The sequence below is a fragment of the Myotis yumanensis genome, unplaced genomic scaffold (assembly GCF_028538775.1).
Source record: "Myotis yumanensis isolate MYYU_CA2020_CCGP unplaced genomic scaffold, mMyoYum1.0.hap1 SCAF_6, whole genome shotgun sequence".
Classification (NCBI taxonomy): Eukaryota; Metazoa; Chordata; class Mammalia; order Chiroptera; family Vespertilionidae; genus Myotis; species Myotis yumanensis.
The window spans coordinates 22,728,398-22,872,576 of record NW_027223757.1 but is presented as its reverse complement, the minus strand read 5'-3'; the positions used below and the strand labels follow the sequence as shown (position 1 = coordinate 22,872,576).

Sequence of the window (144,179 nt, the reverse complement as noted above, 5' to 3'; positions counted from 1 at the left end):
TTTTTTTTTTTTTTTGCTTTCTGAATATGAGGTTCTGTGTTTTCATTTTATTCTGGGTCCTACAAATTATGAAGCAGGCTCTGGTTGCTCCAGATCTGTCTGCTTCCTGACCTTGTTAAGTTGTTAACAGATGTGGGTTGGGAAGAAGGTAAGAGGAAGTGAGGCACAGAGGAACTCCTCAAGCCCTTTCCCGCCTGAGGCCCTGTGGGCTCTCTTCTTTATTGGTTTAATAAAGGTCTTTCTTGCCTTACTCTGAAATTATTTTAACAATAGTGGTTTCTCTCAGTTTCCTAGCCAAAGAATGGTTCTAATATTCCTCCCTTTTTCTGATTTTCTGAATGCACATGACTCTTGGTTGAACTCAAGTTACTCTTGTTACTTCCTATATGCTAGGTTCCAGAGTTCATATTCAATCATCTACCTTTAAAACCATGTCCTTTTCATTCCATTTTTAATCCCATAATTTGTAGACACTAAAGATATTTTACTCGTATGCTTCAGAGTTTACTCTTCTCTCTCTTTTTTTCTTGTGCCCCGATTTCTTTCTCATTTATTCTTAGATGCACAGAATTGCAGTCAGGACCCAGGTCTTTGTAGTTGTCCGGTTGGTTGCTTCTAAGAATGAGAGAGAGAGAGAGAGAGTCACATTGCTAATGGTCTTTAAAATTCTCATAAAAAAGCCGTAACCAACTCGCCAAGATGCCATAATCAATTGGCCAAGATATCAATACTGTTTTGCCCCTGTCTTCAATTCTAAGATCCTTCCTCTCCTTTAAATAAAACTTTTGATTTTAACATAACTTCAGCCTTGCCTTTTCAGTTTCTTTGTTACCTAAAATCGCTTATTCTAATTCCTGATGTCATAATACTGAGATCTAAATCTTGTCCTGATTTCCTTTACTTATATCCTAACAGAAGCTTTAAAATATAAGGACAGTCTTCATGCCTGATCCCTGCAGGTATGCCCTGCCCCATTTCTAACATACTCTCAATGTTTCAGAAATACCAAGTTACTGTTGTTCTTTACATGTGCCTTGTGTTTCAGCCCCAGTACTTTTCTCTTCTGTCTACAATCTCTTCCCTGTTTTCTTCACCTAGACACAAGCTTTAGGTATTATCTCAGACATTAGTCCTGTTGGAAGCCTTTTCTGTTTCTTCACAAGGTGAGTTAGGGTCCTAGTTAGGTCCTACCCTGGGCACCACTCTCATCAGCATATACTATGTTATATCAAAACCAACTGTTTATAAGATTGTGATGTCCTTGAGGGCAGGGATGTATCTTATTATTTGCTGCAAATTATATAATACTGGGCATATGGCATTTTTTTGGCTTAAATTCAAATGAACTGGATTAGATGTACTTTAGTCTAATATGTGATATTCTTCCGGACATTACTTATGTGGTCCTAACCCAGAGAATACCAATATATGTATATAAATTATATACAGCAGCATTATTCTCCTAGGATTTTTGAAGTCATAGGATCTTAGAATTGGAAAGAACCCCAGAATATCTCACTACAATTCAATGCAGGACTCCTTTTTTCAAAGTTTTGGCTACTAGTTATCCATTTTTTAAAATAATTTAATTTAATTTTATTTTTTTAATTAGGGAAGGGGATGATTGAAGAGGAAATAGTTCCACACATTTCCTTTCTACCCAAAGACAATCACTAGTTTAAATGATCTTTTCCAGAAGCCTATCGAAATCAGGGGTAAGCTACTCAAATCAGAGTAGGACAAGGATCATCAGATACTTTTGTTATGCCTAGATTGGACAAATCTTTTTCCAAGAACATCTCAAAAAGACTCCACAAAATTTCCAGGTATTCAAGAGTTCTGTTTTTAGGTCAGCTTAAGATAAGCCTTTTTGAGAGCAGTTTTTGGTCCACTTCATGAGGTTTAACTAGAATTTTAATTTCTTGGTACTCTTTCAATTTTCCTTCTTGGGTAAGTTAATTGCGTGAGTTATTATTTTTATTAATGTCTTGCGTCAATTATATGATTGACGTTTGTTCTTTTTAGAGTAGAACAAGTACACTGGATTCCAAGAAACTACTTCCAGGTTTTTCAAGTTTTCCGGTATCAGTATCTCCATGTATATCTGTCACATCTACCTTCATATCCACACATGGAGCCATACGTAGGACTTCAGCCCTCTGGTGGTCATGAAAGCCACCTCCCATGGTCAGTTAGGACATTGGCCGTGTGTCCATATGTCTAGGGGACCTGATCTGATAAACAGGACTGGGCAGGAACCAGACAATGAGGTTTCCTTCATGGGCTGCTATTAGCTTTTTATGAGGTTCAAGAGTCTCTAAACTTGTTCTGTCCTCTTTCTACTGATCCCCTGTACTGCTGAAATAGACAGTCCCTGCCTTACTTTGTCAGATTATTTTCAGAGTCAGAAGAAAAAAAATATATGAAGTGTTAAAAATGTCATGAAAGTAAAGAAAGTATTGTGTTCATTCTTCTTACCTCATTGAGAGTCAGTTGTTTAAGTCCCTTTGCATGATAAGCTGATTAGCAAGTGATAGATGGGAGGAGGTGTCTTGTAAGAAGACAGGATGGACTAAACAGTGTGGAGTTGTTTCTCCATGTACTGATTTAGACCTCTCTTAGTCAGAGAGACCCTTTATTGGGTCCGGAATGTTTTTGAGAAGATGGATTGCTAAATTATAAAACTAGAACAATGGAATAAAGAGACTTTTCACTTATGACTTGACACTGGATTACTTCCTCCCCATTTTGTCCTTTAAGAGTCAGAATTACCCCACAGTGGATAATTGCTTCTGGGTAAGTTCTATTAGGCCTGCAGCACTCAGACCTATGTTTAAGTACCACCATTTGTGGCCGTGGCTCTGTGCCCACTGTGATAGCTAAAGCAACAAATACTTCCCGCTCCTGAAGTCACCAAGCATGCACATGCTGCCCAAGGGTCATCAGGGCTGCTCTGTGTTCTTCCCTAACATAGCAAGTGCTCCATCAGTGAGTCAGGATGGCGAAGGCTTTGATTGTTTTTTATTTTTAATGTTCCTTCTAGGCTCCAGACTCACTGGAGTCATCCTGACACAAAATGCTTTGCCCAGCACAATGGGATGCCCTTTACCTAGTACAAGAGTGAGTCTCACAAAAGTGCTGCCTTCCCCCCAAAACAAACAACGGAAATGCATCAGGAGAGCCCAGCTGCAGACAGAATGCACATCTTGAAGCAGAAGCCACTACGGGATTCCTCAGATGAAAGCCGATTTCAATGAACATTGTGTTTCAAAGCCTGCTTCCTCTTGCTCTGTAAGAGCTGCAGAACGAACATCCCACTTGCGTCTGCTGACACAAAGAATGCTGCGGCGGGGAGATCTTATCAAGCCTTCCTGTGCCACAGTAACAGAGCTCCGGTTGTGTCTTGTAAGAATTGCTCATTGTTTCACGGGGACGACTGGCTCCTTTGGGTGGGATCTGATGGCATCTCATGGCGTGGAGGTAGGTGGTGCTGGGAGGTCAGCCAACCACGTGACCCAGCTTGCTGGCTTCAGGGAAGTCAGATAGAGGAGCAAACTTCACCCAGGTCTGTTGAAGAACTAAACATTTCAAATTAAACTATTAAAAGACACATGTGCTGTTTACTAACTAGTATCTTCAACTGCACAAGTTAGGAACAAAAATTAGAAGAGATAGTCAGGGTTTCTCTGTTGGTATAAGCTATTTCTTCTCTTTTAATCAATTCACTCAATTTTTTATGATAAAATTAAAAAGAATAAAGGAGAAATTTATTGATTTAAAACCATCTCTGGAGAATTTAGAAGCTAATAAAGAAAACTTTAGCCTGGTGGTGCTCAGTGGTTGAGGTTTGACCCAGGAACTAAGAGGTCACTGGTTTGATTCCTGGTCAGGGCATATGCCCAGGTTGCAAGCTCAATCCCCAGTAGGGGGCATGCAGGAGCTAGCCAATTGATGTTTCTCTCTCACCATGTTTTTACCTCTCTATTCTCACTAACTACCTCTATCTGAAATCAATAAAAACATTTTATAAAAAAGAAAACGGTAGCATTTATGACATAAATCTGAAAAATATGTATTTGTTTTATGAGTATGAACTTCAGGTGTAAAATCATCACATTTATATTTAAGGGTGAAAGGTAATAATATTGGATTAATTAAAATTGGCCAATTCTAAATAATGCATCATTTGCCTAGAAAGATCATGGCTTCTCAGTTTCGGCCTCTTATAAAAGTAAAATGAATGGTTACCATAATCGTCTATATGGAGAGTAGATTTGGATTTTCTTCCCTTTCCTCTTCTTTCTAAAGGCTTGCTGCAGTAATTGGTACATATGAGAAATATGTAACAGTAGTAAGATATGCCTAGCAAAAAAGGTGACCATGAGTTCCCTAAAAGGACAATTCCCTTCTATATCTCCATGTAGTAATTTCGGAAATGCCCTTTGCCCTAAATGTATACATATTCCGTTATTTCAACAACAACAACAAAAAACACAAGAATTCTCCTATTGCTCAATACAGGTTTTGAGGATCAAGATATTACCAAAATACCATCCCTCTTCTTAACATATTTATTATTGAAATGATCAAATGTTGTAATTAGTTATGTATAAATTTGATTTCTCTCAGTGAACTGCGAGCATCTTGAGGAAAGAAGCTTAATCATATTGATTTCCTGTCTCCATTGCCAAGCTCAATGTCTTATACATATTAGTGTTTACTAAATATTTATTGGATGGATGGATGGATGCATGCATGCATGGATGGACAGATGGGTGGTAGATAATTGGCTGATTATGCTGCAGTACCCACAATTAAAAATGGACATTTGATTGTGGTTGTCTACATGGTTCTTGGCATGACCACACCTGTTAATCTTCCAGGCCTGTATCATCCCACTCTTAGATACATGGAATCAAGAGAGTTTTTTAAATCACATTGTCCAACTCCTTTAATTTACAATTGAGGAAATGAGATTCAGAGAGAGAATCCGATTTATCCATAGTCCCCAGTTAAGTAAGTGCCAGATCTGGGTTAAAATCCATTTCTCTTGCTTTTCAGTCAAATGCCCACTACATTAGGTTGTTTTCCATGACTCATATTTAGAGGCTTACAGGGACCCTGTGGAGCAATCCGTCACTCCTGACTTATCTGAACAAAGAGAGAGAAAACTAGGCTGGAGTAAAATTAGGGGAAAGGAGCCACTCTGGGGCTGCTGAATTCCTATGTGGATGGTGCTGAAGAACGGTAAGAATAAGAATGACTCATCTTTATTTAGGCTGATGTCATTCCATGTTTCTCTAAGAATATGCCATATTCAAAATTCAGTGGGTAGTGTCCTATTCTCTCCCTAGCCTCCTAGACTATCAGTAGTTCTGCTTCTCTGAATGATGCTCAGTCACACTGCATCTTCTAAATGCTTGTGATTGACTTCTACTTAAAATGCTGTTCATTAAGAATTTAACCTTTTAGTTTAAACTATTTTAGAATAAACATATAACAACACAGATGAGTCTCAAAATAATTATGCTGAGCAAAAAAATAAGCCAGGTATAAAAAGAGCACATACAGCATGATTCCGTTTATACAAAACTCTAGAAAATGCGAACTATTTTAGGGTGAGTAAGAAAAAGCACATCAGTGGGTGCCTTGGAGGTGGAAAGGAGAGGCAGGGGGAGGGGGTTAGAAAGAGAAAGTAGTAAACTTTTGAGGATGATGAATATCTTCACTCTTTTGAATATAGTGATAGTTTCATGGGTGTATGCATGTTAAAGCTTATCAAATTAAGTATGTGCAGTTTACTGCATGTCAATTACACATCAATAACAATGAGGGTTGTTTTTTTGTTTTTGTTTTTTAAGGAATTTAACCTTTTAAAATTCAACCAAAATACTGCATTAGTCAGGGTTCAATGACAGAAGCACGAACACTACAATGTCTATATCTATATGTCATATAGTTATAGGAATTTGACCTTATATAAATGTGATGTATGGTTAGGTCATGTCTGTAAAGTTGTCCCCACATCTGATGCTGGAGCTTGAAGTCCAAGGACAGGCTGTCAGGAACAGAAGATGGATATAAAATGGGGAAGAGCCAGAACAAGCTGGAACCCACAAGCACAAGCACAAGGACAGCCTGAAACTTGTCATAGTTCTTAATGCATCTGACTTTGGTTGCATGGCTGCCCTGAAGAAGCAGAGCCTGTCATCAGAGAGCTAAACACACACACCTGGCCAGAGGAGTTGGAGGAGCTGGAGGAGGGGTTCAAGGAGGTGGAGTCCTTACAGACCCAGCTGCTGCCCCAGGCAGGGGGTGAGACAGCAGAGAAGAGGCAACAGTATGAGCTATAAAATTGCTGCTGCTTCACTCCCCCTCCAAATGCTGCACAAGAGTGTTTTCTCTGGCCTGCTCTAACCAGAAATTTCTGTCACTGACATTTCAGGTACCATTGGACCTTCTGGATTATATGGTGGCAGAGCTGCTGTCACAGAAGCCTGGACTTCTTAAAGAGCTTCCTCTCATTCGGGGCCCTACTCAGAATTGCTAGGTTTTTGGGTCATTCAGTAAATGGGTCAGAGAGGGTACTCAACATGCCTTAGACTGGACCCCTAGACATTTTGCTGAGGTTTGAGGTCCCTGATTTTTTGTGATTTTTTTCCCACCCTCTGGCATGCAAACATCTGATAGGTAAGTCGCTACTTTCCGCTCATCAGGTGCAGGAATCAGAGAAACTGGAGTAGAACCCAGAGGAAGATGAAGCACTTGCAAGCCAGCCACTGCCTCACGCCTGTCAGGACAGCCAGCAGGGAAGTAGCAGTGTGAGTGAGCTCAAATACAGCTGCTGCTTCGCTTCTATCCTCCACATTTCCTACAAGCATCTTTCTTATCACCCACCTTAACCAGAAGTATACAGGAACAGGAATTCTGGGAAATGGAGCTCATCCTAGCCAAGCCAACACATCACAAAACTACCATAAATATAATTTATAGTAGATTATTATAGGGTAGAGAATTCATTTTTTTTTTTTAAAGTAGAGGATGCCTATTCTGGCATGATCTTCTTTCCTGAAGAATCTATCTGACTAAATGATGTCTCTCACCTAGAAGGCCTTGAGTCCATAGAATATATGTGTGTTCTGGCCCTGGGGAGATTATCAAAAGAGAGCTAATTCTAGAATTATGTATTATTTTTTAAAATAAATAACTGCTTAACAGTGTGGAAATGTTTTCACAGTTTGAGTCTATTTATCAATTGCTTTTTCCAGAGAGACTGAAATTCATTTAGGTTTGAGTTTTCTTTCTGGTTTTTTTTTTTTTTTTTTTTTTTTGCTTAGCCTTCAAAGAATTAGAATTTGCTTTTAAGGTAAAGAGTGTGCTGCAGGCCAAAGGCAGGCAGTGCGACATGCTCTTGCATTGTGATGAAAAGACAGCCTCAGAATTTGCTCTCTGGGGACCTGGCATGCTGCTCGTCCTGCTGCTGCTGAGGGAAGGGGCATTGTGGTGGCAGAATTGGCTGTCCCAGAAGAAGAAAGCATCCCAATCTGTGGAGCTGCTCCATTGCAGGCAGCCCTCTTTTCTCATGTTTCTGAAGTCTATCTTCTAAGAGAGAGCTGACATCCACTTCCGCTTTTATCACCTGAGTCTCTGCGTTTCTCTTAGGAAATGGCAAGAATGGAGTGTGTATGTGCTGAGCGAATGCCAGGAGGATAAGCTTTGCAATGATTGAAAGGACAACATTCACAACAGAGAGCAGCTAAAGGAAGAGAAAGAGCAAATGAGACCAAGGGGAAAGTGGTTTTCAGATGGGCCCTTCCTTATCATAAACCAATTCATGACTTCCTGATGAAGACATTTGTCCACCCAAAAGTGCCGGTGCTTCTAGAAATTCCCATCACAGGATAAAACTGTCAGCACCTGCCTCAGACTCAGGAGTCGGGAAAGACCACCAGCGGGAAAGAGACTGAAATGCACAGCGTGACCATTTTAGTGACAAAATGTGTTCTCTTAGTTAATTTGTTGAATGGAAGATTACAAAAAAGATATATGGTGTCTTTAACATAGTATTGGCTGAATATTCATTTAACAAAAATAATTGGATGATTGACTAAGTAAGAAGAGTCACATTTGCTCTTTTACAGGCATTTGGCAAACATTTGGTCTTATCCCAAAAGCATTTTGATTCCTCCCCGCTCCCCGACCCCCATCACCACCATTTTGGTCCTTGATGTTTAAAATCTCAAATAAAGTTGGTCCTTAGCATGAGAGTGTGTTAGGATCACAATGGACAGAGACCCTGAACAAAGGAACAAAGAAGGGAGGAACACAGAACAGCATGGGGGGGTGGGGGGGGGAATCATGGAAAATTTCCACCCATGGGCTAGATACACCCTCATGCAAACAAAACTTCTGAGCTAATGCTTTATTTTATAAAAATGTGATAAAACACTTGATAAGCCCTGAGAGGACAAGCAATAGTTTTGTTCTTTGTGTTTTTTTTAATCCACCAAAATCCACATGCAGAACTGTTGAAGGGAAAAACCTTTGGTCATATCTGTTTCCAAATGCTATTTCCTTTCCGGAGCCTCAGAAGGGTGAGTGGCTGTCAAAAGTGAGAGGCTGTATGTCAGCAGCTCTGATCCCACGTCTGCCCTGTTCTGACCACATCCTCTGCCACTGCTAACTGGCCAGCTCTGGCAGGAGGCTGTCGGCGTTATGCAGGCACGTTTCTCTGGCCGTTGCTGTTCTCCAGCTCTGCCGTTTGCTCTGCATCGCTCAGGAGAAGTCAGAGCGAGGCAGAGGCAAGCCCCTGGTGAGCTTTTCTCCTTCATCTCCAGTGGTCTGTACTGGCAGCCAAATGACCAAGGTCCCCTGAGAACACTGCCCTTGTTCTTCCCTCAATACCTCTTTGAACAACTTTGTAAAAAAAAAAAAGTCTGCATATTTTTATGATCATACTAAAATAAAATTGCTTCAATTCTGTTGCTAATACTAAGCACTTGAATATGTCAAATATGATCTTAAAAATCTGGCTATTGGATAAGCTTTTCCCTAAAAATGATGTAACTCTTCTCTTCCATTTTCTTTGGTACGTATTTGACTTTCAACTGCCAGGCCCAAGAACAGATGCTGTTTATTTGTGGCCCTGTGTGATATGTGACTCTGGTGCTTTACAGCTTTCACACACAGTAATCTCAATGGGCCCTCAGATAGTCCTGTGAGGTGGGTAGAGTTGATGGTATTTCTACTACCATTTCTCATAGGAGAAACGGAGAGTAAATAAGTTATGTCACATAGCCAAGGTCACGCTGCACTTCGGTGATGGAACTAGATTACAACAGAGTCATCTATCTAGAGGGTTTTTTTTAAATATATATTTTATTGACTTCAGAGAGGAAGGGAGAGAGAGAGAGAGAGAGAGAGAGGGAGGGAGAGAGAGAGAGAAAGAGAGAGACGCATCAATGATGAGAGAGAATCACTGATCAGCTGATCAGCTGCCTCCTGCACACTGCCTACTGGGGATCGAGCCCATAACCCAGGCATGTGCCCTCAATCAGAATCCAACCCAGGACCTTTCAGTCCTCAGGCCGATGCTCTATCCACTGAGCCAAAGCAGCTAGGGCTAGAGGTTTTTGTTTTTTAATCTATTTCATCACACCAAGCCATCTTTATGAAGGAAAGATGCATACATCTTTATAATTCAACATTCTGGTTAAATATTCGCAAAATTAGAGCCACAATTATAGCCATGGTTTGCTGGTCTAAGTAGGCATCAACTTTTTTTATAGTTCCATATTCTCTTTTTCTACCACCATTATCATTTTCTTCCCTATCCATCATCCCCTATTTAACATTCATAAAAGTAATAACATTCTCTTCTATCTTTCCTCTCTTCTTTCCACCCTGTCTCTTTTTCTCCTTTTTCTCTCCCTATTTATCCTTCTTTCTGTCCCAATCTCTCTCTCTCAGCATCTCCTCAGTGAGGATTATGAAAAAGAAATTGTTATTACAATTTTAAGTTCAGTTCTCATATATTCCAGTCATGTGTTACTTTCAGTACCCAAAGAGCAAGAGAGATAGAGACAGAGACAGAGATAGAGATAGAGATAGAGATAGAGATAGAGATCATTGACCAGTTGAAACCCAAAACCCAGGTATGTGCCCTCACTGGCAACTTTTTCTGTACACACGAGGAAGCTCAACCAATTGAGCCACTCCAGACGGGCATAACAATATCTTATAATTTCTATGGATCTCTGTTTTTATATTTGCAAATTTTTTGCTAGAATAATGATTTTCCTGCAGGAATGAAGAATAGAAAATGGCAAATGTAATCTTTGTGCTAATTTAAATAAATGTATATGGTTAAATAGTTGAGAGCTACTTAATTTAAAGGTTTTCCTATTTTAAGTTACAGATGCAGTGATCAAGCATAGATCTTTTTTCTGTCTTTAAGTCAAATGTTTAGTGGTTTTGTTTTTATAGTTGTTTCCGTTAGCCTCATCAATAAGCCATTTTTAATATGAAATGCCAAGACAGATTATCCAAAATGTAGGAAAAAAACAAATCAGAATTTTAAGATAATCCCCTATTCACCATTATTATCTGATAATTTTTCATAATGATATTATTATTGTTTAAACTGAACACTAACAGTCAACAAAACAACAAGCAAAGGAATAAAAAGATGAGGTGGTCATTCTAGAACTCTTTTTTTGTTTTTGTTTTGTCAAGCTAAGGGGTGCCGGTGTACTGACTGGAAATGAGCTGCATTTAGATCCTATCTACCAAGGTTTCTCCTAGGATGAAGTGCTTATTTAGCTAAACCCATGGTCTGTAGACACAGCTGCAAAATTAGCAAACATCATTCATCATTTCTACTTCTGTACTTCTATCACCAACAAAATCATAGAGACCTATATTTTTAGTAAACTTTAATTGCAAGTTTAAATTGATATTTATTTAAAAAGCAGTTTACTGAACTGATTATACAAATCTAAAAATATTTCTAAAGATAGAAATAAACTTTCATCAGGAATAAATAGGATTTGCAAAAGAAGACAGCCTGTCAGAAAAAAAAAAAGAAAGGAAAGTAACAAAATCAGGCTTCCAGGCTCTTCTACCTTTAATGTGAAAATGAGTATCATGAGGGATGACTTTATATACCTATTGAAAAATGCATAACAAACAACAGATGTATAATTTTATGGAACTGATTGCTTTAAGCAGAGAAGCTTCAAAATGAGTATTTGCAACTCAGGTTGTTCTCATGAGGCAAACATATGCTAATTATTCAGAACTGAGACCTGACCATGAAATATACAACACAAAGGAAAAGACACTTAAAAAATGTTTGAGAAGTATTCTACCACTCTCAGAAATATTTACTTGCCTTTTTCTGTAAAAAAGAAATCAGATGGCTGTTAATACCCTTGAAAACTTCAATAGATGGTGAGATTGGAACTGTAAAGTTCTTTCATGAAACTGTGGTGGACATAGATTCCTGTGGTGCTGAATCCAGATCTCCAAGCTTTGCTGGCTCAGTGGATGGGTGGATGTATCAGCCAGAGCTGATAAATGTCCTCTCAGCCAGACTCAGCACATGAAGAGGACAGTGGCTTATTTCTTTTATGAAATAGAGCCATAACAGACTCAAGACCAAAAGCCTAACATTAAAGATTTATAACACAGAATTAGCACTGTCAGACTTACATTATGTCCTGAAGAACTGAATTATAAAAGCCAAGTCATGTGTTTTCAGCAGCCTGAGGTACGCAAGGAAATTCTCCCATGAAGGCAGGCCCTTGCAAAAAAAATGTCCTGAAATGGAATCCGATACCTGTTAGTACAAAAGTGCCTTGAATGTTTTTAACTGGTAGGAGAAGGGCATGGGAGAAGGGCTGTCTCTAAAGTAACTAGAGCCCTTCAATCACATGCAGGAACCGGTGATTAAAAAAATACACAAAAAAACAAAAAACTAAAATGTCACAGCAAATCAAGTTTGAGCATGCTAAGCCAAGTTTTCACTCCTCTAAGAACAAAGAGTTTCAAGGAGAGATATTCTAGGCTTTCCAAATGTTCTACAGAGAGTATCTTATTTCCTGCTGTTGTTTTGTTTTGTTTAGTGTTCACTTTAATGTCCCCTTTGAAAGAGATAAGTTTTCTCAAATTTAAAAGGAGAAATTACCCTCAAGTGTAATGCATAAGATAGAGTAGAACACTTTAGAGTAAATGAATTAACTACTAGTTACAAGCAGTAGCTACTTACATGATTCTCAAAATTATAATATTGAGCAAAAACAAGTCACAGAATCCTAATATATAAAAACCCAGGGTCCGTAACAACCGACCAAAGGCTCAACAAAACACCAGAAGTCAGTCCTGCAGTCAATGCTGGGTTGCTGTGGTGACACTGCACTGACTGCCGAGGGGGCTGTGGATCAGGTCTGAAAACAGGCCCAGAGAGAGGCAGAGTCTGATCCACAGCCTCAGTGTCAGCTGTTGATCATCCATTGCCTCTCTCTCTCTGGGCTTCACCATCAGCTGCGCCTCTGTTTCTCTCCGGGACTCCTCCGGGGCTGCTGATCAGCCCTGCCTTTCTGATTAGGCCTGGAGATAGGCCCAGAGATGCTGACTGGCATAGAAACCTACCAATCAGAACCAAATCTGGGTGAACTGTGAGGAGCCAATGGCTGCCTAGGAGGCGGAGCTTTTGACACTGACTGTCATAGAAACTGACCAATCAGAACCAAATTGGCAAGCAAGGGAGGGCAATTAGGGGTGATCAGCAAGGCATTCAGAGAGGTTAGGGGAGATCAGGCAGGCAGGCAGAGGGGTTAGGGGCAATCAGGCAGGCAGGCAGAGGCAGTTAGGGGCTATCAGGCAGTCAGATATCCCCCAAGGGGTCCCCAATTGGAGAGGGTACAGGCTGGGCTGAAAGAACGCCCCCCGTCTCTGTGCATGAATATTGTGCACCAGCCACTAGTATCCTATATAATAAAAAGCCTAATATGCTAATTGTCTGGTCGTCTGGTCATCTGTTCAACCAATCAAAGTGTAATATGCTAAAGATATGCTAAGGCCACTCAACCACTTGCTATGATGTGCACTGACCACCAGGGGGCACATGCTCTGACTAGTTGGTTAGCTTGCTACTGGGGTCTGGCTGATTAGGACTGAGCAAGATGGGCCAGACATGCTCTGGAACCCTCCCCTGGGCCCTCCCCAGCTGGCCAACCTCCTGCATCCACCAATCATACACGGATGGAGTCCCTCAGCCTGGCCTTCACCCTCTCACAATCTGGGACCTCTCAGGGATGTCAGAGAGTTGGTTTTGGCCTGATCCAGCAGGCCAGGCCAAGGGACCCCAGTGGTACATAAATTTGTGCACCAGGCCTCTAGTATATAATGCGATTCCACCTATACAAAAGTCAAAAGTAGGTAAAAATAAATGATATATTTAGAGGAATTGATATGTAGATAGTAAACTATAAATAACAGCAAGGAACAACTAACAAAATTCAGGATTATTGTTTCATGAAATAGGGCAATAAGAGAGAGGGACATGTAATTAAGGAAGCTACTGTGAGGGTAGGGGTGTCAAAATACTGTCAATGTTCTATTATTTCTTCTCTGGTGGTGAGTGCCTGAATGTTCAAGTTTTTATTATTCTTTAAACTGAGTATAAATGTTATCATATACTCTTGTAAATGTATGACTCTCAAATTTGATTTTTTAAAAAATAGTTGGGTCAATTTTTATCATCTCATGTCATTTCTTGAAATCCTAACATTTCTATCTTCTGAAGGTAACCTTCACCCAGAAATACCTTTGAAACTAAAGAGGCAGAGTTTCCAGACCTGCAGTCAATGCTGCCATAGAGCAAAAATTAAACAAGTACAATAAAAATCAGAAAAAAATCCCTGGTTGAATGATTTTTTAAAGTTTGCACCCACATAGTACCTGCAATGGCCTGAGACTCAGGACCTTTTACCAGCTGAACCCAATCTTTCTAAACATATTTCTAAGAATTTCCTTCTGGGACCTTTTTCCTAGTTAAATATGATTCCCTGAGCATGACTTACATTTTCCATCTTTGTGCTTTGATTATCTCATTCCAGCTACCTACATTTCTCACCCTCTTGATGACTGGCCATCATAGTTTGACCTCTTTTGGGAAACTACCGTGATAACCTTATAACTCAGCCTGAAGTGCTCTGGCCTTTTTCTGAACTATTTAACAACTGCTTCTTTCATCCTTCTAGCAGTTAACCTTGTGTGCCTTGTAACACCTGTATCTTCACCAACCAGATTCCTTTTCCTCCTTGGCACAGAGCTGAACTGTATTTCCTATCCTCCATGCAGGTAGCGGCGGCCATGTGACTGTGTTTTGCCCAAAGGAATACAGACACCAGATGAATATGAATCTACCTTCTCCAGGCCTGGTTCTAACACCTCCCACAAGATCCTCCACATCCTCTTTCTCCTCTCATCAGTGGTTACTTATAGGGGACCTAGGGAAGCATTTTGAAGTTCCAGGAAATTGCTGACTCATATCAGGGATTAGCAAACTTTTTCTGTAAAGGGTCAAATAGTAAATATTTTAGGGCTTCACAGGTACATAAAGTCTCTGTTGTTGCTGCTGTTGCTTGTACAGCCTTCAAAAACATGAAAACCTTTCTTAGCTTCCAGAATTAGGCTGGATTTGACCTATGGCCTGTGGTTTGCTGAGTGTTCCACAAGGTGGAAAGATCTTGGATTTCAGGATGTCTATGGTAAGCGGAGCCTCCCTCCCCCTCTTCCCTACCCGCCAACCCAATCTCTGCAACTAACTTACTTAGATTCTGATGGGAACAATACTTCTTACTATGTTTAGCTTTTTCTGAACTATAGCTATAGGACCTTCTGTGATCCAATGCAGTAAAGAGATAAACAACTATTTGGTGAATTTGAACCAATTTAAATTCCAATTTCAAGTAGAGTTCCAATTTCAATTTGGGGTCTATTCACCTCAATTAGTCTTCTTTCCTAAAATAGTGACTACACTAGTAATATCCTATTTGTTTACTGTAGTTAGTCTAGGAAACCATCATGAGCCAATCAATCTAGCTAAGCTAAAATCTAGCAGAAAAAATCTCCAAGTGGGAGGAAGAATCAAGAGGAGAATATGGAAGAGTAAACAAAGAAAGATGTGTGCTTCACAAATTAATTGAATCTGCAAAACGCATGGAAACTTCAGGTATGTCTGACTCATAATATTAACGTTTTCCTGGGAACCACAACCTCCTTTCTCTTCTCCACTTTTCTGAACTAACCCACACTTGTGAAGTTTCTTTTCTCTCTCTCTTTTAAAAAAAAAAAAATATTCTCAGTCCCTACTGATGCATAGAACTCACTGGAATCAACATGCCCAGGCAGCCTTCGTAGCAAGTCAGAGTGGGCTAATGAAAGGTTTGAGGAGGAAACCGCCCCACAGCAGCCTGGTGCGCCCAAACACCTTGCCAGGAGGGTGCAGTTCTCCGGGGAAGAAAGCACTCCTTCACCTGTTTCAACAAGTTGTACCCTTAAAACAGTAGATTGCAGTTATTTGACAATGAGCAAGTTGCTGTTTCCTTTCCTATGCTGACATTTGTTTTGTTTCTTGAAGCTGCAGGCTACCTCAGGGCAAATTTTTCTTTCTACACACACTCACTTACTCATGTGCAAAACTTGGGAGGCACAAAAGGACCACCAATATCAAGCAAAACGCCAACAGATTCTTGTACTTTTTCTTGTAACGTACTTCTAGAACCAAGGGAATGAGGTGTGTTTTGGTTGTGATATAAAAGGCAGAAGAGAAAAGCAATAGTTGGTTTAGAAATAGGGTCAAAGCCTCCTCCCACCTTCCTATCTCTGAAATCATATTCATACACATATCCTTTCACTGGAGTAGGCTAGAGAATAGACCTTTATTCTCAGCAACCACAGACAATGGACTCTGACAGCTTATTTACTTGTGAGCTTTGACTCTACCAGCCTCTGTTAGTTATCTGGTGAACTAGTATTAATCTAGTGCAGTTGTTAACTCTTTTGGGGAATTAGCGTTTTACTCTGACCTTTAAAAATTATCATTGTGGGCCTTTAAGAAGTAATAAAAAAAACTCAACTGAATAATAATAACAATAAAAAGACCTCCTTCCTTGTGGGCAGAGCTCAGGAGATCTATCTCAGTGCTGCGGCCAAAGCAACGCTGAGAGTACACTACAGCGAACAGACTTCCTTGGCACACCAGGAAGTGGCAACGCCCGCCTGACAAATCTCCAGGAGCCACCTACTCTTAGCCCCGACCCTCACACCCATTGGATAACATAGCAAGCGTGTCCCTATTGTATTGGCTGCTTACCCCTTTATACATGGCTGTACTTCCTCAATAAACTTGGATCTGTGTCTCTGAACCTGGTCCCGGAGTCGTGCATGCAGACGCCCCAGCGCGTTGGGCTCCGTCGTCCTCACCCCCGGGGGACCCCCTGTTCCACTTCCTGGCTGCCCTGGTAGATGGTGATTAGTAGCTGCAGACTTTATGGTCCCTGTCACCCAGGACCAGGACACCAGAAGCCCCATGCCTGAGTCTAATGCCTCCAGGGAACCACAGGTCGGGTGGTGGAAAGTGAGGAGAGAGTACGGACTGGCTTTCCCCCTTCCACAAATGAGTGAATGCTGATCTAGTTTGCTTAGCCTAGTCCAGAATGGCACAATGGAATAGAGTAGAATTGACTTTGTTTACTCTCCTAATTTCTTTCTTCTAAAGCAATTGTTTGAAATATACTCAAAAGAGCAACTCTCCTATAAGTTTCTTGAAATGTTTATTTCATAGGAAGGTTTTTACTTATTTGATTAATTTTTAAGAATTTGTAGCATGATATTTTTCCCTCAAAATGCATGAAAAGATGATTATGTTTTTAATAATTTTTTAAACTTTTCAGTTACAGTTGACATACAATATTATGAGTTTCAGGTGTACAACATAGTGATTAGACATTTATATAACTTACAAAGTGATCTCCCCAATAAGTCTAGTACCCACCTCGCAACATACATAGTTGTTACAATTTTATTGACTGTACTAGAGGCCTGGTGCATGAAAATTTGTGCACTAGGGGGCGGTCCCTCAGCCTGGCCTGCCCCCTCTCATAGTCCAGGAGCCCTCAGGGGATGTCCTACTGATGGCTTAGGCTCGCTCCCTGTGGGAGTCTGGCCTCCCTGTGCAGGAGGCAACCGAGCTGATCAAGGGAAGGCACCACCCCCATCACCCCATTGCTGCTTCCACTGCCAGTCACGGAGGCTGCCTGAGCCCTGGGCCTCGCAGCCACTGTGGCTTTGTCCAAATGGATGTCTGGAAGATGTCTGCCCTAATTAGCATATTGCCCTTTTATTAGTATAGATTTCCTATGCTGTACTTTATATCCCCAGAGATGAACAGTTTTAAATTTTGAGTATCTTAAGAGAGGCCTTGGCCCTTGCTAAATTTTGTTAGAGAAATTCATAGAAAGCTACTGTGAAGTAACTCTCTTCTTAGAAAGCTCCTTTTTCAAGACTTATTTGGGTCAGTTTTGAGGTTATTCTGGGACTGGGTGCATGTGTGCTCTCTCTGAGTCACAGATTCTGACATGTTACTTTACAAGTTCTTGGTCTTTTTCTGAACATTGACAGGCATATGAGAAATTTAATAATTCAGTGAGTAAAATATGCCTATGTCTGCAAGCAAACAGAGATGAAAAAAGACACCCTATTTTTTACCGTGAATCTTCCTAAGAGTATTAAAAGTGTAAACCCAAATTTGACAAAGGAAAGGTACAGTTTTCCATTTAATATTTTCTGAAGTTTTCCATTGTCATGCAGTGTCTTCATTTTCCTTGAGATGAAAATACTTAGAGCCCAGCTTTATTTTAGAAGACTATATCTTGTAGTATGGAATCAATAGAATTAAAAAAGGGAAAAGGGCTCTTAGAACAATGTGGCTTCTGTGAAATATAGCTATATTCCATCAAAATGGCTATCTCTAGCCGAACCGGTTTGGCTCAGTGGATAGAGTGTCGGCCTGCAGACTGAAGGGTCCCAGGTTCAATTCTGGTCAAGGGCATGTACCTTGGTTGCGGGCACATCCCCACTGGGGGGCGTGCAGAAGGCAGCTGATCGATCTCTCTCATCGATATTTCTAACTCTCTATCCCTCTCCCTTCTTCTCTGTAAAAAATTAATAAAATATATTTTTAAAAAAATGGCTATCTCTACATTATGTCTGTTCAACTGATAGATAGATTTAAGGATGATTGTCTTTTAAATGACACTAATGTCTTTTGTGAATGCATAGATGTAAATCAAATCTGCTGTCTCTTAATAGGATATGAGTAGGACTTGCCTAATCACTAATATAGTCTCTATCTTTTTATAATTCTTTGCAATAATATTTCATTTTTATTTTAAAAGTAGCTTTCGAAGTATAAAAATAGCTTCCAAGTCCATATAACAACATAGCATCTTCAAACTAAAGATAAATACTCTTTTTTTTAGAGCTAGGGAAGTCCAATTGCTTGGGTTGCCCTTCCATTTGTCCATAACTTTGCAGAAACTTACCTACCAGAAGCCCAGACTTAGGTAGATCATTTGTGAAGATGCTACATAAATTCATGGAAAGAAAGGAAACCTTTTGTGCTGACAGATTGTGGGCAGTGGAGCAGGCTCTTTCCCCCTGGAAACCTTGGTTTCCTTTGCCTGGGGTTCTCTTTTCTCCATCTTTGCATGGCTGCCTCCTTCTTGTCTTAATATCTCACCTTAAAGGTCACCCTAGAGTGATCTGTCTGACCACCCAAGCTAAGTAGTTGCTCTATTATATAACTGCCTATGTAGCCCTTATCACTAACTCATAGTCTTGGGTTTTGTTTGTTTAATGTCAATCTCTTTGCACTTGGAGTACATGAACTTTGCCTATTTCTGCTAAAATCCCAGAATCTAGAATGCCTGGTAGGGCAGGTATTATGGGTTGAAATGTGTTCCCCCAAAGGATATGTTGGCATCCTAAACCTCAACACCTCAGAATGACTTTATTTGGAATATAGTCCTTGCAGTTATAATGAGTTAAGATGAGATCATATGGAGTAGGGAGTGGCCCCTAATCCAAAAAGACATCTTTGTCCTATAAGAAGAAGAACACAGAGAGAACACGATGTGAAGACACAGACACTTGAAGAAGGTAGTTATGTAAAGGCAGAGTCAGAGATTGGAGTTATGCTACAAACAGGGGATGCTTTGGGCCACCAGACACTGGAAGACACAAGGAAGGATTCTCTCCCAGAGAACTGGAAGGAGCATGGCCCTGCTAAAACCTGAACTCTCTTTTCAGATACTGAGGGCTAACATGTCATTCCCTCAACCAGTAGTCAAATATATGCCTTAAAAATGAAACTAAAGAAAAATAGGATTTTTGCAATAAAAACCTGTATAACAAATGAGCTAAAACATATCATTCTATGTTTCAACTGCTCATTCTATTGCAGTTCTCTAGTTTGGCTTGAAATATTATTATAATTTCATCAGAAACATAGGGAGGAAGATTTTTTACCATTATTTTATGCTCATTCTTACTGTAAATTTGTAAGTTTCAGCTTGTATAGTTTACAAATTTTTAATGCATCATATATATTGTTTCCTTTTTTGCAACCATAGGAGCATACCTTTGAGGCACTGAATGGAATCTGATAGTTGAAGTGAAGCTAACTTCAGTTTTTGTTGTTTTTTTTTTTAAATATATTTTATTGATTTTCCACAGAGAGGAAGGGAGAGAGATAGAGAGTTAGAAACATCGATGAGAGAGAAACATCGATCAGCTGCCTCCTGCACATCCCCCACTGGGGACGTGCCTGCAACCCAGGTACATGCCCTTGACCGGAATCGAACCTGGGACCTTTCAGTCCGCAGGCCGACGCTCTATCCACTGAGCCAAACCGGTTTCGGCTAACTTCAGTTTTTAAGGAGAAATTTTCATATTCCATGTGGGCAGATTCAAAGGCTGGATGAATAAGTAACAAAACAATGAAGAAAATATTCTGTGTTATTCATTCCCAAAGTCTGAGAGACCAAAATGGTACTAAGAAATACAAATTCCAAATTTGCTCATTTTGTGTGTGTTTGTTTGTTTTTTTGTTTTAATCCTCACCCGAGGATATTTCCATTGATTTTTAGAGAGAGTGGAAGAGAGAGGAAAAGACAGAGAGAAATATCAATGTGAAAGAAACACATCGATTGGTTGCCTCCTGCATGAGCCCCAATGAGGGCCTCGGCCACAGAGGAGCCTGCAACTGAGTTATGTGCCCTTGACCAGAATTGCACCCAGGATCCTTCAGTCCGAAGGCCGATGCTCTATCCACTCAGCCAAACTGGCTAGGCTTTCTCCTTGTTTAAAATGATTTTTAGGGATCACCTTTTTAAAAATCTAAAATCACCCAAAAACCAATCATATATGTGTATGCATGTGTGTGTGAAATCATTAACATTTGGGAACTGAAAACTTTTATGAGATTCTTTGTAAAGCTGCTAAACAAGTCCTTTTGCTTATACTGAATATTTCTTCATAAATTAGTGGTAACCATTTTAATTTATTCCTTGGTGCTATAAGAGCAATGTGTTTAGTAGGCATATTGTCCTATAATTTCAGTTTTCTCTCTCTCTCATCTGAACACAAGACACAGAATTAAGCACAAAGAAGCAAATGGATGTACTGAAAACAAAGAGCAAACGTTGTGGGTCATGTGCAGGGTCTGAGAGCGTTTCCTGTCTCAGAGGAAACATTTACATCATGACTTGTCATCTGTACTGTCTGTCTAGCCTAGTGTCTCCTAACTTCCTGGAATAAAACCAAAATAAGCAAAACAATAAAAATGACATTTTTGTGTGTGTGTTGGAATTCCAATCTCTTATTACTGGAATGCTAAATCTTTCAACCCTACTGGCTGTTATGCCTTTCAAAATTAATAGCATTTTTTATGTGTGTTTTTTTAAGTGTAATGCTCATATATATCCCCTTATTATAACAGATTATTTTAAGTGTTGTTCTGAAATTCTGCTAATCCTTGCATCAAGAGAAAACTACTGCTTTATTTTCAAATTAACTTTTGTTTTTACTTCTGTGAATAGCTTTAACAAATATCATTCTCCCTGAAATACTAATTTGATTTTAGATGTAGGCAAATAATGGAGAAGTAATATAAAACCAATCCTTTGCTTACTTTCTAAATTTAGCATTCTTTCCCCTTACGTGCACTTGTTGGTCCAATGGTTTCCAAAGCTGATACATAAGCATCAACTTTGCCTTTATAAGAAACCATCCATATAGAGATGGAGATATATTTTATCAGCATTATCACTACCAGCTGCTTCACCATCACCACTTTTCAATTTGTAGAAAATCCAGCATTATCTGCCAAGTTGGCAAGATGTCAAAAGTGCATCGACTGTTTTCAATGGGAATAACTTGTTCAGTTGTAGATGAGCTTTAAGGACTCATGTCAGGTTTGTGGTGAGCTTTTGTATTATAAGCTTCCACACTGCATAGATTAATAGAATGGTATAGGTACAGAGGTCTGAAAAAATCAACAAAACCTCCGCTTTTCAAACCAAGTCAAGAGTACTGCTTTGAGGTTTGTGCAGCCATGAACGAGGTGTGCCCAGAGGAAAAAAACATGCATGGGCTGCAGGATGTGGTGAGGTGAGTGTGTGGGGGATGGGAAGAGGTTTAGCTGGTAAACAATTTGATATCTATTTTTAAAATATTAAAACAATTATGGAAGCAAAGGCAAAATTTTCATTAAAAATATTTTAAAGTTATTTTTGGTTTAGAACAAATATTCATAGAGAATACATATTCATTTAACCTAGGAGAAAATTTTCAGATTTTCCTTATCCAAGGTCTTTATTATACTGGTCAGGAAATAAAAGTGATTTATCAAGCCACTAGAATCCAGATTTTCTGACTGTCAGGCTTCAGTCCTGATTGATAGCTCTTTGAGGAAAGAGGAAATGCAGAATAACATCTATTCAATTTCATCCATGGGCCAGACACTGTCATTGTCACAGCAGTGGTTCAGGGCTAAGCTCCCAGTCAGACTTCCTCAGTGGGAAATTGATACCACCTCTATTTACCTGTGTGACCTTGAACAGGTCACAAGTTCTCTGATTACTAGTCTTTTCCTGTATAAAATTAGAATGATAAAGGAACCTTCCTCACTGACAAGGTTTAAGTGAGATCATCCTCAGAAAAGGCCTAGCAGTATTTGGCACATAAATGTTGCCTCACCAAATACTGAATGAAGGAAAAGAGAGAAAGAAAAACCTTTGTATGTCGTAGTGGTGGGGAGAATGAAATGGGAGTAAATTTTGTGCCTGATTTGCAAATGAGAAAAATTAGGTTGAGTAAAATTCAGTATTTGCCAACAAGTTACAAAACCAGAAGGTGCAGTTGTCTCTATTTGAACCCAAAGTTCAGGTTGTGTCTGTTACACCACCATGCCTTCTTATGAGAGGAGCAGGAGGTGGAAAGCATATGGAGACCCTCCACTTTGAGAGCTGGCTGCTTCCCAGCAATTCTAGAAATCTGTGAGGCTCCAAACAGGGTGCTGCCCAGGTGGCAGAACCCCATGAGAACACTGAGGTGATAGTGCAAATATCTCTCTAGGTTGAAGTCTGGAATGTAACCTTGGCTCCCTTTCGCTAATTACCAGCTCAGTCTCAAGGACAGGTGCCGTGCCCTGTCTTTCTGCAGAACTGACTCGCCCCACGCCCAACACTGTAAGAGCTCACTCTGTGTCAGCCCTGCCAACAACGTGACCTTGGCAAGGCACTGACCTCTTCAAGGTTGGATTAGAACAGATCCTCAGGCCACAGCCTGACCAATCAACTCAGATTCTTACAGAGTGAGACCCTGAAATCGCTATTCTTCATGTAAATTTTTCACCGAAGTATACTTAAATCAGCTCAAAACTACAAATAATGTAAGTCCATAGCTCAATTAATTTTCACCCAGTGACCACTGTCTCAGCTCAGGTAATAGAGCAATCCAGTCCAGAAGGCACTCCTGTGTGCCCCCCACTCTCCCAAGATAACTACTATAGTCTCACCTCTAACATCATCCCTTGCTTATGCTATTTTTGTAATTTATATAAATGGAACTACACAAAGTGTGCTCTTTTGCATCTGGCTTCTCTTACTCAAAAGTATGTTTGTGAGAATCATCCATGTTACTACGTGTAGTCATGGTTTGTTCGTTTTCATTCCTATATGGTAGCAACTCTACCTCCTGTTTGTAAATAAAGTTTTTTTGGAGCACCACCAGGCTAATTTATTTCAGTGTCATCTACAGCTGCTTTCACACTACTATGGCAGAGCTTAGTTGTGACAAAGACTATACCTAGCTGCCAAAGCTAAAAATATTCACTAGCTGGCATTGACAGAAAAAAGTTTCCTGACCCCTGCTCTACAGTATCCAGTCACAAGTATCCAACTTTTCTTCATTCATTCTACTATTGATGGACATTTGGATGGTTTTTAGTTTTGCATTATTACAAATAGTGCTGCTGTGAACATTCTTGTATCTGTCTTTTGGTGACATATGTATAAATTTCTATTGGGTACATAGCATGTACTAGTATATATGTATACATATATATTTTTATGTATGTATGTATATAAATTTATATTTTAATCTCAGATTGATTCTAATGTACAGACAGGATTGGAAACTTCTGCCTTAGAGATGTTCAGAGAATTTAAACCCAAGCTATTTAAACCGTCTTATCCAAGCTCATGATAAAAATAATTGGCAGAACTCAGATTGACAACCAAATTCCATTTCTTGGAACAGTTCTGTTTTTCCACTATAGTTCCTGTAGTCATTATCTTTAGAACATTAAAATAGAAAGGTCTTTACTTATCCAAGATCTTTCACAAATGTGATTCTTTTCTACCATATCTGGTTGTACATGTTCAAGAACAGGAAACTCATTGCTTTAATAGAATTTTAGAGAAGAAAGAGACTATATAAATCACTTAACCCAATCCCCTCATTTTATAAATTAGTAAATTGAGTTATAGAGATACTAATAATTTGCCCCAAATAGGCATTTTGAGTCTTGACTTTTATCATGTATTACAAAATGATTTTGAATGTGCTATTTTTGTCTTTGCATTTGATACTACTTAAGTCAATTAACTTACAAAAGTAGTACCTGTACCTTTTATCTATTTAAACATTTCAGAAGTATCTGAAGTAAAATTAATTTTTCTCCTTCTTTCAACTGTATTGACTCTCCCCCATACATATATAAAGATAAATAAATCCATGTAACTTACATGAGCCCATAACTTTAATGAGGAAGAAATATAACTTCATTTTTCTTTAACTCAAATTAATTTCTAGTCTGAGGTTCCATTCCCATTTGCTAGGTGGCCACTCAATCTCAGTTAATTTGGAATACCCTCCCTTTTCCTGTAGTTGTGCCTACATTTCGGGGGGAGGAGGGTTGTAGTACCAGGAAATTGAGTGTGAGGTAGAGACTAGAGCACATCTGATCCTTGGTATCCATGGTGATATTGAGACATCTTTCACCCTATCTGGGCCTTGACTGCTGGTCCCCACAGACGTGTTGGCCCTTGTTGTCAGACCCTGTCAGGGGTAGTGGTTTCTGTGTCATGCCTGAGCCTGGGGAATCTCTGCCAGGCTGCCTGAGGTCCTACCTGCCCTAGCTCACTACACCATTTCCTCTGTGGTCTCTTGCCAGCTTTCCTGGCCTCCACCCGAAACTGAGGCCCAGGTTTCCTCTGGTCATATCTGGTCATCGATCCCAGCAGCCTAGCTGGAGTTTTCCACTTACCCAGGATTTATCTGTGGCATTTGGCATCAGGCCTCTTTCTTCCATGCTTACCTCAGACACTTGCTGCTTTCCTTCCGATACCTCTCATCCCACCACACCTCCCCACCTCCCCAAGCTGGAAGCATCTCCTCTCCAACCTTAAGTAAGCATTGCATACTCATGTTTTACATATTTGCATTTTTATTTCTGTCAGGTATCTTTTCCAGTCAGGTGGAGGGGAAACTCCTCTTCTCAAACCCTCAAACACTTGCAAGTCTGTATTTTTAGAAACTGGTTACTAGGATAGTTCTTTTGTCTGTTTGTACCTCCCTCATAACAAGAAGCCCAGAGTAGTCAAGGAAAAAATGGGGGTAAAGTGGTAAACGGTGAACTACTAGAAGAAAAAATACATGATTAATATCTCCAATTATTATCCTACCACAAAAATAGACATATCTGTAGGAGAAGTATTTAGTTTGGCGTTTATTCTAAAGTTGGAGTTATACAATATAGGGTGTCCCAAAATGTATACACACACTTTGAATAATTTTAAAAGCAGTGTTTAGTAAAATAAATTTCATTTTTAAAACTGAGCTATCAGCTATTGAAGTATGTATACATTTTGGGGGGACACCCTATATATCAAACTGTAACTTCCACTTTTTCACTTAATATATGTTGGACAAATATATTCATATAGATATGCCTCATTATTTTTAACGGTTTTATAGTATAATTTGTTCAGTTATTTCCCTTCTGGATTGATATCCAGGTTGATTTTGTTATTACAAATAATGGTGATAATAACCAATATTTATTATGGTTTTAAAATGTACTAGACAATGTTCTAAATACTTTACATGCACTTAATCTTCATAAAAATTTCATGAGATAGACATTGTTGCCGTCTCTATACAGATGACAAACTTGAGGCATATAAAGATGACATAACTTACTCGAGGTCATAGTAAGTTATGGGTTTGAATCTTAATGAGTATTATAGAGGCCATACTCAAGCCATTACACAGTTCTGCCTCCTTCCTTTGGTAAGTGTCTTGAACACATGCTTATATACTTGATTTTTATTTCTGTCAGATAACTACCCAGAACTGAGATTGTAGGCAAAGTTCTGTGCATTGTGAAGACATTACTTTTGGACAGAAGCAATTTGCAGAACCAGCCCCTGTGTAACCCAAGAGTAATGATTGCCCCCAAGCCTACCACCACTGTGTGTCAGGATTTGTGTGAAGTTACAGCGCGCTGGTAGGAGCTCTGTCTTCCCACCCAAATGATGTTCAGGTGTTTGGATTTTCACTTCCCCGATTATTAATGTGTGACTGTCAGACATCTTTTCTTATGTTTATTGGCCTTTTGCATTGCCTCTGCTATGGATTGCCTACTCACCTCTGTCATTTTCTAATTAATTTGCAAGAGCTCTTTGTGTTTTAGGGATATTAAGCCACTATGTTATATGTGTTGTAAATATTTTCTCTTAGAAGATCATTTGCTATCTACTTAATACCACATAGAAGTTATACATGGCCCTAGCCGGTTTGGCTCAGTGGATAGAGCGTCAGCCTGTGGACTGAAGGGTCCCGGGTTCGATTCCGGTCAAGGGCATGTACCTTGGTTGCGGGTACATCCCCAGTTGGGGGGTGTGCAGGAGGCAGCTGGTCGATGTTTCTCTCTCATCGATGTTTCTAGCTCTCTATCCCTCTCCCTTCCTCTCTGTAAAAAATCAATAAAATATATTTAAAAAAAAAGTTATACATGTTTATTTACTCCACTATTCCCATTTTTTCCTTTATTAATTGGCTACAAAGTATTCTATAGTATGAATAGCATTTTTTAAATTTACAATTTTTTTTTTACCTTAAGTTTCCTGTTTTGCTAAAGAACACTTCCCTCATTCCATAGCTATACAAATGTTTTTCTAATTTTTCTTCTAACATCTGTTTCCTTGTTTATATGTAGTTCCTTAATATATCTGGAATATACGTTTAGATATAAGATAGAATTTGCCATTATTTTTCTTTCCTATGTATAACCAATTATTTCGACTCCATTTATTATATGTACTTTGAAATGTGTGTATGGTGGTAACCTGTTATCTATGGAGGATACTTTCCAAGATCCCCAGTGGTGCCTGAAATCAAGGATAGTACCAAATCCTATCTATACTGTTTTTTTTTCTATATTTACATATCTATAATAATATTTATAAATTATGCACTTAAGAGATTAATAAGAACAATAATAAGATAAGACAATTACAATAATATTATGTAATAAAAGTTGAGAATGTGAGCTCTCTCTCAAAATATCTTATTGTACTGTACTCACCCTTCTTGTGATAATGTGAGATGATAAAATGGCTATGTAATGAGGTAATGAGACATTAGTAAGTAAAATAAGGGTTACTTGAACACAAATACTGCTATACCATGGCACTGAATCTGATAACCAAAGTACTACTAAGTGGCTAACAGGTGGGTAGTGTATACAGTGTAGATACACTGGACAAAAAGATAATTCATGTCCTTGGGCAAGAAGGAGTGGGAGATGTGAGATTGCATCATGCTACTCAGAAAAACATGTAATTTAAAACTTATAAATTTTTTATTCCTGGAATTTTTCACATAATATTTTCACACTGCATTTAACCAAGGGTAACTAAAACTATGAAAAGCAAATACGCAAATAAGAGAGGACTATTGAATAGTGACTATTACATATCTTTTCCAAAGACTTCTACTCCCAGATATATTTTAATCTACTTCTGCGCTAATCTTTCCATTGATCGATCTATTATAATATCAGTACCATTCTGCTTTGATTACAATAGCTTTATTGTGTTCTAATGTCTGATAAATGAAGTATTCTTCCTATTTCTGAAACAGAACTCAAAAGTTCACTAGACACTTTTCTTTTTTTCTTTTTTTAAAAATATATTTTATTGATATTTTACAGAGAGGAAGGGAGAAGGATAGAGAGCTAGAAACATCAATGATAGAGGAACATTGATCAGCTGCCTCCTGCACACCCCGCACCGGGGATGTGCCCGCAACCAAGGTACATGCCCTTGACCAAAATCGAACCCGGGACCCCTCAGTCCGCAGGCGGACGCTCTATCCACTGAGCCAAACAGGTCAGGGCTAGACACTTTTCTTTCCAGATATTTAACAATATCTCAGTAGGTCAGGATGCTACTTTCTTACAAATTGGTTGTCTCATAAATAAAGGAATGCATTGTTAGGCAAATAAAGAAGTTCATTATTTCTGAAAACTTACATGATTTGATATCCTTCAAATTTAGTCAAATAATGTTATCAATAAATTGACCTTGAATTTAGATTAGCATTGGCATTTTTTTTTAGCTTTGGATGTTGTCTGAAATCTAGACAATAGGAAAATTAGTCAATAAGGGAGAAAAACTAGCAAAAGTTATGAAAGATAAAGATCATAATCTTGTTTCAATAGAAATAATTGAGTTTAAAATAATTTCACTGAAAAGATAAATACTCATTACTCTTGTAGGGCAATGGATCTTTGGTGCCCTCCCCATCTTTACCACTAATTTTCATACAGCTTTAATTTTAAAGATATAAAGATATAGAACGCATCACATAGTTTTTATTCTAAGCTTCATTATAAATGTGAGAGAGCTGAAACTTATTATTTTTTTCATGCCAAGATTTTAATTTTCCACTAAATTCCAAGGGTAAATTGGTTCTTAGATGACGATCAACTAGGTTATTCTTGTTTTCAAATGCAGCTACATAGGCATATTTCTCTAGATAGATTCTCTAGAGCAACTATCTATGTTCAAGTAATCCAAATAGAACCACTCTGCATATAGTATATTCCTAATTTGTCATCTAGAATTGGTGTAACAATGATCCGTGTGTTGGGATACCCATTACTAAAAACTCCTTCCTAAAAATCTTGGAATAACTTTGTATTTGGAGAAGAATTCTGTCTCAGTATCCTCCGCAGTGGGGTTTTGCCCTCATTTCCTTTGTATGTATTCTGGGTGACTTTTGCAAGACAGCGAGAATCTATTTTTGTCGGGGACACTGTTCTCTTTCTGGAGGAGGAAGTGAGAGGCTGCGCTCTGTCTCCAGCCCCAAAGCTGTTAGACAGATCAGACGGGGACCCCTGTCAGCCAGGCTCCAGGAAGGCTTCTCTCTTCGGATGGAACAACTAAACAATGGCTCCCATTTACAATGGACAAATGGAGAAGTATTCTTAGAACAATAAGAAAAGGGAAAGTCGGCCACCCGGCAGGAAAGAGTCTTTTAAGCCATATCTTACTCAGAGAACGTGAATGTCTTTTCAATGTAAACAGCTTACCAGAGCCCATCTCCAAACAACAATACCAGGAGTGCTTGCCCTGTGCCAGACCCTTGACATATGCTATTATCTCTAATCCCATAAACACCGCACCAGGCAAGTATTATCCCAATTTGATATATGAAGAACCCGAAGCCAGAAAGGTTATAATAACCTCTTCATGGCTGGTTAATGTGGAATTCAAACACAAATGTGTACAATACACTTAGAATATTAGATATGCCCACGCTCTTATCTACCTCTTTTTTAAATTAAAAAGTAGATGGAAAGTTTATAATTCTTAGTGAATGAATCTATAATCTCCTTATAAAGAGCATAACGCTGCACTGAGAGCTCTGTTAATAGTTGGAACAATTATTGAGCTCTCGGTTTGTTCTGTAAGTATTACCTGAAATGGGCTATTATCTCTGACTTAAAATACCTTTGTTATTAAGATTTTTGCATAGGGATTCATTATGATTGCTATCTCTCCTATAGCTTTTGGTTTTGGTGCAATATTGATGAATGTTTTTCACTAAATAGGACATCGGTGTCTTTTAAAGAACCCAGATTCTCACATACCTGCGGTGCTGACTTGATATTTTTATTATTGTAGCTATATTTTCTATACAAATGAAAAGCAAAATAAATTTGCAAACTAACCACATTGACCAAATCTAATAACATCTAAGTGAACTAAGACAGCTGAAAGCGATGAGTAATGTATCTGCAGAAGGTTAACCGTGGCTGGCAGCGAGCCTATCCTGTGGCTCCCACTACTCTAGCAGATAGGCAGATGCTACTACTGAATTGCCTAGAGCTGTATTCCCCAATGACTTTCTGTTCTAACCGAACTGCAGCAAAACCTTCCTACGTACAGGATGCTATGATATTATTTTTCTTCACTCATATTCCTATTAGCCAGAACTCTCGAATTCAGTGGGCACTAAATTACTGTGACCATACTCATTTTGACAATAATCACCCTGATGATCCTGCACTTGATCATGTCAATTATTTTTATTATTTTTAGAAATGGAAACATAACACTTGAAAATTTTGTAGAGAGCTTGAGTGACCTTGAGAGTGTGCCCTCAGAATCCAGTGTCAAAAGCCCTGCTTCTGATTGGACAGCCTTGGCTGGAGCTGCAGGAAACGCCCTGCAGGCGGAGGAGGTACTCAGGGGTGACTTTATAATACGCAAGCTTTGCGAAGTGTTCAGAGCTGTGCTAATTAAAAAGGTCATAAGATGGAGAAACCATTCCTGGAAAGAAATATTTTTATCTTGGGAAAGTGAAATTTTACAGATTGATTTCCACCTTCCAAGTAGGAATGGCATACCTTTCTCTACTACAAAGAGGAAGTTTCCATGTCAAGAACACTTTTTACTTGCAAATCTATAATAATAAAAGCGTAATGTGCTAATTAGACTGGATGACCTTTCCAATGAAGCCGCGGAGGTGGGGGCCCGAGGCAGAGGCAGCCTCCACAGCTGCAGGGGGCCAAGGCAGCTGCTGCGGCAGCGGGGGTCGAGCCCCTTGCACAAATTTCGTGCATCAGGGCTCTAGTTTTATATAAAAGCGCTAGTGAATAAATTCTGGCAACATTGGCCCCAATTCTAAAATCTAAAGCAAGAGTCAGCAAACTATACCATTTCAGAGTCAAATTCAGTTTACTGCCTGTTTTTGTACAGATGTGAGCTCAGGATGTTTTAAACATTTTTAAAGAATTGTTTTTTAGCACAGATAGTGTGGCTCAGTGGTTGAGCGTTGACCTATGAACCAAGAGGTCACGGTTCGATTCCTGGTCAGGGCACATACCTGGCTTGCAGGCTCAATCCCCAATGTGGGGCATGCAAGAGGCAGCTGATCAATGATTCTCTCTCATCACTGATGTTTCTATCTCTTTCTCCCTCTCCCTTCCTCTCTGAAATCAATAAATATATATACATTGACATATATATATATGTATACATTGACATATATATAGACATATATTAAACATATGTATAAGTTTATATATAAAAAAATTATTTTTAAAAGGTAAAAAGAAAACAGAGAAGGCATGTGGTCTGCAAAATACAAAAATAGTTACCATCTTGCCCTTTATAGAAAAAGTTTGCCAACCCCTGCTCTAAAGACTTGACTATTTTTAAAAAACATTAGTCATATCTTGTGGGGTCAATGATATTTATATCTTCCCCTCTTCTTTCTTCTTGCTCCTCTTTTATTCTTTGTTTGCCTTTCACTTGCTTTCAAATTAAAGGCATTTAATATCTTGCTATATATGTTAAATAAGTTCTATTATTCAGTCCTTTATTTTAAAAACAGGTGAAAAGGTACTGTATTTTAATCCTCCTAATTCTAAGAAAAAACACTAAATAAAATACTCTCTTTTTTAAATTCATTTTCCTGTGGTTCAATAATTTTTGAGAAAAACACAATCTATTTACCTGGAATGACAACATTAAAGCAAAGCTATTCTTTTATGCCTTCTATTTGCATTCTCATTCTTAATAAGTAGGTCACTAATGTTCACTAAGTTTGGGAATAACATGAAGAATGTTTAACCTGAGCTCAGGGCTTCCCTCCCAGCTGAAGTAATTGTTAAACTCAGCAAAGGACAACTGAACATTAACCTCATTTTCTAAATCTCTTTTCCCAGGAATTAATGCATGAGTATTTGTTTGGTAAAATCTAAATGGCTTAATGCTCTCTAAGCCAGCAGAGAAATTCACTTTCAGAGCTGCTAAATGGTTTATAAGCTTCATTAATAGTCCATTTTAAATATGATTAAGTGCTTAGAGTATTGTTAAGTATCCAAGAATTACTTGTCGATTAACAATGAAAATCCCCTTTACCTGACTCAGAGAACACATTTAAATAGCTGAAGGCATATCATAATTACTCACTAAGGAAAAAAAAATGTGGTGGGTATATGAGTCCTTTGTCATCTTCAATGGACTATTTAGGGAAGAACATCTGAAAGTAAGTCCATGGGAAAAGCTGCTGCTGAGCAAGGCACTGGGACACAGATTGCTGATGACAGCATTTGGTCATGAACACTGAATCTGAAAGACTGATGTGAACTGTTTTCTTCCCTGAAGGCAGATGGGTACTTGTTAAGAGCTTCCTTAAGCAAGAAAGTTAGGATCCCTGCCACATGCGCCACCCCCTCACCGCCTCCTTTTCCTCCATTCTGGAGTTCTCCACAGGACGCAGGCAAGATGCACCAGGAGAAGAAGGCTGTGGGGCATCCTTGAGGGTCTAAGGACTTGATCCCAATTAATCCTGCTGCTGCCCAAGGACCCTAGACAGTGAGCCTATCAAAACCAGAGAAGTCTCGCCTGTTGAGGAATGCTGATCCAGAACAGCCCAGGAAGCCCTTGCGGTGATGAGGGTTGCACCCAGCATGCCCTGGCACACCCTGCGCCTCACCTCTTTTGGAACTGGTACCAGCTGACAGTTCTATACAGACTTTGGGGGAGACTGTGCCCTCCAGGACTCTGGTAAAACTATAAAGCTCTCTGAGGATGTAAAGGGCATTGCCTTCTCCAGCACCAGCAGAATCTTGCTGTGCATGGCACTAATATTATCTGCAAGCTTCTGGCATGATGCCAGGCCCCCATGACAGCAGCCATTAGCCCTCACCAGAGTCAGGACCACTGCTTGCTTAAGCTGCTCTCCTGGGTGCCTAAATACTGCTGTTCAACTCCACTCTGAGCTCCATTCTTTTCCTGACTCCTTAGGCCAGCTTGGACCTGAGTCCTGACATGCCCAGGCCTTCAGACTTTATTCTCCCAGGTGTGCATGAGTCAGGGCAGCTGGGATCTCTGGGTCTTAAAGAACCTGCCCCCCCCCCACCCCCCACATTTCACCCCATGACCACTCCCCCAACTTTGCCTCACTGGATCTTGATCTTTGGCACTCTCAGAGCAGCCACACAGCTTGAAGTCTGAGCTTTGGCCTGCACCCAAGGATTCAACCTTGTCCCCTCCTCAGGCTTAATGTTCCTACATGTGTTTTATGAACTTACCCTCCAGCTCTGAGCTCTAACTCTGCCTTGGCCTGCCTGTCACGGCCACACAGCCAAGCTGGCAGAGGCCCTGTAGTCAGTCTCTTCATGCCTATTTCCCAAGTTTGCTGCAGCTATTTGTGTGTCTCCAAATTCCAAGGAATCTCAAATTTAGGACAAAAAGGGAAAGAGAGTAACAGAGAGCAAATTGATTCAACAAATTTCCTCTGTGAATGCTGGATGAGGGATTACTGAAAGGAAGTTCTTACATTACCACTGACAAGTATTCTTATGGGAAGATGAGGTATGGTAATAGAGTGAGATAAATATTCACTGAAAGTTGGACAAGCCTGAATTGAAAGGCCATCTTTTTTATCTGGCTCCTGTCATAGATGAAAAAATGGAGGATGGAAAATATTAACTGACTTGGTCAATATCACTCTGGTTAAAAAAGAGCAATGTTGGAACCATAATCTTGCTTCCTGTCTGGATACAGTATTCTCTACCTTCATTCATTCCACAAGCATTCAGTGAGAATCTACTCTAGGCCATGTTGTTGCAATTTAACAACTGCTGGGTATGTAATAGGTGTTAGATAGATACAAAATAAATATAATAAAAGTAACTGTTTTAAGGGACATTAATGTGATAAAGATAATAATAAGGGCATATATGTTAAGTATTTTAAAATAACCCAAGGTTACTTGTGCTTGTGCAATAATAGAAGTATCCTATATAATAAAAGGGTAATATGCAAATTGACTGAATGGTAGAATGACCGGTAGCTATGATGCTCACTGACCACCAGGGGGCAGACACTCAATGTGCTCCCACAGGGGGAGCTCCGCTCAACCACAAGCCAGGCTGATGGTTGGAGAGCAATGGTGGCAGGCGCCTCTCCTGCCTCCGTGGCAGCGCTAAGGATGTCTGACTGCTCCCCACAGGGAGTGGGCCTAAGCCGTCAGTTGGAGATCCCCTGAGGGCTCCGGATTGCTAAAGGGTGCAGGCCAGGCTGAGGGACATCCCCCCCCCCCCAACCCCGCGAGTGCACTAAGGCCTCTAGTATGTAATAAATTTTCATGGGAATGCAGAAATAAGAACTATCAAGCTGGGCTATGAATCTCTAATAAGGCTTATGTTGGATGATACAGAAATTAACCTGGAAGACAAGGTAAGATTTAGATAAATTGAAAGGAATAAAAAAGGTTTTTAAGTGGGAGAAACTTTTTTGTTGGGGATTTAGAAGAGAAAGTTGTAATTTGTGTGGGGACAAATTATAGAAAGCCTTGGAGAAAATAAAATAAAAACTGTTCAGTAGGCACTGGGGAGCCATTGAAGTGTTTGTCATGAGGAAGCAAGACTTTAGGAAGGCTAATCCAGTAATACTAGATTGAGAGACAGTGGGAATGGAGGAAGAGGGTGAGAACCCAGAATTGTCAAGACAAGTTACTTGGCCATTAAAACAATCCTCAATGATAAAATATTTTTTAAGGAAAATTAAGTATATCATTTCTAAGTACTTAGAATAATGTGATATCATGATTAAAACATAGCTGCTGCCTTCAGTCCTGACAAATCTACTGTTTACAATTTAGATTGTGTTTCTGCCATAGAAATGGATGAAGGTAATGCTTTAAAAGAATTGTTCTTAGATTAAGCAAACCATATACTCCCCATACAAAACTTCTTTCTTATTTATAATTTGTGGTAATATCTCTTTCATAGTTGATACAAAATTAAACAAGACTAGTTTATACTCTTATAACTAAAAATTCCTCATGAGTGCTAGGTTAATAAGTATTTGTTACTCTATCAGGAGTTTAGAAAGGCAAATAACTTCAAATATATTTCTTTATTGATTTCAGAGAGGAAGGGAGAAGGAGAGAGATAGAAACATCAATGATGAGAGAGAATCATTGATTGGCTGCCTCCTGCACACCCCCTACTGGGGAATGAGCCTGCAACCCAGGCACGTGCCCTTGGCCGGAATCGAACCTGGGACCCTTCAGTCCGCAGGCTGACGCTCTATCCACTGAGACAAATAACTTTAAAAACAACAATAAGGCCCTGGCTGGTTTAGCTCAGTTGATTGGAGCACTGTTCCATACACTGAAAGGTGGCAGGTTCGATTCCCCGTCAGGGTACATGCGGGAGTTTCAGGTTCAAACCTCTCGGGGCAGGTATGGGGGAGGTGGCCAATCAATGTTGCTCTCTCTCCCTCTGCCTTCTTCTCTCTCTAAAATCAATAAAAGCATATCCTCGGGGGGGGGGGGGGGTAAAAAATAAGAAATATACAACAGAAATTCACTCGCAAGTCCAATACTCCAACACCAATTGCTTTTCCTTTTCCCATGTTCTTTTCTCCAGGCTTTGTTCATACGCTGCTGTGTCACTTTTTATGAGGGTGAAACTGTCCACCCATAACAATAAATGTAGTAAAATTGACTACCTTTGTCCCTAACAGAACAATAATTATCCTACTATTATTAAATAGAACTGCGGGTTAGTAGATGGCACTATGAAGTAAATGAACAATTGGTTTCCCTGCCTCGGAGCTCTTCAAAGTAAAGACCACACCATGTGGTGTCTCCTGCAGAAAGCTTAATTAAATCCAGCGAAGTCGTCTGCATGAACTGTCTTCCGCTCCAACTAGCTGACTAAATGATAAAGGACAATAGCTTGCGGAACTTTCTTTGTGTATGAGCTTTTGTGTCTGTGTTTTAATTGCCAAGTTCGATGCTAAATCTCTCTAGGGAGTGGAACATTAAGTAGTCATACAGAAAAAATAACTATACCTCTGCATATGAATTTTTTAAAAAAACTTAAACCCTGGCTATTTATGACTAATATGTTTCTGAGACTTAGACATTATTAGAAGGAAATGTTTTAACATTTACTCCGTTAATATTTAAATACAATTATATTCAGAGTATAGTTATATGGACTGTATGTAATGATTCACTTATCACTAGTCATTATTCCCAATGAACCAAATTTGCCTGCTTGGAGGCGATGTTCTCAGAGGTATACATTTATTCAGAGGTTTTTTATTTATTTTAATAGCCCGTGTTAGCAATACCTGAAACTTAAAAGTTGTCCAAATTCACTACCAGAATATAGCCAAAGCTCCAATTTGGTGATGAAAGTATAAAAAGGTCTGAATTCCTAATAGCCTTCTGTATCTTGATTTACATAAATTTACATATGTACTATAATCATTATTATGAGTTACAGAAGCTGAAATAACATTAGATAATATGGCTTTCAGCAATTGAACACATGCTGCAAAAATAAAACCAAAGTCCAAAAAAGCAAAACTTTTTAAATGTTTGATATAATTCCATCCTAGCAAATGTTTAATACCATTATATCTGCCATGAAGTTTATTTTGCTGCAAAAAATGACTTTTGTCATTTAGTTATGAAACTAAAATTTTTTTCATAGTTCTGGCTTCTATTCCATTAACTATTCTATGTGATGCTTATTCCACAAGAACCAAATCAATAATTTTCTGTGCAGGAAGATATTGTTGTGACAGTGATGGTCTCCACTAAGGATTAATATGTTCGCTATTTTTATATGAATTTTTATGAGGAGATCAGTATGTTATACGAAAACATTTTTACCACAAATTAATTTTTGTTGCCCTTGCTTTTTAAATTAAAAACTTTCTTAAAAAATAAAAAAATAAATAAATAAAAACTTTCTGACTCTGAAAATTGTTTCAATAATAAGAATAATAAATAGTAATAATGGAATACATTTATATAAGGGAATTTTTCACAAAGGCTATCTCAGTATAGCCTCATAAAATCTTGTGGTAGCAATTATTGTTTTCTTTTTAGATGGGTCAGAACATTAAAGGCCAAATTAATTTAAAAGTTTTTAAAATTCTTATAGCAAGTTAATGGAAAACCCATAATTTGAGTTCATGGCTGGTTTCCCAGTACATTGTTCTTTTCATCAGCCTTGTATATCATGTGTTGATTGCAATGGAGCAATGATTGAAAGTCCCCAGAAAGGTTACTTTTAAAACTTTTATTGCTGCAGCCAAAGTATTTTGTCATAGTCAAATGTGGTGATTGGTGATCACGTGCTTACTCTCCATTGGGCCCAGCAGCTTTGCTTGGCACAGTTTTAAAGCCCTGGCTTATAAGTGGAAACATGTGCCCTCTCTCATCTCCTGTGTCCACTCTCGCCTCATCCAATATCCTCCCTCTCACCCGGATACTGCCACGTCTAATAAGCTTGCAATTATTTTTAAACTTTTTTCCATGAGGTGGTATCTGCATACCAGCTGCAGGAGAGAATGTAATTTATCCTGCAGAAGTTAAACCCTGGGTCATATGAAGAACTAGAGGTAGTAAGAAGGCGATACTTAATGCAACTCTCCATGGAAATGTCAGACTCAATATCATATATTACCTGACTCCAGATTTTAAAGTTGAAAATGTTTGTGCTAGAACCAACCAGTAGGATCAGTTTAAGTTTAGAGAAAATTTTCTCCCAGATTAACAAAGAAAGAAGGAATGAGAGTGAGAGAGCATGAGAGAGAGACACAGTGAAAAAAGATACAGAGGAATGAACACATGAAGGAATGAAAGAAAGGAAAGAAAAAGGTGAAGAGAAAGAAAGGGAAGAAAGGACAAGAGAAAAGGAAAAAAGGACAGGGCTTTTTGTACAGGCATGCTTTCTGTTCCTAAAAAATAAATTTTTAACTAATTTAATTCATTTGGCCAATAAAATGGTTTTGGTTGAAGAATCAAGAAATTTCATCTGGACAGTGACCTGAATTAACAAATTCATATCAGAGGTTATTAATCAGCGAATAGTGGTGTGATTGAAGAACTAGACAAAAGTGTAGAACAGTCTTGTTGAAGAACAATAAAATTAATGTGAAAGCAATTTGGGTAGCTCTCGAGCATCATACAGTTGGGAGCAGCTGGCGTGCACATGCTTTATCCAGGTAAGGAAGGAATATTGCAAAGCCCAGCTCCTTGGCACTCTCATCTCAGTAAGCACCACTACCAGCTACTTAGGTCCAAGCCCAGGACCCATCATTGCTTTATATTTTCTTCACTTAGCACCAGCAAAGGAGATAAAAAGAAATCTCATTCTGACTAATTGGTGGGTGTGGCATGCCAACTCAGTCCTCTCCATCTCTCTCTCATCTTTCTTCCCTGCAGCTGTCTTACTGTAGGCATTCATTATCTTTTGCCAGTATAATTGCAACAACAACTTGACTCTTCATTTCTCCCTAATCCTGCTGCCACGGTCTTTCCAAAACACAAATATGTTCAAGTTCCTTTGCTTAAGGAGCTTAAAATCCTTGAATGCCCTGCCTTTGCCTTAGGATAAAATTCAAAGGCCTTAGCCAAGCATACAGGGCCTTCATATGAGTCAACCTCTATTTAACTGTTCAGTCTCCACTTTTCATGCCTTCGCCAGTGGAACTGGGCCTACCTGTTGAACAAAATCACATGCAGTCCCAGAAAAGGCCAATGTGTCATGATGTCATGTCTCTGCATGGCCTGCTCCCGTGGGATCATCCTCCCCATTAGAGCACCTGACTGGCTTGGGGCAGCCTCATCTCTTTCAAGCAATCTTGCCTGCCCGAGCCTGCCCCCTGGTCCTGTGACCAGCATTAGATGTCCCTCTGGAGGTGCACTCCCGTCTCACACTGTACTTCCCTTCGTCATGGGACGTATCAGAATTTGTTTTGTGTGCTGTCTCTACACTAGACTTTGAACTCCTCAGCAGGCATCTAACAGATTCCTAGCACAGATAGGTGCACAGAACAGTAAATCTTGTTTAGTGATTTAAAGAATTAATGAACTAACAACATGGTAACCAAAAGAAATGAAAGGGAAACGAGAACATGAAGTTTGGGGTGGGCAGTAGTGGTGGTGGAGTTGTTTCTCTGCAGTGTTACCTGAATTGGGTAAAATAAAGAGTCCAGGAGAACTGAGTTCTAGTCCACTGCCCCTTAGTTTCCCTTTTCTTCCTGCAAACTTTTGATTATTATTTTTATAGAGATGAAATTTATATACAAGTCAATTTTATCACTGTTGTCTTTTATAATCAGTGCTTTCAGTGCCCTATTTAAGACATCTTTAACTCAGTATCACACATATTTTTTCTTATGCCTTTATCTATGAATTTTATTACTTTTATACTAGAGGCCTGGTGCACAAAAATTTGTGCACTGGGGGGGGGGGGGTCCCTCAGCCCGGCCTGTGCCCTCTCACAGTCTGGGACCCCTCAGGAGATAACGACCTGCTGGCTTAGGCCTGCTCCTGGGTGGCAGAGGGCAGGCCCAATCCCTAGGTGCAGCCCCTGGTCGGGCTCAGAGCAGGGCCGATTGGGGAGTTGGGGCGCCGCCCCCTGTCATGCACAGAGCAGGGCGGATTGGGAGGTTGCGATGCCACCCTCAGTCACGCTCAGGGTAGGGCCGATTGGGGGGTTGGGGCACCGCCCCCTGTCACACTCAAGGCAGGGTCGATGGGGAGGTTGTGGCGCCACCCCCTGTCATGCACAGAGCAGGGCCAATCAGGGGGTTGGGGCGCTGCCCCCTGTCACTCACAGAGCAGGGACCATCAGGTGGGTTGGGGCTCCATACGCTGTCACGCACAGAGCAGGGCCAATCAGGGTGTTGGGCGCTGCCCCCTGTCATGCACAGAGCAGGGCCCATCAGGGGGTTGGGGAGCTCTCCCCTGTCATGCACAGAGCAGGGCCGATCAGGGGGTTGAGGAGCTCCCCCCTGTCACGCACAGAGCAGGGCCCATCAGGGGGTTGGAGAGCTCCCCCCTGTCATGCACAGAGCAGGGCCCATCAGGGAGTTGGGGCACCGCCCCCTGTCACACACAGAGCAGGGCTGATCAGGGGGTTGAGGAGCTCCCCCTGTCATGCACAGAGTAGGGCTGATAGGGGAGTTAGGGCACCGCCCCCTGTCACACACAGAGCAGGGCCAATCAGGGGGTTGGGGCGCAGCCACTGTCACACTCAGGGCAGGGCCGATGAGGAGGTTATGGCTCTACCCTGTCACACACAGAGCAGGGCCTGTGGGGGAGGGGGGGGGGTTGGGGCGCCGCACCCTGTCACACACAGAGCCACAGGGCGATCAGGGGATTGGGGAGCTCCCCCCTATCAGGCACAGAGCAGGGCTGATCAGGGGGTTGGGGCGCCTTCCCCTGTCACGAACAGAGCAGGGCGGATAGGGAGATTGTGGCCCTGCCCCCTGTCACACACAGAGCCACAGGGCGATCAGGGAGTTTGGGCGCTGCCCCCTGTCACGCTGATCCGGTGCTGGGAGGCATTATTACCCTTTTACTATATAGGATAGAGGCCTGGGGGCCAGCTGGTTTGCCCTGAAGGGTGTCCTGGATCAGGGTGGGGGTCCCCACTGGGATGCCTGGCCAGCCTGGATGCGGGGATGATGGCTGTTTGCAGCTGGTCACACACCCTTCAGGGTGGGGGTCCCCACTGGGGTGCCTGGCCAGTCTGGGTGAGGGGCTGAGGGCTGCTTTCAGGCTGGCGGTTGTTTTTGTTTGTTTTTTTTAAATATATTTTATTGATTTTTTACAGAGAGGAAGAGAGAGAGATAGAGAGTCAGAAACATCGATGAGAGAGAAACATCGATCAGCTGCCTCCTGCACATCTCCCACTGGGGATGTGCCTGCAACCCAGGTACATGCCCTTGAACGGAATCGAACCTGGGACCCTTCAGTTCACAGGCCGACGCTCTATCCACTGAGCCAAACCGGTTTCGGCAAGGCTGGTGGTTGTTGACTGAAGCTCCCAACTGCTCCTTTTTTTTCTCTTTTTTTTATTTTATTCTGGGCCAGCTTTAGCTCTGGCTCTAGCTCTGAGACTTCCACTGCTGAGCCTTCTATAATTGAAACAATGTATAACTCCAGCTCTGAGATCGCGGCTGGTTGAAAGCTGGTTTCTGGGGTTTTGTTTAGCTTCTATATTTGTTAGAATGTTTCAAACTGCCAGCTCAGAGGCCGGCAGGTCAGGCAGGGAACGTTGGAGTCTGCAGTCACTGGAGCAAGCAAGCCTCATGTTCACTTCCAGCTGTCTGGCTGCCGGCTGCCATCTTGGCTGACAGTTAATTTGCATAAGGATATGCTGATTAGCCAATGGGAAGGGCATCGGTTGTACACTAATTACCATGTTTCTCTTTTATTAGTGTAGACTAGAGGCCCGGTCCCCTGATGGACAGTGTGCATCATAGTGACTGGTCGTTCCACTGGTTGTTCTGCCATTTGGTCGATTTGCATATTAGGCTTTTATTATATAGGACTAGAGGCCCGGTGCACAAAAATTTGTGCACTCGGGGGGGGGGGGTCCCCCAGCCCGGCCTGTGCCCTCTCGCAGTCTGGGACCCCTTGGGAGATAATGACCTGCTGGCTTAGGCCTGCTCCCAGGTGGCAGAGGGCATGCCCAATCCCTAGATGCAGCCCCTGGTCAGGCTCAGAGCAGGGCCGATTGGGGAGTTGGGGCGCCGCCCCCTGTCATGCACAGAGCATCAGGGGGGTTGGGGCTCTGTACCCTGTCATACACAGAGCAGGGCCCATCAGGGGGTTGAGGAGCTCCCCCCGTCACTCACAGAGTATGGCTGATAGGGGAGTTGGGGCACCGCCCCCTGTCACACACAGAGCAAGGTGGATCAGGAGGTTGGGGTGCTGCACCCTGTCACACTCAGGGCAGGGCCGATGGGGAGGTTATGGCTCTACCCTGTCACACACAGTGCAGGGCCCGTGGGGGAGGGGGGGCTTGGGGCACCGCACCCTGTCACACACAGAGCCGCAGGGCAATCAGGGGATTGGGGAGCTCCCCCCTATCAGGCACAGAGCAGGGCTGATCAGGGGGTTGGGGCACCTTCCCCTGTCACACACAGAGCCAAAGGGCGATCGGGGGTTTGGGCGCTGCCCCCTGTCACGCTGATCCTGATGCGGGAGGCCTCACTGCTCCGATGATCCCGGTGCCGGGAGGCATATTACCCTTTTACTATGTAGAATAGAGGCCTGGTGCACGGGTTGGGGCTGGCTGGTTTGCCCTGAAGGGTGTCCTGGATCAGGGTGGGGATCCCCACTGGGGTGCCTGGCCAGGCTGGCTGAGGGGCTGAGGGCTGTTTTCTGGCTGGCGGGTGACAGAAGCTCCCAACTGCTCCTTTTTTTCTTTTTCTTTTTCTATTCTGGGCCAGCTTTAGCTCTGAGGCCTCGCTGCTGAAAACATTGATACAATGTTGCAGTCAGGCTGACTGAAGCCCGGCTGAGTAAAGCAGGTTTCTGGGGTTTTGTTTAGCTTCTCTATTTGCAACATAGTTGCTGAGAGTTGCAGCTGAGAGGCCGGCAAGTTAGGCGGGGAACGTTGGAGTTCGCGGTCACTGGAGCAAGCAAGCCTCCCTGTTCGCTTCAGTGCATGGCTGCCGGCCGCTATCTTGGCTGACAGTTAATTTGCATAAGGATATGCTGATTAGCCAATGGGAAGGGTAGCGGTCATACGCTAATTACCATGTTTCTCTTTTATTAGTGTAGATTGTGGGCTGTGATCCATTTTGAATTTATTTTTGCTTATAGTCTGATATAAGTACAAGGTTAAATTTTTCCAATCCATAGAGATATACAATTGTTTCAACACAATTGTTTAAAGAATATTCTATTCCCACATTGAATTACTTTGGCACCTATGTTGAAAATCAATTATATATATTTCTTGATTCTGTACCATTGATTTAATTGTACACCTTTAGACCATTACTATGCAAATTTGAAAACTATAGCTTTATAGTAAATTTTGAAATTTGGTAGTGTAAGTCCTCCAACTTTGTTCTTTATGTTTAAAATTATTATTGCTACTCTATTCCTTTGCCTCTCCTTGTAAATTTCAGAAGCATATTATTAATTTCTTCAAGCAAGCCTGTTAGGATTTTGATTGTTTTACATTGAATGCGTAGATCCATTTAGGGAGATTTGCCATCTTAACAATATTGAATCTTCTAATCTATGAACATGTATATTTCTCCACTTATTTAAGTTTACTTTTATTTCTTTTAGCAATAATTTGTAGCTTTCAGTGTGAAGGTCTTACCCATCCTTTAATAAATTTATCCCTAAGTATTCTTATGCTATTATAAATAAAAGTTTAAATTTTTTTCTGATTGTTTTTATTTTTATTTTTATTGATTCCAGAGAGAAAGGGAGAGGGAGAGAGAGATAGAAACACCAATAATAAGAGAGAATTATTGATTGGTTCCCTCCTGCATGCCCTGCACTGGGGACCAAGCCTGCAACCCGAGCATACGCCCCAACAGGAATCCAACCATGACCTCCTAGTTCATAGGACAATGCTCAACCTCTGAGCCACACAGGCCAGGCAAATTTTTCTAATTGTTCATTGCTAGTATATAGAAATACAATTGATTTGGTTCACTGGCCTTATATTTCGTTTTTTTTTTTCTTTATATTTAAAATATCTCTCTTATAGCTAGAATACAGGAGTGGGTAAAAGTAGGTTTATAGTTGTAATACAATAATTAATAAATAATAATACAAGAATAAACTATGTTTCACATATAACTATAAACCTACTTTTGCCGGCCCCTGTATATTTGGGTCATGTTTCTTTATCCATTTGAACTATCTCTATATCATAATTGGAGTGCTTAGACTGTTAATGTATTTATTGCTATACTTGTGATTGGTTCTGCCATTTTATTACTTTTTTATTGGTCCTTCCTATATTTTGTTTCCCTTTCCTGATTCTTCTTAGAAATATTATTTTTTAATTCTCATCCTAGGATATTTTTCCATTGATTTTTTAGAGAGTGGAATCAAGGGAAAGACAGAGAGAAACATCCATGTGAGATAAACACATAGATTGGTTGCCTCCTGCACAAGCCTTGACCAGGGCCCAGCCGGGGAGGAGCCTGCAATGGAAGTACCTGCCCTTGACTGGAATCTAACCCGGGACCCTTCAGTCCCTGGGCCAATGCTCTATCCACTGAGCTAAGCTGGAAGTTGGGGCAGGGTCTAGAAGGCTAGGGTTCACAGGGGCAGCTGGGCACCAAGTCATCCAGAACAGTCAGGGCATTAACTCGTTTATCTTGGCCCCATGCATGGACTGAGTCCACTCATTGTCTTGGCTCTACAGGGTGATTACTGAGGCCATGGCATTGTCTTGGGAAAATAAGTAATAGGTTAATCAGATGAGCTTCCTCTCCTTGTAACATGGCTCTGTGAAGGTCTCAGGGAAATGCTAGCAAGTGTTTCCACCACTTTTCTTTGAAAGGCTTCTCTATAATTACCTGTTCTCACTAAGGAAGATGGTTCTATGGCACGTAATCTAAATTTAGGTTTCTTAATCCCATTGCATTTCTTATGAAAATAATTTGGACAATGCAACTGATCATCCTCTTTGCTGATATTTCAAGGAGGCAAAGATTTAAATGACTCCTCTAACCAGAGCTTAAGTTGAATATGGATGCATAGCCTCAGGTATTTCCTTCAGTAAACCCAGAGCTGGGGAGTGGAGGGACTGCCCATGCTGCTTGCTTAAGCAGGACTGAAGACTCACTAGTTCTTCAGCTTTGGCCACAGGTCACATTTCAGTAGACCCTGCGCTCTATTACTCACAGCAGTGGAGGACAGCGTTGGTATTGACAAAGTGTACAGCTAACTGTCCCAGAAATAGAAAGCAGATGCCCCTGGGGAAAGATAAACATGCCCTCTGCCTGTACTTGAACTGTGCAGCAGAGAGAAGAGGGACTCCTCCTCTCCATGCACCAGTGGTTTGAGGGAAACCATGAACAATATACTGATGTTCCCTGTGCAAGTCTGGAGGCAATTGATTTAAGGTGATTTGAGTGTGACAGGCAGAGAGAGTCCAGAAGTATTCTTTTTATGAATGTTCCCTTAGAACATATGACCAGAGGAAGGGTAGTTCTTCTCTCAGCAATTGGATATGAGACTGAGAGAATAAACAGGGAAGGGCCATGAAAATACATGCGTGAGGTCCCTCTGCCTCCCAGTCGATGTTCCTCTCACTCTGTGCTACTGAAAATGTGGTCTATAGTCCAGCAGCACCGGCATCACCAGGGAGCTTGCTTGGAGTGCAGAGTCTCAGACCCTACTCCAGACCAGCTGAATTACAATCTGCATTTTAACAAGATCCCTAGGCGAGCCGCATGCACATTTAAACTCCAGAAACACTGCTCTAACCTCAGATGTGGGCAAAATGGTATCTTAGTCTTACCTGAGCTCGCCCTTTAGCCCCCATTCTCTTATACTATAGAGATCTCCCAGACTTGGCATCATAGTCTACTCAGTAGGTGCATGTCCCAGCGTGGGTACCACTGAAGTGATGGGATGAGATATACCCCCCTCCCTTGCCATCCTGTCCACTCAGTTGACACAAAGCAAAAACACCAGTGAACAGTGAAAAGCAAATACCTTTATTTTTCATCAAAGACAATTTTACTAGTAGAAGCACCACCTAAAATGGAAGAGGGAAAGTTGAAACTATCTTGAACTGCACCTCTCTCAAGATTCTTCCTCTGCAACTCCATCCACCTCCCAGGACAAGAGGTGGGGACTCTCCTCACTCACAGAGAGGGTCTTACGCCTCACACCATCCTCCCTTCACTCTTGCAATGAGCCAAGTTTCAGATATTTTTTTCTGAAATGTAGGTTTCAGATGACTAGGGAGTAATGCTTGGACTCCAGGTCCCCTTGCCAGTGGAAACGATGGCGCTTTTTGATCCAATTTGTATCTCCACTTTCCCACCAATGTGAGCTGCAAACGAGGGGACTTATTAAAATAGCTTGTCATGACTGATAAAATCCAGTGTGGAGCTAGTCTCCCTGGGTTCTAACCCCAGCTCTAGTTCGAACAGCACCTGTTGAGCACTGGCTAAGTACCTGCTATCATCATGTGGTTGCAGATATTTCTAAAAGTGTTTAAGAATACTCTTGCCTGAATATAAAGAGCAATTTATCGTGATTAACTTAAAGCCTGATACTGGTTTATAGGTTTATATTTCAGAGCTCTCAGATCATTTGTGCGGGGCAACAAGAAGAGTCAAGATTCTTGGTGCTTCTTCCTCAGCCTCATCACATGCTGGCTTATTGCATCTGTGTATCTTGACCTGCTCAGAAAATTGACACCGCTTTCCCATTGTTTCAATTCTCCCTATTTTGTTTCACTTGATTACCTCATGCTCTTTTCCTATTGCAAGTTTGTCAAGTAGGGCATCTGTGTTAATTTCCTTCTTAAAAATGATGGTGGAGTGGAGGAATTGCCACGAAATGATTTCCACATAATTGGGTAACTATAATAAATAGAATTAAGGAATCAAATGAGCTATATACAGATAGGCAGAGAATTTGAGCATGGGCATTTCTATTTTTAAAAATATGCTAATTGTAATAAAGTCTTTTTTTGTGTTCAGGGATACTTAGAATAGCTTTCAGTAAATTTGGATCATTTAAAACAATACTCCTTGAGTCACTAGATATTCTGTGTGGTGACTCAGTCCTGGCATGGCATTCTGCTCTGAGCATGTGCTAGCGTGGCTTCAGGAATCATTGCCAGGCTGGTTAATTTGGTCCAGATATTAAGAAGATAAGAATCCTATTTTGAAAGTGCCAAAACTTACAAAATATATGATGATCTTTATCATCGTATCAGGCAGAATTTGTGTGGGTTTAGAACATTTCTAGCTTTCTATGAATTTTAAGAAGTTATTTTTATTTTCTTTGACATGGCAAGATAATGAAATGTTATCTAAAGATGTAGAGGAAAGGACTGTTTGAATAATATAATTATGAAAATTCTAATTTGAAGAAACTTAAAAGATCATCACTGCACCATTTCATAAAATATTGGCACCCTTGTTGGATTCTAATTGCTTTATGATATAGCAGGGAAGTATGTAACCTTAGGGGCCAAATGGACCAGAGTTTAAATACCATCACTTCCTGGCTATTTGACCTAGGTCAGTGGTTGGCAAACTCATTAGTCAACAGAGCCAAATATCAATAGTACAACGATTGAAATTTCTTTTAAGAGCCAAATTTTTTTTAAACTTAAACTATATAGGTAGGTACATTGTTATTATCTTAATTAGGATACTCCTAAGGCTTAGGAAGAGCCACACTCAAGGGGCCAAAGAGCTGCATGTGGCTCGCGAGCCGCAGTTTGCTGACCATGGACCTAGGTCAAGTTAAGTAATTTTTTGTTTAGCCTCAATTTTCTCATCTATAAAATGGTGCATCAAACCTACCCTAGAGTGGAAGGAGACTTAACTTTGGTTGGTGAACACACGATACAATATACAGATAATGTATTATAGAATTGCATACCTGCAACCTGTATAGTTTTATTAACTAATATTACTCCAATAAATTTAATAAAAATTTTAATAGTAAAATAATAAAACCTACCCTAGAGGTATCAGTAAGGATTATATGATATATGTATAAAGCACTTACCACTATATCTATGTGTGCCTTGATAAATGCCATATAAAACATTTAGTCACAGTAAGTGCTCAATATAACTTAATAAAAGTAAAACCATACAAAATTCATAGTTCTATGAGTCTTTTTTTTTTATTGTCCACCTATTTTGAAGAGTTGTTACTAGGAATGAATTTATAACATTTAAAACATCTAACATATGGTAGATGTTTTATAAATTATAAAGTTCATTATTATTTCTTCCAGATGATCATTCTACATCATTTATTCATTCATCAAATATTTATTAATGCGTGCCAGTGGTTTGAGAGAACCCAATGAATAAAACACATGTTCTCTGTCCAAAGACTGGAGGCAATTGGTTTGATGTGGTCTGAGTGTGACAGGCAGAGAGAGGACAGAAGTTTGGGGCTAAGTAACATCTGATGGTGCCATTGATTGAGCTAGGTCAGACAAGGACAACAAGACTTTGGGACAAGGAATTATGAAGGGGAATCAAGAGTTCTATTTTCACATATTAAGTTTGAGATGCTCATGAAGCATTCAAATGAGAGGTCATACAGATAATTACATATCTACGGCTGGAGAGGATATTTGGCTGGAGAAAAATGATGGGTTCATTATCATACATACATGGCATTTAAAACAATGAAACTGGATGAAGTATTGAAAAAAAAAATGTGTAGGAGGAAAAGATAGCCCCAAACTGAAATCTAAGGAGCCCCTACATTTAGAACTTGGTAGAGCACAAGTAACTCAATGATACCCCAGGAAGACAATGTCAATGTTGGATATGTTTAGGATGTTTCATTTTGAGCCTTCCTTTTTGGAATTCCAAATATTGGCCTTTTGGGAACAACACAGAACAAGTCTATTCCTTCAAGTAGATGAGGAAGGCTCCCTGCATGCCTTCTATTAGACTTCTCTTCTTTAGCCTAAAAATAGCCCCATGTCCTGGAATTGTTAATGGAGGGGAGAGGTCCTCATCTCCCCTGGTTGGTAGTGGGAGTAGATTTCTTGCAATATGCTGAGAAAGAGAATTTTCTGAGACTCACATAGGAGGATGCGATATCATAGAAAGTTTTATTTCTGTGAAATCTAATCCCTGAGTTTCCAAAGTCCCATTTCCCTTTTCCCATCCTAGAAGAAATGTAACTGGGGCTTCTATAGAGTTAAAATCAGAGCCAGTGTCCAGAGTTTCCTTTCCATGTTGGAGCAGAGTCCAATCCAGCATCAGGCTAGCATAGATTGTGTTCCCAGTTGCAGTCCATCAGTTCATTGCATGTGGGATCCACATGGCCATGAGCCATACAGGTGAATGCGAGGAAGCAGGAACAAGAGAGCCCCACAAGCCAAGAGTCATGAGAAATAATAGCACAAGAGTCAAGCTCAACAAGAGAGCAACAAGAGCAACGAGAAAAAGAATTCTTTTGTTTAGGAGATTACGTGTTCCCAAATTTTCCTGGACTTGCAGTGGCCATGCCCATTCTGGCCAATCATATCTGCCCCCAGGTTTGACTGACAGGCAAGTACTTTCCCTATGTTACCCCAACTTCACTGTGCATGCATATACCTTCCCTTTGTTGGACCCCTTCCTCCAGTGTTTTGTAGGGAATAGGTGGCAACCTTGGAAGCCACATCTTGAGATGGCATCGTCACAAGGTAGAGGGAGCCTGTGTCTCTAAGTCATGATGAAGGAAAGTCCCTGCCAGTCTCCATCAGTCTCTATGTGAGCAGTAAATACACTTTGTGTGTGTGTGTGTGTGTGTGTGTGTGTGTGTGTGTTGAGTCACATATATTTCAGGCTTAACTTGTTACTACAGGATGGCCAGGACTAAACAGAAACAGCAACTTCTATATAAAGTGCTGCCAAGAGAACTAAGCCCAAGTCATCCCGACCCACTTTCCCAATTTCTTGTTCTCTTTCTCTCCCAAATAGCACACATACAACCATTTGACACCACAGAGGACAAATCATGTTAGTTACATGGGATAAAACAGCTATGTTTAATAGTGAAAAAAATGTAGCTCCCACTTAAGCTGTGATTGACATTTAGAAAAATCATCTTCAATTATTTTTAATTCCTTTAATGTTTCTCCTAACTCTTGTACATGCTATACCGAATGTGGCAAACTCCAGTGGGAAACTAAAATGGTTGCAAAGGGCTACATTAACCTGCCATAGTAACTATGGCATCTATGTATATAAAAGCCTAATATGCAAAGTGTCCCCTCGGGAGTTCAATCGCTCACTATGACATATGCTGACCACCAGGGGGCAGCGTGGAATGAAGGGAGTCCCTGGCCAGCAGCTGGCAGCCGCTAGGGACCCTACCAGTGCATGAATTTTGTGCACTGGGACTCTAGTAAAACTATAAATACTCCTGTCAGGTCAAAGAGTAATTTTTTAAATGTTAGTGTATAATGACACATGCTATACAGGTATGAAAAAATGTGAGGTGGAAGAATAGTAACTGGCAATAATAATGGGCAAAATATATATTTATATATATATATATATATATATATATATATAATTATAAGAGTTATAGTATAATATGATTTTGTAAAATAAAATGAGTAGAGAAAAGACTAGAACTAGGGTACATGTACCTAGTTAACAGAGTTAACTATCCACTCCTAGTTAACAGAATGGATATCTTTGGGTAGTAGGTTTATGGGTGAGTCTTTTTTTTTTTTAAATGTTTTTATTTATTTCAGAGAGAGAAATGGAGAGGGAGAGATAGAAACATCAATGATGAGAGAGAATCATTGATCAGTTGCCTCCTACATGCCCCCTACTGGGGATCAAGCCCACAACCTGGGTACATGGTTCATAGGTTGATGTTCAACCACTGAGCCACACCAGCCAGGTATACGTGATTCTTATTAAGTTCCTGTGTGTGTGTGTGTGTGTGTGTGTGTGTGTGTTTCCATCTCTTCTAAAATACATACTGTTTTAGTCATCAAAAAATGTTACCTTAAAGATTTGTATTTGGGATTAAAGGGAAAATATATAAATATGTCAACTATGAAATTTTCTGATATATTTTATTCTAACTATATAATTTGTAATGTAGTATATCATGTGTGGTATATTTTAAGTATAGTGATGGTTGTACTAAATTATATAAAAACTAACCTGGAACTACCATTCATTTATAAATTCTAATCAAGTTGAAAAATACACTTCTATTATCCTTTATATATGTCAGAAGGAAATTTTGCCCATTTTAATGATTATCATTACTACCTTGCAAGAGAACAAACCACAATGTAAAAACATAACCAACATGGGGACAAACTGTAACAGAAAATGAAAAATATCCTGTAATTAGAGCTACCAAAAGAATGCAAATGATTGAGAAGACTTTCTGTTCTCCAGATTTTATTCCACTGTTTATTCATTGGAATAGCTTAGCATTAGTGAGTTCACAGCTGGCCTGAGACTGGTTCATTAAACTCTAATCTGATTAGGATTTTTTGTTTCTTTGTTCTCTGTGTTTTCAGGTGGCATTTTTGGCTGGACATTATAAATTTTTGCCTCACATAAGGTACAGTAACATAACTTTGCCTGTGTGTTACATAATAAAAACACAATTCTCAGACATTAACCCTAAAAATTCAACTCTAGTTAGGAGAATTCTACTACTGTCCAAATAATCTTCAGCATATGAATTTCACTTACAATACATGTATGCATGAAAGCACTATATATGCATTTGTGTCTGGATAGCCATATGTACATAATTTTCCAGAACCATTACCAGTTAAATATAAATATTTTTAAGTGAGATATAAGCTTTCTTAATGTTCTTTATCTAAATAAGTTAAAGGTTGAACCAATGTAATCTAGAATCAGCAAGACAGGGGGAAAAACATGGTAAACAAGGTTACTTGTCAGCAAAGAAGAATGCAAACTAAAGTCAGTTAGATAAGGAGAATCACCAAACCATCTGGAAAAGGCTTTTTATTAGACTAGAGGCCTGGTGCACAGGAATTCAAGTGCTGTGTGTGTGTTTGGGGGGGGGGGGGGGGTGTCCCTTAGCCAGGCCTGAGCCTTCTTGCAGTCCGAAACCCCTCAGGGACTGTCCACCTGAGGGGCCTAAGCTGGCAGTCAGACACCCCTCTGGCAGCCTGGGAGCCCTCGAGGGATGTCTGACTAACGGCTTAGGTCTGCTCCTCATGGGGAGCAGACCTAAGCCGTTAGTCAGACATCCTTAGGGCTGCTGCGGAGGCAGGAAAGGCTCCTGCCACCACCACTGTGCTGGCCAGTCATGAGTTGGCCTCTGGCTGAACAGCGCTCCCCCTGTGGAAGCGCACTGACCACCGGGGGCAGCCCCTGTGTTGAGTGACCCCTGATGGTCAGTGCGCATCATAGCGACCAGTCATTCCCAGTTGTTTCACCTTTAGGGTCAATTTGCATATTACCCTTTTATTATATAGGATGTAAAATACAATTACGACTCAGTAAAATCTTCAATATTCTGGTGGGAATGCAGACTGGTGCAACCACTATGGAAGACAGTATGGAGTTTCCTCAAAAAACTAAAAATGGAAATCCCATTTGACCCTGTGATCCCACTTCTAGGAATATATCCCAAGAAACCAGAAACACCAATCAGAAAGGATATATGCACCCATATGTTCATAGCAGCACAATTCACCATAGCTAAGATCTGGAAACAGCCTAAGTGCCCATCAGTAGATGAATGGATTAGAAAACTGTAGTATATCTACATGATGGAATACTATGCTGCTGTAAAAAAGAAGGAACTCTTACCATTTGCAACGGCATGGATGGAACTGGAGAGCATTATGCTAAGTGAAATAAGCCAGTCAATGAAGGAAAAATACCACATGATCTCACTCATTCATGGATAATAGAGACCATTATAAACTTATGAACAATAATTGATACAGAGGCAGAGCTGCCTCAAACAGATTGTCAAACTACAGCGGGAAGGCCGGAGAGGGTTGGGGGGCAGGAGGGAGGGGGGTAAGAGATCAACCGAAGGACTTGTATGTATGCATATAAGCATAACCAATGGACATAAGACACTGGGGGGTAGGGGAGGCCAGGGGATTGTCAAGGGCCGGGAGAAAAAGGAGACATATGTAATACTCTTTGTAATACTTTAAGCAATAAAACAATAAAAAAATGGGCAAATGAGATAAAATCTTCAATATTAAAAAGCAAGTATGAGTCATCTTGTGATGCTGGTGGTCAGAAAATATTGTAGGGGACAAAATTGGGCCCAGTCACTGCTGGATTACCTTATAGGCATAAATAAACAGCAGGAAATTTTCACTTTAATGAAGTCACCCAGAAGTTTATAATCAAGCAACCATAGAGAAAAACAAACTTACTCTGCTATCATCATATTTATAAATGTTATGCTACTTTATTTTTTAATATATATTTCAGAGATGAGAGAGAATGACTGATTGGCTTCCTCCTGCACACCCCCTACTGGGGATTGAGCCCACAACCCAGGCATGTGCCCTGTCCGGGAATCAAACTATGACCTTCTGGTTTATAGATTGACACTCAACCACTGAACCATGCTGGCTGGGATGTTATTTCAAAAAATAAGTTGTATTTTTGTTTTTGTGCTTAAGGGTTAGGGGCTCTAAAAGTCTTATTCTGGTTCCGGCAAAAATCCAGGTGGATACGGAATGGAAGACATGTGCCATGGTAGGTTCCCAGACTCCAGTATGTTCTGGACAAGACAGGGTTTCTTAGAGGAGGGTAGGCTTGCTTAAGGGTCTGGAAAGTTCTCAAATAGTGGCTTCTGGGGGCTGTGTGCACTCTCTAGCCTCAGCAGAGGTGTGTCTTCACACACCTTTCTGAACAGCATGCCATCATCTGGACATCAGCCCTCAGCTCCCGGGCAGTGGCTGGTTTAATGGAGGCCCATGCCACTTACACGAGGAAGCATTTTAATTGCAGTTGGTTTTGTACCACTTACACTGTTGGAGGTGTTTGACTCCTGGCTCCTTAAGTACTGTCTTAAGAAACTGAATACGAAAATGTGCGCCAGACTGCTGTCAACCTGTGAATGATGGCAGCATCATCTGATCAAAATAGGTATGATGACAGAGTCATTTGATCTACAAACGATCTCCTTAAGTCTGTAATGACAACAGAATGAACTGTCCTCAACTGAAAGGAGCCAGTAACTTTCATTTTAAAATCTACAGAAGCACACCTGTGTTTCCCATCCTGGAACAGGACTCTGACTTTTAAGTTTGCAAAATAGTGCAAGAAGCAGAAAATCCGTCTCTATCTTAAACTTCAGATCACTGGGCTCTTGGAGACAGATCAAAAGAGCCCTTCAAGTCTCTATATTTCAGTTTTCGGTGCTTACCACGCACTCCTCACATTAACAAGCTTAGTTCCATGGGTCACCTTCTGGACCAAAAGATAAGACTTCCTTTCCCCTCAAATCACATTTTCTCAAATCGTTTTCAATACTGAGGTATAAACGTTTTAATAGAATTATGCAAATTGTGCCCTAACTCCAAATGTTTTCGGAGCTAAATACCACTTTGAAGAGTTGCTGTGTTTGCAATGTCCACATTAGGAAAGGAAAGCTCGGACTGCGGGCAATGAAGACACCCCAAACTGGGTTTTATTTATCCCCAAGGTTATTTTGTGCAAACTTAAAGCAACCTCTGCTTCTGAAAGGTCAGACTCGCTGGGGTGAAAATGCTGACCGTTGGTCATTAGGGGATTATCCTCCTGGCAGAGTCGAAGCCCAGCTCGAATGCACCTCATTCCTGATTTGAACTGACCGGATACTGGGAGAAAAACACCGAGGGTACAAGCCAGGACAATAAACAGTGAGGCAAAGAAAGTTACATCACTCCTAAATCTGAGATGCAAACATGTTTGATAAAAGGCCATGGCTCCGTGTGAAAAAAAAATTTCTGTTTCCTAATTTTTTGCTTAAAACAATAGAAAACATTTTCTTTTAAATGATACTTAAGAAGAGATAACAGTAAATGATTTCTTTCAGTGTGACACATGCTTGCCGTTTCAGACCAGGTAAGACTCCTTGTTTAACAGAAGAATAAGTAGATGCACAGATGGAAGATATTCTGTAGAGAGGCACACCAACTGTTCTGATTCTGCAATTCTTGAGCCGTCTGCAAATGGGTAACAAAATCCATATTAGAAATAGCCACAGGCCCAGGTGCTGTCTTATGATTAAACTAACCCATTACAACTAAATGGCTGATGAAAGCAGTGATTTACTTATTTTATTTTATTTTATTTTATTTGCTATAGTAATGTAGCAACAAGGAAAGGATGTTTCTGTTTAAAGCAGAGTCTCCCTGTTCTGTACTAAAGGATGCAGATTTTAGGCCCCGTGGCATAGCTCCAAAGCAGCTTGGAGCTCCAGCTGCCCTCTGCACTGTCCTTTCCCTCAGCTGTTCCCTCTTCAAGGTGAAGCACCTCTTCTCCTAAAAGCGGTGCTTGAAGGTGGAGGGCTTGGCAAAGCAGCCTCAGGACAAGGGAAGGACACAGAGAAGGGCAGCACAGGGAGCCCTTGCCAAGGGATGATTTCTGAGGTCACAAGCTATGGATGACATTGATTGCCAGGCATTTCCTAAGAATGAGGCTTCAGCTGAAAATCCAACTCCAATCAACTTTCAAAAATTCACTTTTACATTTAAAAACACGTGACGATGAAAAAAAAAAACCCCAACTCCAGCCATTTCTCTCTGCAAGCGTCACACCTGCCTGCCCGGGCACTGTCCCTATAATATGCCCTTCAAAGTAACCCTGTGCCTGCAGCTGGGAGGTGAGTTACCTGCCCAGGGGCTGTGTGCTGCCATCCGGCTCTGCAATGTGCACAGTCAGCTCGCATCTCTGCCAAGGAGCTAAATTCTGGAACATCGGCAGTCTCAAGTATGTAATCTGGATTTCCAAATAAAGTTCCTGCACTTCCAACCACCCCTGCCAAGGCCGGGGGGGGGGGGGGGGCAGTGTTTTACTGTCACTCTCAGCTGCTGTGTAACTTCTCTTGCAGGTTGCTTGATATTCATCTGGCTTTAAAACTGACATCTCTGTAGGTCAGCAGAAGGGGAGAGTTTCTGTCTTGATTTATTTTTCTCGTTCATTTTCAATTATAATTAGAAGCCACCACTACACAGTTTCACTGCATTTGCAGTGCCCTACAATTTGCACTGCATTTGCTTCTGGGGTTTCTTCTAATAGCACTGTTCAGTGGAATAACATTAATACTATGAAAATGGAATCAGTTTTTACCGTTTAGCATGAAGCGGATGGTGTTCTCTTATTAAAAATTGCTGAAGGCTGCAATTTGTAGGTAATTAGGTAATCCATGTGAGGTTTAACTTTCCTCAGAGTATTTCCCCCCAGAGAAAACTTTTTTTATAAGCAGAAACTCAACTGTGAGAAATTAAATCAAACCAAAAACAAACCTCCTAAACTAATTCTGATCAGAATACCAATGTCCTCTCTGCTGTTCATATATTTCTGAAGAAAACATGACTCCCTACTTTGGTCTGAAATGATCACTGGTTATGCAGAGAAAACATATAGATGTTGGTAGGTTATTTTGGTTTTCTTTATTTACCACCCCCTCAAGCCCATGAAAACTAACAAGGACTTCATAGGCACAGATTAACGTCATGTTATTTTCCAAGCAATTTGTGCAGCAGGTTTTTCAGATGGGGTCATATGACAACTCTAAATATGAATAACACAGCAGAATGTTGTTTTGGCTGGTACATGTGGGTATTAGTTTGCAGGCTTGAAGCTAACTGAATATCCATAGACTCTGGGTGGAGTCCAGAGAAGGCTCTGATCCTCTATCCGGTTCAAACTGGTTTGGTTGCCTGAGTTAGAAGTGCTAAAAGGGAACAACAAACAAACCTCTTGATTGGCTGCTTTTCTGAGCATCATTACCTAGGGCGCAGTTGTGAGAGAAGGTCAGGAATGACCAGGAGACAGGACTGTGTCTCAGGGAAAAAAAGATCAATCATAACCATATAGGCTGAGTATACTGTAAACCTGACCATACATGTATGTGATTAAGTGAATCAGTTTCTGGTTTTGCAGTTTTCAGAATTTATAATTCAGCACTGTAGACTTAGAATAAACCATTTTGCATTGTTCTTATCATCTTCTAATATTTCTTTGATATGGGAGCATTACTAGATATTAGCTCTTACGTTATTTTTCTGCCCTTCTTGCTAGAGTATAAATGCTAAGGAACTTTTGCTTTATTTACTCCTCTAGAGCTAGCCTAATACCAGGGACAACAGTTGGTGCTCAATAAATGTATCTAGATATATAAAAGCCTAACATGCAAATTGTCCCCTTGGAAGTTCGACCGACCTGGAGACTGGGAGTTTGATGGCTCACTTGACGGGCACTGACCATCGGAGGGCAGCATGAAGCTTGGTGGGTGTTGGCAACATGATGAGAGCAGAACCGCAGCAAGATGGTGAGCAGGTGAGCGGGTGGTGCCAGGCCAAGGTGGGGTGCCAGGCAGGGCTGTGCGGCTCTGAGGCTGGGGGTGAGCTGGGGCTGCTGGGGCAAAATGGGGCCAGACATGCCCTGAAGCCCTCCTGTGGTCCCTTCCAGGCAGGCCAATCTCCCGCGGTCCCTCCTAGGCCAGATGGCCCCAACTGTACCTCTGCAGCCAGCATCATGGACAGAATATGTCTGAAGACCAACTATTGGCACAACGTACCTCTGCAGCGAAAGACAGCGGCAGCATCAACAGAATATGTCTGAAAAACTGTCATGGACAAGTACTACCAATACTGGTAGGAACTGCCTTCACAGCGAAAATGGAATAAATGAGGATGCAATTATCAAACATAGTTGTGGTGGAATGACTGTTACATGTTAATTTTGCCTATCACTAAATTTCTCCAATGAAAAATCATCTGATGGAAAATTTACTCACTATTGCAGCAAAGGTAAAGTTTGTCCAAATGATGTAAATTTTCGAGAATACCTGGCATAAATTTTTTTTTTAATTTTTTTTTTATATTTTTATTGCTTAAAGCATTACAAAGGGTATTACATATGTGTCCTTTTTTTTTTTTTTCCCCCCGCCCTTGACAATACCCCGGCTTCCCCGCTAAGATTCTGACAGTAAAAATTTTATGGAAAATATTCTCTTCATAAATAGTTCTTTTGCTTTTGCTTCAATGGGTGCAAATATCTCTTCGTCATCGGGATATCGGCCATACTGTTTTAGAATACACAGTCAAGTTTATCACCTTACTGGAACTTTACATCCTTCAGATGGTGTTTCTCAGAATTTTGCTCATCTCTACATTTTAGACATGGCTGAAGCAAGGAGTGAAAGATTAGCAATGTCAGAAAACCAAGGTTGCTCAGAAAGACTCATGATCAACATCAACAACCTCATGCATGAAATAAACGAATTAACAAAATCATACAAGATGCTAGATGAGGTAGAAAAGGAAGCCAAATCTGAAGCAGCAGTGAAAGGTATTGCTCCCACAGAAGTAACAATGGTGATTAAATATGATCGTAATAGTGATCTGGGTAGATATAACTATTCCCGTATAACAGAAGTTGCCGTCATATTCAGAAACAAAGAGAGAGAACCTCCTTTTGAAAGGGACTACTCATTCATTGTAAACCAGATCCCAATAATTTGAATGCCACTAAAATGAAACAAATCAGTATCCTGTTTCCTACATTAGATACAATGATGTATCCTATTCTTTTTCCACATGGTGAAAAAGGCTGGGGAACTAATATTGCATTAAGACTCAGAGACGACAGTTTAATCGACAATACTACTAGATTCAATGGATGATGCCCAAAAGGAAAATTTTTCCATCGAATTTCTTAAACGTATTACTCCTTTGGGAATGCCATGTCATAAATTAGAATTGAAAGTAGGTGCAATCATCATGCTACTGAGAAATCTTAAAAGTAAATGGGGTCTTTGTAATGGTACTAGATTTATCATCAAAAGATTGTGACCTAACATAACCGAAGCTGAAATATTAACAGGATCTGTGGAGGAGAGGTTGTTTTGATTCCAAGAATTGATTTGTCCCAGTCTGACACCTGCCTCAGTGTTAGAATAAGTTTAATCAATTTATCAGTCATTGTTTTTATCAATGTTGTTTTTATATCATGTTTTTGTTGTTGTTATATTATGTTGTTATTTATTTATTAATCAATTTATATATTATTTTTATATACATGTTACTAATCTTCTTTTATCTCTGACACTTCTATTATAGAGAAAGGGCAAATAGCAATATTAAAATATTTCTTCTAATTAATTTCCTTTCAATGGGCATGAGTTCGTGCACCGGGCCACTAGTATTAAATAACTATATATTTCTGATTAATCTCTTTTAGTTCTGTGTTCCATGAAGCTGGTTCAAAATATGCTTATAGCTTTTGAAATATCATTACATTATTCCATACTCACTTTTTAGCAAAAGCAAAACCTTTACTTTTTTATTTTAAGGTAAAATACAGACTGCTGACACCTAGAAAAATGTAATATTGCTTGAAATGAGTTGAGGCCTCCTTATTTGCAGAGTTACTGGTGATTTTCAATTTAACTGCTTATGGATTTCTTGTTTCTTGAGTGGAGGCCAGTATAACACAGGAATAGAATACACTTTTCAAAGTTCTCTTACAAATGCACTATCCAATGAGAGGAAGCTGAGAAAACATTACTTCAAAGTGATTTCAAGAAAGTGAAGTCAAATTTTGTACACCAATGGTGTGCTGCTTTTATTTCACATAAGCACACATAATAGAATGTTGATAGAGATATCTTGTTGCTGTTGGAAAGAAATGAAGAACAAATGTTCTCTTACGACTCCCAAACTTCAGGCCCTGGGTTCTGGGTTCTTGCAGTGGGCCTATGTCTCAGCTGGTGAGCTTTACAATGAAGGCAAATTCCTGGGCCCCACCCTGGAACTTCTGATTCTATAGGTAAAAGTGAGGTGCAGAAATCAGAAATACTTATAATCAGCCATGTCATTTGTATGCAAATTGTCTGCAGACTTCATCTTGAGAAAAATAAAAAGTAGGAAAAAGCAACAACACTAATATGGAGAAAATCCTGTAAGATCTATGTTTCCTTTTGAGCTCAACTCTCACCAGATTGTATTTCAAGTTTCTGGCTATCAGATTAATTCCCATATGTATTGATTATTGGAAAAGTAAAATGGCCAAGAGACTATTAGAACATGCTTATACAGTTCTAAAAATGTTTATCTTTTCTATTTAGGTTAATGCTACAAATGTTGCCAAAGTCAAGTGCAAACAAACAAAAAAAAACTTTATAAAAATGCTTATTCTTCACTTGGCAAACCACAAAATATTTTCTCACATATTATCTAATTTGATTCTCAGAGTAACTGTGAGGGAGTCAGAGTAGGAGTGTGTTAATCTAATTTTGCACATGAACAAATGTAGGTCCAAAGAGGTTTTCACTAACCCAAAGCCAGCGAAGTAGAAATAATCAACAGAGTGGGCATTCTTCATGCCTAGTTTAGTGTTTGTTCACCTGCCCTTTATGGTCCCCTGTAGATATCAAAATATATTTTCTAATTGCCTTTCTTTCCTGGCTCTTTCATTTCCATAGACATTGCCTGGGGAATCTCTTAGCACAGTGCCCATCTCATGATAACAAGAAAGAAAGAAGAAAGAAAGAAAGAAAGAAAGAAAGAAAGAAAGAAAGAAAGAAAGAAAGAAGGAGGGAGGGAGGGAGGGAGGGAGGGAGGGAGGGAGGAAGAAAGAAAGAAAGGAAGAAAGAAAGAAAGAAAGAAAGAAAGAAAGAAAGAAAGAAAGAAAGAAAGAGAGAGAGAGAAAGAAAGAAAGAAAATGAAAGAAAGAAAAGAAGATTGAATGATATTGTTGATATTAGGATTAAATGAGATAATGTGTGTGAAAAGTGCTTTGTAAGTTATAAAACATTATATAGTACATATGCATATATTATTGTATGCATATATGTATGTATTATCACCATCATTGTTATTGCTTATCTTTTCTTAAGTATTAAGGCTTCAAAAGGGAAACTTGAAAGAGAAGAAAATGGAGGAAGAAATATATGTAGAAAGAAATAACACTTTAAAAGAAAGTAAGAAGCTAGTTAAGGTATGCTGAACTTTGAGTAACTGCTCAAATGTGATTGAAGTTGACTTGTGGGAGGAGATATATGATTGTATCTAAAACATCACAAAAGGGCACATAAGTATACATATGCTTATAATTTCTCATTTTATTTTCTCAGAAAAATTCTTGAGTCTGCCTGAGATGTTGAGCACTTTAAAGGTTGAACACTTTAGAACCACACAGGTTGACACCTGTGCTGTGAAGTATACTGACTTGACCAGGTCTGAAAGTGTCTTTCATTCATTCATTCATTCATTCATACATTCATACATTTATGTATTTATGTATTTATTTATTCATTTGTTTGTTTTAAAGTGTTTTATTTTTTATTTTACCTTATTGATTTTGAGAAAGAGAGAGAGAGAGAAGCATTGATCTGTTGTTATATCCTAAAAACAAGGAGGTATTTTTTAGCAGGATCTTAGCCCGATTCACAGCCTGATAAGGCAATGTAATGCAGACTGTCTCACTGCCTTGTTATTTTTGTCCCTTAATGTTTCTTGATCTCTTCACTTCATCTCTTTGCCCAGAACTTCGTATTGCTAGTTGTAATCAAATTCCATCTTGAAAATGTCAGAAGAGCAGGAAGAGTGCAGTCGTTCCAACAGCTGTCACTCTGGCCTCTTCTGCTGTGTGTCAGTGAGAGGTATAGTGAGACATTTCGTGGAATTACCAGAGTCCTTTCCATCAAACAAACACTGCCTAATCTTGGCATAAATAAATGGGCTGATTAGTTGATCTAGGCAATTGTCCTGAACAACAATGAAGTAAATATCAATTTATCACAAGGTCATGTCTACGGGTACATCCGAATAACTTACGTAAACGTTTGAGGGGCTTAAATGACCTTTAATGACCCTTCCTCATCTAGTTGAACTTAAAAAAGAAAAGAAGAGAAAAGATTACTTCTCACAGTTTCATAAAATCATACATCTTGCAACAAATTCAGATTCACGTTATTATTCAGACCCTTCACTCATTTGTAGTAGGATTGGCTCTAACTTAAACCAGAGTCTGGATCAGATAATACCTGATATGCTCACTCACCTTGTTGGTGGCGCTGACTGTCAATGATTCAATGGTCCTGACCAAAACTGCCAATTCAATGACCCCATAAGTCTTAGCCCGCTCTAGAAGCTCATCAATCTCCATTATCCAACCGCACCTGACATCACATACTTGATGGGTATGTTCAAACAGTATTTGGAAAACAAAATTCAACATGTTACTCTAGGAGTTCCCACTCTTAATTGTTTAAGGGAAATTTAAAAGTTGCTTTGAAATGAATGTTCTTCCACCTTCTTGAACCTTGTGAGGAGCTTGAAAGCAAAAGACATTTTTCTGTGACATGTCTTCCTCCGAAGAGATGGATACATACACTTAGATGTTCAGAAGACACAGAAACTTGGTCTCTCCCACTAATCTGGGTCTTTTGAACCAGAAAAATATCAAAATATTTCAGATTCTTTACAGACCCACCGACCTTTGAGATAAGCACTTTCCATCATCTCTTCTTCCTTCCAATGCTTTACTCCCACATCTGAATAATCTATCGGATGAAAGGCATCTGTCCACAATAAGAACTCTATACCATAGACCAGGAGCTCACAAAACTGACCCTCATTTGGAATTTTCAATCCCTACAGGTATTTTTTACTCACCTTGCAGACAATGAAATGAGGGTCAGAAAAGGTAGGTAATTGGCCCAAGGCAATAAAAGAACAGACAAAAAACATCTGTATTTGTGCATCTGCACATCTATGATTTGTTGTACAAAGATACTGAGCTTCTCTTTGATTCAGAGTCTGTACTCACTCGTTATTTGACCATGAGCAAGTCACTTAACTTTCTAAAAGGTCATTTTCTTTGATTGAAAAATGGAAATGACAATTCTTGTTCCTTGCAGTTCATAGAACTGTTGACGTGAAATGAGATAATTTATAAATTGTGCTTTTTAAACATTTTAAAGTCAGAGGTGTGCATTAGTTAGAGTTAGGTTTGGCTACACAACAGAAAAATCCAAAATGATTGTGGCATACATGAGAAAAAAATCGACTTCTCTCTCATGTGAAAGATGACCTGAGATAAGCAGTCCAAGCAAAGCATAGCTGACTCCCAATGCCCAGCACAGTCATGCTGCTTCCTTCCTGAGTATGTCATCTCATGTGACCAGATGGCCCCAGCCACAGGGACTACGCTCAGCAGATAAAAAGGAAAGCCAAGAGAAAGATGTGTCTTCTCTCTCAAAGGCTTCTTCCCAGAAGTGGCACACATTTCTTTATTCCCCGTTTTCCCATAATCTTAGACTATCCAATAAAGCATATAGAGATATGTAAATTATGCTGATAAAATGAGAGGAATAAGGCTAATTTAGATGCCATGTGTCATTTTTCCTCTGAGAGCATAAATGATGCTTTTAGAGTATTTCTAAGAGAAGATACTCATCAGATATTATCTCATTTCACAGGTTGCATATATGAAACACAGAGTGGCTATAGGGCTTGTTTAAAGTCACACAATTGGTATATGAATAAAATAACAATAAAAACATTTTATCGTTGTACCTTCAACATAATATTCTGTGCAAAACACTAGATATCAAGTATAAAATTCACCCACGCAGCCAAATGTTGGAAGACGAAGAATCCAAACATCCCGAAGTATGACTTGAATTTGGCTTTGAGAAAACATAACTAAAACCAGGGTTCTTTTCATCGATCCAGATGCTTAGCCCAAAAAACAGTACTTGGAAAATTAGAAGGAAAAGAGAAATAAAAAAATCTAGCTAGGCACTCCCTTACCTCTGCCTTTTATTTTCATTTTCTATTTAACAACATCAACATAAAAAAAATGTAGTTTCTAGTTACTGACACTGCTACAAGGCCTGCTCCTTTCTGTAGAAGGTTAGCAACTTGACCAATGATTGCCACTACAAAATGCTTCCTCACGAATTTGAGATATGACAAGGTCACATAGCTCAATCATGGTTATAACAAATTATTTTTAAAGTAAAGTGTACACATTATACTGTAGAGTAAAACACTGTGCATGGAATTTAGTCTAAAACACAAACACCCTGTGGACAGCAGGGGACCCTTGCTCTCCTCTCACTTCAATATTAGCTTGAGTATCAACTCTATGACTTCCTCCCATACTCATCCAGGCCTCTACTTAAATGTCACCTCATTAACTTTGACTTGCACCCACCCACTCTCTCTCCCTCACCTGTTTTAATTTTCCTCTTGGAACTTATTTACTACCTGGCACTTGCTATGTGGTTTCTTTCTTTCTTGTCTGTCCCAAATTAAATGTGGCCTCCACATTTGGCCTGTCTAAGCAGCAGAAGAACTGAGCAACATTCAGAGCTGCTGCTGGAGAGCAGAGCGCCAGGCTTGGAGGCATGCAGCTAGGAGCACGGCCCACGGGCTGCTCCGGAGAAGCCTCCATGGCCACGGCCACTGGGCAGGGCCAACCCCAGTCCAGGCTGACACTAGACACCGGAAGCTCTGCCCCTGCTGCCAAAGCTCCAGCTGTCGCTGTCACCCTCTCCAGAAACAGTATCAATAAAGTATTTCACAAGCTCCTGTTTCTCACCTCCCTCTTCTGATAAGGGGCACGTGGTGGGCAGATCCCGGTCACAGGCTGCAGAAGAGCCTGCTGGTTTGTGGGGCTCTGGTTTCTAGCTTGAGAATTTGAGAGCATAAGCCCCCTGACAGGCTATTCGTAAGGGCTTGACCACCAGCCAAGGCAAACATCCTGAGGTGTTCTCTCAATCATTACTTTGCTCATTACTAAATGGTCAGTGCACATTTTCTTGCAAGAGATATGATTTTCTTTCTCTACCTTCAACTCTAGACCAGGTTGCTTGTGGAATGTGTGCCCAGCCCTATTCTAGGAGCCTGAAGCAGGGTGATGGTAACTACATTTGTTTGAGGAATAGTTCTGTGGAAAAATGAGAAGATTCTTGAGGCAGAGGAGGGAATATACACCAAATAACTGATGAGTAAATAATTAAAATTGCTTAGGTTGATATTAACAAAATTGAAATTTGAGAAGCCATGGTCTAGTGTTCCTTAACAATAATCATCATTACCAGATAATTAGTCACTATATCACCATCATTTATTGAGAGGTCACCAATGCTACACTAACTGCTATTATGCAGAATGCTTACTTTTAACATCTCATTTGACTCTCACAATAGCCCCATTAAGCAGGACTAAGCTTAGAGAACTTAAGTACCTTTTCTAACTAGCAAGTGACAGGATTCCAGTATCCTAAACTCTTAGCTACAAAGTTATATACCTTCATTTCATCCTAAGGAAACATGATGTCAAGTAAAGACCCGGTAGATCCACAACATAACAATCTGCTTCAAATAATCTCATTAAATTTTTAATGTTGTTTTTCAAGTGTCATTAAAATGGTCCACTGAGTCTTCATTGCTAGGAATTTATCTTTATTTACAAAAACACCTCAATGTGCAAAGGCATTAATTCCACTTTTCTTTGTAAGAGAAAAAAATAAACCTGAATATTTAAAGGCATCAGGAACCTCACTGATAAGTTGTGACATATCCATACAATAGCTTGAATTTTTTAAAAGCATGGGAAAATCTTTAAGATAGATTTTTAAGTGAAGTATTGAGGTGGAAATTAGAGGATATACTAGCAGTGTGATCCTACTCAGAAACCTATGCACACAGGTTTGTAGGTGCATAAAACATTTCTAGACGGATGCACAAACTATAGGGAGAGGGGAAAGGGGTTTGTAAAGGGTCAAAGACATACCTTTCAGTGTATGTCTTTCCTTAGGCTATCTGCTTTGTATATAGATAACTTTATATTTACTGAAAGTGTTTTCAATGAGTTCTGTGTATTTGGAATATTGTTGAGCCTTTTGAAGAAGCTATTTTAAGTCTTCATACACTTCATTTTAAAATGATGAAACTGTAGAGAACTTTTATTGTTTTAACCTTCATACCAAATGTTTTTATTAGTCTTGATTTTCCCCCCCAGTATTTAGTTCTACAGCAAATTGTGTAGTGTTACTATGCAGACATTTGCTATATACAGTCAGAGTTTCCCTCTAAATAAAAACAATTGCTAAACATGGTTAAAATGGTATGTATATTTTACCACAATTTTAAAAAATACAGAAAGGGCATGGCAGCTGGCAAGAGGTGAACTCAGAGGGAGTCCAGAGATTCTGAGCCCAGACACAGGAGCCCATGTGACAACACCTTACTCTTCACTGGCTCTGGGACATAGAACTGTGACGTGCCCAAAGGAATTTGACTCACTCTGCCTTATACATACGTAGTGCGATGTGAAGCTTAAAATCATAAAAATTATTTAATACTAGGAACTGGGAAATTTAGGGTTATATGTTTTAAAATATATAATATTTAATTTTGATAGCAGTATTTGGTATTCATGGTATGGTTACTAGTTTATAGGTAGAATTATCCATATACAATAAGTAACTGGAGTATGCTGGATGATTAAATGTTCTGGCTATATAAGTGAGGAATATAAAACTTCTTTTGTTTTCCTCTTTATTACTGAAAATATTTCTGAGATATATTAGTACACCTTTGTTTCTAAGTAGAATAGTAATGGGATCTTCTTCTGATGAGAGAATTTCTTATGCAATCACTAAATGCTGTACCGATGATCATTGTTTAAAAACATGTTAAGCTAAATTTATATTGAAATTGTGCTGTGTCCAGAAAACGTCCTTTCTTTGAACTAAATCATCAGTATGTTTGTTTTAGGTAATTTCCCCATGTTTTCTAAAAATAGAGTTTTCAAAATGATTCTGACTGAATGGACTTCAGCTAATAGGGGTCTGGCCGCACACTACTGCTTCAAACAGTTCCACAGATGCATCATTCTCAAATTGCTGGCTTGGAGAAAGCTCTAGAGTGAAAGAGACTAAATGCAGGATAAACACTGAAAGTGCTGTTTGTAAAAGCGGGAGGCTGTGCCTTTACAGAGCACCCATGCCTGCCACCTCTTCCCCCTCTCCCCCAGATCTGCCCTCGGAGAAGAAGGGCAGGTGTGATTCTGGTCTCTTTGCCCCTTACACACCCCTTTTAATTCTCCATTTAGGTCCACTCATGAGAGAGAGAGAGAGAGAGAGAGAGAGAGAGAGAGAGAGGGAGAGACAGACTCTCCCTCTGTCAGTTAATCAAATTTCTTATCTAGTGTAGACATGCCTTTGGCAGCATTCCTGACAGGCCACAATTCAGTCTGAATGTTAATTATTTTAGTTATAGGGACCTCTATGTCATGGGACATTCTTTTTTTGTCAGAAAATTCTAATTGCTATAATCCTTCTGACACCCAAATAATCAACAATTGATACTAGTTCTGGCACCTGGAGCAGCTCAGCTTAAGAACACTCACTCTTCCACAAAACTCACTCTTCCCAAGGTTTTGCCTAAGAACTTTCCTTAACCAGTTAGGGAGTTATCAAAAAATGACAAAGCCAGAGGCTGTAGTGTACAAGGCTCCTTATAACCTCTGGAAAAAATAACTATTGGAATGTATTGCCTTGTCTGACATGATAGAGCATCCTTGACTGAATTTGTTTTTAACATGGATGGAAGTAATGCTTTTTTTAAAAAAAAAAATGATTTTGAGAGAGAGAGGAAAGGAGAAGGAGAGGGGGAGAGAGAAACATCAATGTGAAAGAGAAATATTGATTAGCTGCCTCCTACATGCGCCCTACCAAGAATCAAGCCCTTTACCCAGGCATGTGCCCTGACCAGGAATCAACCAGCAACCTTCTAGTGCACAGGACAATGCCCAACCAACTGAGCCACTGGCCAGGGTTGAAGTAATGCATTTTGCATTATGTAATTGAACAGTAAGAATGGACTTTTCTCAGGTCTCTACAGCCAATGGAGCTGTATCAGAAGCCACACAAAATGCATTTGAAACAGGCAACATTCCATTTCTCCTTGTAGAGTTCTTAGCAGAGTCCTCAACTCACAAGATGAATAAATGAAGACTGAATGGCATGCAAAAAAATAAAAATCTACATACACAATCATCAACACACTAAAAGGCAGCAAGGTAACTAGAGCCCAAGATAATAAATGGGTAAATTTTGCATAATTAGGTCTTAGAATTTCTTTAGTTGTGACATATGTGTGATTCACTTGGTGATTCTGGGTGTAGGTTAGGAAATGTTCATCTCTCTTAAACTGTGTGTGGTAGAAGCCAGCCTGGCTACATGTTTTGCCAATCCCCTAGGTGTTTGCACTGCTGGGTGTTTATTACTAACCAACTGGTTTGTCAGGAGTTCTTTGTTTTTTGCACTGATGTGATTTGTTTTCTGAGTGCCTGAACAAACAGGTTGTTTAGGCCATTATGCGGGGAAGCCTGGAGGTGGTTTTTGGAGAAGATAGAGCTCTCTTCCAAAGAAGGACTATTACACGGTTGCAGTAACTGATGAGACATGATTCTCTTGATAACCACATGTCAGTGAAGCCACTGGAGGGTGGAGAAGCAACCCTTCAGATTTCTGTGAATGTTCGAGCATAAATCAAAGAACCAGTTTCCCCTGAACAAATTCTCAACCAAACATTTCCAAACTACTCTTCTCCCTCACGTATTCCTAATAGATTAGGAGGGGAGTGGCTTATACTGGAACCTTCGGTGCTTATGATGAAGATATCCAAAATATTTCATGTGTGGCCAGTGAAATGAAGTAAGAAACCAGGCTGCCCGTGGGGAAAGCATCAGCCTTGAATGATCAAAGTTGGAATCCCTTTCCAGCTCAGCCATCATTTAGCTTCATGACCTCAGACCCTCTCTGAGTCTCAGTCCTTAATTATAAAGGACTGTTGTGACATTTAAATAACTTACAGACCAGCAATATTAGCATTACCTGAGAACTTGTTAGAAATGCAAATTCCCATCCCACCCCAGACCTAATGAATAAGAGAGGGAAAGCAGGAGGCAGCAGCAATCTGTTTTGAACAAGGCTTCCAGGTGATTCTGATGCACAAAACATTCTGAGAACCACTGTCCTGGCAAATGAAAGTCCCTCAGAAAGTGGCACCGCGTACGTACTTCATACTAGTCTAGTACTTTACAGCTTACACAGTTGCTCTTCCGCCACAAATACCATCTACATTGCTCAAGTTTGCATTCCCTTTGAGTCAGTATTTGCACTTTGCAAAATTTTCCAAAGGAAATGATCAGAAATGTTTAGAAAGATTTACATAATAGGTTATTCATTTATCATGCAAGTGAAAATTGGAAACTAGAGTTAAACAAAGAGTATGGGATTGGTTTAATAAATTCTGGCACTTCTACTTAATGGATTACAGTGCAGCAATTAAAAATCATGTAGATCTTGTTTGTCAGAGCAAGCCCTGAGAATTACCTAGTATGCTTTCAAATGCAAATATTTGGTCCGCATCTCAGATCTATGAGTTAGAGCAGTGGTTCTCAACCTTCCTAATGCTGCGACCCTTTAATACAGTTCCTCCTGTTGTGGTGACCCCCCACCATAAAATTATTTTTGTTGCTATTTCATAACTGTAATTTTGCTACTGTTATGAATCATAATGTAAATATCTGATATGCAGGATGTATTTTCATTGTTACAAATTGAACATAATTAAAGCATAATGATTAATCACAAAACAATATGTAATTATATATGTGTTTTCTGATGGTCTTAGGTGTAAGGGTCGTTTGACCCCCAAAGGGGTCACGACCTACAGGTTGAGAAAGCTGAGTTAGAATCTGTGAGTGCAGGACTTTAGAATCTTTATTTCTCCCATGCTCCCAGGTGATTCTTACACACCCAAAAGTTTGAAAATTATGTTTTAGATTAATAATTAATAATATGGCAGATATTTCTGGTATGTTATTGAGTGGATAAAAGCATATCACAAAGCAAATATTTATAGTATCTCAATAATTTGGGTACCATAGACATGTATGTATAAAGAAGACCAAAAACACATTTGTTAAAATGTTAAGTAATTGTTTCTGGATGGATGGAAAATGGAAATTCTTGTGGAGTCTTAAATTCTTCTGTTCTAAATTTTCTACATTTTCTGTAATGTGTGTAACTTCAAAGAGGAAAGCAATGTTATTTTTAAAAGCCAAATATATAATGCATGTGTCATTGAACTATGGAGTAGGGGCTTCATATTTACACCTGAGGATAGAAAACTCTGGTGTAGATGTATAAATTGCCAGCTATAAAAATAGTCACGGGCATGTAAAGTACAGCATAAGGAATATGGTCAATAACATTGTAATAATTATATATGGTGTCACTTTGTAAGTCATATAAGTGTCTGATCACTATGTTGTACACCCCAAACTAATACAATATTCGATAACAATTGTAATTTTAAAATTTACAAAAGATTTTAAAAATCCTTCTAATCTAAAAAAAAGAAAAAGAATGTAGACACATGTGAACAAGAAGTAGAAGACTAAAAATAGTAAAATCAAAACATGAATGAATAAAACAAATATACTTGTGTCTCAAAACAGAGAGCACTTAAGTCAGCTTGAGGAGTGGGTGCCAAGATGAATTTGAAATTCAGCTGGACACCATTCTCTGCTCTTCTGCCATCCCCAGATGTGCCCAAGGAATACAGACCCAGTCTGCCATCCCTTAGGCAATGCAGATGGCTGGGCAAACTGCTGGCTCTGTATGTTCCTGATGGTCACTGGAGACAGAAAGAAAGGAAACCACAGGATATTAACCTGGCACAGAAGTTGTGGACCCTTTGAAGGAGTTCTTTATAATAGAATAGTTGTCCATCTTATAGTGGTGATGAAGGTATGTCACTTTCTGAAGTCAGAGCCATGGTGCAAATTACAAATGAATGTCTTGACCAGACCCCTGGTTTTCCCAATGGTCAGTGTTGACAGGGAAGCAACAGGAGCATCTGCAGGAGACAGTCTCATGGAAAATGCTACCCCACCCCAACTGACCAGAGCGACTTAAAGTTCAAGAACTGCTTTCAGCAAATGCATATCAACTGTCTATCTTGAACCCACCATCACCTAAGCTGGGCCCTAGAGAAGAGACATAAAGAATGAGGCCCACCAGTGCAGCTCCAGGCTCAAGAAGGGACCCTACACTTGGGGCTTAATGCTCTGCTGTCACCTCTTGAAAGTCTTAATAATTTTATCTTTGAATTCCCGTTTTATAAGTGAAGTCCAAAGGGACAACAGAGCATGCAATGGTTCTCAACCTTCTGGCCCTTTAAATACAGTTCCTCATGTTGTGACCCAACCATAAAATTATTTTCGTTGCTACTTCATAACTGTAATGTTGCTACTGTTATGAATCGTAATGTCAATATCTGATATGCAGGATGGTCTTAGGCTACCCCTGTGAAAGGATCATTCGACCGCCAAAGGGGTCGTGACCCACAGGTTGAGAACTGCTGGCATAGAGGGTCAGGAGGAGCTTGGCTTTCCCCACATTGCCTCCCACCTCCCACTGGTTGTTGGTCTCCTGCTCCCCACTGCCATCCAGTGTCTACAGTCATTGGGGCAGGCAGAGGCCTGGACACAGGTAGAGCAAGGCTGGAAGTCAGGTGTGCATACCTCGTACACCATGCTGCTGGACAGGCCCTGGGGCATCTTGGCAGCTCTGAACTCACCCTGTAAGTATCCTTGTGCTCAAGGAAGCACAATGTTAAAAGCAGATAAAAACCATGTGACAGGTCAAGAGATAGACAGAGAAAAAAAAAGGAAGTGATTTTTCCTGCTTTTTGAAGAGACTCTGTGGGTTTTCATCCAGGAGTTGGTCCTGAGGAGGACTTACAGGGGCAGGAGGAATCGAGGAACATATATTGTATAAATGAAAAGGGAGGATTTGTTGGAAGAAACTCCTCCCTTAATGAGCATTTCTGGTTTGTCTGAGAAAACTAATTCACCCAGGAAGGGTGTACCCCTTGAAAGCATTACACTATAGAGCAAATTGCGAGGTTGAGTAAGAAGAGCATTTTCCCAGAAGCGTCGCTAGTGATTACAGACCAGGACACAGCCCTGCTTAATTATATGCAGTACCAGAAATTATTCTAAATAGTCTATATATATCCAGGACTAATAAAGAAAGTACTGGGAGTTCAGCAGACAAGTTCTTTGGCTTTTGCTAAACAATGTCAGAAAGAAAAACACAATTATAAAAATGCATTCAGTTCAACTTTCTTCCTAGAAATTATCTTTCCAACTACTTCTATTGTTCTCCTTTTGAGAAAAGAGTTAGCTGTTTTAAATGAAAGTGTGCTTTTCAGAAAACATGCTCATACTTTGTTTATTAGCATTCTAGGGAGTAAAGGGCACACATTCACAAACAAATCACAATGCAAATGCTTATTAGTGCAGAATATACTCTATGCATGTTTATAAAAATCAATTATATTTTACAACCATTTCTAAATTACCCTCATAGAATTAAGAACCACTTTAGATACTCAACAAAGGGATAAAAATCCATTAAACTCCTGAGTCCTGCTGGTTGTCTCAGTGAGAGAGAATGAGAGCTTAGTAATTACACGTGGAAGAAAGAGTGTGTGTGTTCTAAAGTGGTCCCTTCAGACCTAAACCTTGGCCCAGTTTACTCCAAGTCACACGAGTCACATGGACCTCTTCCCTTCCTCTAACAAAAGAATTGGCCAGGATCCTCTTACTTATTTGCATGTCTCAGAGACACATATAAAACGTGTGTCCTGTACTGCAGAGAAAAGGGTATAGGTAAGAGGGTAGTTTCAGACAGAGCTCAGCTTCCTGTCAGAGGTAAGACATATCTCCATGGTGATGTCTGTCTGGAAGACCAGTGGGATAGGATGCCCAGGAAGTTCTGTCCTTAGTCCTAGGCAATTGGGCCCCAACTTGAGGTGCATGTTTTAGTTTAAGAGGAGATAAATCCATGAAGCCAAAGGCTTATACCCACCTTGAGCCAATATACTTCCTTCTAGTCCATGCCTTAGATACCTGAGCCCCCAAATGTCCTTCCTAAATGTCTAAACCTGCTTCCAGAACTTGTATGGATCAATTTTTCCAGTCACAGCATCAGAGATATTAACTGCATCCCTAGCCTGGTGATGGCGAAAGAACAGCTCCTTATAGGCCCCTGTGTTTGAGCTGGGACATCCACATACATATGTGTGTGAGGACCCTGAAGTTGCAAGCCTAAGCGGATACTAGAGAAGCAAAAGGGGCAGGCTGGGGTTGGAGAGGTGGGGCCTTCATTTGCACGCTTGCCCCTGTCTGCAAATGTTAGGGTTGGGTGTGCTTCCGGGAGACCAGATGCATAGGGTTCTGAAGAGCCATCTAGGCAGAAAACATCCTAAAGACAGAGGGAGTGAGGGACAGAGGCTGACCTTATATCGGGGCCTCATTCTCTAGCTGAAAGAAAATTGTGAGGACTGCATAGGCTCCATCCCTTAAATTTATCATTTATAGTGATGAGAAACTCAGCTACATTGAAAGTAAAACTTACTGAATAGCATTTGATTTAGCATAGGAAATGCTCACTAAGCTATTCAAAATTCCCTGGAGTTTTACATATAACTTAACCTCCTACAGAGTCCTCCTGGTGGCCTGGCTAACTGAGGCAGACAGAGTCCTATCCTAAGGACTAAGAGCACATCTTTTTTTTTTGTTTTCTTTGTATGTTGAAGATTTTATTTTTTGCAATCTTTTAGAATCAATTCCACTTAGTAAACCTTTGTAAATGCCACAGAAGCCGAGGGGCACGGGGGTAAGCCATGGTTTTAAGAATTGACCCTCTCCAGATTGAGTCATTTCAGTAGATTCCTTGGAATTTACAAAGAGACAGTTCTATCAGATGACCCTTTGAAAATCCAATCTTTTTTCTTATTTTTAGACTTGGGCCTGTTTTTCTTTTCCTTTTTTTTTTCTTTTCTTTTTTGCTCTCATATATGAGTTGAACTTTTTCTCCATTTAAAACAAAACAAAATTCATCTTAAAGAATTAAAATGCATGGAACAGCTTCTGTGGGAGGAAATCTTGACTCTGGGCCACACTACCTAAGACATAAGCATGCCTGACTCTGCCTGCTCAGGGCAGACAAAAGGGGAAGCCAAACATTTCTCTGGGCATAAGCACTGCCCACAGTGTTTTGCAGTTGTCAAGAGAGTAGGAAGTACAGACCAAAAAAAAAAGTGAAATTAAGGATGTTCGTAATGACCCATCGTAGATGGTAGACTTGCAAATGAAAAAGGCTGGTTTCAGGCATATCATTGAGAAGAAGTTTGCATGTGTCTAAGGATACCTCCCTGCCTGCCTGGACCTGAAGCCTGAAATTTTGCTTTTAGATTGAACTGATAGCTGCTGAGATATGGGACCCCACATACTAAGCTCTGGTTACACTTCTCAGAATCAATGTGAAGGGCAGCCATAGGCATCGAGAAACAATGGTACAAAATGTCACCTGCAGAGCACTAGAAACTAAAAGGCGGGAAGTCCCAGAAAGGAGACATGAAGGTCTGAGACAACCAGGCCCCCTTCACAGGCTTGCTCACCACAGACCCTGTGAATCTATGTAGTTTCAATTCAGGTTTACTTGCTTTAAAAAATGAGCCTACCTATATGGAAACAACAACAAACTTAAACATTTTTAGTCGATTAAAATTTTCACCACATTGAAATCAGCTCCTTTAATGCTTTCTTTTGAAAACTTTTGCAGGATTTGAGAGATAACATCTCAGAGTCATTTATATGATAATGTAACTTTCATGTCAAAAGCCATTTGACTCCAAAAGTAATCTTTTATTATTTTTAATTGAAATTCACATGCCATAAAATTCACCCTAAAAAACTATAAAATTCAGTTGTTTTCAGTACATTCAAAACATTGTATAACTGTCATCACTATCTAATTTCAGAAAAATTTTATCATCCCAAAAAAGAAACCCCATTATCTATTAGTCTTTATCCCATTTCTCAATCTTCTCTCTGCCACTGAAACTACTCATCTAATTTTTATCTCTATGGATTTGCCTATTCTGGACATTTCATATAAAATAAAAATCATGCAATTTGTGGCCTTTTGTGTCTGGCTTCTCTCACTTAGAATAAAGTTTTCAAGGTTCATTCACATTGTGGAATAAACCAGTACTTCATTCCTTTTTATGCTGCATAGTACTTCATTGTATACATATGCAATAATTTTATCCATTCATTAGTTGATGTAAATTTGGGTTATTTACACTTTGCGGCTGCTATTAATATGCATCTGAGTTTTTGTGTGGACATATATTTTCAATTCTCCTGGGTATATGCCTAGGAGAATTGTTGGGTTATGAATGTATCTATTTATGCCTTTTAAATATTAAAAAAATGGAAGTTGGTGCTTCAAATGTTAACCTTAACCTTGAGTTTCCACACTCCACACAAGAGTCATACAGTGTGAGTATAGAGTTTAACTAATCTATTCTGTCCTTCTCCTCTTGGCCACCAAAAAGTCTTACAACTCATAGAAACCATTGGTTGTTGAAAGGAATATTAGGAGACAAAATTCGCTGTGGTACTTTCCCCAGCTTGCTCACTATGGAGCACTTTTATACAACAAAATTGTACTTAAGAGTTCTTCCTTCTAAAAAGTAGTATAAACTAATAACATTTGAAACATTCCATGTAGAAACATGGCATTGTATCTGGTTTGGCTTTTTATGAATCTCTTCCTAGAACTATAAGGCCAAGAAGACCAGAATAACACAATGACTTGGAAGATGAGCACAGCAACTTAGCAGGTATAGGTGAACACTTTCTTTCCTGAAAGGATTTGTCACCCCTTCTAAATAAGGACCAAGAATGGAGAAATAAATAAATCATAAGATTGGTTAATATGATGTGCATCATATTTTTTACCCAGGTAGACAGCTGATCTGACTATACACCAACTTGTGGAAAGTGGAAAATTTAATCACATGGACCATTTAGTATCAGTACATTTAAAAATAATAACCCAGTGTTATTTTTTTCTTTTTATAACCCAGTGCTATTTTTGCTAGGTTTTCTCTTCTCAAATTTATTTTGCTTGTAGACATAGCTATGATTTGAAGAAGAGAATGTGTACTAAGAAATATGCTACATTGATTAATTGTGCCATGAAAAAAGAGACAAAATTTATTTTTGACTTTTTAATTTGACTGCTACAATTTGCATTTCTTACTTTCCATGTGTGCTATAGCTTTTTTCCCTGTAGACTTCTCAATTCTCTCACCCTGGTCCTTTCTGTTTTCTTCATTTTTGACCGCAGAATTCCTGAATCACCATTTTGCCACTTTGTGATTGTTTTCAAACTAATGTGTTTCACACATACATTTCAGGAATACATCCATCAGCAGAAAATTGCAAGTGCCAATAAAAATTGTCACTCTAATTTGTTAATGCATGTCTGAAAAATACAGAATGTGTCAGATCAGTACAAAAATAACTTAAAACAGAAGGCTTAGAAGTGGGAAGGAGAATCAATGTGCATAATAAGTGGTTTATTAACTCCCCCCCCCCCCAATAAACTACCCACATGTCACTGCCTGCTATGGGGATCGCCTAGGGCCTGTGCTTTAAGCATCCTGTGGGGTTCCAGGCCCCTGACTCACAGAGTTCATGTTTGTCAGTAGTAATTCATGCATCTAGCTTGTTCCTTTCCTGGCTACTCTTCTAAGAGATGAAATGTTGTAGCTTCATTCTAATCACAAGGTTCTTAGGAAAATCTCTTGGATGCTGTACAAGTCACTCAAATCCAATCTTTCACTAGGGATCACTGAAATATACAGGGCCCACAATTATGATTTGTATTTGTGGTCCTTGTGATTTGTATTAACAGCAGTCTTCCCAAGTGTCAGAAAGAGTTCACTGCACACACAAAGGCACCAAAGACAGTAAGGGTGTGTGCTTCCTGCAGAGCACACATGCACGTGCTGTTCTGCAGAGTGGAGAATAGCGTCACAGCCCACGTGTGTCTCAGTTCAGCTTCATAAGGCAATTATTCGGCATAGCACTGTCCTACATGCAGAGGGAATTGCAAGAGTAACATATTCTTTTCTTTTTAATATAGTTTTATTGATCCCAGAGAGGAAGGGAGAAGGAGAGAGAGAGAAACACCAATGATGAGAGAGAATCATTGATGGGCTGCCTCCTGCATGCCCCACACTGGGGAACAAGCCGCAACCCAGGCATGTGCCCTGACCAGGAATCGAACCGTGACCTCATGGTTCATAGGTCGATGCTCAACCACTGAGCCACGCTGGTCGTGCAAGAGTAACTTATTCTTGAGGAGCCCAGGAGATAAGCTATGGTAGAACAATAGAAACACAAATACATGCTTCCATGATAGGAAATATGTGAACAAATGCTTAGAAAATGAGCTAATCATTATGTGGAAATAATCGCAGCAGACTTCATTATGGTGTTAATTACTAATCAGATCACTGGAGGAACTCCAAGATTTAGTTTGGCAAAGTAGAAGGAGATTGCCTTTTGAGTTGTGGAGGAAGAGTGAAAATAAGAGTAGAAAGCAAAAAGCTCCAGTAATGTCATTTGAAACGTAAAACTCACCTCTTCCACAAATCCCTTCTAGTTAAAGGTGGCCATGTGGCCTGGCCCTGGCCAACAAGTCAGCAGAATTCTGCTGGGTGCCAGAGTGAGAAAGCTTTGCTTATCTCAACGCAAAGAGGCTGACACAGCCCGTGCCAACCTTCCCCACCTCACTCTTGCCTGGGAAGATAAGGTGTCTGAAGCTGCAGCAGCATCTTCCAACACGAAGGAAAGGCCAGAGAATCACAAGATATTGGAGTTGGCATCTCTGGGTCCACCCTTTTAATGTGGGAAAAACAACTCCTGTAGGTTATAAGTCAAGTTTTCTATTATTTGTAGCTGAGCATATTCCCAACTGGTATTCTTAAGTAGATTATTGGCCAGGAAGAAGTTGCCTATATTTTAGTTGTATTTGGTAAAGCTAATTTTAAAATGCATATGATCATAGGATTACTTCATGACAAAATGATTGTTTTATATCTTACAAGTTTACTTAATAACAAATAATTATATATACATGGTGGAGCAAAAGTAAGTTTACAATTGTTTGTATGGAAAATAATACAATAATTATTAAATAATAATATAAGCATAAACTCTGTGTTTTCCATGCTCACAGCTGTAAACCTACTTTAGCCCCACCCTGTATATAATTTATATATACACATATGAACCTATGTATATCCATTTCATAATTTGTAGCTAAAAGCAGCCTGCCTGAGTTTTCCACCAATTTAGGGCATGAAGCCTCACTATCTCAGGTGCACACATCTAAAATCCTCTCCAGGGCCAGCCATGAATTTAATAAGTCAGCTAGGATTTCATGGGACAGATACAATTACAGTGTCATTTATTTTCCTTTAGTTTCTGTTCCAACTCTATGAAGTAATCTGTCTCTGCTGGCTTTTTTTCATATTTAGAAGGTGGTTGTATCAACTGCAAAATCTAATCTTTTTACAGTGCCTTCTCATATTTCATGAAATAAAGGTGGTTTAAAAATCCATAGTCCCTTTGCCCTTCAAGAGTTGCTTTTTCACCAGTTTTTGTAACTATCAGCAGAGTGATTGGACAGGGTCCGAAGAGCAAATCTGGAAGGCGAGCAACTTTCCACAGGCTACAAAACTGGAAGGGACCATCTGGGCTAATGGATCCCATCACTGGTTGATCTTCAAAATCTTCTGGGGGACTTCTTAAAATTTTCTGAGATTCATCCCCAGAAATCAGAAATCTTGATTCAACAGATCAGGAATGAAGGCCAGAAATACTTTTTTTTTTTTTTTTTTGTAATCTCTCCAAATTCTCAGCCAGGTTTGGGAACTGCTAACCTAGTTAGTCTAGTGCTTCTCCAAATATGTACACAACACAACTCGTGATTTCATTATAATGCAGTTTCTGTTTCAGTGGCACTCGGCTTGGCCCAAGACTCTGCTTCCCTAACAAGCTCCCAGTGATGCTCATGCTGATGGCTCAGGAACCACACTTTGAGTAAGAAGAATCTAAGTCATCTTCCAACTTTTGTACTACAGGCAAGAAAATGGGAGAATGAGAGTGTTTGTCCAGATCACATAGACATGCAGGGCAGCATGAGGACCAGAACCCAGCTCCTTCAAAGTCCCAGTCCCGTGCTCCTCTGCAATGTTGCACTGACTCCAGGAAAGAGCCGTCTGCCCAGAGACCTGTGGGTGTGGATGAGGACCGGAGAATATGAAGCCATTTTGGCTCACTCTTGTTTTATGATGGAACCTTTAAATAGTTTGTGATCTCATTCTCCACCTATCTTCAACCTCTCTCTCCACCTCATATCCAACCAGTGGTGTGCTGGTAAATGCTTAACTACTGGCTGTCTTGGGGGAGGGGGAGTGTAAGGGGAGACAAGAGCCCCAATTTGCAATGTTTGTTGATTACTGTGGAGTAAACACTCCTGGCATGGCCGTTTTGAAGTTACCCATCTGACAGTACTGAGCATGGAGCTGGCAGAGATGCACACAGCCAGCTCTCATCAGCTAGAGCGACCCAGTTCCAGCATTCCACTCGTCCAGGTTTCCTCTGATCCGGAGGGGATGAGGCCACAGGGCAGGGCAGCAGCTGTGGTCCCAGCCAGGCTGCCAGGAGTTGGTAAAGCAGGTCCTCAAATGACATCGTTTCATTCAGCATTGTTTCATTATAACATTGAAAAGATGCCAAAGAAATTCAACTTGATTATAGCAACTAGCTTATGGTAAATTGGTTTCAGTATATGTCCTTTTGCTTAAAGTTGCAGAACTATCCCTAAACAACGTTAAGTGAGGACTTACTGTACCTGGCTAAGTTTTAGGAGAAGGAATAACATGATTTTTAAACAAGTTAACCTCTTGTGCCACTGATAAGGTGTATTGATTGTGTATTAACAATGAAAATGTCTTAGGAAAGCTAATACCAAGAAGAGAGGAAAGATAATGACAAAAGAATCAGTTTGTAAAAGAACTGAAACAGCCCTAGCGGGTTTGGCTTAGTGGATAGAGCTTTGGCCTGTCCCAGGTTTGATTCCTGTCAAGGGCACATGCCCAGATTGTGGTCTCAATCTCCAGTACGGGGAGCACGGGAGGCAGCAGATCAATGATTCTCTCTCATCATTGATGTTTCTATCTCTCTCTCCCTCTCCCTTCCGCTCTGAAATCAATAATATTTTTTTAAAAAGAACCGAAACATTTAGAGATGGAAAACAAGCAGAATAAATAAACTGATTAACTCAAAAGTGGACAAGCCTAAAAATAAGTACTTTTATTTAATCAAAGTAGAACCCCCAAAATAAGAAAATAAACCACTGGATTAATTTTCAGTTCAAGTCAACAGTATTGACTGAGTGCCTGACTGAGTGCCTCCTGTGATTAGGATATTGTGCTAGGTTCTTGCAGCTTAGGTTTTCATTTCATGTGATTCTATTGAAATTTTTTTTCTTTTTCCTGATAAAATCACTTCTGCTAGAAGTCTGACTACAGAAGACAAGACAAACAGTCTCCTATGCCAGTGCAGGGGTTACTGTACTTCATTTGCTACTAGCCACCAGATAATTTATAATATTTTTAAAAATAAAGGCTGTGTATTAAAAGAGATTATATTATGCAGTTTATACAGCACTAGCGCAAGACTACACTGTCATGCAGAACAGTGTAGTTCTGCATGACAGTGTAGTCTTGCAGTGTACCAAACATTTAAATTGTTTAACATAAACCATACAAAATAGTGCAACCGTGCGTCTGGTATAACTCAGCGGTAGAGCATCAACCCAGGAACCACTGTTGTTTATTTAGGTTTTTGGTCATATGGCCTTGTTTCCTTTTATGCTTGGTTATTTTTGACTGCGTGGTACACATTATATATGAAGACTTGGAAGAAATTTTAAGCTCTTAATGATATCGTCTTTCTCTAAGAATGCTTCTATCAAGTAGCTAGGCTTGAAGCACTAGCTATCTAAAATTACTATAAATCCAATTATGGATTAAAATGTTTCAGAGACGAGATTCAGTCTCTATGAAGACTTATCTAGTATTGGAATTGTCAATCATCTTAAGGAAAAGTAGACCCCAATATCAAGCTCAATTATCTGGCTTCTTTCAGTTTTTGTCCCACAATGCCTTGCTGAAGTGTTATTGCTCCAGAGTAAAACTAGTAAGTTTTAAAATATTCTTCTGGCCCAGCTGTGTAGCTTAGTTGGTTGAGTGTTGTCCCCTGTACCAGGAGGTTGCTGGTTCGATTCTCAGTCAGGGCACATGCTGGGGTTTCAGGCTTGGTCCCCAGTAGGGGGCATGCAGGAGGCAACTGATCAATGTTTCTTTTTCTTTCTCCTCTCCCTTACTCTCTCTGAAATCAATTAAAATGTATATTTAATATATTATTCCAAATGCCCACAATTGCAAACACATAATTTAGTATCAAGCACTACCTGAAAAAACATTTAATTTGATAGATTTTGTGTGATTTTCAAAACATCTTGAGCCATGTAATTAAAATGGGCAATTTGAATAGGCCTTAGTCTACTTTTCCACATCATTCTGCATAATTTTTAACAATTTTATATCTGGGCAAACCTGAGACAATCTTTCATGAAATGTAAAGCCTTTGAGACTTTTTTTTTAAATATATATTTTATTGATTTTTTTACAGAGAGGAAGGGAGAGAGATAGATAGTTAGAAACATCGATGGGAGAGAAACATCGATCAGCTGCCTCCTGCACATCTCCCACTGGGGATGTGCCCGCAACCCAGGTACATGCCCTTGACCGGAATCGAACCTGGGACCTTTCAGTCCGCAGGCCGACGCTCCATCCACTGAGCCAAACCGGTTTCGGCTCTTTGAGACTTTTTGAAGTGTCACCATCCACAGGAGATTTGTTGTGCTCTGTTAACCTGCTAACTTGATCCTGTGTTTCTCCTTCCCAGACTCCTCTGTTATTTCCTCTCTTAGGCATCTCTCAGTTGCAATTCTGCTAAGATATGGTGAAATAACTAGAAAAGACTAACTTCCTGAATACTTTAGAAAGCATTAATCACTACCCTTTCTTAATCCCCTGTTGGCATACACAAGAGTTCATTTTTAAATTTTTATGTTTAATACAGATGTCCTCCAGAGGAGCTGAAAGAGATTTCCAAGTCTTATATTACAAATTAGAATGTAGATAGACATTTTTAACCTGATAAGAAAGCAAAAATACAGAGGAAATAAATGACAGATTAATGTCAAAATTGGCAGTACGAGGCAGACCTGCTGATTTTTACCTTAGAATGTACCCGTAAGTGGGTAAATATGTTTAAATGAAATGAACAGTAAAATGAGCAGCTAATTATATCATTCCCAATTTTTAAAGTTTTTTTCTCATTGTTTCAGTTACTTGGATAGCATGACTTTTCCCCATTTTGCAAACATGGGCAGAAAAGGTGCATATTTTCATTTTGTCTCTAATGCTAAACTGAACCTCCATCAACGAAGTTCAATTCACTCTCTCAATCCCAGATTCCTACCACAGTGACTGGTAACTTCAGTCAATAATTATGTGAAGGCTGCACATTCCCTTAAATATTTTATTTACTTGGATTATAATTTGTAAATTTTATATAATCGTTGTAAGGTGACAAAAAAGTTCTTTGTAGAAGGTGTAATTCTTGTTCATAGTGTTTTCTTACCCATAACCTTTCCTTGTGATGATGTTTCTCTTTAGTACTCTCCTTCTTTCTTCCACCCCTCCCTTTCTTTCTATTCCTGTTCTAGAAATCTGGTTACCCTAATTATGAGCTATCTAACATAGGAGGAGAATTTTTAAAATATATTTTTATTGATTTCAGGGAGGAAGGAAGAGAGAGACAGAGACAGAAACATCAATGATGAGAAAGAATCATTGATCGCTGCCTTCCGCACATCCCACACTGGGGATCTAGTCCACAACCCAGGCATGTGCCCTGACCGTGAATCAAACCGGGACCTCCTGGTTCACAGGTCAACGCTCAACTATTGAACCACACCGGCCTGGCAAGAAGGAGAATTATTTTAATGAAGTATTAATTTTACTGCCTTGTCTTCATTCCAGAATTTGAAACAATGGAAGGATTCTTAGTTGAGACAGCAACCACCACATCTATTTCTATAAGGAGAATACTGAAGCCAAAGAGCAGCATCTAACATGGAGAAAGGCCAACAGGGCAGAATATTCCCCACATACAAGCCATCAGAAGTATGGAATGTGGAGGGGACTCTCAGAGCCTGGCATATTGTGTCAGTGTTTAAGTGACAGTCATGCTGTGGGTGTCAGAGATCACTTCTTTATTTGTAGCTAAGAAGTGAAGATTATTCTTTTGTCTTTGCTATTGATGTAAACAAAATGTCATGGAGGGAGGCGGAGGAGGGACTGAGTAAGTTGGTAAAAAGTAACTCTCTCAGCCTCCTCTTCTTCCCAACTTGTGCCCAGCTCAGCTTTGTAAGGTGCCCAAGGACACGGACTTACTTCACAGCAGGTGCAAACATTCAAGATTACAGTGAGACCTCAAATAGTTCAGTTGGCCAATCTAAATTCTACAATCTGTCAACCTGACCTTGCCCTTTCCTCAGGTGTTTTATGTGGTTCTGAAAAGGGAAATATTTCCATTACACAATAGAAATTACAAAAATAATATACCCAAACCCCATAGCATAATTATAATACTGCATATTTTTTTTGCTATGTTTTAACAATGTCAGAGCAGCATAAAATGTTGGCCAGAGACAGGGATTGACAAATATTAAATGTGAGAATTTATTAGTTAGTGAATGTTATTTAGTTAATTCCATTGAAAATCTCTATGTCATTGGTGCTTTTAGGTACATCATCATTATATGTATGTTTGGAGATGACTTCTAAGAGAGTGACATATGGAAAAGACGCCTTTGAACCCAATTGTGACACTTGATATATACCTATATCCTGTAGATATTATATGACAACTGATTGTTGCTCTATCTGGTTTGTATGATGGGATAAGTTATTTTTAAAGGCACATCTGTTATTTGTAATTAAAACTAATTTGGGTTTCTTCTTTCCAGCTCATATCTACTCTAACCCTTGTTATATTTGTAATAGAAAAACAAATGGTTTTAAAGGCAAGACTGTCACTTGCAAATATGTGAATGCTCCCTGTGACCTATCATTCCTGTGATGATAGGAGATGCCCTCTCATTCTCAGAAGGTTCCCTCGGGAGGCCTGTCATTCACAGTTACCTGGACAGGATGGGGCAAGGGCAGCTGCCTTGTGACACAGACTGTGTAGAAAAAAATAACCAGGATTGAGCATGCAATGCCCGCACTGAAAGCAGCTCAGAATGTCAAAATGTTGTAGCAAAAAGTTTAAACATCATTCTCAGTAGTCACTGTAGTGGTGCTTGTTTTGTTTTTTAAACCAAGTCATTATTGGTGCCCACTTCTGAGTAACTCATAACTTACTGTAAATATCCGCAGGCTTAATCACATGGCCCGCCCTCCTTTGTGCATTTCTGTAGGACAAGGGGTGTGTCTGCCGTGTTTACTACTGAGTCACTGTTGCCCTGACATCCTGTGAGCAATCAGTGACCAGTGACCAGGAAGATGACTGCATTCCTTCACTGTTGTGGTTTCAGAAACTAGGAAACATTGAAAACTTATTTTAGCTACAAATAAAGCCAAAACATTTTACATTTCTTTTTCTTCTTGAAGGTGTATATATGTGGAGGTAACTATACTCTTACTTAAGGACACATACAAATTGGTACGGTGAGACTCAAGAGAGGCGTCCTCTTAAGATCTAAGTAGGAATAAGTAGGAGTTGCTAGATAAGTTTCATTGCCAAGGAAACCGAAGTGGGAAGTAGTTGAAAATCTGCCCACTGAGGACTTCGTAAGACCCTTAGTTTGCTCACTTCAATTAAGGATGCCCTGTGGCCTGATCATCCCTTAGTCATGACTCTTAAAATATAGGATTTTTAATAACTCATGGTTTTCTATGATGCTGAAATGAGAATTATAGATATAAAAATTAGATGTACAGAAATTATTTAGAATTCTCCCACAGAGAGGATTTAATTACGCTCTCCTATCTATCTATTCACTAATTTGCTTGCTTGTTTAGATCAGTAGAGACATATTTATTTTATACTTTGAGTTATAATCCAATACTGCTTTATTCATTTTCTTGCTCAGATTGTTCCAGCTTTGGCCATTAGGAGCCTTTGACACATCCCCATATTTGTGGGGGGTTTACTTACTCTCCAGCACTCAAAGATGTCGCAGGCTCATCTTGTATATTTCCTACCCGGTCCTAAAGTCAGCCGTTTCTCCAAAACGTCTTGGTTCCTTTTGTTGGAGAATGTTGTTCGAGACCTGTATCTCCTTGCTACTGAGGTGTTGTTGCTTTTAGGGCTTCTCAGCTGACAAATCAAGGAAATGAGTGTGTGTGCATGAACCAGTGTATGTACACATATCTATAAATATTTCCATATGTATTTATTTGTATCTATATTAAGCTAAACATGAACACATGTGTCCAATTCAGTACCATATGGATCGTTCTGTTCCAGGACCACTTGGATCACTTTAACCTTTTCCTTTTGCTTGTCTGTAACCTTCCCCTTCAACAGTGAGAATTCAGGCTCCCAACATCCACCATCCATTGACTTACTGTTCAATTCCATTACACATGCACACTGGTTTCAAAATTGACTCATACTCCCCTGAGATACAACTTTATCAACTAGAGTACAGTGTTTAAGTACAGTTCCTTTGTCTTTAGTCTTACAATCTCCATTTATTTCCAAAGTCACTTCAAGATCAGCAATCTTTCCTCCACTCCCTTTGGTAAGATTATTTTATACACTTATAATACAGGTAAATTATTTTGTTATAGCCAGCGTTCCACCCTGAGATACCACAATCACCTAAATAATTTCTTAAAATTTGCATACATTTTTTAAAAAAGATATAATGTTAGCAGTTATTTATCTCTTTTAGTACCCCAGCCTGACTCCAAGGTATACTAACATACTTCAAGGTAGGACTGTAACGATGCTTCTTAGACTTGGGACCAGGACTTTTTTACTGTATTTTATTTTTGGAAAATGCTATATTTCTTTATTGCAGTAAAATATTTATAACTTAAAATTTTTCATTTTAACCTCTTTAAGTGTACAATTCAGTGACATTAATTACACTCACAATGTTATGAAACCATCACCAGTATCTGTTTCAAAAACTTTTTCTCAGAACAGAAACTCTGTATCCATTAAAAAATAACTTCCTATTTTTCCCTCGTGTCAGCCCCTAGTAACCTCTGATCTAATTTCAGCCTCTATGAAGTTGCCTATCCTCGACATTTTGTGTAAGTGGAATCATACAATATTGGTCCTTTTGTGTCTAGCTGATTTTACTTAGCATAATATTTGCAATATTTATCCATGCTATAGCACTATCAGAACTTGATTCCCTTTTATGGATGAATAATATTCTATTGTATGTATATACCACATTTCATTTACTCATTCTTCCATTGATGGACATTAGGGCTATTCCCATCTACTAGCTATTCTCCACAACAGGTTTTATAAGTGTCTTTTACAAAGAAAAGAAAGTTTGTTGAGAACTTTCTTGGAATTAAAAACTTGGCTGAATTGTACTTAGCATTGGTGTGTGGCATTTGATGCCAAATGATAAGGAAATATGCTAGAAATGAAGCACTTAATTTAGTGTCACTGGCATCTAGAGGCCCCAGACCAAAGTCTTACCTGAACAGGCAGTATTCTTTCAGAAAGCCTTGCTTCTGTTGTTTGTTTATTTGTTTACGGTTGTTTTTCTACCACTCTCTTAAATGGCATACCCTTGTCTTATTCTCTTTTCTTTCTCCATTTTTTAACTTTTTAAAAAAATATTTTTATTGATTTCAGAGAGGAAGGGAGAGGGTGAGAGAGCTAGAAACATCAATGATGATAGAGAATCATTGATTGGTTGCTTCCTGCACACCTCTTACTGGGGGATTGAGCCTGTAACCCAGGCATTTGCCCCAACCGGGAATCAAACTGTGACCTCCTGGTTTATAGGTCAATGCTCAACCACTGAGCCACATCGGCCAGGCTCTTTCTCCATTTTTTCATGACTATACTGTTGTTAATAAACTTGGGTGAATCACATTTCAATTGATGTATGTAAATTATTAATTAGCACACCAACAACAACCATAACTTATAAACCAACTTCTGCTGGCTGACATAATTATTGTAGAAAGGGCATGTCTACTTACTTTTTTATTGTTATTATTTACTTTTGAAAGACACCATCCACATTCACAGTTTCTTGAGGTGATAGCTGAAAGCACATGAGTATGCTGAAGAATGAAGCCAAGAAAGGAGGTGGAATGCAAAGATGCCAGAAAGGAAGATGTCAGGAGGTAGAACTTTTACCTCCATCTTCTTAGGGTTTGTGGCCCAAAAGGGCCTGAGAATTCAACTCACATGAGAGGAAAGGGCACAGATTTATTTTCTTTAAGTTTCCTGTGACACGGGGAGTCCTCCTAAGGAAACCAGAGACGACTCAGAGTATACATGACAGAAACATGAGCTTGAGGAGTTGTGATCGATAGCATTTACCTTTGGAATTTGTTTGCCCCCAAACCAACATCTCTTTTCCCCTAAAACAGAACCTCTCTTAGTTAGCAATATTACTATTCACCTAATCACCCAGGGCAGACCCCAGGGAATTATTCTTGCCTCCTTCCTCTTCCTCCCTTCTACAAATCTGATAGGTTTTGCCTCCTGCCATTATTTTTGAAATTTTCCCTACCCTCCATCCCTCTATGCCAGCTTGCACAGCTATAACGAAAACCCTCATCACTCTTCGAAATACTTCCTGGAGATTTAGACAGGAGGGACCCTTCCCCTGGGTGCTGTGCTCTAGAGCACATGCCTCTCACAAACACAGAAGCTTGTGGAAGGACACAGTGACTGTCACACAGGATGTGGTGCTCAGCATTGGCAATAGTCAACCTGCAATCCCAAACTTCCACTCACATGACTAACACTGCTCAAGCCCCAGGGAAACACTTCTCCATATCTCCTCTCCACATCTCTTTTGCCCAAACTAAAGGCAGGATCTGAAGGCCACTTAAGATGACAGTTGTGTCATCCCCTATCTAAGAGAAAAATACAGCTTTCTTCACATTGCCGAGGAATTTAAGTGAGAAGGTATTTATTAGTAGGCGAAAGGACAGACTAATGAACTAGTTAGCTTTTGTGGGCTGAAATGTGCCCCTTCTAAAATCTATATGGTGAACAACTCGCCCCCGGTACCTAGAATGTTGCTGTATTTGGAGACAAAGTCTTTAAAGACATAATTAAATTAAAATGGAGTTATGACAAATATTTGTGTATGTGAGAGGAGTTTAGGATGGAGTGTATCTGTAAGTCTTTGAATTTTGTCTTTTGTTAGGGTGTAGAGTAATATATTTTGTTTAAAAAGTAATGACAATTTATTTAGAAAAAGATCCCAATTTACAACTAATGCTACAATTTAAATGAATGCATCTTACAATGCAACTGACCTTTATCTAATAAATTATGAATGAGTGTCTTAAAAAAATGGGGTTATGGTTGGGCCCCAATACAACTGATGTCCTTATAAGAAGAGGAAATTTGGATACACACACACACAATCATGTGAAGACACAGGAAGAAGACAGCCATCTAAAAGCCAAAGAGAGGGGCCTTAGAAGGAACTAACAGTGTCAATACTGTAATCTTGGACTTCTATTCTCCAGAACTATGAGAACATAAATTTCTGTTGTTTAAGCCACCCAGCCTGTGGTACTTTATTATGGCAATTCTAGCAAGCCAATATACTTGCCATGGTTCTTCCTCTTAGAAGCATAACAAAATATCGGTTCCCAGGAGTGCTGTTTTCCTGCTTCTCCTTGTACCAATTTATGTTCCAATCTATGGTTCCTGTAGCCCCTTTAGGTTCTGGCCCTGGACCTGTATTATAAAGGGCTCTGCCCTGGTCTTCCCTTGCCTGTGCCCTTCCTCACAGGCCTCATAGTACAGAGGGCCTAAATGTGCCTACCTGAAACCTGTACATCCTTCCACCTCAAAGTTCCCTGTCCAAATAGCTCTGAGCCCATTAGCAGGGACTGAGCCAGCCTCCTTCCTGAATCCTTCCTCATGAAGATGGATGGTGTCACAGTTATGCACACTCCTAAGCCTGAAAGATGGCCCAGAGCACTGTCTGTGGTGATATGACCAGAGCTATCCTGTATATGTAGACGCGTATGCCCATGTGTGAGTGTGCAAGGCCCACATGGTGTGGAAGGGAGCTGGGAGGTGGTAAGAGAAGGGGGTGAAGTGTGGGCTGGAGGCTGCAGCTGAGGCCAGCCTTACCTGACCTGCGATCTTCTGCTTGGTTCTCTGAGAAGCCCAGGAGTTCTTGAACCTGCCCTTCCAGGTCCTTAAGAGGATACATTAATCAAGATCAGGGACTAGGTTGTGTTTCATTTTCTGGTTTGTTAATATGATTTATAGCCTTTATATATTTAGATCTATGATGCATAGGTCTTCATATCTTGTTTCAAAACCCACAAATATTAGGAGTGGACTTGGTGGTTGTGGAGGACTCACAGATTAGAGCAATATTTGCCACTGCTGCACACAGACAGGAAACATTTTTTTCTACTCTTAAATTAGTATATATATATATATATATATGTATATATATCAAGCCAATATACTTGTCATACAGGATGTGGTACTCAGCATTGACAGTAGTCAACCTGCACTCCCCAATGTGGTAGCCACTGGCCATAGATGGCTATCGAGGACTTAAAATGTGGCTAGTCTGATTTAAGACACATTCTAAGTATAAAACACACTGTATTTCAAGGATTTAGCATAAAAAGAGAATGTAAACTACCTCAATAATTTTTATATATTAAACACAATTTGAAATGATAATATTTTCAATATATTGGGCTAATGAAGTATATTGCTAAAATTAAATTTACTTGGTTCTCTTTACTTTTGTAAATTTATTTTCAATCTCAGTGGCATAGAGTATTATATTAATCTCAAGTGAAGAGCATAGTGACTACACATTTTTATAACTTATGAAGTGATTCCCTCATAAATCTAGTACCCACCTGACACCATACATAGTTATTACAATACTAGAGGCCCAGTGCACAGATTCGTGCACATTAAAAGGAAATTAATTAGAAGGTGGATGGCAGGGTGAGACTGGGAGAGCCAGGCTGGACACACCCTGGAGCCAACCTCCCATGGTCCCTCCCCGGCCAGCCGCACCTGGGGTGGCACTGGGGCTTGAAGGATGTCTGCAGAGTGAGTGGAGATCCCTCCAGCAGGTGGGGTCCCTCGGTCTGGTCTGCAGGAATCGGGCCTAAACCAACATCCCCCAAGGGGTCCCAGAGTGTGAGAGGGCACTCTGCAAAGTTGCTGTCACTTGGCTCCTCCTGCGTTGAGCTCCTGTGTTGAGCGTCTGCCCCCTGGTGGTCAGTGTGCATCATACCTACCAGCAGGTCAACTGGTCAGCTGGTTGTTTAGCCTTTTATATATATAGATAATTGACTCTATTCCCTATGCTATCCTTTGTATCCCCATGATTACTTTATAACTGCCAATTTGTACTTCTTTAACCCTTCACCTTTTTCGCAAATCCCCCACCCCCTCCTTCCTAGTAACCATCAACTTGTTCTTTGTATCTATGAGCTTGTTTCTGTTTTATTTGTTCATCTTGTTTTTTATATTCCTTATATAAGTGAGATCTTATGGTATTTGTCTTTCTTGGTCTAACTTATTTTCCTTAGCATAATACCTTCTAGGTCAATCCATGTTGTCACAAATGGTAAAATTTCATTATTTTATGGCTGAGTAATATCATATTGTATATAGGTACTACAATTTCTATATCCATTCATCTATCAATGGATACTTAGATCGCTTCCATATCTTGGCTGTTGTAAATAATACTCCAATGAACATAAGGTTGCATATATTCTTTTAAATCAGTGTTTTGGATTTCTTCAGATAAATTCCTAACAATTGGAACTTCTGGGTCATATAATAGTTCTGTTTAGTTTTTTGAAGAAAAAAACCTCCATATTGTTTTTCCATAGGGGATGTATTTAGATCTCTTCTGGATTTTATTAGATAGGAAGATCATATGTCCACATTACACTATTGCTCTTCTTTCCTGGTCCCTTCAATTTATGTAGGACAAGATAAATGAAAAGTACATACGAGTATCTGACGTATAAAAAACATACCTATTGAACACCTCCCCCACCCCTTGGCCAAGTGCCATACCACATGCACTGGGAGATACAAAAATCCCTGTTTCTCAGGACTTTACAGTTTAGTGTCAGGGACAGAACTGATAGATGTATGCAAAGATGAATGTAGAAGAAAGAATGGATGCTCTACACATCGGCTTTTTAATGAGATGACCTAGGTGATGTGAAGGCTAACTCTCCTGCATCTTTCTCACGTCCATTTATTTGCAGTTCCAGGAAAGACACACTAAGATACCACTGTGATATCTATGTAACTATTACTGCGAAGAGCAGAGCCTGATCCAAGAAGAAGAAAAAAAAAAAGGCAGTTTAATCATCTCGAGGACTGAACCTCTTAACACTTCTGCAAGTTATTCCTGCTAATGATGAAAAATCCAGCCTGAGGATGGTTGAAGGCAGGAAGTACGGTGGTCTTAGTGGACAGAGTGGCAGGACATGAGGTGGAGTTTAGATTCTTACGCCAGGCAGAATCGGGCTCATCCTGAAAGTGAAGGAGAAACATAAATCTCTGAGCAGGAAAGACACAGAATATACTTCTGAGCCTTGAGAGTGGTATCTGTAGGAGGTGTGGAGTAGAAAAACCCATTAGCTCTATGTCAAGTCAACTATTATCTTAAATGAGCTGTTATGGTCTGGCCTGCGGATCCTCACTACTTGCAACATCATTGCAGTGTATGGGGTCATGAACCTCTGGATTCTTGTTAAAAAATACAGCAATCTTCTAAGTATCGAGAAGGACAAACAACGCAACATTGCCTTATTTCTGAAGAGAACAAAAGGTCGGTCAGAAGTCTTGTCCTAAAGTCAGTGTTATTCAGGTTCATTTTCAGGTGCTATTCTCAAAGGGTGAAATCAGCATGGTACAGTCATTCATTCTGGAGCTGTTCCTCCAACATGTATTGATTGAAGCTTATGTGCCAGGCCTTATGCTAAGTTCTTTATTCGTGTTGATTTATCCTCTACAATCCTCTGAAATAGGTGTTACCACCCCCCTTTTCAGATGTGGAAATTTAAGCTCAGAGGGTTATTGAGACCTAAAGGTGATTTCTTGGCTAATGAATTTGATTCCTTTCTCCTTTTTTTTTTTTTTTACTACCGAATCACAAAAAAAAAAAAAAAAAAAATGCATTTGTGAGTCCTCAGAGATTTGCAATCTCTTCCTGGGTGTCTTTTGGTGACAAATATCAGAATCATCAACAATGTGTTTTCTAGGTCAGAACAACACCCCGTGTCCAATTAGTCCCAATTAAGGAATTCCATTCAGTCCACCTTAGGCTCCATCAAGGCAAGTAAGACACCTTGCAGAGGAAATGACTGGGGAAGGAGGATAGAACAATCACTGCATACCTCCTTGGGTCCCTCTTTTGAGGTGCGCCCTTCTGGCCAATCTGCATAAACGCACCAGGCTGTGGGCGCTCTGAATAGAGATGCTTTCACCATATCACAGCATTACAACATGTCAGTAAAAGGCAAAAAGAAACAACCAAAATCCTACTGAACCACAGAGGTAAATAGAAGTGTAAATAGAAGTGTCCCCAGATGCCTTGCTTTGTAACATTTTTCACATGCATTAAAAAAAACAAAACAAAACAAAACACATATTGTTCTTGTGCAGCATTCCCTAGGTGGTTCCAAATTAATGTTTGATTACATGTTTACATACATAGTAAATATAATACATATAAACACACACACAACACATTTACCATTTGTCAGACGCTTTCCTAAGTGCTGGAAACACATTACTCCAGCGAACGCTCATAACATGCTCTAGCATATAAGTGGTGCCCCTACACCTGCGACAACTGAGGCAGAGGCCAGTTGTCAAGGGTGGTTGGGAAGTAGGGAGGCAGGGTTCGAGTGTGACTCACTCTTAACCCACACTGTACTGATGACAACTCTTGTGAAAAAAAGACTCTTTGATAAAATCTCTGCTGCAAAGAAGTTTGGCCTTCTGATTTCAGCTTTTTTACTGACCAAATGAGATTACTTCTTTAATCCAAGTGATCTTGCATGAGTGACCACATAGAAAGTAGGCAACAGGATGAATGATTCCAGGAAAACACCCTTGCCCAAATTATCTTCAATATATATCTTGGGCTGTTGTCCAAAATTCCACTATTATAAACTCAGTTCTGTGTGGTAATACTCTTCATCCCCATGCTTTTTTCCCATAAGAATACTAAAGAACAAGTCCTGCCCACCGGTATGGCTCCTTGGTTGAGCATCAACCTATGACCCAAGAGATCACAGTTCGATTCCCGGATTTCCGGTTAGAGCACATGCCCAGGTTATGAACTCCATCCCCAATGTGGAGTGTGCTGGAGGCAGCCAATTAATGATTCTCTGTCATCAGTGGTGTTTCTCTTTCTCCCTCTTCCTTCCTCTCTAAGTCAATAAAAATATATTTTTAAAAAAGAACAAATGCTATAAATCTGATCCCCAAATAAGAACTAAAGAATTACCACATGAAAAATCAAACATGTACTTCAAACTACTTATGTTGATAATAAATTGCATCTGATTAGTACCCAGGGGAAAGATGCCGCTCTGGTGGGCATAACACTTCCTATAGTACTTGCTTTCCACTGTTGGGGATTTCTCTTTCCTCCCCTTTCTACCACAGATTCCACAACCATTTGGAATTTCTAACTCCCCCTCTGCTATTCCTCCCTTTCTTTTCCCCATCATCCAGGGTCCCTGTGGCCATAGATTCACAGGCCTCAGAGAGAAGCTTATCACACTACAGTCCTCTGTGTGCTCAAAGATCCAGTGGTATAGACTTTTTTGGTGTGGACAGAATCTAAGAAAAAGAGAGAAGTGACTAAGAGAGAAGCTTTTAAAATGCCTTTTCTATCACCTTAAAGTGGCAGATAATACTTTTAGAGGAGTTCAAATTTCAGCTCTATCTTTTAGAGTTCAAATTTATGCCTCTAAACTATCTCAGCCTCTGTGTTCACATTTTCAAAATGAAAACAATAATTCCTAGCTCTTCAAGTGACATCCAATGAGGTCATCATGTCAGTGCTTAATACATGGTATTTCTAGGAACACCAACACCTCCACAGGACTGAATACTTACTCAAAGGAGAGGCTTTGCTCATAGAGGCTAAGCGAGAAGCTGAGGCTGGGTCCGCTCTGCAGAGGATGAGATAAGACAGCATACCCAGTCAGACACAGTAGGAAAGGGAAAGAGTTTACTGACAAGAAGTCCTGAACTTCCCACTGTCTGGTCTAGTCTTTGAGATGAGAGCAACTGGCTTTGAGGACATCATACGTAAGATTTCATCTGGTGAGGAATCTGCTTTCCTCAGAACTGGAAAGGGCAATCAAAAATTAGGGGGCAGATGCCCATATTTCATAAATAAGGGACTCTGCCCCAAGAATGCCTCCTTTCCCAGTGTGCTAGTGGCTGAGCCAAGACCAGCACTGATGTTTCTGATTTCATCAGGGCCCCAGTCTTCTCCAAGGCTCTGCAAAAGTGGGGGTTGGGTGAAAATGGGGTCATGACAAGCTGTATCCATCTGCTTTCCTTCCTCAGCAGCAACCTCCCCAGGCAACTTGCAAGGTGAAGCTAAAGGTTACATAGGCAGCACAACAGAAAATACAAACCTTCGAAAGAAGGGAGAGAGCAGGTGGCAGCAGGTGCGGGGAAATGAAGGGCACTGCAGAGCTCTGACACGGAGTGATCATGTAGGTGTCTGTTTTCCCTCTGCTATGGAACGCTATGAGAAATCATTAATAGGTGGTGTGTGCAACTGGCGATGGAAAAGCGAGCTATTTTTGCCAAACAGACTTAAGAAAATGGGAGGCAAGGGGCATCTGCTTTCCAGTCTGAATTTGAAACATAGATTAAGAGCAAATATGTAAATGGTACCTCTGCTCTTCACAAAGGGGGCGAAGGGTCAAAGATTGTATCAGAGCAAATATCCCCAAGTAAAGTTAGCTTCCAAGAATGGTGTTCTTCATATTTAGCCCCACACCCCTCCTCAGTCTCAATCCTGGAAGATAATTTTACATTTTGAGACTAGAGATAGTTCACACAAAGAGTCTCTGTATGTTTAGAATAATGGATTTCTATTCTTAGATTATCTGACTTGGACCTAAGGGGACAGACAATATTAGATTCATTTCATTTAGTGCCTATTTCTGTCAGTGTTTTGAATTTTGCTATTTTTATTTTAAACATGTTTTATTTAGTACATTATTTTTTAACTAGAGGCCCGGTGCACCCTCTTCAATCTGGGACCCCTCGGGGCATGTCCAACTGCCAGTTTAGGCCCGATTCTGCAGGGGTTGGGCCTAAACTGGCAGTTGGACATCCCTCTGACAATCCAGGACCACTGGCTCCTAACCGCTCACCTGCCTGCCTGCCTGATCACCCCTAACTGCTCTCCCCTGCCAGCCTGATCGCCCTAACTGCCTAACTGCTCTCCCCTGCTGGCCTGATCACCCTAAATGCCTAACTGCTCTCCCTTGCTGGCCTGATCGCCCTAACTGCTCTCCCTTGCCAGCCTAATCACCCCTAACCACCTCTGCCTTGGCCCTGCCACCATGGCTTCGTCTGGAAGGACATCCAGAAGACGTCCGGTCTAATTAGCATATTACCCTTTTATTAGTATAGATGGTCAAAAATAAAATTTTACATTTCAGATCCTGGTTCTATAAAAGACAGTAAGTGGGGAAGTTTAGGGCACATACTCCTAAGTAGCAATGAATCAACTGCAGTCAAGAGGAGCTGCCTAACTCCCTGTGAGTTGTGCCCGTGGAGGCAGCAGTGGAAGCAGGGGTGGGAGGAGAGGGAGATCCAGGCGTTACTTCTGCAGCTTCCTCTTTCCAGGTTGCTGTGGATTTGCCACTTCTCACACTGAAGCCCACAGCTCTCACGGGGCAGCCTTTTCCAAGCAGCTTCACTCTTTGGGTTCCCATCCTGGGGTCCCACTCTTTCTAGTACCAGGGCTCTACACCATCCTGTGTGGTTTTCTCAGGCTCTGGCCACACTTGATTGAACTCTCCTGAAATACCCGGTGGGACTGCGGAGCCTCTTTTCCACCAGGACCCTGAATGACAGTCGTGTGAGCACCTGGTTACATACTTAGAGGCTCAGCAGATGGTGATGATGTTCACAGACTCTGTAATCAGGGTCAGCTTTCGACAGTGTGTCAGGTGGCCTTGTTTCTTGCTCTGAAGGGGAAATAACCTGTAAAAAGGTGATTCTGTATCTATCACTACAAAGTGGTTTGGAAGTGAAATGCGTGAATGAATTCAGTCAAATGCCCACTATATAAAAACCACTTTCATCAGGCTAGACACGACCTCATACGCTGAAACAGAACCTGGAAAAATCAGAAGCCCTGGTACCATGGATCAGGTTGGCTTCCTGGGGGATGCAATCAGCCCAGGCTTCTGGGGGAGGAACATATATTCTAACCATTGGTTAGTGGGCTTGTGGTGGTTCTCAACATGCTGGTCTCAGCATCGCCTGGGAACAAGTTAGAAATGCAGACTCCCTGGCCCCCACCCCAGGCCTGAAGAACCAGAAAAGCAGGGTTGGAGCCCAGCAATCTGTGTTTTAGCAGGACCTCCAAGAGATTCTGATGTACACTCAAGTTTCGGAGTCACTGGACCTGGGTCGTTACTAGGAGTAAGCAAAAGCCAGTGGGCAGGAGTCTAGGTAAGCTGGTGGCCCAACCAGCAGTAAAGAATTGAGGAGCAGGTGAATTAAAAAAACAAGGAGGCTTGCTTGAGGAACGCTGTCAATAGGGAGTGGAATCAGTTCAGAGTAGGATCCATTTCCCACGGGCAATCCAAGTACCACCGAGGCAGCACCCCAATATCACAGGGGCTGAGGGCAAAGTGAATTACAAAGCAGGGGCCTGCACTGAAAATAAGCAGGGCCCTTGTGAGAACTGAGGCTCTCGGCAGCCTCATTCCGCCTTCAGCCTGAAATAGCCCGAAGCCCCATTATCCACACTGGACTCAAGATCAGGACTAGGGAAGCGTGGGGAGTGACTCGATGCCTTGGACCTGAGTGTCTGCCCAGGGCTTTCTACATCCCTCCTGCTTCGGAGCCACAGTGCAGCTGTTTCTTCTGGTGACAACAGGAACTTTTGGCTGTGGGAAGGGGGTGAGTGCAGTGATCTCCAGGCAGGACCTGACCACCACCCCTCCACGCCAGCCACTTGCTGGCCAGCAGGCTTTCTGACTCAGTGCATCACTTTTCACACTAATTAACGTATGCATTCCTGTGGTTGTCAGGCCTCAGCCTGTGGTGGGATACCTTGTTGAGGTATCACTCCGTGTTCTCTGTATTTTCTCCTTGCTTGGTTCCCAGGAGTTAGCCAGGCTTCTGGCATGACCTCACTGTTGCAGGGCTGAGAACAAAAGCAACATCTGTCTGACATCTGGGAAAGCTGACGTTTATTGAAGGGCAGGGAGAGAGAGAGCAGAGAGGACGGGGAGTGGGCACGGTGGGCATGGGCTGTGGCTTCATGAGCAATGAGATGGAGGCAGAGAATGTGGCAGTTAGAGAACCCACAGCAGCGTCTCCTCCTGCAGTGCCAGGAGGCGGCAGGAGCACAGAGCGACCACTGCACCTTCAGGCCTTGGGGTTCTCGGCCTCTCAAGAGAGTTCTTTGCCCTCCCAAATATGGACAGGAAGCGAAGCTCTGGACCTGAAGGACACTTTATTCCAGGGCAGTAGGAGACTCATAGAAACCAGAGGTTTCGCCTGGGCAGAATAATCACGTGTTGGAAAGTATCCTTCTGACTGAGTAGTAGCTCCCGGAGGAGCTCAGATATCCACGCCATAACAGATGCAGGGCTCCACTCAGAAACATTGGAAGCGGTGAAGTCCAGGAGGGTCTTTTCCTCGCAAATAAGCATAATAGAAACTTTGTTTCTAAACATAAGCAATCCTAGTTTTTTGCATCTTTAAAGCCCAGCAACTCCTTCCCTAGGAGCAAAGCTGAGAACATTTTTTTCTGTCGCTCCCTGAACCTGTAATTTCTCTCCCTGCCCTTTATGAAAAAATTTTATAGCTGGTAAAAATTAAAGCAGCTCCATCGATTTCCCAGTGCATACAAACCATCAGTCAATGACGTGATATCCAGGGGCATCATGCTGCTACCCTGTCCGCATTAGAATGTTTCCTCGAAGTGAGTTCAGTGTGTACTCTCGCAAATGTAAGCACTAAGTGGGACAGTATTGGGGTGAGTCCGTTGTGAACGTGCCACTTTGCTTGCCAAATGTGGATCCACACCTCCCTCCCTCCGTGGACACTTAGTATATAACCTAAATGCAGTCACCATCCGGCTTTGTGGTTGCATCATCTTTATGTAATAGTATTTGTTTCCATAGAAGAGATCACAATAATACACTGTCACCCCAGAGGTTACCTCTAAGGCTTGTCAGGATCCACGAGCCTTCAGCCTAAATGGGTGGGAACACCAACGATCTGTAACAGCAATCGGCACACTCGAGCCAGAGGTTCAAATCGGCCCACGACCTATTTGTGCACATACAGGCTTTTTTTGAGCCAAAAAAATGCCTTTTACCTTTTTTAAGTGTTGGGAAAGATTTTAAAGAAATATTTTGTGAACATCAAAATTATATGAAAATAAAATGCCAGTGTCCATAAGAAGTGTTATTGGTACCTACCCACCCTCATTTGCTTCTGTGTTATTGCCTTTAGTGGTCTTCTCAGTATAACAGATCTGTGAAGTTGGGTCAGAGATCACATGGCCTGTGAAACCAAAAATATTTACTCTATAGCTCCTTACAAGAAATGTTTTTGTTTGTTTTTTTTGTTTGTTTTTACCAAATCCTGATCTATAAATTTGGAGTTTTCATCTTTTAAAGTTTCTGAATGAGGACAACATAATAATGGGAAGTTTAACAAAGACCTTTGGAGAGTTTGACCTTTTATTTATAGAATGCACAGCAGGGTTTGTGTGTCTGAGGTCAGTATGTAAATAGGTATGGCAAGGAGATTCTTCCCTTTTGGAGTGTTAACATTTGGTGTGTTTCCAATAGTATAGTGGTTGCATACTGACTTTGGGTGGTGAACACACAATGCAATGTACAGATGATACATCATAGAATTTTACATTTAAAACCTATATAATCTTGTTAACCAATGTCACCCCAATAGATTTAATAAAATTAAAAAAATATATCTGGTGTGTTTTCTTTTTTTTTCATATGTAACATATTTCTTACCTAACTGGTATCATAACATAACATACAGGTATATGTAGACTCCATAAGTGCAATAGTGTATCTATCTTTTAGTAATTTAATTAAATGAATAGTTTTCATGTCAATAAATATCCCTTAAAAACATATTTAAATGGCTGTATATATGAGAAGAAGCATCTTAAGTTCTCTATTAAGTAAGACAATTTCTATAAAAGACTAATCAGGATAATTATTTTGTCCACTGAACATCTCTTCCTTGGAGTAGAAACCACAAATGGGGACCTGCAGAGGTCAGGCAGGTAATGCAAATGTGAGAAGGAGGTCAGCTCAAAGAATAATGCACTCTCTCACATTCTCTTGAAATGTATAACCTTCTCAGCGCATATTTCATTTCCTTACTTTTTATGGAGACATATAAAAAATTCATGTTTCTCAGTTATAAGGAAAGCAACAGCACAAGATGATAAATGGCAACTAAAAATTGAACTCAGTAACAGTTAAGACAATAGGGAGTGATACAGATTGTGACATACTGGATACTATATTTCTCACCCTAAAGCATAGATGCCATGTGGCAATATCCAACATTTCTAGATTATGCAGCAGTATCAAGAGTATTATCAAAAGAGTTGGACATGTTCAGTTTTGTAATCTCTGTGTTTTAAATGCAATAATTTGTTTTAATTAGACACCATATTGGCTAAATTTATGAACCAAAATTTGCAACTTCTTGTGATGTGTGGCAGCTCCAAGGTCCAGACCACAGGCCACCAGATAGATCTCTATGATTAAAGACTCATTAGCCTGGCCAATCAGCCAGATTTGCCTAAGATTATCCTTGTTGTGGCACTGAAAGTCCCATGGTCCAGGAAACTACCTGTTCCTGAGCAAATCTAGAAGGTTAGTCACCCCCAATCAACATTCACCTAACTCTAATTTTTTAAAATTTGTTCTATACATACACACACACACAAATACACACATGAGGCTACTTATTTTCAAACTTATAATAAATGATTGTCTTTTTGGATTTTTTTTTCTTCTTTGTTGCTTTCTTCTTAACAGCTTAGGTTTCTGATACACAGATCAGGATGTTGGAAGATTTGGATTGATCACAGATGTTACATTCTATTTCTGGATCCATTCATCAGCTATACCTGCAAGTCCAATAAAGAAACTCTATGACACATGGAAAAATTGACACCAGACGTTGATTGCATTCTCTTAATAAATAATCTATCCCAGGTCAGACATTGAGAAAAAACAAAAAAGGATTACTTAACATCTAATTTACTATAAGTTGAGCTGAATTATGATACTAAACAGTTAAAAAAAAAAAGGGTGTCTTCAGGGATTTAAAAAATGGCAGTGAAGTGGAACAACTATATGCAATAAGAATACTGATTACTATATTGAATTGCCCATTTTAAGCTTTTTTCAAGCCTTTAAAATTATTAAGATTAGGGAAATGGATAGTACTACATTTCTTCTGAATTTCTCTAGAGTCCACGGAAAGAGACTGGATAAAAAAAGGGGGGGAAGGGTTAAAAACAGCTCAAAATAATAAAGCTTGGATTATTGGATCATCAATGCTCATTTCACATTTTCTGTTTTTTTATGCCTAAGGATTACTGGTTTGATGTCCCTCTCCTCCTACATTGTAAACTCCATAAGAACAGGAGCCATGCTGCTTAGTCAACACTTTTTGTGCGATACCTAGCATACTATGGCTTATAGTAGATGCACAATAAAATGGTGTGACTGTTTAAAGAGGTAGAGGCAGGTAATGAACATTTCAAGGTAGGATGTGCATCTGTTTAGTATTATTAATAGTTACTGTTTATCAAGCAAATCCTAAGAGAATGTATTATACTAATAATTTTACATATATTATTATACCATTCCAAAGAGTAGGTTTTATTTCCTTCATTTTACACATAAAAAAATTAAGTCTCAAATAAATCAAGTAAGAGTTGTAGCTAAGGATTGTGTTTTTATTTAAACTCTGATTTCAAAACCCATGGTGTGGTTTCTATTCTTTCTCACATATTAAGTTTTAGGGACTCAGGGTCTTTTCAGGGAGCTATGAATCTCCTCACAGTGACTCAATCATAGAGGAAACCCAGAGCGTCTACACCTTCTTGAATCCATAGGAAATCCTTGTAAGAAGATTCCTAGCATTTGGATGCATCTTTGTATGAAAATACTTTTTCTTGTAGGGGGTTTCTCCTTTCCAGTCATAGGGTCATACCTGGAAGTAGGGAGACTACCCACACGTGTCCTACTAGAGGCTAAGGGGCAGGTTGTCTTTACTCTCAGAAGGCCTTAGTGGTTCTGCCAACCAAACTCTGAGGACACCAACACTGATTTTCTCTGCAGGAATTCTTACAGAGAGAACTTATTTTGCCCAAGGATTATTTCTGTAGTGTAGTCATATTGACCTTGAGAGTGCTTTTGGATTCAACTTAAAAACCCCTTTTAAAAGTCAATGTGATACAGAAGAAACTTGGTTGGTCCTGTCACACTTTATTATGTATTCATATATTCATACATTCATTCAACAAACAGATGTATGGCCTCAACTACCTGTAAGACACTGTGTCAGGAGCTCCATTTAAATGTAATCATTTTATCTCTCCAATCACTACAATAAAACTAGGAAGGTTTGCAGTAAGCATTTAGGTTGTTTTCATCTTTGGAAACCTTGAATCCTGCTTGACTGTCAGAAGCAGTTTCTTTCTTGTAGAAACATTTGAACAAAGCTTAGTCATAGACACACATATACCCTAAACTTGAATGTGACTCATCACCATCCAAATTTATCTGTAAGTGTCATATTAAGTAACACTAGTTCAAAAACATCCCCACGATATCCAAAACACAATCTAGTATTTAAAATGTAATATATTGTCTTTCGCTTTCTGGGGTTTCTTAGCTCCTTAGATCTCATTACATTTACACAATTTTGCTTCTCTCCTGCCCTGCTCATCAGAATGCAGGCACTGATATAAAGAAGAGAAAATGCCAACCTCCAGCAGATTTTAAATGAGGTATTTTTGCTGGAGCCACTTTAAACAAAGACCAATTTCCCCTGACCTTTTCGCCCAGCTGTCCTCCTGAGATGGCAACTTGGACTCCAGCTGATGATTCATTACAGATTCGAGTCCAGGTATAGAACACACTCAAGCAAAGGATCAAAGCTCATTATAGTTATACCAGCAAAGGAAAGTTACTGCTGTTCAAGGTCTATTAGAAAGGTTATAATTTGCCCATAAAAAATTAGCTTTGGGCTAAAATATGGCATCTGAGTTTCTACTCCAGAAGTACCTTAAAATCAGAAAACTCAGTTAGGTACTCCTAAATTAAATGACTGTTAATTGGCAGAGAATTGAATTTTGATGTTTTAAAACTTCTTGCCAAAAGCTTAAGAGACATGTTAATGTTTGCAAATATAGTGTAGTAATTAAAGTAAGAAATCTGAAAGTCAAAAATTTATATTTGGCTTCCTGCCATCACCCCCCTCCCACCTCCCTGACTCTGGGAGACACTTCTTAAATACTTCTTTCTGCCTCAATGTTTCTCTATATGAAAAACAGCAATATTTACCTTTTCCTAGAAAGTGTCAGGGAGCCAAGTTAATAACTCTAATCCTCTTTTCAAGTTCACTAACACACTCTTCTCAGGAAGGAGGCCAACACCGTCTTCCATCTCCCAGGTCCTCCACGGTCATTGAGCACAGGCACGCCCAACCCTTGGGAAAACAGGAAGCCGCCATGCTACTCCCAGTCTGTCTGGAAAAAGAAAGGATGTTTTCCTTTTGCAAATTCCCAGCAAAGAGGGGTTTGTGCCACAGAGAGAATAAAGAATTTAAGAGTTTTACCAACCCAAGTTTGGAATTTCGCTCCCACTTTCTGGATGCGTGGACTGTTTTCTGGCTTGTGAAGTCGGGAGTGCTGTTTGTGAGGAATGAACAAGCTAGCAGATGTGAGGTGCACAGGGCAAGTGGACAATCAATGGCAGGTGCAACAGGGAGCACCCAGGGAAGAGTCCACTCCTGTAACAATCTACCTGCCAGACCTGCAGGTCATCCTAAGCCCTGGGGAGGCCTCCCAACCCAGGAAAATCAAGTTCATGCAGAGAAGCAAAAGGGGTGATTTGGTTTGGGCAAATATACTCAGGCAGTGCTTTGGGGAAGATGCACCAGAAATGAAGGGTATTTTTCATATCCTGGGAAGATAATATCAGGATTTCTCAGCCAGTGCCATGACTTTCCTTTTCCTAAATTATTTGTTTTAATAGTGATTTCTAATATAAATTTGTTTACTCAATGGGCACACAATCTGCAATTCTCTGTTTCTTATTAATACTCTAAGGAACAATAATAGTCAAAGTTTGGGAAGCTTATTAAGACTAATACCCGAATGAGGTTAAATGCATTAAGGAACCTTAGTAAAGAATATGCAGCAACGAACCTATTCATCATCTTGGCTTTTGCAGAGGGTCCATTAGTGCACAGCTTGTTGTCAATGCAAATTAGTCCCCAATGTGCAGCTCTCCTCCATCTTAAAACGAGGTGGCAGGAAACTGAAGCTGAAAGAGTCTAGAAATTGCTGAATAATTATAGCCTTTCTTCTTCTTTCCAGGTTTTATATAGTTTACTTATATAAGAGTTTTAATATTTAGTGTCTTGTGTGCAAACAGCACTTTCCAAATTGGTTAAAGAATATAATAAAATACTTTTTTTTCATATAGCTCAAAATACTACTTTATTTTCCTTCCTAGAGGCCCAATGAAGATAAATAATAGACCCCAGGCCAAGTTAGATATAAATAAAGTTTACTTTATTACTGAATCCTCATGGTCCAACATGTTGTTTATCAAGAAAACTTCTAGAAAAAAAAAAAGAAAAGAAAACTTCTAGACTATTCATGTATAGTATAAGAACCCATCTCTCTCACTAATTAATTATAATTTTATTCCCGAATGAGCAACTGATCAAAATATTATTAAGCATTTTCTGCTACCGAGCACTAAATAAGGTCTGCTTTTCTTTCTCAGTAGATTTTTTAAATTAAGGTGAAATCCATGGAACACAAAATTAGCCATTGTAAAGTGCACAATTCAGTGGCATTTGGTATATTCACTTGTTGTCACCTCTACCTAATTCCAAAACATTCTCATCACCCCTAAAGAAAGCCCCTGTACACGTTAAGCAGTTATGCCCTACCCCCTGATCCTCACCCACCCTGTCCCTAGCCTCTGATGACCACCAAGATTTTAGTGTTTAAAAGCTATTTAAGACCAATTAAAAGAAGAATGTTCTGTGTCTTTATCATGGAAACAATAGTAGTGACCTGGAGCACCTAGTAAATATGGAGATTCCTAGGAGATACCCAGTACAGTCACTCCTGACTACCAGCCTGGAGACCATTTCTCCAGACCTCTGAGCACACTAGGGAGCTTTCTCTGCCCCTAATACCTACCTTCAGCCTAAAGGGTGATTGAGATGGAAAGAGAAAGCCCCTTTAAGAAGTTTCCTCTGAATCTTGGAGGGAAGATGGGGAAGGTTGGGTAGGTGGGAGGTAATCAACCAAAGATCTTGTTTGCATATATGCATAACCCATGGAGCCAGACAGTGGGGTGGTAAGGACCTGGGAGGGGGAGCTGGGGAGGCGGGGGTAGGGGTGGGGGGCGTGGGCAGAAGGGGGCTGGAGGGGGTCGGTGGGGGAAAAAAGGGGACATATGTAATACTTTCAACAACAAAGTTTTTTTAAAGTTTCCTCTGAGGAAATAGCAAGATAGGGTGCAAGGGGGAGTCAGGTTGGGTCAGGGAGGATTTGGAGGAGGGTAGTATGTTTATATGCTGGAGGAGAGATGCGTACAGTGAGGAAGCTTCTGTTGAAGTGTCACACTGAGAAGGAAGAAGAGAGGAAAGGAGAGAGGGAAGGAGAGATGAAGGGAGGGAGGGATGGGAGGGAGAGAGGAAGGAAGGAAGGAAGGAAGGGAGGAAAGAAGGAAGGGAAGGAGGGAGGGAGGGAGGGAGGAAGGAAGGGAGGGAGGAAGGAAGGGAGGGAGGAAGGAAGGAAGGAAGGGAAGGAGGGAGGGAGGGAGGGAGGAAGGAGGCATTCAGGGTACCTGTGATTAACTTTTGGCAGGAGAGCTGTTTGCTCATTTTTATCAGGAAGAAGGAGGAGAAGGCCGGTGCAAATGCAAGCAGTTTGTGGATGTGGAGGTAAGAAGGTAAGGTGCTTCTTAATGGATGTCTTCAGCTTTCTCTCCGCAGCATTATACAGCAGTCACTGCTGAGAGTGGGTGGGGGATGTGTGGGAGTGTGTGTCGTTCTTTAGAGGAGAGTGAAAAGGTATGAAGTTGCAGAAAATGAGAGCAAGTTCTCTGGAGAAGCTGAGTAAGTGTGCAAGGCTGCGCTGAGGGGGCAGCTGAGGGTGTAAGCGTGAGTGCACAGTAATTCCCACTGCACTGGTTGTGGAATTTTCTCAGTATGCTCATCTCCTCAGTGTGGTCGAGGCAAAGCAAATGTGGAGGCCCGTCCTTGGTTCAGGCTCACCAGGAAGAGAGAGGAGTGAGGGTGTGAAGACATTTGTAAAAAAAAGTTTAAACTCTCTCAAGAGCACATTGAACTTATGAATTAAAGCTTTACATCGTGGGTGAAAATGATAGGAAGCAATGAAGTGTTTTCCCCATCCTCACCTAAAACTTTCTCTATATCACTTCCTGCCCAGCCCCATGACACATATTTCTTTCCCACGGGGTACATTTGTAATGGGCTTTTAAAAAATGACTTATGAAAAGACAATTTACATAAGAACTAATGCAATTTGATAACAAAAATGTGAAAAATGCATCAGCCTCACTAACAAAGAAATTAAAACATATTTTCTAAAATACAACTAGCTTTATTTGTTTTTTTAAAAGGAGGTGTGTTGTTTTTACATGTCCAGCCTCCCTCTCCCCATTTTACAAATGACAATCGACTCTGCTTCCCTATCCATAGATGGGAGGGCTTCCACGTCCCTGATGCAGGGTTCCCTGTGGAGAGACTTCACCAGGAACACCCTCTGTCCTTCCTCCTACCACCTTCCTCTCCTCCTTACGCAGGGGAATGAGGGACTTTTCTGATAAAACTGAGCTTTCCCACTTTAGACTCTTTTTCTCCTTTGCCTGTTTTTATGAGCCAACCTGCCTGCTCTCTGTCTCAAGGCCGGGTGGCTCAGTTGGTTGGAGCAGCCTCCAGTAACCAAAAGGCTGCGAGTGTGAATCCCAGTCAGGGCACAGTCCTAGGTTGCAGTCCGGTGTCTATGGGAGTTAACTGATGTTTCTCTCTCACTCTTCCTCCCTTCCTCTCTCTCTAAAATCAATTTTTATTTATTTATTTTTTTTCTAAAATCAATTTTTAAAAAAACATATCCTTGGGTGAGGATGAACAATAAAATAAATACTACAATGTATTTTCTCCATAAGGCACATCACAGCCTTCTTGCACTTGGGAACACCAGCCAGCACTTCAGCACCAAGCATCAGGGACATTTCAAGCAGCAAAATCAACAAAAAGCACAAAAATGTAAAAAGTGTGGCATTAAGTAGACTGCGAAACAGACAATTGTTCACAGCCTGAGAGCTGAAGCGAGACTGCAGAGCCTTGCCTCCATCACCCTCAGCTGGGAGCGGGCACACTGGGCAACTCAATTTTTTTCTCTGCTCTGTACATGTCCATGAATCACTGCAAAAGTGCTGCAAACATTGATTTTGGAGTTACAAATAAATTTAATGAGTAGGCAAATTCACAAATATAGAATTCACAAATAAGGAGGATTCCTTTTTTTTATACTTTCTGCAACTTGTTAAGACTTCTGTATTGATCCACACAAACATTTCCTCCAACAGAATTCCTCTGCTGTCCGGTGGAGTTGGACTGGCTACCTGGATTTTTGTGGGTCCAGCTAAAGGAAAGTTTAGAATGTTTTATTCATCCCAGTTATCAATAAAAAGATTCAATTAAACATACTAGGAGATTGAATAACCTTTCTATTTTATTCATGAAAAATTATCTTTAAAAGTCATTAGCATATGAGAAGAAAAATCGAGAGTACGAAGCTAAAATATAGAAAGAAAGTACTATAGAGATGTGTCAAGCAGTTAATTAATATTACATTGTTTTCTGGATTCTGTGATGTTTGTGATACTTGCATTTTTTAATTATAATTTATTGAGAATTCTTTTTTAATTCTAAATAAGTATTTTCATAACCACTTTCATATGCTGTTTCTTAAAGAAGATCTACAGAGTTGTATAATCCTAAGGTTCCACAAAACCTGAATCCATTTCTGACGTGAAAGATCCCCTTTAAAAAGTATCTTTATGCCCTAACCGGTTTGGCTCTGTGAATAGAACGTCAGCCTGCGGACTCAAGGGTTCCAGGTTCGATTCCGCTCAAGGGCACGTACCTTGGTTGCGGGCACATCAACCAGTCCCGGTACTGGTACATCCCCAGTAGGGCGTGTGCAGGAGGCAGCTGATCGATGTTTCTCTCTCATCGATGTTTCTAACTCTCTATCCCTCTCCTTTCCTGTCTGTAAAAAATCAATAAAATATATATTTAAAAGATAATAAAAAATAAATAAAAAGTATCTTTACTGCAATGTCTCTAGAAGGGTAAGTAGAAAGGATTCTAATATATTTATCTCCTGCAACCTTTATTCTGCAAACAGGTTATGAAATGACATATCAGAGAAGTCACCACCTGTGGCCCAGCAGTGAACCAGACCCAGGCAGAAACTTCAGCAAAACTAAGCTAGGTGCTTGCCCTGAGGACCCAGCATTCCAAACTAACATCACTGTTCTTTACTCGCTCTAAACAATCCGGAAGGTAATTTTATGATTGATTTTTTTAAAAAAGGAATAAACCCACTTCTTTGAAATATGCTCTCTGCATGAAAACAATGAGCCATAGTTACCCAGAAGCTGTTATTTACATAGATAAGTAAGTAAGTGGCTGGCTGGATAGCCGGATGGATGGATAGATAGATGGTTGGATGGATAAATTAAAGATAGATAGATAGATAGATACTAGAAAGAACTTGAACAGATGTTGAATGTCTTTGTCCTATATGGAAATCAACATTTTTCCAAATATATCCTTATTCTACAGCCCTCCTGACTGCACTCTGTGTGCCTGAAATACTCCACCTGCATTACCCAATTTTAGGGGCAAGAGAAATGCCTTTATATGCTGTGGGAATACAAACAATTGCTATAAACCTTTACTTGCCTCATTAAGTTACAAAAAACCTACAGGACTGAGTACCAGTCCCAGAATTTATTGTCATCTACTCACACAAGTAAAAGCTTTCTAAGAAGACAGGTGAAAATATTCCTTGGGAGGAGGATGGATGGGGAGAAGTAAAGCACAAGGGGGAATGACAATGGCTAGGGAAATAACTTCCTCTATGGAGGAGTGGTGAATACAGAACAGCAATGGCTAAGCTTGGAGAAGCCTCGGGAAGATGTTGGTTGATGAACCAACACAGGAGAGCAACCACTGTCAGCCTAATCACAGAGATCCGGGTCTCAGTGGATTCCATCTGAACTAAACACGAAGCCCCAGAAGGAATAGCTCAACCCTGTGTTATCATCCAGAGAATTTCTAGAGGCTGAAGCAGGACACAGCACAGAGAGAGCTGTTTCAGTGCCTTTTGATCCAGGATACTTTGGCTAAATCAACTACTGTGTGGCCACAGAATCAGTTGTTCTTTCTACTCTCTGGTCTACTTGGCACCTTCCTATCAGTAACTAAGGAAAAATCAGAAAAGGTGACAAGGTCTATCTATAAATATGATTCCACCCCAGGATGAATTGTAGCAGCGCTCTCATCACTCCTGTGCTCAAAAGCACATGGACCAGGGTTCCTAGAACCTGGAGAGTATGGTGGAGATAGGGCCACCTTGAGAAGAGCAGTGAACTTTCATTAAGGAACATTGTCAGCACAACTTGACCTCACAGGGAGGGAGCCAGATTTCTTCTCTTCTCTCTGCTCAGTTTCCCTCAGGGGGTCCCCACTGACTAGATCCAGGCAAAAGCCAGCAGGTGAGGGAGCATACTCATGTAATTCATGCTGTGGGCCTCATCAGGCACAGAGTAGATACAAAAGGCTAGAGGGTGGGTCTGAAGGAATAACTGATGACATTCAACACACTGGTCTCTATGACAAGCTACAAGAGAAGGCAGCCTAAGATTGAAGCTATCACTATAGAAGTCAGAAGACAGACACAGTACCTAGGTGACATGATAAACAACCATGGAGTCTGCCCTATCACTGGACTTTCTGCTCTGTAAGACAACAAGTTTCCATGTAGGACAAGCCAGTTTAATTCATAGTGTAACAGTGGGGAATAGTAGCCCACACCATTCCATTGACATTGTTCCTGTAAATAGTGACTCTGACTAATATGTAACTTGTAGACAAATGGAACGTTTGTATAAGAATCCTAGGAACTAACTTCAGAAGGTACAGACTCTGACCTTCAGTCATCCCAGTCCTGGGAGATTTGCTGAACTTCAACTGTATAACCAGGATGACATAGAACCAGGATAAGACCAGGATGATGCACAATAGACCATCACTTGGCCAGTTTTGAGGTCCTTATCAGAATGGGCTGTGCTGGTCTGCATGTGGAGAACTTTTCCACCCCTTCCCCTTTATTTCTTTGTTCTGCTTTTCCTCCACCTCCTTATAAAAATGTCTGCTTGCACTGAGATGCTGAGAAGGACTTTGTCACAAGAGTCCCCCATCTCCTCAGGTGTCTGGCACTTTAATAAGCCACTTTCCTTCTTCACCAGCATCTGTCTCATGAGTTTGGCTTTCATGGCAGCAGGTAGCCAAACTTTGGTTCCAGTTCCAATAGGAGCTGTAACCTGCAGCAGAAACTATCTTGATTCACTGCTTTTTCAAACTATAAGTGATAACCCATTAGTTGGTTGTGAAACCAGTTTAATAGGTTAAAACCAACACATTAAAAATAAAGGCAAAAAAAACCAGAAAGATTAGAATAGAACATATGAGAGCATCATATAATAAAAAATAAGTATCTTAATATGAAACTTTTAATCATGTGTGTACACCTACACATGTTCACTTATACAAGACATGTTCATCTATTTCCGTGAGTCATAGTGAACAAAAAAAATGAAAGTCATTGTGCTAACTGACAAAGTATGCTCCCCCTCAGAAACTTCTTCACATGGATATTATGCATTCAGGAAATCTTCCTAGTATGGAAAGCCTGCAGGACATCTCAATAGTACAGCAGTCTTTATGGTCACAGTTTCTACAATTCTCTATCTGTGGAAAAAAGGCCACATTATTCAAGAGACTATAGTTCCCTCTATAATAATAAAATCTTTCTCAATTATTTTTATTCTTTAATTTCCAATGTATTTTCAAAGTTGTGCCACTTCCTATGCAAACAAATGCCCCACTCCTAAAGTGCAGATACTGAAGAATGATTTTAGTTCCAAGTTAACAGTAACTGATTTATCCTGTTCTAAAATTCTAAGAGGAATTTTGAGTGTTTTCATCACAGGGCATATCACAGGCCCTTGTAAAATTCCTTCTGCCATCCCAGCTTGCTGTATTAGCAGGAATTTACTCTGACAATTCCAGCAAATACAAACAGCCCTCTGATATCTGGCAGTAAACACTAAGTAGAATTTCAAGCTTATTTTTAAAAGATTATATTTGTAGGGCTTTCCCACCTCTCTTCACCTTATTGTTATACAATAATCCTTTCGTCTGTTGACTTAAAGTATTTAAAATTAAGGAGTTTAGAGAAGTTGTATAAGTGTTAATGCCCTTAGGAATGCTTTCAGCAACAAGTAACAGAAATTAATGAAGACTTTTAATTCCCTCAGCTAACAAATTAGCCATAGGAAGGCAGTTGTGGTTCCATTTTGAGGGCAGTAGCTAAAAGTGACCCCTAGGATTCAGGCTCTTTTTATATTTCAACTCTGCCATCTTTAGTACATCGGCTTTTTATTCAATCATCTTGTGACTTTGTGGTTACAGAATAGGTGATGTAGATATAAGGAAGTTGTTCTCACTTAGCTACTTTCAAGACAAGAAGAAAGGTGTAGCCCTAGCAGTGTGGTTCCATTGTTGAGCGTCAACATATGAACCAGGGGTCACAGTTCAATTCCTGCTCAGAGCACACCCAGGCTGTGGGCTCAATCCCCAGTAGTGGGTGTGCAGGAGGCAGCTGATCAATGATTCTCTCTCATCATTGTTGTTTCTATCTCTCCTCCCTTCCTCTCTTAAATTAATAAAAATTGAAGGAGAAGAAGAAGGAGGAGGAGGAGGAGGAGGAGGAGGAAGAGAAGAAGAAGAAGAAAGGTTTAGAGTCAAAGGCCTTTCTCACAAATCTCTATATTTTTAACCAGGAAGAAAATCTGTTCTAGAATCCCTTCGCCTGCCCCCCACCCCCAACAGATTCCCTTACATCTTTTCTGCTGAAAGTTGGTTATATATTAAACATTAGACCAAATACTGGCAAATGGGGAACCAAATTACCATGACTGGCTAAGACTTATGAGACGTGATGCCCTGGAGATCACCACCTGCCTTGAGATTTAGGAATCTGCATGAAATCATAATTCTGTTGGCTTGTAAAAATAAAATGGTTGTTGGACAAGTACCTTTCACAATACCTTCCTCCTCTCATTCTGCTAACAAAATTGGACTGTCTCATGAGAGCAGGCTAAATGACTTTTGTAGTATTAGCTCATTCAGAAGGCTCTTGGGAAAACAGACCACCATGTACTTTCACCACATTGGGTAAAATTTTAAAAGCTGAGGAAGCAGAGACAAATGACCTGACACTCTTAAATGTTAGTTTCAACAAAAGAAGCTTTACCTAAAGAGTGTTTATGCCAAATGCCTACTAGAGTGGGACCAATGCTGTACAAACCTCTAAACCTTCAGGCACGTGAATCAATTAGAACAATTGGCTGAGGACATCTCAGATTTTAAAAAATTTTCTGCACATCTATATTCTACAAAAGGTTAAGAGCAATTCGAGTAGCTTTGTTGTGTGTCCATGTGTACATTCATGTTAAAAATATATGTACAGTAAAGACTAAATAAATCATTTGCTCGGTTGACATAAATCTAAAAATGTTATCCACTAGATTACTTCATAATTTAGAATGAAATACCAGAAATTTCTGGGGAAATTCAAAACTATTCATTTACAAAGTGAAAATCTTGTTTAAATGCTCTTATTCAAACAAGTTCCTTTTTCTTTTTTTTTTTTGGTGGGTTAAATCCATTTTTTAACTGAATGCCAATTTGATTAGTGCCCCACTAAAATGTTCAAATTACCAGTTTTTTAGTGTAAATAGAACTATCCAGCAGTCATTCCTGCATTGCCAAAAACTCAGAGAAGTTGCTAAATGACAAACTATTAGCATAACTCATTTAATGTTTGAACTTGCCTGGGACTAAGATGTTCAAGTTTATAGACCCTGGAGTGGTAAGGACCAATAGAATTGATTGCTTACTTTAGGGGGCACTGTGCTAGACATCTTCTAGACATGTTCTCATTTAATTCTCACAAATCTGGAAAGTAGGCATTATTTTCAAATTTTACATATAACTTCTTAGAAATATTAAATACGTAGTATTTCAGTTACCAAAATAATATTTTTTAACTGTCAAGCATTTTGAAGTCATTATTATAAAGCTGTTAGGTTAAACCAGATATTTTACATTTGCTGAAGTCTGTGAAGATTAGAGTTATGACTTACTTTATTTAGCATATTCGAGTGACAAACAAGGACAAGAGATTCTGGTTAACCCAAGTAGAACTGAAAATTATTGGAAGGGTATGCAGAAGCTCACAGAATCAAGAGTGAACAACTGGATCATTGGAAGAATAAGAAATAAAAACAATTCCAAGCATCTAAGTAGCAGGAACTAATGGGCCAGTTTCTTCAGGAAAACACCGTAGAGATGATCAACTCTGGTCAGTTGCTGTTGGTATGGCTCACAGTTTGAACTTCTGGAAGATTGAATTTATTTGGCCCATCTTGGATCACATGCCTTCCTATTTTGTTGGGGAAAGGCAGGGATTTTGATTATTAACACAAAATAGGGGAAGAGAAGTTCCTTAAGGGAAAAAGAAGGTGGTATTTTCAGAAGATGGAGGAGGGGATGCTGGGCTGGCAAAAAACACAAAATGTCCACAATAATACATGACAGAGCTGGAGTTCAACCCTCAAACTACTCCAAATATTTTGTTTCTAACCACCGTCCTATATTTTTTTCAATCACTCTTTAATAAAATAATCTCAGGGGAGCAGAATGAGATACATATATGATAATGATCACATAGGGCTTGGCACTGCTATGTACAGTTTCAGTGATAATACCAGCACTCATGCCAAGGTCTTCAGGGGTCCAATGGCAGGCCTTGCTGGTGGCTTTGGCATCTTGTCTGTTGGTCTCCATTGCTCCACAGCCTACTTGTTAGGAAGCTCTGTTAGCAGCCAGACTGGTCTAGTTAAGCAAACCTGGGATTCCTGAGTTGTTTCAGTTGTCAGTTCAATTGCAGAAGTGTCTACTTCCTATTTCCAGCAGGCTGACCTCAGAAAGTTACCATTATTGCTTCTCTAATGTCATCCAGCAGTTTCATTCCTGTTTACTGTTTCAGTATCAGCTCTGGGAAACAAATATCAACTTATAGTTTTTAAATTTCCAAGTTCTTTTCTAAAGGAAAGATTTATTTTTCCATAAAATTTCCATGGTTTTATGACTGCATAAAGAGACAGCTTAGGTTATAAAAATCTTGCTTTTTAAGTTAAAAGTGTGTTTCACATCGTAAAGTAGCCACCTGAAAGTCCCTGTGATATGTTTAAATTCTCACCACTCAATATCTTTCTTCTTTGAAGTTGTAATGCAGATTGTTTTGAGATGCCTGCAGGCTTTATTGGAGCTATGAAACTAGGCTTCTTTTTTTTCTCTTAAAATAGGATATGTGTTTTAGTCTAACTTGATTCTGGTGAGTAAAAATCAAGCAACTAAGTGTTATTAAAACAAAGGAAGGACGGGAAGAAGGGAGGGAAGAAGGAAGGACAAAGAATCGAAAAAAGAAGAAAAGAAAAAAAGAAAAATAATGTAAGAATAATTCTCACTACCATTTTCACTGAAAGTACAATCAGTATTTTTAAAAATTGTTTTCTTTAAGTAGAAAAGATGAAATCAGGTAGAATAGGACCTTTCCATTTTGACAATCAAGATCAAAAGGAAAAAACAACAACTGGCCAGGTCACAGAAGAGTTTAAAAAATCTAAAGTTCATTAGGAGTACTTAACGGAAAGGCAAATAATGTGGGATTCGGATTCAAGTGTGTGTTTAGATATTAACTACAAAGCAATAATTGCATGATCTTACGTAAGCAACTTAATGTCTATAACCTTTAATTATTCATTTATAAATTAAGGCTGGTTGAAGTATGGAAAATAAGTGAAGTATGTAAAGAGTTCCACATACAGTACCCATTCAATAATGATATCTTTATCTTACAAAGCCATTAATTTATCATCTCCATTACTCATTAAATAAGAAATGAGAGTATTTATACATAGCTTCCTGCCATAAACTGGAATTTAAGTAACTCATGAATGTAATAAATAACTCAATAATTTGTTTTATTAGTGTTTGAGTCCAAAGGGCAAGAGTGGGCTCTATTTTTTTAAGAGACTATTTCTACCTGGTCTTTATAATAACTACTATCTACATGATTTAAAAAATAATAATAATAATGAGCAAACCAAGACTCAATTTTTTTAGAAAAAGAATGACTTAGTTCTTTAAAAAAAAAAACACACAAAGTAATAGTAATTATATTATTTACTGAGCATCTGACTCAGTGAGTGGGTCTAGAATAAGGTTTGTGATTCTGTTTCTAACAAGCTTCCAATAAGTGCTGATGCTACTGGTCCATGAACCACTCTTTGAGTAGCTGGTTCAGAAAGGGTTCTGGGCATAACAGTGTATCTGGTCTGAATGCTCCCATATTACAGGGGACACAGGTTGGATAAAAATGTCTCATAAACTCAGTCCCCATTCCATCCACCAACCCAATCTTGTTTTTCACGTTTCTAAGTTAAAGCTCATTTCCTTCCTGCTGACGTGCTCTCTAAAGTCCACCTCCATCTGGTAAATTGCTACTTATCCTCTGAAGTTTATCTCCAAAGCGAGGTCTTCTGGGGCTAGACCTGCCCAGTGCATGCAGGTGGCCAGATCCCTAAACAAACCTCTGTAAGGCTGAATGGGACATTTCTGCTCCCACTGGATCCTCTGCCCATCCTTACTTGACTCAGCTGCTCAGTACCCATCACAGGGCCCTTGAGAGAACCTTGTCTTGGGCAGAATGCCCTTTTAGGCACATTCTTCTCATCAGGCACTTCCCCAGATTCTGCAGATCTTTAGGACACTAGTCCACCCGGACAAGAGGGGTCAATGACTGTTTTGCCCTTGAACTTTAGCAAGATCTTTTGAGTTCCTTGAGGGGAAGATACTATAAAAAATACAAGGTGATATACAAATACCGAAAATAGCACAGTAGCATTTAATAATGTGTTGTTTTCTTTATAAAAATATTTCTGTGCCACTGATCCTCCTTTCCATCTGACAAGGGCAAAGGCAAACTCTGTGCCAGGAAGGTAAAATAAGTGAGTGAAGGCGGTCAGTTAGGGTCAGCGTCCTGGCAAGCCCATGACTCATCTGAGCAGGGCTGTATCCAGCCACATTGGAATGGCACCTAAGCCTGCCAGATCGCCCAGATGCCAGAAACTCGGATTTTTACATGAAATCTCCCACATCCACAAATCCAATTTTTGGTTGTTGCTGTTGTTTAAATACTGTGAAAGCCAAACCAAACAAATCTAAGGGCCAGATGCATGCGGTTGGGGGAAGACAGAGAAGAACATGTGATTTTTTGCATTAGATTTAAAGTAACTCTGCCTTTAAAATAATTTTCACTTCCAGCCTGTCAAAATCAATCAGGGCCAAGTGTATGCTTACCAGTGCCTGACATCGTCTGTATTCAGCAACGGCTTCACTCTTCAGCTGAAACGTGGCAATAATGTCGAGCTTGCTCAAGGCGCTCTGAGTTCCCGTACATATAAACTTACATACACAGCCAGGAACACCCAGAAGCATCTGGAAAATCTGACTCTGGAGTATTGTTTTTCCTGGGCTTCTTTTCAGAAAAGAGCTGCCATGAAACATGAGGATTCAAGAGAGCTGGGTGAACACATCTGGCTCTGACCAATGTCTATATGGACCGAGCAGCATCTGCTTCTGCTTCTGTGGTGCAGCAACTTCTCAGGTCTGGCAGGTAATGGAAAAGGCTCTAGATATTTGGGTTTAGAATGCCAAAAAGAAACCTATGAAACTTGCCCAGGTTGAACAGCATGTGGGAAGGAGAAAATTATGAGTGTGTCAGCAAAACATTCTATATCACCTTTAACCAACAGTATCCTGCAAATCAAATTCTACACCCATAAAATATTATAAAAATATTATACTTATGGTGCCAGTGCATTGTCTTTATTGCTCCCATCTTTGCATTCTCCTTTCCCAATTTATCTTTTTTTTTTTTTTCCAGATGGGAGAACAAGCACCAAGATATCTGAAATAATAGCTTCGTGTCTCATGTTTTACACACCTTGGAATCCTCCTTGCAACTCAGTAGAACTTCAATTAATATTTGTCGATTGAACAAATAGATGAATACATTATTTTAAATCACAGAGGCTAGGACAATCACCTTTTTCACTCTGTCCTATGTAATGGACAACAAATCAGAGGTGCCCACTTATTGCTCAGTTAACAGTGAATAACAACAAATAAACAAGAGGCTTACTAGCTTCTTCTGATGACTAATATGGGCAATGTAAAATTTCCACTATAACAAGTATTATGAGAACATACACTAGAAGGATTTGATCTTGTCAGAGATATCAGTGAAGGCTGCCTTGGGGAAGAGATAAAGGATTTATAGGACTGTTTATTAGGGGGGAAAGTGTAGAAAGAACATTCTGCACCAGGGGTCAGCAAAGTATGACCAATGGTTCAAATCCAGCTCATCATATGCTTTTATAAATAAAATGTGATTGGTTCACAGCCACACCCATTTATTTACATATTGTTTAAGGCTGCCTTGGCACTAAGATGGCAAATTCAAGTAGTTGGTTGGGACATATGCCATATGGTTTGCAAAGTCTAAAATATTAACCACTTTATCATTTAAAAAAATATTTTATTGGCCTGTATTCTAGGCAGAAGAAATAGGATATGCAAAAAGCCCTGTGGCCAGAAAGAGGACAAAATGGGAACTACTTGAGAAGGCTTATATAATCAAAGTGGGGAGAGTAAGGTGAAAGATGGTGAGACATGGTAAACATGATGAGAGATGAAGGTAGAGAGATAGGCAGGCCCAAACCATTGAGATTTGTATTAAGTAGTTTTAGCTTTATCCTAGAAGAAATCTGAATTTTATGCTTGATGAAGACAAGAAGGGGGTGGCAGAGTTGACATGGTTAGTTCATAGGAGAAGACCACTGAAGCCACATTATGAAGAATGAATTGAAGGAAGGCAAAATGGGATTCAAATTCACACTTAGGAGACTGTTGAAGGAGACCAACATTTGGGGGTAGGAAAAGTACTTTAACAACTAAAATTTCAAAGACTTACCATAATAAAGAAGAATTCCATGCTCATGTCACAGCACAGTGTGGACTGACAGTTGACCATCAGTGTTCTCGCCTTTCCAAGCAGCATTTGTGGGACGAGGGCCAGGTTGTGGTGGAAGGTTTATATGGGCCAAGCCTGGAAGGGACACACATCCCTTCCACTTACATTCTTGGATAAAACTCAGTCATATAACCACATCTAATTGCCATGGAAAGTGGTCTAACTATATGCCCAGAAAGAAGAGAAAAGCCTGGATATTGATGAGCATCTTAATCTCTGAAAAAGCTGAGTCTGTGCTGTGTAAACAAGAAACAATGAGAGAGACTATCTCAGTGAGTTTCCCAGGGAGTGTCAGTGGGTGAACAGGAATGGAACCTTACAATGATACTTCTTCCTCCCAGGTCAGCAGTGTCTCAGGCCAACCAGTCCGTCTCAGTGGAGCTTTTGTCCACAGTCCCACCCTTCTCCCTGTCTTCATTTCAGTGCCCAAAGCCCACGCTGGGAGAGGGGCATGAAAGAAGGGGCTCCTGTTTCTCCAAGTCACATCAGGTAAACCCACTCTCAGCAAAAGCTCTGGGTCCAGAGGAAGCCATTGACATCAAAGAATAGTCTTTTCAAGGGACACTAATGGCTCCTGGCATAAGCCTTTATTGACTATGGAAAAGGGTCAGTATTGCTGCTGATTTTAAAAAGCAAATATCCACAGTAGAGTTGCTTCATTATAACATGGTTCATTGATACTTGGATGTACCTATTCTGAGGTCAATCATATATATTATAGAATATAGCATATAGTATATAGCAAATAGTATATAGCATATAGTATATAGTATATAGTATATATGAGCTTGATAGTATATTTTTGCCTTCAAACAGTATTTTTCAAACTGCAGGTCACTGTCCATTAGTGGGTCACAGATCAACTTACTGAATTATAGCCATCATTTTAAAAAATTAAAATAGAGATTTTTTTAAAAAACAAACATCAGAGCAGCCTGGCCAGTGTAGCTCAGTGGTTGAATGTCAACCTATGAACCAGAAGGTCATGGTTCGATTCCCAGTCAGGGCACATGCCCGAGTTGTGGGGACATGCAAGAGGCAGCCAATCAATGATTCTCATCATTGATATTTCTATCTTTCTATTCCTCTACCTTCCCCTCTGAAATTAATAAAAATATATATTTTTATAAAAACATCAGAGCACATCACACACAGTAAGAAAACCCATTATTTAGTGAAACCTTTCTTCACATACACCACATATACTGGATCACAATGAGAAATATGTGTTTCTTATTATGGGTTTTGGTCAAAAAGCCTCATAAGATAAATTGATACTCCTGTTACTAAATGCCAGTCTTAAAGTAGAGTTTCCAGGTAGTTTTTTATCCATAGATAATCTATGCATTGTCTCGATTGTTTTGCTCTAATTTTTATGTTTGTTAAGATCAATGTTGTATTTTTGAAGATGAACACTTTGTGACATTTACTTCTTATTTGCTCAGAAAATAAAATAAGCATATTCAGTGCATAATCAACAACTACATGTAGTGAAAGATAGCTCCCAAATCTAAAAAAAACAAAACAAAAAAAAACTCAAAAGAAAATCAATTGAAAAAAAATTTAACAACAGGACACAAACCAGTTGACAAAAAGAACCCATCGCTAAATTATATTTCCACTGACAGAAATTTAAAAGCCAGACCTGCTATTTCTATATCTGAATAATAGTTTCCAAATAATACCCTGATGACAGTCAATTTAGTTTTGGGTAAACAAAACAAATTCATATTCAATTAAACAACTTTGTTTCTGCACCTCATCCATGTTCATCTTAAATGACTTTAACACACACACACACACACACACACACACACACACACACTCACACACTCAGCTTACAGGTACCCATAAATGATTAAAGCTAAGCAACCAGAGACTTGATCTTGCCAGTCATTGCTGAGATCCAATTCACTTGAGCCCACCAAGATCACAAGAGTCATCAAAATTTTTGTTTGTTTGTTCAGTAATTAGAATAAATACTAAGTAGCTAGTTAACCAATATATCATCAGGAAACATTTCTCACTATTGTTTTATGATTATTCTACCACAACGGAGGAAGAAAGTGTGGATCGTACTGTTTGAAGCATCCCGTTTGCAAAGGCATGGCTGAGGTGAGCCTGTATATATTGTTCAAGTATGCGATTGCCTCAGGCAATACTACACTGAAGGGTTTTAGGGCTGGAAGGAATGTGCAGACCCCATAATTTGAACTTTTCATCTTACTGATGAGAAAAAAATGTGGTGAAGTGACCTGCTGGGGTTCAACCCAGATTTTCGTCCATCAATCAAGTGTACTTTGTTATTGTATGAAGTGAAGCCGGGAGTTCTATAGGGTCTTCGATTCTGATTTTCTGGGCTTTGGAAAAAAAGAAATCTAAGCAGCTGCGACTCTGCCTCTCGTCAGGCCTGCTGTTTGGGGGCAGACTGAGCAGACATCTCACTTCATTCCGCAGACTTTCCGTTTCACAAGCAAGGCAGCTCGGCAGGTGAACCAAACAGATGGCCCCTGACACTTTATTTCCTCACTCACCCAAGGGCAATCTGAATCTCCACTCCTGCACTGTCAGGAGAAGCTGTCCCCACGGTTTGCATACAAGATGTGCTTCCATTTATTCATGAAGCATTCACAACATATTGAGCACATGCTGTGTGCCAGGCATAGTGCTAGGCCCTTTAGCAAGAACAACAGTAGCAAAGGACAGGGTAGAATAAGTGACACCCTAAAGCAGTGGTCCTCAACCTTCCTAATGCTGCGACCCTTTAATACAGTTCCTCATGTTGTGGTGACCCCCAACCATAAAATTATTTTCGTTGCTACTTCATAACTGTAATTTTGCTACTGTTATGAATCATAATGTAAATATCTGATATGCAGGATGTATTTTCATTGTTACAAATTGAACATAATTAAAGCATAGTGATCAATCACAAAAAGAATATGTAATTATATATGTGTTTTCTGATGGTCGTAGGCGACCCCTGTGAAAGGGTCGTTCGACCCCCAAAGGGGTCGCGACCCACAGGTTGAGAACCGCTGCCCTAAAGGCACTTACATAAAGTTAAAATTAAATTACATTTATTGCATCCACATATTATATAGGTCTTGCAACTACATTAAAAGACTTTGTAGATTCACACAAAAATGATCACCAGCCAACTGAATTTTCATCAGCTTCTCCCATGTTTTCTAGTCACAAAGATGTCACTGGAAGCAACTGGAAATAATTTAGAAACCTGGCTTGGTGCCCCCTTTTACTATTTACTAGCTGAATGACCTTGAGCAAATTTCCTAATCTCCCTGATCATCAATTGCTCTTCCCTTCAGCAAGCCTGATAGAATCTATCTTACAGCTTTGTCAGAAGGACTAAGAGATGCGTGAGTGCAGAGTGGCTAAAAAGCAAGTGACTTCCTCTCTCTGGGCTCACTGTCTTTGCTTATAAAATTAGGATAGTAGAATCCATTTCATGCAATTGCTGTGAAAATTAAATAAGAAAATGACACATTCGATACCAAATACATTCATGTTGTTCTATGAATATATCATATGAACTATAAAATGTTAGATAAAAGTAAAATACTATTAACTGTTACAGTTAAGCTCAATAAAAAAAATAAAAATAAAAAAAGAGTATTGGACCACAATGATTACAAGGTGGTACCTTTTAAATCTCAAGCTTTCAGGCTCAACACTATTTTGGAAGTTCAAATAAATGGTTCTGCGTTGGCTGTACGGCCGTATTCCTCTCAAACTGAACAGATGTTTTGGAAACCCTCCTCTCATCTTCTCTTTCTTTTTAGATCACTTCTCAAGACATAATTCTTTTAAGGACCAGCTCTAAATATTTATGTTAGTCCTGTGTGTATGTAGAAAAAGAAGGGGAAATGACGCCAAAGGTTTCCATGTTAGTATATGCTTATTCTCATATTATTTAAACAGTCAGAATAATATTTCCCATCCTTGAAATGTCACGTCCTCAAGATTAGTTAGTTAGGGAATCTGGAAACTGAAGGATTATCTAGGTAGAGGGGAATTACCTACCAGAATTTAACATTACAAAAAGAAGACTCAATACTGCTTTTTTTGGGTTTGAACGCACCCACTATTTATGGGTGCTGAAAAATTCCTGCTCCATTAGAAATTGAACATTAGGATATCTCTAGACCCATTTTTTAAATGGTTCAATTCAGGTAAAAAAAAAATCTATTGACTATTTTATTTCATTCATTCAAATTGCTATTTGCAAAACAACCAGATGTTTTATTGTTAGAATTTACTCAGTTTCTGTTTATACAACAGTTTGCATGTGGAGACAAAACTTAATATCTCATTTGGTGGAAGAAAATGAATCTGACTAAAATATGAGCCTTTTTCAAATCCAGACTTATTCAGTCCATAGTAAGCAAGAGTGTGTGTGAAGCATAGGCATTTAGCTTAACTGCATGAAGAAAATGACTATCCATTCTTTTAAAATATTGGCGTTTTAATTTTTGAAATTTAAAAAAAAAAAAGGAGGAGGGGAGAAGAGGAGGAATTGGAGGAGAATAATCTTGTTGCAAAGTATGGAAAGACGCAAATGAGAATCAGGTGAAATTTTCAGCTAAAGTAATCCTAATATGCACTTCTGTGCCTGTTGCATATTTAGAAGACAATTACCTTGGGTTCCCATTTCCTAGGGAAGTTATATTCTGACTTAGCTGTCCTGGAAACACCCACGTCTGTTGTGTAATATTGATGAACCTGAGTTTGGAGCTGCTAGCACTGTACATCTCTGTATGAATAATAGGACACACATAAATGATTAAAACAAGGCAGCCAGAAACCCGATCTTGCCAGTCGTCTCTGGGATCAAATTCATTTATCAGCCCACCAAGGTCAGTGACCTCGATTACCCAGAGCCCAGCTACTAAAATGATTCATTGATCCATTCTCTCATTTCACTCATTTAATTGGGAGTGGGGGAAGTGAAAATATTTTCAATGAATTGACCTGTATTCAACTGTACTTAGCCTGCTGTATCCTCTAAAACACTTATTAATGGTAATGAGGAGCATCCATAGATCCCACAACAAAGGAACCATAGCTTTTCTTAGACATTTTCCTCACATTAAATAACTCGGTATCCCAAGTTTAGTCCTCTCTCTACAATTCTTCATACTATCCTAACTCAAAAGGTACGCAGGTATGTGAATTGAAAGAATATACTAGCAGATCTCAAGATTTCATTGGATTTCTATAGAGAAAATACTTATGAAGTTATTTTAAATGTGTTTATTTTTATAGTCATCAATGGATGCTGAGTAAAAACATGGAGTTAGAAATAAACGTGCTGTAATGTACCTCTACATAGTATTTTCTCCATACAGAATCTGCCAGATTTAGCAAGTAAAAAGCCAGAATGCTCTATTAAATTTAAATTTCAGTTAAACAAGTAATTATTTTAGTATAATATAGGTATTTCATGAATATTTGGGACATATTTATACTAAGAAATTATTCTTTGTTTATCTGAAATTCAAAGTTAACTGGGCATCCTGAATTTTATCTGGCAATCGTATCAATACTAGAGACATAAAATAGCCTCCAATGCATAGATAATAGTAAAATGAATGACAGGTTTTAAGTATTCATTGCCTTTCTTTCGAATATAATTTATATTTTAAATTCATATCATTTTATTTTTAATCATGACTGTGCTGGACAACTGGCTAGCACAATTCCTGAAAACTTAACAATCAGCTTTTGCGCATCTCTGACATTCTACTTGCATATAATAGTTCCACACCAGAGAGCTGGACTATGAACTCACAAGAATAGCACAGATTTTAAAGTGTACCTGAGTTCATAATATTACTATGATTTAAAAATAGCTTTTAAACACAGCTTTGTTCCATTTCACGTGAAGTACATTTCAGTGCACTGAACTCTCCCAACTCCTCTGTCACCCCCAACTCCCACCGCTGGGGAAATTCCTGTGTAATGAGGAAGAGTACACCTTGAGACTTCCTCCTTTCCATGTTTAGGGATTTCTGTGACAGCCAGTCCTCTTTAGAACTGCGTGGTTTTAATGAAAAGCTCTAACTTCAAAGTTTCTTTTTTTTTTTTTTTTTTTTTTGGTGAGATTGGAGATAAAGACCTAAAGAGAAGGTCCTTTTGTTTTTGTGTTTAGCTGAGCACATTCATCAGATATTGGCAATGAGAAGATAAGCCTTGAATTTTGTTTGGGATCAAGCTAAAAATTCTACTCTGATCCACAAAGTATTGGGATTAAGAATGTGTAGACTTGCAGTAGAGAGAAAATAAGGTTAAGATGAGCTCTAGAGAACAGACTACTGAGGAGACCCAAACAACATTTTACCTAATTTTTAAAAATTAAATAAGTAAGCCCAGCCTGTGTGGCTTGGTGGCTGAGCATCGACCTATGAAGCAGGAGGTCAGGGTTTGATTACCTTTCAGGGCACCTTTCTGGGTTGCGGGGTGTGCAGGAGGCAGCCAATCAATGACTCTCTCTCATCATTGTTGTCTCTCTCTCGCTCCCTCTCCATTTCTCTCTGAAATCAATAAAAATATATTTTAAAAATTAAATAAGTAAATAAATAAAACAGGTGTCCTTCCCTTTAGTCAAACATTACCCTCAAAGGAATTTTCAATTTTCTTTTTTATATTTGAGGCATTCTTATTTTAGAGAAAAAAAATAGTGGTGTGAATTATCACTCCATATTTATTCCTTTTTATTAAACTTGCTTTTATGTTAGGTTTTCTTCAAATAAGGAATCCTCAGTACAAATTCCACTTATACATTCATAAATGTATGTATAATCTAGTTTAATTCTCAGTGAACACCTGCCCTAAATGTTAACTTCAGTGTCCTGGGAAAACATAAAGATATATACTAAATGCAGTATTAAATACAGTAGTTTCTATTTTATGTCAGAGTCTATAACTAATAAAGATATCTACATGAAAAGTAGCAAATTTGGATACCAATACCAATAGTCAGCTACAAAGTTCTATAACATAGTTCCTTTTGTTAATTTTCTCATTGCCAAAATTTATCACAAACAGGAACAGTTATGTTTGAAGTCTCTTCTAATTTGAATGGTAACACAGTAAAGTATTCCTATAGGATCTTCATAATTGTTTATAAGCTTTATTTAGTTTTCAAACTGAAAACTAAAATAAAACTTTGACAATATTAAAAAGTTGTTATATAATTGATAATAATTGAGCTAGACAGAATGAAACTATTTTACTAGTATAACAGGTTCTTAAAAGCTTCTAACCACTTTATTAAACTATTACTGATTAGCTCATAGGTGCATCCTAAAATTATTTTTAAAGATCGCATCATTTGTCAAGCTTTCTGTATTACTTAAGACACTAAGTGGTGAAAATTAATCTTCCTAGACTTTACCTTTATAAAATTAAATGTATTCCATTTTTCTCAGTGAAATAAATGTAAAAATCAAAAAAGAAAGATGATAAATTTATTCCAAATAGACAGGTAAAACTAATTCAAAACAATAAATAAAGTGCTTTATAGATAGTGTGGAAGAAATAAAATGGTAGAAAAAATACAAGGGAAAATGAAAAGAAATTATTATATCATGTATAATACAGTATTACTGTTGCTGTTGTTATTTGCTCCTATTAAAAAAGAAATTATTGTATTTGGGACGTTGTCTCATCTCTCTATATAAAAACCTAATATGCTAAGTGTCTGACCATCTGACCATTTGGCCAGTCTCTATGACACGCACTGACCACTAGGGGGCAGACACTCCAACAGGTAGGTTAGCTTCTTGCTGGGGTCTGGCCGATCAGGACCGGGCAAGATGGGTCAGACACGCCCTGGAGCCCTCCTGCAGCTGTCTCTCCCTGGCTAACCAACCTCTAGCGGTCTCTCCCCAGCCAGGCCAAGGATCCCACTGGTGCACGAATCTGTGCACTGGGCCTCTAGCTCTTATATAACACAGGACTGTAATAGTTTCTGCTGTTGTTTTTGGCTCCTATTAATTTTTACTTAAACCTACTACAGAGGTTGTGGCATTTCCAATCACAAAGGAACGAAAAGGTCACCAAATGATAACCAAGGATCCCAAGTTCACCACCCAGCTGCATGGCTTTGGCAAGTCACCTTGCCTCTCTGGGTTTCATTTGTCTCCACTGGAAAATAGAAAATTGGAACAAATAAAAGTCTTACTTTAAAATCCTGTAACTCTGAACTCAAGCATTAAAACAGAAGAGCAGGTATCTTAAATGACTCAGCAACTTGAGTACAATTAGGATGGTGAATGGTAAGACTAAAGCAGCCCTTTTGTATTTCTGCTTCATTAGATGAAAGCCCCATTATGTTTTTCTTCAATCAAAACTTGTTAGGAATTCAGAATATTAATACATGCTAATTTAATGGAGCACCTAGGATGAAAAGTTTCATATCTTGAAGAAAGTTATCAAGAGTGGCATTTTACACGAGGAATGGATTTGTTACCCAGTCACAAGTGCTAGAAATTACACCCTTTACCAGTTTGATTTTAAGATAATATATCAACTTAAAACTCTGCAAGAGGGCATATGATTTTTCAAAATTTCTTCAGGAAGTACACTAGAAAACATTTTTAAAATTGGTGCTCTAAATAGTTCTACCTTGTTTGATGCTTTATTCCCAATCCCAAGCATAATGCAAATCCTCAATAAGTCATGAGGAAAAGAGCTGGGGAATAACGGGGACCTTGGAGAAATCTCCCAGATGAGGAAATCCTTATTTAATCTCTGCCACCTCTTACACAAGCTGCGCCCAAAAGATCACAGCCATGTTGATATTCACTGAGACTCATGTGTTTGAGACAATACACTCTCCTACCATGGTTTTTACCACCGCAGTTCAGGCGGACACTGATGAGGAAGAGGGTCCTTGACTAAGCATGTCATCTAGTCCTTGGTAATGGTGTCCTAAAGGTCCACATAGGCCAGGTGTGGCAGGTGAGAGATCTGGAGCTCAGTTTTTTTAATTCCCAGTGGAAGGAAGGAAGGAAGGAAGGAAGGAAGGAAGGAAAGAAGGAAGGAAGGAAGGAAGGAAGGAAGGAGAGGAAAGGAGGAAGGGAGGAAGAGAAAACAAAAACAGGGCTCTGTGAGATAAATTGAAATTCTGGGTAAATGTGAAGCAATTAGGAAAATAGTTCTCTTTTCCTTTGAAATTATATGGATGAATTCCAGGGGTTCATAAATTCCAGAGAAATTTTTTAATGTAGGTGTGTTTGTATAATTATAATCTAAAAAGTAGATGTTACCAGTTATGTTAATAGGTTTTCTTTGATAGTGAACTAGTCATTGAAAGCAGTTAAAAAAAAAAATAAGGTGCTTTGTAATCCAGTATTTTTCCAGCTAAAACTCTTTTAGAATTAAAGATCTTTTTTTTCTGCTTTAAAAGTTCTATGTTACTCAAGTCTAGGGAATAAAAAGCAAAAAAGTCTTAATTCATTGGTGAACTTCTTTAACATTTAATTTCTTCAATGCAGTGCATTCTTAGTCACAATAGCTTAGTGGTATTATCCTTTGGAAACAATTCCCATTTAGGAATTTATCTTGTATGAAAAATCACACAAATATATAAAGATGTGTGTTCAAGAATGTACACTGCAAAAAAAAAAACAAAAACAGGAAAATTGAGGGGGAGAAGCTCAACGATAGGGTGTTCGATAAATACATTAGAGAATTTTTATATGTTGCAATATGATGCTGTTTAAAAGAATAAGGCAGAACTGTTTTTACTGAAAGCAAAATATGTTAAAGCAATTTTTTAAAAAAGTAGTTAAAGCAGTAGATGCCAGGCCTCTCACCTTAACTCTGATTCCTGAATAAAATGACAGAGACAGCAAATGGAACCTCTGATGGATGCATAAGCCAGGGACCCAAGGGGAAGCAAGTGGCACACTCAGGAGGGTTTATTTATGAGGTATGGGTAGGTGTGGGGCAACCACAAAGAAGACTGAGGTGCCCCTGGGCTAGTCATACCAGGTGTTACAACCTGTAAGCATAAAGGAATAAGAGGAGGGAACTGAATTCAGTGGGAGAGTGTGGAAAAGGTCACCTTCAGAGGAGCAGTGACCTTTGTGGTTTTATACAGCCAGCCCAAGGCCACCCTGCATGGAGGAAGCAAGGAAATACAGAAACTGACCTTACTGTGCTCCTTTCCTCTGACCTCCTGTAGGGGCTTCCCAGTGGGCCAAGCCAGCCGGAAACCAGAGAACAAGTGAGTCTGTTACAGTCATGTGTAAGGTCTGCCTACAGGGCAGAGAAGGGTGCAGAGGGTGAGGAGCGCTGGGGTGTGGGTAGGGGTGGGAATAGAAGGTATCTGGCACAGTGAACAGAGCACACACTATTCCATATAATTTCTTTTATCCCACTTCTTACTGCCAATTACCACACTAAAAAAAATTACCTTATCACTATGGGAAATTGTCCACTTTATTTTAGTTAGCTTCAGATATAATGAGGCCAAATAATAATAATAGTAGTAGTATCAGTAAATGAAACTTTCTCAACAAACATATTAGTGAAGCATTCTTTAGGCACATTCTGAAAAATCTGAAAATAAAATAAAATATTTGTGAAGATGATTCATTCATTGCCTTTTGGATGTGACTATAGGCAGAGAGGATAATGTAGCTAGGGAAGGACCATGATGAAAGTTTTTAAAATGCATTTGAACGGCCTGTGTTACCATAGTTTGGAAAGTGAGTACTTACTTGGTTTGGTTTTGCAATTGGATTGGATGGATGGGAAAAACACTCAGAGTACAGCAGTTAATTACCTGCAATGGAACAGCGTTGCCATTTCTTGATTCTGAAACACACTGTAAATCTGTAGATGTGAAAATGTATCATCCCCCACAAGTTGGTTACCATACATAGATAATATTCAACAAATACTTATGGATCACTTACTTGGTGTCTGGCCTTATTCTTGGGGCTATTGATACCACAGTCTATAAGACAGGCTTTTGCCAAAACCGGTTTGGCTCAGTAGATGGAGCGTCGGCCTGCGGACTGAAGGGTCCCGGGTTCGATTCCGGTCAAGGGCATGTGCCTGGGTTGCGGGCACATCCCCCGTGGGAGATGTGCAGGAGGCAGCTGATCGATGTTTCTCTCCCATCGATGTTTCTAACTATCTATCTCTCTCCCTTCCTCTCTGTAAAAAATCAATAAAATATATTAAAAAAAAAAAAAGACAGGTTTTGTCACAATACTGATGAAAGCTTTGTTCAGACAAATCTTGCACAGAAGTCCATTATATTTACATAAAAGGTAGAAGATTAATAATGAAAAGAGCAAAGATGCTCAAGTTTCATTAGATGTAGGGAGCCTGGAGCCCTCTGCTTCCCATTCCCTCTGTCCTTTGGAACACAGTTCATTAGTACAAAATCACTATCCTTATAAGCTTCACACAGTATTATCATCTCAGAGGTAGGGGACCACAGTGTCTACTGGAAGGATTAGGCTCTAGTAAATCTCACAGATGTTTACCCATGATTCACATTTACTGCTCTTAGTGAGTTATTTACATTATTAAGTTTTAGGATACTCTAGTTTTATCATCCATCCATCCATTCAATAAATGAGTGCCTTCCGTATGGAAAGAGCTAAGGATACAGTGGTGAAAAGACAAGAGTCCTTGCCACAAAGATAGGTCTTAAAACCCTAATAACACAATCAATTATTAAATGGCAATTATGATGAGTGCCATGAAGGGAGGTACAGGATGCTTTTCAGAGTGTGGGTTTGTGAAGACTTCCTTTAAGAAGTGACATTTCTGCCTTGGCCAGCATGCCTCAGTGGTTGAACAGTCAACCTATGCACCAGGAGGTCCCAGTTCAATTTCGGATCAGGACACATAACCAGGTTGTGGGCTTGATCCCCAGTGGAGGCATGCAGGGGGCAGTGGATCAGTGATTTTCTCTCATCATTGATGTTTCGATCTCTCTCTTTCTACTTCTTCCTTCCTCTCTGAAATCAATAAAGAATTAAAAAAAGAAGAAGTGACATTCCTGCAGGTCACTGATTTGTAGGACTTAATTAGCCCAGGGATTGCAAACTCAAATTCCTTCAGGGCAGCAGGCAGGTAACACACAGGTATGCATCTGGCAGAGGCAAGAGTGTTGGAAACATTAAGGCCCGAGGCAGACTGGAGGAAGTTGACTGGCCTTAAGGTATTCAAATTCACACTTTAATCATCTCTGGGCTAGCCAAAGTCTGCAGCCAAAGACAGCAGAAGGCCTGGCAGGCTGCTCCTGCTCCAATGATTCAGACAGTGGGAAGAGCAGGTGCAATGGCCCTGAGGCAGGACGGAGCCTTCTGTTATAATGAACTGAAAGAGAGCATGTATTGTGGAGTGTAGGCTCAAGGAGACAGTGGCTCCAATGGGCTGGGAGAGGAGCCAGTCACTTAAGACCTCATGGGTAGGTGAGGGCTTGAGTCTTTATCCCATGTACCCTTGGATGCATTGAAAGTTTTTAAGCAGGGAAGTGAATTCATTAGACTTGTATTTTTAAAAGTTCACTTGCAATGATTGAAAGTAGACAGTTAGGAAGGTGTTGTGGTGGTTTCCCGTCTCTCCTATAATTTTTCATCTACATTATTTAAATAACTCTGTTTGTCTTCATGAAATCTTATCCCTGTATTCCTCACTCTAGATGAATACGCTGGATGCTTCCTTCTTAGTCCTGATTATGACAATGAAATTGCAGGTGTCTGAGCCCTGGAATGAAAAACCTGAAGTAAAAACTCAAGAGCTCATACACAGAATCTTCTATCTTCCAGCTGATATGACTTTGGTTCACTTACTGAAACCAAAGTGGGCAAGACAGTCTCTAGTCTCAAGAAATTCACATGACTGGGGAGAGAGATAAGCCAATAAATATTAAGTGCTGTGGTGCTAAATCTAAGTATCATGGGAACATGAAAACATGAGCCCAACCTGCCAGAGATAAAAAATCAGGTGAGGTTTTACCTGCAAACCCAAAAACTGTTGTTAGATTACTAATTTGGTTTAGTATTTTAAGAATCAATTCTTTTCTTAGAGGTTATCTCAAGCCAAGTTTTGACAATTAACAGACAAATAAATATATAAGATTATATTACTTTTGTATATAAATAACTTTCATTGTTAGTTTGTCCTTTCTTGGTGGCATTATTTTTGGTTCTTAAATAACCAAGAAGTTAAGTGCTGTGAGTCAGCAAGTCTCCATAATGTTTATTTAAAGTTGAAAACTTGAAATTAGGAAAAAATTGAGGAAGCCAGACACATTTGCTTCTCCTTTAAAAAAAAAAAAAGAAATGACAAGCTTTAGCAACTTTCATACACAGTTCAACATGATATATTTGTGTTTTGTTGTTATTGTACAAGACAAATTGGATGAGCACTGTGATGTTAAAATTAACTTATTTTTTTCAACTTATTTTTTTCATTGGTATAGTTAGGCTCCAAATTAATTTCATCCTTCTTTTTTCTCTCCCTATGACTGTGTAGAAAACATGTTCATATGACATGGATGCTACGAATAAAATACTAGGAGTAAACATCATTTCCTTCATGAAAATCACCTTTCTGAACATGATAATCATTTCTCTTTACGATGTCCCTAAATCTAGATTCAAAACTCTCTAGACTTATATTAAGATTCTATGTCATGGGTATTTCATCCTTGGGTAATTGACACAAAATCTTGTGGTGTTGGAAAATCAACTTTCATGCCGAGATTTCTGTTCATGTTCAGGGAAAGGGCTCTACCCTACAATCTCTAGGGTACTTTGCATAGTGAACTGATGACATGGATGTTTTTCTAACACAAGCATTTGCATTCACACTCCCATGAATAACGTGAAGTGCAGCTGTGGGATGGCAGATCAGTCCAGAAGTCAAACAAGGTTGCTATCATCATGCTGACTGATTCATTTTCACCATGTTGCTCCGATGTCTCAGACACAAGCCCCAACATCTGCCAAACTGCTTTTTCCCTCCAAGCGACAAAAATAAAAGAAAAGAAAATGGCGGTTGTCATCAGCCCACTTTTTACCCTGATTTATACAGTCCCTGGCAACCAGAGTATCTACATTGGGACACATTGCAATGATTGTCATAACTTTGAAACCAAATCTCTAATCTTTTCCAGAAAGATGTGTCAATACTTTGAGGATAAAAAGCATTAAAACCTGAAATTGAGATGCAAAATATATCACATCCAACTAAAAATTCTTTGAGCCAGACCATTGATAGCGTATGGAGTTATAAGTCATAATAAAATAGTGACTACTGTATGCAATGTGTTAAGACTTTTAAGTACATTATTCCATTTAATTCTTGCAACTATAAATGGTAATATAAGGGGACTGTGCTGTTTTGATGTTCAACGTGTTTTTTCTTCACATATACTAAAAGCTTAAAAGGATTAATGAAATGTGGGGTTTAGTACAGTGTCTATCAGATAGCAAACATTCAATGTATTCATTTATTCAAAAAAGTATTCATGAATAAGAGTCAAGGTTGTCTTTCAACTGGTATTTCTTCTGATGTGGCTCTTTAGATGTCTTTAAAGCAAAAAAGAAAATTTGGAGAAGCACTACTAAGATGAAAGTTCTCCTTCCTACTCTCAGAGGCCTACACATATAATACAACAAAACATCATTAGGAAAGTAAACCATGGGAAGCAGATGTGGTAGAGTGGGAAGAAGCAGAGCCCTGGTCTGATTCGCCCACCTACCTCCTACTCATGAGTCCTAGCTAGCAGCTGGCGGTCAGGTATCAGTTAGTGGGACGAGAACATTTTCCCCCAACAAGATCTAGATAGATGCTAGGGTCACATTCCAGTGGGCGGGATGGAGACCCCGAAGGCACCCAGCCAGTGTATATGGGTGACTATGGAAGGTGTGACTCAGGGCACCCAGGTGTTAGGAGCTCACCACAAGCACACCATGTCCAACCTAAGGAGGGCTGAGGCTGCCAGGGTATTCCCTGCTCTGAAAAGACTAAGATCAGTGTTTCTCTGAACCTGGACATCTCACTGGTAAAGTTAAACGCCTTAGTTTGACACCAAGGACTCTCAAGATCTTGCTCTAGCAAAACTTACCTTCAGACGTGTGCTCTACATCAACACCAAAAGGCCCATTTATGGTCCAGAAAGTGCTCCGCAGGGCCATCCACTTTCACAGGGCCATCCACTCACTCTCACTATTCTAACTACCTGGGTGCTCCATCTCCACCCACCCTCCATTACTTGTCCAAGCCTCTGCCTCCTTTAGAGCTCAGTGCCACAGAATACTCTTTGACCCACCCACCTGCAAGTCAGACATGATCTGATGGTCCTCAGAAATCTCACAGTACTTTCTTTGTATTTCACATTTACCACTTCATACCATACTTTGAATTACTATTTGTACCTGAGGCTTAATCTCCTTTATTAGGGTAGAGGCCCCTTGGAAAGTGATCAAGTCTTCTACAGTTTTGTACTAACCACAGTACCTGGGCTCAGTGCCTTAAATGAAGTGGTTATCCAATAAATGCCTATTGAGTAGATCACTGTCTATATTACTGCCTTGCCTATTCTATTGAGAGTGAATTAATTACCATAATTCAATGGTTCATATATACTTGCAAGTTATTGCCAAAGAATAACTAAAGTGGAGAACGTAGATTATTATACTACAAAGCATAAATGGTGACATGCGTATGTTTAAATTAATGAAATCTATATCCTAGTAATACTGCCTTACTAAAAGGTAATAAAAATCTATGTATTATTCATCATAGCACAGATTTTCTGAAAATTTCAAAGGAATAAGAGGAATGAGTTGAATAAAGGTGCTTGGAGACAGTAATTACAGGCTTCCTCTGAGAGCTGGTGTGCTGAGAGACAAGAAAGGCTGATCTCCTCCTGTAGTGGAAATATGTTCATATTATCCTATCATGAAATGCATTGTTTCATGACTATAGTCATCCTTGCTTTCCTGAGAGCAAAGGAGTGAGAAATTATAAAAAGGCCTGCTGTGTACTTCACCCCTCTCCTGGGACCTCCACAGGAGCCACGAGGGGAACTGCTCCCTCCCTCTACCTAGGCATTTCCTTACTGCTCCCTCCCCCTGCCTAGGCTGCTCTGCCACACTTCCTACTTTGAAAGGAGAGAAACACCAACCAAGGCACAGGAATGTTTGGATGCAGACCAGCAGGAATTCACCGTGTCATCAGCCTAGCTATCCATGAGGTCTCACTAGTTAGTTTCATTTAGCTGGTTTTTTTGTGATCTGGATAAAGTACCTTGTATGACTAAGTAAAACTGATTTCCATTCTGGAAATGAACATTTAGTTCCCATCTGATGTATTGGTAAAATCCCCATGGTTTTTGCCATCGGGAGTGTCGGTTGCCCTTGAGAGTATATATCCTGCTGCACAAGTAATGCTGGCTAAGCTCCCATAGCTACCAAGCAACCAGAGGCTCAGAAGGTGAAGCCTTCACACTGCTGCTAGAGCAGTGCTGGAGCTTTTCAGGTGCCTTCAGGTGCTCACATTCAATGACAAACAAATATATGAAAGAGGTTGCCTTGGGAAGGACCTGGGGCAGTTGGCTCTGGCTGACAATGAGATACAGCAGGGCCCTGAAGGAGAGGTAAACAGATCATTACTTTCTATTAGGGAACCTTTGCTCATTGAGTCAAGGCCAGGGATTCAGAGCATAAATGAAAACACAGGCAATTTAAATGAGGTAATCTAAAGTATAACTTTAATTAAATTATCTAAATCGAATCCCGTGTACTTTCATTCTAAAACTCTATTTCCATTAATTCCAATTACTTCCCTTTGTGTCTTTGGCTTCAGATGGATGTCAGCAATGACTACATTCAATTTCTGCCCTCTTCTCACCCTCCAGCTTTCATGGTAAAGGTGCAGCAGCCAAATATTAAGCGCCTTTAGTTCAACAGAAGAGCAGACACTAGCTAAGGACACCATCGAAATGCATGCACTTAACAAGATTGGGTTTCTTTTGTTCTTTTTGCCCAATTGGTTTTCTTGCCCCCTCACCTCTAGAAAGGTTTATATATGTTTATTCCTCATATTTTGCAAAACGTTAGCAACTTAGCTCTCATAAATTCTTTACATTTATTTTTCACCAACCTCCCACTCATAAAACTCAGTCCATCAAATTGACAGGAGCCACATCAGATAGAAAGGGCACGTCACAGCCCTCCTCTCAGCTGAAAGGCAGGTGTCCAAAAAGAAAGGGGGCAAAAAGAAAGCCAAAGCATTTTATTTGTGTGGACTGTGTGATTGTAGCACAGTAGGCCTAGCGCAAAGGGATCTCTTAAGAGCACTTTTCTGAAGAAAGCTGGGATGTGATGATAGGGAAGTCTGGCAGGTGGTCCTTCCCATCAAATGGAACCTGGTGGAATCATCATCTCAGGTAGTCACTGTTCTTAAAAGCCACGCCAGCATTATTCTTGCCCGCTATCACTCTCACAAGTGTTATTAGCCTTGCTTATGAAAGGAGATAAACATATGAGGCAAAATGGAAATTTCACAGCTTTGACTGGCTCTGTGGACATAGATTTGCTCCAGAGTAAAGTCCCAAAAATCAAATGAATGTAACCTAATGGCAAAAACATCACAGGTGGTTTTGTTATACTTTTTGGACTTTAAAGGGACTAAATTCTCCAAAGCTTTGAGGTTAGAAATTTTATGGACAAATTGAGAAAACAAGCTTTCTATAGCAATTTTGCTAACTGAATTTCCTGATGAATTCTGCTTCTAAACAGTATAAAAATATGAATTTGGGAACTGTTACTACTTCACCATTGTGTAAGGAAGATCTATCTTGTTGAGATGCTGAATCCTGGAATTCTATTTCTTTCATTTAAATTGTGAAATATAGTCAAATTTCCAGAAAAATCTCAAGCTGATAATCATGCCTACATAACCTATTCAACTTTATGATGTCATCAAATCAAGTTTTCTTGATGGTATTAGTGGTTGATTTTAATAGAATTCACTTGTATGTCATATCATAAAGCTAGCAATGGTTCTCAACATTTACTACACTAAGAATCACCTGGAAGCTTTAAAAAGTATCATGCTCAGGCATTACCCATAGTCTTTCCTGGGATGGAGCCTGGGTGTTGGAATATTTCAAAGCTCCCTTGATGACTCTAATATGCAGTGAGAGTGGAAAACCACCAAGCTATCGCCTGAAATGCAATTTTAAGAGGTGTTATGTGTGGAAACATAAAAAAGTATAATTAACTGAACTAAACTCCTAATTAACAACACTGACCTCTATCCTAGGCACTTCAAATAAATTCCTACGTATCCAAGTCTCTTAATGACCATTTTGGGGGCAAAAAGAAAGCCAAAGCATTTTATTTGTGTGGACTGTGTGATTGTAGCACAGTAGGCCTAGCGCAAAGGGATCTCTTAAGAGCACTTTTCTGAAGAAAGCTGGGATTTGATGATACGGAAGCCTGGCAGGTGGTCCCAGAGGCAGGGGAGGTGGGAGGGGGGGTGAGTTTGTGGGCTCGTGATCCACAAAAGTTCTTCACTAAAACACAGAAAGAAACAAGCCTCCCCTTAGCCTTGCAGGAGTCAGTCTTTAAAGAGATATGTGAGGCCTTCTATACCAAAAAGACACTATTATCTTTATCCAGTACCCTTCCTCTGTTGTCCACAGAGCTCAACTAATCAGTAAGAATTAAGACACTGGTGAAGTGACCGAGGTCTTCCCTTGACTTTGGCGGACTCTACTTTTGGAATCTCTACTGTGGCCGGCAGGGTTCATGGTCCTAAATGAGGTCCTCATCTGCTTCCAGGAAAGAATTGAATCAAACCCGTAGGGTTTAGCTGAGGAGTTACTGTTATTTTATGTTTCCAGGAAATTCTTTTTAGAATTAATTTGATACATCACCACACTATCAAAAATGATTTTGAGAAGTGATAGGATAGATGAAGGTCAAGTAACAGTGATTGTATATAACTTGTCATTATTATGGCATTTTTTTGTGTAGCTTCTCAAGATAGGAAGTGGGTCCTACTTAGGCCCAAGGTTCAGAAGGCAATGGCCCTTACTCTCTAGGCCATGTCAAAATCTCCTATTGAATTTGAATGTGCATTTTAAGACATACACACCCCAGGTCAAGTAGTAGATAGTCCTCAGACCCCAGAGATGGAAGATGAGCAGAGGGACCCTGTTTGTGCATTTGGAGCACAAGGACAATATCTACAGACAGTATCGGTTACCTCTGACAATGGTCTCCTGAAAATGAATAGGATCCCTTTAGGCAGGACTTTATTAATTAACTAGGGGCCCAGTACACAAATTCATGCACCTTGAAAGGAACTGTGCGCTGCGAGGCTGCAGTGGGCACAGGGGCAGGTCTCAACTCATCCTCCGTGCCCCTGTCCAGCCCCCCCCACCCCACGGCCCCTGGTCCCCTGTCTGCTGGCAGCCCTGCTCCCACCACCACTCCCACACACTGATGGAGCTGGCCCCGCTTGCACCTACTGGCGCCGAGCAATTGGGGCTGGCGCTGTCAGTGGGTGCAAGTGAGCACCGGGTGGAATCCGGGAGCAAAGAATTTTCAGTAACCACCAGAGGCTCAGCCCCATAACAGCAACTGGCACCCTGCCTTGGTCTGGTGCTCCTGCTCACCTGCTCCACCATCCCACCGGGGCCAATGCCTGCCATGTTCCGCACATGGCCCCTGGTGGTCAGCATATGTCATAGCGACCAGTTGTTCGGTTGTTCCACCATTCTGTCTATTTGCATATTAGCCTTTTATTATATAGGGTGAGCACAATATGAATATGTTTCTGAGACATTACAGCCCAGCTTAAATCTCTGAAGCAGTGGTTCTCAACCTTGGCTGCACATTAGAATCACCTGGGAATCTTGTTAAAATCCTGATTTCTGGGCCTCATCCTCCAGAAATTCTGTTTCTTTGTTACTAATGTTGTGGCCCCACCCCATAACAAAGAAACAGAATTTCCGGAGGATGAGGCCCAGAAATCAGGATTTTTAAAAAGATTCCCAGGTGATTCTAATGTGCAGCCAAGGTTGAGAACCACTGCTCTAAAGGCAACAGTAAGAAAATCATTATCTTCCACTGAGGGATGTCTGTGAAGCCCTCCCATCACCACTGCAAATTCCTTTCCCCGTGCTCCAACTCCCACCTTCCCCCAATCAAGTATTCTATGTCTCCCTCCTTGGCTATAGGACAGGAAGGCACAGCAATATCCAGTGTGGTTAACATTTTGATCCTTAACTTTTCATTAACCTACATATTGGTCACAAACACATTGTTTAGAGATCTTGCAATTTGCATTTTGAAACCTATGTCTACATATAAACCAATTTAACTTAATGGAGAGTATTATTATTGCTTTTATTATTATTGTTGTTGTTATCATGTTTTTTTTTTATGGAGAAAAGAGGAATACAGTTTTGAGTGGCTTTAACCTACGGGCACTGATAGAAATATTTGTGGATTGATTGCTTGTCAAATAAGAGATCTGATTAAATGTTTCATGTGGCATCCAATGGGACATGCTATAGACCAGGAGACTTCAGATAAAGGACCTTATTGTGTAAAAGGTCAGAATAGTGAAGAAAAAAATAGTGGTAGTGAAGAAAATGTCCATGAAGGAAATTGTTCTGTGTGAGGTAGAGAGACATAAATAGGACACTAAAGAGTTCCATAAAGCCTGCCTTCTTAATGGAAAGGTAATAGAATGGGGTCCATGAGAGCTACCCAGGGGTCACTGACAGGACAGGACAGGAGGAAGGCCACTTCCCTTGGCCCATCCCTGGTATGAGGGAAATAGATTTGGATAGGCAGAGGGATGGAGTCGAGACAGTAGTAGAGTTAGAGATCGAGATGTGAGAGAGGAGGGAGAAAGAGAGAGAGAGAGAGAGAGAGAGAGAGAGAGAGAGAGAGGATGGTAGGTGAAGCTTTCTAGAGAGAGAGAGCTAAATTCACTGAGCTCTTGCTATGGGCACTGTCAGTTACATGATGCAGGCTACCTGCACTTTAAGATAAGACACAAAAAGGTTATGTAATTTGCCCAAAACCCTACTGAGCTGAAATTCTAATAAGCTAGGCAATCTGGCTCCAGAGACTGCATACTTAACTGCTCTAGTTTAGAACAACAACAAAAAAAGATGGCTCACAAAGTAGAATGCCCTATTTTATATGCATCTTATTGTACCCCAGCCATCAAATTCATAATCATACCTAGGGAACAAATAAATGGAGACAGTTTAAAAGTGGAGATAGCTGGTTGGTGTGGCTCAGTTGTGCATCGCCCTGTGCACCAAAAGGTTGCCGGTTCAATTCCCAGTCAGGGCACAAGCCACGGTTTCTGGCTTGATTCCCAGTAGGGGGTGTGCAGGAGGCAGCTGATGGATGTTCCACTCTCACATTGATTTTTTTCTCTCTCTCTCTCTCCTTCTCTGTAAAAATAAAAATCACTGCAAAAGTCTTTAAAATAATTTTTAAAAATAGAGATAGACTTGTTTGTAAATGTGCAGATTGGAGGAATCTGGCAGCTATGAATTCAACAAAACAAAATAAAATACAACCAAAAGGCTGCTTACCACATCCTAATAATTGATCATGAGAGAACAGACATCAAAACCTGAAGTGACAATGCTTTGTTTACCCAGCCATCGACAAGAGAGTTAAAGCTGGCACTGATCTATTTCTGAGTGTTTGCTAATTAGTTTTACAACAAATGGATGCTAACAGCACTTGCTCTTTCGCTCTAAGTAAGTTATTCACGGGGGTTGATTTATGTTATTTTTTTCCCTTAACATTTCATTATAGAAGTTTTCAAACAGACAGCAAAGTTGGAGGAATTTTCCAGTGAAAGTTTGGTATACTCAGCACCTAGATTTTTCATGCCCTTTTCAGCATATTCTTTAGGAACAGCTTTCTTGATTGATCTCAGCTTCGTCTCTGAGTCATCTCACAGTGCCCAGCATGATGTTTGCTATTAGTTGAGTCATTTGGGTGAGTACTGATCATTCACTGTGCCTCAGGCAGGAATAAGTGATGAACAACTAATCAAGAGCAGAATCCAAAGAAGCAAAACAAAGAGACCTTTCATGTTGTGCATGTTATTACTGGTAAATTCTCTGTGCAAACTTATGATCAACAGTCACCTGGTGATAAAAGTTTTGAAAAAATATCAAAACTATAACATTTGCATTTTAAGCTAAAATTTCTGAGAGTTCTTTTTGTCCCTTATTGTCACTCTTTCTCTTGCTTTTCACCCAGACTGGATAATGAAGTGAGATGGAACTCACATGGTGCATAAAGGGACATTTACTCTCACATGCACTGGCCAAATAATACTAAGTGCACTTGAACTTCTTTTCCAACAGTACTCAACCCTGCAGCAGCCATTTGAACATGAAGGCCACACTTATAGACATCTTAACCCTTCTCTCTTTAGAAAACAAGTATCATCAACTGAGATCACTGGAAATACTGCAAGGACAACACACTTAAATAAATCACAGCTGTGAGAGCCATTGTCCACCTTTCAATGTGATTATTGGCTGGGTGTAGCTAAGGGTTGTTATGGGTTGAATTGTTTCCCACTGAAAAGATGTGTTGAAGTCCTAACCCCCAGAACCTCAGAATGTGTCTTATTTGGAAACAGGGTCTTTGCAGATTTAAACAAATTATGATGAGGCCATTAGAGTGAGCCTTATGAATTCAATGTGACTTGTGTCCTATAAAAAAAGGGGGGGGGGGGAATTTGTACACAACGACAGACACACACATAGGGAGAAGAGCATGAGAAGATGAAGGTAGAAGCTAGGAGAGAGGAATAGAACAAATTCTCTCGCACAGTCCTCAGATGGAACCAACCCCTTAATCTCATACTTTTCACCTCCAGAACTGTGAGACAATAAAATTCTCTTGTTTAAGCCAGCCTATTTGTCGTATTTTTTTATTGCAGCCCTAGCAAATTAATACAGGAGTGTTGGCAGGAGCTCAGAGACCATAGCTTTGAAAATACAACAAATAAATAAATAAATAAATAAATAAACAAACAAACAAACAAATGAAAATGTATGCAAGGCTGAAAGCAGTGATGAGGAAACTCCATACTATTTCCCACAGTGGCTGCACCAAAATGCATTCCTACAAACAGTGCATGAGGGTTCCCTTTTCTTCACATTCTCCCCAACACTTGTTGTTTGTTGATTTATTGATGATAACCATTCTGACAGGTATGAGGTGATATTTCATTTTTGTTTTAATTTGCATTTCTCTGATGACTAGTGACACTCAGCATCTTTTCATATGTCCATTGGCCATTTGTATGTCTATTCAGGTCTTTTGTCTATTCTTTTAATTGGATTGTTTGGTGGGTTGTTTTTTTTTGTGGGGGGGGGTTTTGGTATAGTCAAATTATTACAAAACTTCCTTGTGTAGGACTGGCTTTGAGGCATGTACTCGCCAAGCCAACCCCCTTCTCTCTCTCTCTCTCTCTCTCTCTCTCACACACACACACACACACACACACACACACCACACACACACACACACACACACACACCACATAATCTGTAACAACTATCTGGTTTCAATCAAAGGCTACAGGTTATCCTGCGCTGGAGGTATATGGGTGTGAGTAGTGGGAGAGAAACAAGTTTTCACATATAAAGACTGGATTATCATTCCATTCTTTATAGAAAATATTATAAAATTATTATCTTTTGTAGAAGCTATTGAAGACTATGCAGCCAAAAATTATTGAGAAAAGAATATTATAGAAGTGTGTCAGGCTAATAAAAACACTGTGTTGTTCTTAGGGATTTTGTAATACATATGGCATTTGCCAGCTTTTTAAGATTTATAATTCTTAGTATTTCTTTTCTCATTATAGATATTCACTTTTATACCTAGTTTGGTACTTCCTATTTGTATATTTTTCTTAAATAAGACCTATGCCAGTTGTATAAGCACTCAAAATTCTTGCAAAGAAACTAAGTATTTTAACTCCTAGTCTGACAATCCTAGCAGCCTCTCAGATCTACCCAGCCCATTGACGCGGTGTCAGAATCAAAAGTTACCATGGAGAATCTGACCAGTGGTAATTTCCACTAAGACTAGGTCTTTTTTTGTCTAATGACTTATCCATGTTGAACATTTTGATGCCAAGAGAAAAAAATTGAGCAATTCCCCTTTCCCCATCCCAAACCTCTACCCCAGTAGTTTTCCTTTACACATACACCTCTTCATTTCCTGATTCTGGTCTGGGCTTGAAGCTAAGGTACCTGAATCCTGGCAGAAAAGCTGTTATTACAATAGTTTTGACTTAACAGGAGCAGGAAATACCAACAACCTTATATGAGCTATTCCCCAATGAACATCCAACCTGAATGCATAAATGTGGGGCCCTTGCATAACTCAGGTGAGGCTCAGATGAGATAGGGACATCTGGAAACACCTTTCCTCCTAATCTTTAGAGGCCACTGGGTAGATATAGATTCTGCACCATGAAATGCTGAAATAAGGAACTGGAATAACATTTTTTTAATGCAAGCCCCTGAGAAGTAACAAATAACATTTCTATTGGGAATATTATTTCAAATACTAACTTTAATTGTCAAACAGAGGAAAAATATATAAGATTACCAACAAAAACAGAGAAGATTTAGTCTGTTGAGAAAAGGGACTATTAGATTCACTGCCCAGTCCTTGCAAAATTAAGTATTTTCATTTTAATACTCCAAAGTAAAACAAAATAAGAGTTCCTTTCCCCAGTGCATTATATGGAAGAAATAAAGAAGAGAGAGAGAGAAAGAGAGAGAGAGAGAGAGAGAGAGAGAGAGAGGTGAAAACTGCCCGATCCTCTCACAAAGACCATAAGCCAATTCAGAAAACCAATAAAGCACATACATTTCAAAACATTATTCATCTTTCTTTCAATGAAACATGTTACTAACAAACTGATGTTACCAATATCTACACTGTAAAGTTTGAAACTTCATCCTACTCTTCAATATTACCTTAAATCCTTGTCTCAGGTGTTTATGATAACTTTCTCTTCCTTCACCTTGGACACTTTCGCCATTTTCTTTTAGTTTGCAGTATTAACATAATTGTTTTGTAGTCCTGTTTACTATGCTAGTAATAGCATTCAAATGAAACACACATTTTAGAATTGGGTTGGCCCTGTTGTGACCTGCCTGATGAATCACTCTTGGTCTACTGGCCTGTGGTTTCCCAGCACTGACACAACACTATTTTTCCCCATTAATTGGAGAAGCCTGTTTATGCAGATTCAAATACATGTCTGGGCTGGGCTGTTTGAACTGCTTTGGGGAAGAGCACTAACAAAAGGCATCTGGGTAGCTAGCTCTCTCCTTGAAGTCTAGATGGGAGGGAAGCATGTGGCATGAGATTTTCAAAACAATTCCCTCTGCAGGAGGGTTGAGTTTTTTTGCTTGTATGGTTCGTTCTGAGCATAATTCCATGACTTCTATTTGCTTACCTCCCCAATATTTTGGTGTGAATGCATCTATCATGAGGATGGTCACAAAACAGAAACAGTGGCACTGGGCAGAAGGATTCTTGGAGGCTAGAAGAGATCCCACTATTATACATCTCCCACAAAGTCCTTCACTCAGAGTAAGAACTCGGGTCTGTGTCTGTCCACAGATGGTTAAATGGATGAACACACTAAGAAAGGAGCAGAAATAGGACATGTAGCTAAACTTTATGGGGAATGAGGCCCTGCCAATCTCAGAGACTTACTTAGACAAGAACCTGCTAATCTTAGTGGCATCTTGGCTTGATGGATGTGTGTCCTGGAACTGATGGAGCCCCACCAA

General features: G+C 39.8%; 1 long non-coding RNA gene across 3 annotated transcripts; it reads right to left on the bottom strand.

The window, feature by feature from the left end:
• Positions 1-99,099: 99,099 nt before the first annotated feature.
• Positions 99,100-143,459, bottom strand: LOC139012186 (uncharacterized). Of its 3 annotated transcripts, none has more exons than XR_011471823.1 (7): positions 143,355-143,459; positions 118,229-118,363; positions 116,554-116,884; positions 103,931-104,058; positions 103,343-103,411; positions 103,065-103,249; positions 99,100-100,615 (listed from the first exon to the last, which is right to left on the bottom strand). It is a non-coding gene; the product is annotated as an uncharacterized lncRNA (long non-coding RNA). The 3 variants fall into 3 exon arrangements; XR_011471825.1 differs by lacking the exon at positions 143,355-143,459 and adding an exon at positions 122,948-123,058; XR_011471824.1 differs by lacking the exon at positions 103,343-103,411.
• Positions 143,460-144,179: the final 720 nt, after the last annotated feature.